Source organism: Malaclemys terrapin, chromosome 4 (assembly GCF_027887155.1).
Source record: "Malaclemys terrapin pileata isolate rMalTer1 chromosome 4, rMalTer1.hap1, whole genome shotgun sequence".
NCBI lineage: Eukaryota > Metazoa > Chordata > Testudines > Emydidae > Malaclemys > Malaclemys terrapin.
This window is the reverse complement of record NC_071508.1, coordinates 29,885,212-30,028,413: the sequence shown is the minus strand read 5'-3', so window position 1 is coordinate 30,028,413 and position 143,202 is coordinate 29,885,212. Positions and strand designations below refer to the sequence as shown.

Genomic DNA, 143,202 nt, shown 5'->3' with positions numbered 1-143,202 from the left:
GGATAGTGTTGTGGTGCACTGTTTCAGAGGTTGCCTCATTCCACCCAGAGGTGGCTGCTGTAGGGTGAACGGGACGTGATTTCTGTCTGTACAGTGCTTTGAGATTCTTGTCTTGAAGGGTGTTGTGTGAACATGAGCGTGGCAGAGGAGACGAGAAACACAAAGGATTGCAAACTCAAACTTACCTGGGCTGTGTCTGTGACCACCTACGACCTCCCAGCTGTCTGCCTATGGAGGCTGTGCTCATTACTGTAGGCCTGTAGGCTCCTCTCCTGCATGCTGTAGCCAGGGAGAGCTGATGTCCATCATCGTGGCACTTAGCTGTGGCTAACAAGTGTCCTGGGTTTGCTTAATCAGCCTGTTCAGTGGGTAAAAGCCTTCACCATGGACCTAGCACCAGGGCAGAGTTTGGTGACCATCAGGAGAAGGAGGGCATGAGAGAGGGCAACATGCTTCCTGGAATTCTGGCCAAGTGCCATGGAGCAGGCAGTCGGGATGGCAGGGTGGCATGAGGAGATGTTCAAGGAGTGGTGGGAGGACAGAGAACTCCAGATGAGCATGGGGCAGTTAGTGGAAACGCAGCTGGTGCTGCCAGAGAACACATGGGAACAGGCAACCTTAGTGCCTTGCTTTGTGGAGCATGGAGAACACTGGTTACTGGCAGATGCATTGCGCCCCCTAGGAGAGCCCCCTGCACATCACCACAGGGAACAACCATGGCCTGAGGTACTGCACTTTGTACAGCTCTGCCGGGATGTGTGTCTGCTGCATGGTTTAGTTCAGGGGCGCTTGGTCTAGGTGGGGAGCCGAGAGCCAAAGCACAGCCATTTCCAGGCTGAGCGCTATCCCCCATGCATATACATGTTCCTGGGCCCAAGGAACCTATCTATATCACAATGGCAAAAGAGCTCCCCTCTACCGAGCAGCCCTGCTATTACTCCACAGCTCAGAATTCGTATACAGCCTCCCTTCCCTGCTTCCCACAATATACAGATAGCATAGGAATCCAGATGTGGCATCAGACATCTCGCCCTGCTCTTCCATTTGCCTGCGGCACAGACCACGTTCACTCTGCAGCCACTTAGCTGGTGGTTACTTTGCTCATTGCTCCTGCATGGCTTCATGAGTCAAGGTTGCTGGGCTGGACAATCCCAGGGACGGGACGCTCAGTGATGTCAGTTGGGCAGCTTGGGGAAAAGTCCCTTGCTGCATTTCCAGTAGTTCATAACGTCTGTATATCCTGCCCGCCCCGGACCTCCTCCAGTCCATCCAGTGTTACTGTCTGTAAATCTGCCCCCGTATGCACTAAGGCCTGCAGAACCAGTGAGCCACAGCCCTTCCTATTGCTGTGTTCAGAGGCTAGGTGAGACAGGCACAGATTTGGCATATTGACCTTATCAACTGCCACAATCAGGGAACCCTGACTGCATGAATTCATCTGTTATATTCTGCACAATGCCCACTGTCTCCCTGTGCAGTAGGACATGCTGAATTCCCTGGCAGACATCCATCAGTGACCCACTGCAGATTTACTCACAGACCAGTAGCAATCTAGTGTGGCAAGTTCCCATATTGCTGTGCCACTCCACACTGGTGGCAGCTCTAGTCAAAGTGCTGCAGGTTTGGGTAAGCTTGGGACACAATTCCAGAAACATGACCTTCTGCACCTGGCAGTTCTGGAGGCACTGCTGGCCATCCAGGGTCTCCAGAATGATCCAGTCCCACCATTCAGTGCTTATTGCTTGGACCCCAGATTGTCAATCCACTGAGTGTGGCTGCTTTGAGCATAGATCAAAGAGGAATGGCTCACCAAGCTCAGCACTCCCGTGCCTCTTGGCTGAGTCCAGTCTAGTGTAGCAGGGTCTGGTTTCCTGTCTTAACAACACACAGGAGCACTGCATTCTCCGTCCCTCAGCCATGATGACAATGAGCACAGGCAGAGGTACCTTCTCGGGCTGATGGATATTTGACCCCTGTGACAGGTTGGATCACAGAACCCCCCTTGGGAGCTGCCACCTGATGTGCCAAGACTACCTCTGCTCCTGCTTTCCCTGCCAGCTCGGGCCTCAGCACCTTGTCTTGCTGAGCCAGACACCCCCGTCTGCTCCAACAAAGACCCAGGGTCTGAATTACTTGCCCCGAAGCTGCAGACTTAACTGAAAGCAGCTTACAGGAGTGTTCCTGTTTTTAACACTCAATGCTCAACTCCCAATGGGGTCTAAACCCAAATAAATCCGTTTTACCCTATATAAAGCTTATACAGGGTAAACTCATGAATTGTTTATAACACTGATAGAGAGGTATGCACAGCTGTTTGCCCTACCCCCCGGTATTAATACATACTCTGGGTTAATTAATAAGTAAAAAGTGATTTTATTAAATACAGAAAGTAGGATTTAAGTGATTCCAAGTAGTAACAGACAGAACAAAGTGAATTACTAAGTAAAATAAAATAAAACACGCAAATCTATTTCTAATACAGTAAGAAACTGAATACAGATAAGAGACTCACCAGTTCCAGAATGCTCCCTTTTACAGACTAATCTCCTTTTAGTCTGGGTCCAGCAATCACTCACTCTCCTTGCAATCACTGTCTTTTGTTCCAGTTTCTTTCAGGTATCTTTGGGGTGGAGAGGCTCTCTCTTTAGCCAGCTGAAGACAAAATGGAGGGGTCTCCCACGGGCTTAAACAGACTTTCTCTTGTGGGTGGAGACCCCCTCCTCTCTCCTATGCAAAGTCCAGCTCCAAGATGGAGTTCCGGAGTCACCTGGGCAAGTCACATGTCTATGCATGACTCACAGTTTTTACAGGCAGAAGCCATTGGCCACCTGATATCTTGAATGTGGATTGCAGCATTCCAAGATGCATTGTTCCTTAAGTGCTTCCTGACTGGGCACTTAACTTTGTGAATTCCTTTCTCCAGGAACAGAACCAAATGCTCTACTAAGGTTATTTAGAAATCAAGCCAGTACATGGCCAATATTCATGACTTTGAGTACAAACATGATACATGCATACAAATAGGATTACTAGATTCAGTAGATCATAACCTTTACACAGATACGTTACATGGCATATGTAGCACAGAACATATTCCAGTTATGTCATATATTCATAAGCATATTTCCATAAAGCCTTATGGGGGGCACCGTCACAACCCCTTCTCCTGCAATTCCCTCAGATGCCAGTAAGTATCCTACATTGTGCTGTGAGAATGTCCCTGAAGCCATTTGCTCTGATGTATGCATGGTGTAATGTGCTGCTCTGTGGACACAAGCGTTGCAACGTGCACCGGTGCAAGAGCAACAGTGCGAACACCCTCCATGAACTAGCTGTGCCGAGATAACTGAGCCATTAGACCTGGCTCAGTGTGACTCCTGGGCAGAGACAAGCCCCAAGACTCCCCACAAGAGACAATGAAGTTGCAGTTTTTATCCTGTCTGTGCTGAACAACCTGATGCTTCTGTGGGGAAGGTGAAAAGGAAAAGCTCAGCAGGTTCTGAAGAGAGATGGAGGGAGAGCCGGAAAGAAGCAATCAGGACAAAAGACAGGACAGGCTCCTTGGCCCTGGAGTCCAAGGCTGGCAACCTTAGCACATAACCCCCTTCAGAAATTGATCAAGCCCCATCTCCAAATGAGTTGCATTTGCCTTTTTCATGGCCACACCGCACTGGTGGCTCATAGTCGTCCTGTGACTGAATAATACACCCAGGTGTTTCTCCTCCTTTGTTGTTTCTAACGGATGAGACACCAGTTTATAGAAGAAATTCTTGTTATTAGACCCTAAGTGCACGGTTTATTAAATTTCTATTGCTTCAGTCTTCTAGGTCATCCCGTTCTTCCTGTACAATTTTCCGATCCTCCACAGTATTGATGCTGTCTCCTAACTTTGTGTCGCCAGCAAATTTCATTAGCTCACATCCTACTTTTGTGTCAAGGTCATTAATGAAAAGATTAAATAAGATGGGGCCCAAGACCCATCCTTCAGAAAGTAGATTAGACTGTCAATGAGAAAAGAAACAGGAGATGGACAGGAGCATGTGAGTAGAAGTGAGAGCTTGTGAGAAGCCAACCTGACCAACCTGATTGTCTTCTATGATGAGATACCTGGCTCTGTGGATATGGGGAAAGCAGTGGACGTGATATATTTTGACTTTAGCAAAGCTTTTGGTACGGTCTCCCACAGTATTCTTGCCAGCAAGTTAAAAAAGTATGGATTGGATGAATGGACTATAAGGGGGATTGAAATCTGGCTAGATTGTCAGGCTCAAAGGGTAGTGATCAATGGCTCGATGTCTAGTTGGCAGCCAGTATCAAGCGGAGTGCCCCAGGGGTCAGATCTTTATCAATGATCTAGATGATGGGATGGATTGCACCCTCAGCAAGTTTGCAAATTACACTAAGCTGGGGGGAGAGGTAGATACGCTGGAGGGTAGGGATAGGATACAGAATGACCTAGACAAATTGAAGGATTGGGCCAAAAGAAATCTAATGTGGTTCAACAAGGACAAGTGCAGAGTCCTGAACTTAGGACGGAAGAATCCCATGCACCGCTTCAGGCTGGAGACCGACTGGCTAAGCAGCAGTTCTGCTGGGGATTACAGTGGATGACAAGCTGGATATGAGTCTGCAGTGTGCCCTTGTTGCCAAGAAGGCTAATGGCATATTGGGCTGTATAAGTAGGAGCATTGCCAGCAGATCGAGGGAAGTGATTATTCCCCTCTATTCGACATTGGTGAGGCCACACCTGGAGTATTGCATCCAGTTTTGGGGCCCCCCACTACAAGAAGGGTGTGGAAAAATTGGAGAGAGTCTGGCGGAGGGCAATGAAAATGATCAGGGGTCTGGGGCACATGACTTACGAGGAGAGGCTGAGGGAATTGGGCTTGTTTAGTCTGCAGAAGAGAAGAGTGAGGGGGGATTTGATAGCAGCCTTCAACTACCTAAAGGGAGGTTCCAAAGAGGATGGAGCTCGGCTGTTCTCAGTGGTGGCAGATGACAGAACAAGGAGCAATGGTCTCAAGTTGCAGTGGGGGAGATCTAGGTTTGATATTAGGAAACACTATTTCACTAGGAGGGTGGTGAAGCACTGGAATCGGTTACCTAGGGAGGTGATGGAAACTCCATCCTTAGAGGTTTTTAAGGTCAGGCTTGACAAAGCCCTGGCTGGGATGATTTAGTTGGGGATTGGTCCTGCTTTGAGCAGGGGGTTGGACTTAATAACCTCCTGAGGTCTCTTCTAACCCTAATCTACTATGATTCTAAACCTGTGTAATGGCCCAGGACAGCTGAACTAACGCTGGATGAAGCTACGACTCCTGGCACAGAAAAGTGTCTGTTGCGCTGTTTAGTGAACACTGTCAAGCTGTCCTGCAGGGACATGGGCAGACTAGTCGGAATCAAACCCAAACTGGCTGTGAGTTCTACACTTAGATTTCACCAGCCAATTATGCAGTGCAAACTCCTCAGGTGCTGTAACAGCCTGACCACGGAGTCACAGACACTCCGATCTGTCCTGCCATCCAGGTGAGCTGCCTTTGTATTAAGTGGCCCCTTACACCAATGATCACAGCACTAATCAGGTTACTCCCAGTTCCAAAGGACCTGTCAGTTACCCCAGGTCAATTGCACCTTAGATCTCACACCAAAGACAATGCTTGTGGCCAATCCTATAATAAACTAGCTAATGATTTATTAAAAAGGAAAAGGAAATGAGAGTTATTTACAAGGGTAAAGCAGGTAAACATAGATACAAAAATGAGTTACAATCTTAAATTTCAAAAGGTAATAAAAGCTTCTATAATAAGCAAGATCTATATGTCCAGGCTAAGCAACTGTGAACCCCTTGCTTATGCCTAGAAACCTTGCCCCCCAGAGTCCAAGAAGCACTGAAATCCAGTCCCTTCCTCCTTGTTAGTGTTTTTGTATTCCCTGCCCATCTTCTGCAAGCTCAGGCAATGGCAGGAATTCACTTGCAAGACTCATCTTCCTGGGAGTGGCAGAGTAAACAAAGTCTTTTGTCCTCTTTTAATGTTCCACTCTAGTCCCTCTGGTGTCGCTGGGCCTCCCTTGTGTGGCAAGACATAACTCCTTCTGCTGAAGACCAGCATGTCCCACTGATTCATGTCTCCCTCCTGGCTGGTGGTTCACACCATCACAAAGGCTCACAATGCAAACACTTCAATGTTATCTTACAGTGTGGGATACAGATGTTACAAGTGGGATTAATGCCCCAGCAACTCACAAGAGCTTCATAAAGTCTAAACACCAAACACATTGTTGCCGGCTCAAAGGGCCCGAGGGGGGCAACAGCGGGGTTCGTTGCCCGGTGTGCGCCGCACCAATAGACACACCAGGGGTGGAGAAGCAAACCAAATTTATTCAAGAGCTCTGAATAGGCACTAGGAGACCAACATGTCTCAAATCAAGCGCAGCAAATACAAGCAAGTGTCCCATTTTATATTCCAAGCTGTTTCTGTGCAAGCCTTTGTTCTGTTACTCCCTCTTACCTCTCCTACCCCTCCCTCCTCGAGCAGTTACAGCAGACACACATTGTGGCTTATTAGAACAGTTCCCATTCACCTGCTTATCTTCGGCTTTCACAGGCTAAGACGTAGAGGCTTCTCCCTCCCCCTTCCCCCCGCCTTATCGCTACAAGTTTTGCTAGAAAAGCTGACCATTACATTTCTGCTACAGCATGTAAGCAGTTAGCATGGAAGTAGGTGAGAGTTCACAAGATGGAGTTATTGTGGCTCACCTACACCCAGAGCGCAGGAGTTTCATCGGCACTTATGGCCTTCCACTCCCACCAGTTACCTGGTAGCTATGCCTAGTGACACCAACAACATTGTTAGAATTCTGATACCTATTTGAACAATACTAACAGCCAGGTGAGCCAAACTGATTCCAGCTCTGTACTTGTCAGTATTCAACTAAGGCACTTTGGCAAGAGCTGGCACTTGGTCTGCCAGCATTGCAAACACTACCTGTCTAAGATACGGCTCTGGCCTCCATCACTGTAGTAGCTGGGAGAGCGAGATATTTGGAGTTTGAGGGGTTGTTTAGCTAGAAGAACCCAAACAAATGTGGGGAAAATGGCAACATTTCAAGCAAGGTCATTTTTAAATGCTTCCCTGTGAAAGTGAGCCAGTATTTACTGAAAAATGGTAGAGGAAATTCACGCATCCTCTGAAGGGCTACTGCCAAATGTGGAGATTAACTTCAGTTACTAAAGGCAGGGATTTGAGACCTGCTTTAAGTGGAAAGCACAGCTCAGCTAACCATGGAATCCCCCTGTCTCTGTAATGTATATACCGCAGCTGGAACATCTCTGGGGCCTGCTGGCCTCTGGCCATCCAGGAGAGAGGGGCAGGTACGATGTGGGCCGCAGTGCAAACTCACTCCAGCCTCTTTGCTGAGCCGGCCAGTGGGGTGTCACGCACTGTTCACTGTGATCAGGCATTTGTGCTGAGGACGCCAGTTCCTTAGGAAGTGGGCTGAGATGTCCCTTTTGTCCTGACTCATCACACACAGGCCAGCAAACAGCAGATAGAGACATCCCGCAATCCCTGCTGGCCTGGATTTGCCCTGCTGGCTCCATTGCCCGTTCCCAAGAACCCTGCACGAGGCAATGATGTCACACATCCCTTTGCTGTTCTGCTGTTGGATGGGTTTTGGGGCTCCCACTCCTGGCTCTTCACTAATGCAAATGCCACTCTTAGAGCTGTGAACAGAGACGACGGGAAGGGAGTGAGGATCTGAATAAAGGGTGTGTGTGTGTGTGTGTGTGCACCTCGCTGGCAGGGACCTGGCTACAGTGTAGCTCTAGGCTGCAGTGCAGAGAGGCACTGAATCATGTTCTATAACCAGACTAGAGCATGAGCCATTGCCCAATCTAGGCAGCAGGCACTGTCCTGGCTGGTGAGTAGTAGGAATTTGTATTGGGGAAGGGAGGCTTCAGCACAGCCTAGCTGCTCTTCCCCCCAGAAGTGTCTCATTCCTCCCCATTGCTATGCCATGAACCATGCACCTGAGTGACAGCCTGCCCCTAAACTACTCCTGGGGGAATTCTGCGCCAAAAAATTAAAAGTTCTGCACACAATATTTTTAAATTCTGCAAAATTCTTCATATTTTATTTGTCAGAATAACACAATATAATCACACCTGTTTCAATTATTTTGGTAATTTATTTCAAAATACCTGTTAGCAAGTATGTCTGTAATAATACAGACAATGAAAAAGATTCAGGATTTTTTTTTTTTTTTTTTTTTTGTCAAATAGAATCCTTACTAGGCATATAAATACAGAAATTTGAGTAATTCATTTAAACTACAATACAGAACCGTATTTTCCAACTCCCCCCTCAGAAGCAGTGCAAAGGCTTGTGGGAGTCAGGAGTAACAGAGGAGCTGAGGAAGAGGGATGGAGCCTGGGAGTGAACTTGGAGGATTGTTTGGTGTGGGTGGGAGAAATATGGAAAGGGTGTTTTTGGGGGGGCAGGGAGGAATTGTTAAGGAGTGTCCCCCATGCAGATCCTGTTTGACTCCTAGCCTCTCCCATTCAGTCAGGCACATTTGCCTTTGTTCCCATGTGTCCTTGCTCCCCCTCCCCCTGTCCCCATCTGTCCCTCCACCCGTACTCAGACACCCCTCATGTGTCCCTGCACTCACCCATGTGTCCCTGTGCCCCTTCAGCAATCCCCGCTTCTCTCATGTGGCCCTGCACCCCCTCCGCACTGTCCCCATGTGGCCCTGCACCTCCATTCCCATTCAGCCCCTGCCTCAGTCTGTCCTCTCCCAATAGCCCTTATGACCCCCAGTCTCTGACCTCCCAGCCCAACGCTGGCTGTCCCCCCTATCTCCTGACATGGCCTGACAAGTGCTGCCAGCTTGCCAGCTGGGCAAAAGGTGGAACGGCAGCAACTTTCTGGCAGAAGTTATTTTAGCAACACAATAATTCCCCCAGGAGTACTAAACACGGAGCCCCCAGCGCCGAGGTAAGGGCTCTCAGACAAGCTAGCAGCAATGGGACCTCAGAACAGCTGGCTGGTCTGAAAACCAGGGTGAGACATGGAGAGTTTCTGCTATAGATGTTAGCTAAGAGCTGTTGGTCAAATTGTCACAGATGAGCCCACCAGTTGTTGCCATCTCTAGGGTATGAGAGATTTCACACACACACACGGCAGCAGTCCGGGTCTTCGGTGGCACTTCGGCGGCGGGGGGGTCCGCTCCACGTCTTCTGCAGCACTGAAGTACCCCCCGCTGAAATGCCGCCAAAGACCCCGGAGTGGACCCCCCCCCGCCGCTGAAATGCCGCCGGAGCGAACCGCCGCTGGATGAGCCTAAAGGTGTGGGGCCCTGTTAGGTGCGAGCACGGGGCCCTCTTACCCGCAGGCCCGATTCTGGGGAATCTGTGGAATTGGCCTAAAGCCGGCCCTGATTGGGGGTAGGGCTCGCCCACAACATTTTGGCACCTGAGGCGGGGAGCTCAAATGACGCCCCCTCGCTTGGGCCAAACTTTGAAAGGTCTCAATTCTGCCTTCTTCCTGTCATGGTCCTGCTCTGCTACCTACCCGAATAAAGAACTAACAACTTAAAATGCCTTGTTCAAAAATTTTAAGTAACACTTAATTTTCAAATGCCTGAACAGCAAATGTCACTTTTCTTGTCTGCATAGTAAACACTGGCATTTTTATCTGTTTGAATAATCAAAGTGGTGCTTTCCGTGCCTTCTTGGTTGCAAAGATTTGAACTGCTTCCTGAAGGTCCACAGTCTGGGCCAGCTCATGTTCTACTGAGATGGTTGCAAGGCCAACTAGCCTCTCCTGTGTCATTGTGGAGTGTAGATGTGTTTTTATTAACTTCAGCTTGGAGAAGCTGCGTTCTCCACTGGCAACTGTTACAGGAAGTGTTACACGTATGCGCAGAGCAACAAAAGCATTTGGAAAGAGGGTGATCATCTTATTTGTGCACATATATTCCAGAGCAGCCTCTCCTCTTCTGGCACCCTCTAGTGTATCTACAGACAGCTGCCGAGGCCTGCACTGGGCCTGCACTGGGCTGCCTTATCCTGCGACTCAGCCCTCCAGCCAGATCACTTTAGTCCAACACCAATAGTCTGGCAGTGCTGCACCAGGGCTTCGGACTGACTTCAGGCTTTGTGGGCCTTCCAGCCCTTGGTTCCAGAGGCTTCACATACCTGGCGCATGGGACCCCAGGCCCACCCTTGACCCAGAGGGGACAGGTGACCCCCAGATTTCGGTGAGCTCCGAGCTGCCTTTGCAGGGCTTGCAGGGCTTGCTCTGTCCATCTCATGCTGCACCCATCTGGCACGGTTCCAGCTCACTCGGCCCCTCTCCCTGGCAGCTGGGCCTGGGCGGGGAGTGGAGGGGGTGGGTGGGACAGATCTGCTTCTCCTGCGGGGTGAGGGTGGCTGCTCTGGGTTGCTGCCTCTGTGCAGGGGAGGAGCAGCGGCACAGGAGGCAGCAAACAGGGCTGCTAACAGGGGAGTTTGAGTGGGAGTTTACAGGGGGAGGCGGAAGGGGAGGCAGGAGGGCACGGTGTCCCGTGTGCTGTGTTTCCCCAGGTGCAGTGGGCAGAGACTATAGCAGCCATGAGCCAAGCAGCAGCAAACAGAATGCAGATGGCTGCATGTGGAAGCTGTGGTATGTATATAGTCCTAGCAGGTGAGCCAGAACAGAGGTACGTGTGCATGAAGTGCCGCCTAATAGCGTTACTGGAAGAAAAGATTAAGGGGTTGGAGATACAGGTAGATACCCTGGTGGAGTTTAGATGGGGCTTTGAGCAGCTGATGGAGGACAGGCAAGGAGGGACTGAAGGGGAATGCTCAGGGGTGCAGGTGGAAGCAGAGGTAGAGGACAGTGAGGGGGGAATGTTAGGGGGAGAACAAGGGCAGTGGAAGCATGTGACCGTGAGAAGCAGGCCAAGGAAAAGGAGGGCTAGTGAGGGGGAAATAGAACTCAGGAACAGGTTTGGGTGTTTGGATAACGAGGAGGGGGGGCAGCAGGTGGTGACTGAAGGTGGGAGGGTGAGGAAGAAGAGAAGAGCAGCTAGTCCAATAGAGAGAGGGGAGGAGTTCATAGAATCATAGAATCATAGAATATCAGAGTTGGAAGGGACCTCAAGAGGTCATCTAGTCCAACCCCCTGCTCAAAGCAGGACCAATTCCCAGCTAAATCATCCCAGCCAGGGCTTTGTCAAGCCGGGCCTTAAAAACCTCCAAGGAAGGAGACTCCACCACCTCCCTAGGTAACGCATTCCAGTGTTTCACCACCCTCCTAGTGAAATAGTTTTTCCTGATATCCAACCTGGACCTCCCCCACTGCAACTTGAGACCATTGCTCCTTGTTCTGTCATCTGCCACCACCGAGAACAGCCGAGCTCCATCCTCTTTGGAACCCCCCTTCAGGTAGTTGAAGGCTGCTATCAAACCCCCCCTCATTCTTCTCTTCTGGAGACTAAACAATCCCAGTTCCCTCAGCCTCTCCTTATAAGTCATGTGCTCCAGACCCCTAATCATTTTTGTTGCCCTCCGCTGGACTCTTTCCAATTTTTCCACATCCTTCTTGTAGTGTGGGGACCAAAACTGGACACAGTATTCCAGATGAGGCCTCACCAATGTCGAATAAAGGGGAACGATCACGTTCCTCGATCTGCTGGCAATGCCCCTACTTATACAGCCCAAAATGCCGTTAGCCTTCTTGGCAACAAGAGCACACTGTTGACTCATATCCAGCTTCTCGTCCACTGTGACCCCTTGGTCCTTTTCTGCAGAACTGCTACCTAGCCATTCGGTCCCTAGTCTGTAGCAGTGCATGGGATTCTTCCGTCCTAAGTGCAGGACTCTGCACTTGTCCTTGTTGAACCTCATCAGGTTTTTTTCGGCCCAATCCTCTAATTTGTCTAGGTCCCTCTGTATCCAATCCCTACCCTCTAGTGTATCTACCACGCCTCCTAGTTTAGTGTCATCTGCAAACTTGCTGAGAGTGCAGTCCACACCATCCTCCAGATCATTAATAAAGATATTAAACAAAACCGGCCCCAGGACCGACCCTTGGGGCACTCCGCTTGAAACCGGCTGCCAACTAGACATGGAGCCATTGATCACTACCCGTTGAGCCCGACGATCTAGCCAGCTTTCTATCCACCTTACAGTCCATTCATCCAGCCCATACTTCTTTAACTTGGCGGCAAGAATACTGTGGGAGACCGTATCAAAAGCTTTGCTAAAGTCAAGGAATAACACATCCACTGCTTTCCCCTCATCCACAGAGCCAGTTATCTCATCATAGAAGGCAATTAGGTTAGTCAGGCACGACTTCCCCTTCGTGAATCCATGCTGACTGTTCCTGATCACTTTCCTCTCCTCTAAATGTTTCATAATTGATTCCTTGAGGACCTGCTCCATGATTTTTCCAGGGACTGAGGTGAGGCTGACTGGCCTGTAGTTCCCCGGATCCTCCTTCTTCCCTTTTTTAAAGATGGGCACTACATTAGCCTTTTTCCAGTCATCTGGGACCTCCCCCGATCGCCATGAGTTTTCAAAAATAATGGCTAATGGCTCTGCAATCTCACCCGCCAACTCCTTTAGCACCCTCGGATGCAGCGCATCCGGCCCCATGGACTTGTGCACGTCCAGTTTTTCTAAATAGTCCCGAACTACTTCTTTCTCCACAGAGGGCTGGTCACCTTCTCCCCATGCTGTACTGCCCAGTGCAGCAATCTGGGAGCTGACCTTGTGCGTGAAGACAGAGGCAAAAAAATCATTGAGTACATTAGCTTTTTCCACATCCTCAGTCACTAGGTTGCCTCCCTCATTCAGTAAGGGGCCCACACTTTCCTTGATTTTCTTCTTCTTGCTAACATACCTGTAGAAACCCTTCTTGTTACTCTTAACATCTTGATGTTAAATTGATGGAGACAGCACCAATTCTGGGCCCCCAGAGGATTCAGGAAGGCACAAGGGGGAGTATAAGGGAAGATAGGAACAGACACAGGTTAGGACTAGAGGGATCAGAGAATAGATTAGTAGATCGCACTCTTGCCAGGCGACGGCAGGTGTATGTGATTGGGGACTCTTTACTGAGGAGATTAGATAGACCTGTGACCAGGGCAGACCCAGAAAACAGAAGGGTGTGCTGTCTACCGGGCGCAAAGATACGCGATGTGGACCTGCGGTTGAAAAGGATACTAAAAGGAGCAGGTAAGAACCCCTTGATAATCCTTCATGTAGGAACAAATGACACAGCTAGGTTCTCGTTAGAGAGAATTAAGGGAGATTATGCCAGGCTGGGTAAGACGCTTAAGGAGATAGAGGCTCAGATTATCTTTAGTGGGATTCTGCCTGTTCCTAGAGAAGGGCAGCAAAGGGCTGATAGGATCGTGAGAATAAATAGTTGGCTAAGGGAGTGGTGCTATAAGGAGGGCTTTGGAATGTATGGCCACTGGGAGGCTTTCGGGGACAGACAGCTGTTCTCACGGGATGGACTTCACCTGAGTAGGGAAGGAAATAGACTTCTGGGAGGGAGGCTGGCTCATCTCATCAAAAGAGCTTTAAACTAAGAAGTTGGGGGAGACGGTTGGGAGATGTACAGTTAATCTCCACGCCAGATTCCAACATTGAAAACGCGAGTGATGAGATAAGAGGAGATATAGCCAGGGGGACGGGATTGGACATAAGAAGGAGAGGGAGGATGAACAGTAAGAAGTCTGCAACAAATTGCATTACTAATGGGAGACAGGCTAAACGGTATACGTTAGGATGTTTATACACCAATGCGAGAAGCCTAGGTAACAAAATGGAGGAATTGGAGCTCCTGGTCCGAGAATTAAAACCGGATATCGTAGGAATAACTGAAACGTGGTGGAACGGCAGTCACGACTGGAATACAGGTATGGAAGGGTATGCGCTGTTTAGGAACGACCGGAACAAAGGTAAAGGTGGGGGGGTGGCATTGTATGTCATTAATGAGATAAACTGTAAAGAAATAATAGTTGATGGAATAGATAAGACGGAGTCTGTCTGGGCAATACTCACACTGGGTAAAAGAACTACTAGAGCCTCTCCAGGGATAGTGCTTGGGGTATGCTATAGACCGCCGGGATCGACCCAGGATATGGATAAAGAACTATTTAATGTGTTTAGGGAAGTAAATACTAATAGGAACTGTGTAATTATGGGGGACTTTAACTTCCCAGATATAGATTGGGGAAGAAATGCTAGTAGCAATAATAGGGCTCAGATGTTCCTAGATGTGCTTGCTGATCAATTGCTTCATCAAGTGGTAGCTGAACCGACGAGGGGGGAGGCCATTTTGGATTTGGTTTTGGTGAGTAGTGAGGACCGCGTTGAGGAAGTGGTTGTAGGGGACAACTTGGGCTCCAGTGATCATGTGTTAATTCGGTTTAAACTAAATGGAAGGAGTAACAGAATTAAATCAAAGACTAGGGTTTATAATTTTAAAAAGACTAATTTTAACAAATTAAGAGGACTGGTAAGGGAAGTGGATTGGGCAAACGTATTAATGGATCTAAAGGCAGAAGAAGCCTGGGATTATTTTAAGTTAAAGCTGCATGAGCTGTCGGAGGCCTGTATCCCAAAAAAGGGAAAAAGGTTAGTAAGCAAGAGATTTAGACTGAGCTGGATGAGCGACTGTCTCAAGGGGCAATTAGGAAAAAACAGAAAGCGTACAAAGAGTGGAAGAGGGGAGGGATCAGTAAGGAAATTTACCTTAGTGAGGTCAGAGCATGTAGAGATAGAGTGAGAAAGGCCAAAAGCCGTGTAGAGTTGGACCTCGTGAGGGGAATTAAAAGCAATAGTAAGAGGTTTTACAGCCATATAAATAGGAAGAAAGCAAAGAAAGAAGAAGTGGGACCGCTGAAGACTATAGCTGGAAAGGAGATTAAGGATAATCTAGGCATGGCACAATATCTAAATGAATATTTTGCATCGGTGTTCAATGAGGCCAATGAAGGGATTAGGAATATTAGCAGCATGACAGAGGGGGATACAGGAGGGGGGATTACCGTATCCGAGGTAGAAACCAAACTTGAACAGCTTAATGGGACTAAATCGGGCGGACCAGATGATCTTCATCCAAGAATATTGAAGGAATTGGCGCGAGAAATAGCAGGCCCCTTAGCAATAATTTTTAATGACTCTGTAAACTCAGGGGTTGTTCCGCTGGACTGGAGAATAGCTAATGTGGTTCCTATTTTCAAGAGAGGGAAAAAAAGTGACCCGGGTAACTACAGGCCTGTCAGTTTAACATCTGTAGTGTGCAAGGTCCTGGAGAAAATTCTGAAGGAGAAAGTAGTTGAGGACCTTGAGGTCAACGGCAATTGCGACAAATTACAACATGGTTTTACCAAAGGCAGATCGTGCCAAACCAATCTGATCTCCTTCTTTGAGAAAGTAACGGACTTATTAGATAAGGGAAATGCGGTGGACCTAATATACCTTGATTTCAGTAAAGCGTTTGATACTGTACCGCACGAGGAATTATTGGTTAAACTGGAAAAGATGGGGATCGATATGAAAATCCAGAGGTGGATAAGGAACTGGTTAATGGGGAGACTGCAGCGGGTCGTATTGAAGGGTGAACTGTCAGGTTGGAGGGAGGTCACCAGTGGAGTTCCTCAAGGTTCGGTTTTGGGACCCATTTTATTTAATCTATTTATTACTGACCTCAGAACCAACTGTAGGAGTGGGCTGATAAAGTTTGCGGATGACACAAAGCTGGGAGGTGTTGCCAATTCGGAGGAGGATCGGGATATTCTGCAGGGAGACTTGAATGACCTTGTGAATTGGAGTATCAGAAATAGGATGAAATTTAATAGTGAAAAGTGTAAGGTGATGCATTTAGGGATGACTAACAACAATTTTAGTTACAAGCTGGGGACGCTTCGGTTAGAAGTAACGGAGGAGGAGAAAGACCTCGGGGTCCTTGTAGACCGCAGGATGACTATGAGTCGACAATGTGATGTGGCGGTGAAAAAAGCCAATGCGGTCTTGGGATGCATTAGGCGAGGTATATCTAGTAGGGATAAGGAGGTGCTGCTTCCGTTGTACAAGGCACTGGTGAGACCTCATTTGGAGTACTGTGTGCAGTTCTGGTCTCCCATGTTTAAAAAAGATGAACTCAAACTGGAACGGGTACAGAGAAGGGCCACTAGGATGATCAGAGGAATGGAAAACCTGTCGTTTGAAAGGAGACTCGAGGAGCTCGGGTTGTTTAGCCTGACCAAACGAAGGCTGAGGGGGGATATGATTGCTCTCTTTAAATATATCAGAGGGATAAATGCCAGGGAGGGAGAGGAATTATTCCAGCTCAGTACTAATGTGGACACGAGAACGAATGGATATAAACTGGCCGTGGGGAAGTTTAGGCTTGAAATTAGACGAAGGTTTCTGACCGTCAGAGGGGTGAAATATTGGAACAGCCTTCCGAGGGAAACGGTGGGGGCGAAGGACCTGTCTGGTTTTAAGATTAAGCTAGATAAGTTTATGGAGGGAATGGTTTAATGGGATAACATGATTTTAGTCAAAGGAACAGCGTGCCATGGCAGGTAAATAGTATAATGGCTAATGAGGGTCAGGCTGGAGAATCTTGCCTACGTGCTCGGGGTTTTACTGATCGCCATATTTGGGGTCGGGAAGGAATTTTCCTCTAGGGTAGATTGGCAGAGGCCCTGGAGGTTTTTCGCCTTCCTCCGCAGCATGGGGCAGGGATCGCTAGCTGGAGGATTCTCTGCTAATTGAAGTCTCTAAACCACAGGATTTGGGGACTTCAACAGCAGAGTCAAGGGAAAGGGTAGGGACGGCTTTGTGGCCTGCATCATGCGGGAGGTCAGACCAGATGATCATATTGGTCCCTTCTGACCTTAAAGTCTATGAGTCTAGTGGCCTGTGTGGCAGGTAACTCAGGCCGGGCACAGGGTGGGGGGTCACTGGGGAAGGTGCTGGGAGACAGTTTTCTCTGCTCAGCCCGAGTTGTGGGTAGTGCCCATGCCCCTCCCCTTGCTGAGGTGTCTGTGAGTCCCCCCACCCGGAACTGGCCCGGAGGCACATGCTCCTGACTCCTGAGGCCCCAGACCTGCAGTGGGATTGGCTGTCCTGGCCCAGGTAAGTGGGGCTGAAAGGTTTCTGCAGCCAGAGGATATGCCTGGGGTGGTCATGTGCCCCTCTGCCCATCTTTAAATTGTGCCCCCCCAGTCCCAACATTTACATGTCGCCTCTGGCATGGCTGCTTCCTTGTGTAGCCTGCAGCTTGGCCTGCCCATGGGCTCTTCCCCAGATGACTCCTCTGCAGAACAAACTAATTCTGTGGAACAAGAGAAACAAAAGGCCCCACACCGGGCAACCTGCCACAAGGCAGTGCTGGGGTTTACGAGTTGCTGGTCAGGCGCTGGCCCCCACCCATCCTTCCTTCGCAAGGCGCGTGCCAGGGCCCTCTCCCACACCACTGCAACTACTGACCAAGGGCGGGGGGATTCACCGTCCCTGACAATGGTCAAATCCAGCTGGGATGTTTGTCCACCAGCTCTATGGTAGGAATACTGTGGGGGCAGGTCTCTGGCCTGTGTTACAGGGGGCCACAATGGTCCCTTCTGACCTGGGAATCGCTGCGTCTCGCAAAGCCCGTGGGACTGAATTGGCCTTTCCCCTTGTAATGCCTCTGGCCAGGCTCGACATCTTGCCTAGTTGTAACCCCTATTTGGTCAGTGTGGGGGCTGTCCATAGGTGCTGACTTTTATTTTTCCCTGGGGGTACGCCATCCTCGCTCCATCCCGAGGCCCCACCCTGCTCTGCCCCCTCCCCTAAGGCCCTGCCCTCGCTGTGCCTCTGCCTGTCCCGGCTCCAGCCCATCCCCCGAGGCTCCTGCCCACTCGCCACTCGCCGCTCACCACTCTCCTCCCTCCTCCAGCCGCTGAACAGCTGTGGCTGCTGGGTACTGAGCACCCACTCTTTTTTTCCTTGGGTGCTTGAGCCCCAGAGCACCCACAGAGTCAGCACCCACGTGTCTGTCTGCCCATCATAGGTGGGTGGTCAGTGTCCCTGGGTGGGGTATTGCTGGTGAGTAGTCAGTGTCCTTGGGTTATAACTTTTTCGTGTGGACTGGTACTTAGCCTGATTCACAAGTGTAGGGCCAGGGCTCATTATGCAATATAGTCTGAGCAGCTCTTATGTGAGAACGGCCACACTGAGTCACACCAATGGTCCATCTAGCTCAGTATCCTGAGTGCCGACAGTGGCCTAGGCCAGGTACTTCAGAGGGAATGAACAGAACAGACACGAATTGAGTGGTCCATCCCATCAGCCACACCCAGGTTCTGGCAATTAGTGGCTAGAGACACTCAGAGCAAGGTGTCGCATCCTTGACCATCCTGTCAAATAGCCATTGATGGACCTATCCCCCAGGTACATCTATAGTTCTTTTTTTAACCCCGTCGTAGTGTTGGCCTTCACAACATCCCCTGGCAAAGAGTTCCACATGTTGACTGTGTGTTGTGTGGAGAAGTACTTCCTTTTGTTTGTTTTAAACCTGCTGCCTATTAATGTCATTGGATTACCCCTGATTTGTGTGTTATGTAAGGAATAAATTACACTTCCCTATTTACTTTCTCCACATCATTCACAATTCTATAGACCTCTGTCTTATCCCCCCTTCGTCGTCTCTTTTCCAAGCTGAAAAGTCCCAGTGTTTTTTATCTCTCCTTCCCATGTCTGAGTCCCTTGTGACGGATTCCCATCCTTCTCCGGGATGCACCTGATGTACTGGGGTTTCACTGAGCCCGTTCCACTAGCCTGGGCTCCCTCACCTTGTCCTGCTGCGCTCGCACACACATGCACACACACACACACACACACACACACACATACACTCGCGCACACACCCCCCTGCAGAATGACACCAATACTGAAATCGGTGCTGTATGGGAAGGCTTTCAGCTAGGGAATTGCCCCGCACTCACGTGCACTCTCCCTCTGTAGTGTAAACCCAAAATTGTCTTGTCTTGCGCTGCACAGGAATCTGTACAGCATAAGCTCAGGAAATCCACCCCATCCCTCAGTGTGGGGGAAGATATGCACAGGTTTTTGTGCCCTCCCCCTCCCCCCCGTTACGAATTACACAAACTGGTTTTGGAATAAACAAAAAACAAGTTTATTAACTATAAAAGGTAGATTTTAAGTGATTATAAGGGCTAGCAAACAGAACAAAGCAGATCACTGAGCAAATAAAACAAACACACAAACTAAGTTCAATACACTAAAGAAACTGGCTACAAATAATAATTTCTCACCCTAAAATGTTGTTTTAAGCAGATTGCAGAATTTCTTTGTGTACAGATGGCTCTTGCTTGCAGTTTAAAACTCCAGGTATATCCTTCACAGGCCAGACACCATTCCCAGCCTGGGTTCAGTACTTCCCCCTCCCTTCCCTTTTGTCTTTGTTTCTTTGATGTCTCAAGTAGTCATCTTGGTTGGGGATTCAGTGTAGAACGAACCAAGATTAATTTACTTCCCAGCCTTAAAAAGGATTTGCATATGGTGGGAATCCTTTGTTTCCCAGTTTGACCCCCCCAACCCCCTCTTCATGGAAAAACACTAGAAGTCCAAGATGGTGTCCAGTACCAGGTGACAGGCTGTTTGCATACTGTCTGGTGGGCGTTCCCCAGGTGAAAACACAGTTGTAATTGTTACATTGTCAATATTCCTAACTTCAGATTCAGAAATGATACATGCATACAAATAGGCTAATCATATTCAGTAAATCAGAACCTTTCCAATGATATCTCACATCACCCATCTTGCATAAAATACATCTTACTTATGCCATATTCATATCATAAGCCTATTTCTATGAAGAATACGGGGAGTAATGTCACAACCCTCATACACCACCCAAGGGCCATGCCTCTTAGCATAGACGGCCCTGGTGTGTGACAAAGGACTGGCCAACAGATGCTTTGAGAAGGTTTGGCTGTTGTATGGCTCTCAAATGTGTACCTAGACAAGCCCTTGACAGGATACCACCTTGTGGAAGAGGGGAAAGAGGTGGTCACTTGGTGATATGTAAGAAAACTATTGAGAAAGATGCTGCTGTCATGGAAATAGACGCCAGTGGAGCAAAATCCATGCCATTAACCAGTTGGAGGTGGAATGCTGGGCATGGGCTCAGCTAAGCTAATCAGCGCCCCTGCGTGCAGTGCAGCTTTTGGGGTGTCAGTGTCTCTGGGTAGGGGCTTTGCTCTTACACTATGCCTGGGAGCCACTGTCTTAGTGGACCAGTAGAAAGGCCCAGACATGTATGTTTGCCTAGGGACAGGGAGAGGTTAATCTGGCCCTGACCATGTGCCACCATTGCCCTTCTAGGCTGTTACACTTATGTGCCACAAGGCTCAGGAGATGGGCGCTACCTCCCCCTGCCACCCTAATAGCCAGGCCCCCGTCAGGAGCCTGTGATGTCCAGGCCCCCCTCCCCTCCAGGAGTCTGTGATGGCCAGACCCCACCTCTCCCCCAGGAGTCTCTGATGGCCAGACCTCCTGCCCCCTCACAGGAGTCTGTGATGGCCAGACACTTCCTCCCCTGCAGGAATCTGTGATGATCAGACCCTCTCCCCCCAGGAGCCTCTGATGACCAGGCCCCCCTCCCTCCCAGGAGTCTGTGAGGGCCAGGCCCCCATTCCCGCCAGGAGTCTGTGATGGCCAGGTGCTCCCACCCCCCCAGGAGTCTGTGATGGCAAGATTCCCCCCCTCCACCCCATGACTCTGTGATGGCGAGACCCTCCCCCGCCCAGGAGTTTCTGATGGCCAGGCCCTCCATCCCTTGGGACTCAGGACCCCCCTGCCCCACCGAAGTCCTGTGATGGCCAGGCCCTCCCCATCCCCTGGGTGTGCTGTGACTGTGTCGGGGGCAGCAGGAGGGAGTTGGGCCTTGTTTTCTTTCCTTGTGGGTGCAGTAAGCAAATCCCAGCGCCCTTCCTGGCCTGGAACTGGCTGCCTGCCCACAGTTAGGAAGAACAGAGGAATGAGACTCTGCTTGGGCAGCTCTGTGTACAATGCCCAAATATAGACATTTCGCTGGGTCCCAAGAAGCCAGCTTTGGAACCAGACTCGGCAGCCGGCAGCCGGCAGCATCTGCAGCTAATGTAGGGTATGAGCCTGACACAGCCATCTGCTACAGGTCTCAGCTGAACGAGCAGCGAGGCCTGGCCAGGGAGGGGCCCCTCTGGCCTGGTGCAGCCCTGAGCCGACCTTGCCCAGTGAGCCAACTGGCTATGTGTTTGCACGCACATGCATGGGAGTGTCTGGGTGTAGGTGGTGATGCACATATGTGTTTCTGTGTGCATGTGTACACCCAGGCATGTGTCTGTGCGTACTGGGATGTCCACATGGCAAACTCTTATGTGGCGGTCCTGCCACTTGGCTAGTGGCTAAAGAACTATGGTTCCCACTGGCATTTTGTTAAATGGGGCCTTTTCCATGGTCCCCTCTGAAAACTCCTCTCTTATACGTGAGCTAAGTCCAGAGCCTGAATGGGTAGCAACAGCCTCACTGTGAGTGCTGGAGAATACAAAAGCCCTATAAGGAAGGGTCCTCCCCTCCCCCGCCAGCCCTTTAGGGGCTCATTGGCTAGGGTGAGCCATCCTGGGACTAACCTGTCAGGTGGGGGCGTTGCTGTGGGATGCAGACTCTAGGCCTGGGAGTCAGCGGCCTCCTCCCAGCACAGGGTGGTGACGTGCCCATGCTGATGTTTTGGGCTCAGCCTTTGGTCCCATTGCCAGTGATCACACATGGGCCGTCCCAGTGGGCAGAGGAGTAGCTCTGTAGTAGCTTTGTCCTTGCTTGGAAAGGACCCAGAGGACAGTGTTGGGTGAGTGCTTGTCTGCCTGTAAGGTTCTCTCAGCTGAGGGGTGTGTGTGTGTGTGTGTGTGTGTGTGTGTGTATTGGGCTTGGGTGTGCTCTAAGTGGGTGTGCTGGGTGTGGATGTGCTGGAACAGGTGTGCTGGGAGTGGGTGTGCGCTCTGTGTGGGTGTGCTGGGTGTCTGTGGGTTGTGCGGAGGGGGAGCTAAGCTGTAGCGATGGCTTTGCGCCAGGTTGACACTACAGCCTTGGCTATTCTCTGGCAGATCTCTGAGCTCCAGAGCCAAAGCCCTGTGCTCCTGATGGTCATCGACCCACCTTCGCCCTCCACCCCAGCTGCAGGAGGTTCAGCACCAAATCTCTGCTCCTCCTGGATACTGAAGAAAGGCTGCTACTGCCATGAGGCTCTGTGGGTTGGTCTTCCATTGGCTGTTCGGCTCTGGAAACCTGGACTCATCTGCTGGACTTAGGTTACCAGGGAAAATCAGTTTGGAGTTTATGAAGCTTTGACCCAGCCTCCATGCCTGGCCCTGCCATTCATCAAGTGTATGGAGGGCCCAGCTAGTCTCATTGCTTTTGGGTTTCACCGGAGACTCTCCACTGGGGTCAGTGGTGCGTGTGGCCCTAGGGTGACCAGGTGTCCGGTTTTCGACAGGAACACCCTGTCAAAAAGGGACTCGAGGTATCGGTCAGCACCGCCGACTGGGCCGTTAAAAGTCCGGTTGGTGCTGCAGCGCTAAGGCAGGCTAGTCCCTACCTATCCTGGCACTGTGCTACACGGTGTCCCAGAAGCTGCCAGTAGGTCCGGGTCCTAGGTGTGTGTGGGGGAGGCTATGGGGCTCCATGTGCCGCTGTCCCCGCCCCAAGCACTGGGAACCAGCCAATGGGAGCTTGGGGGGCGGTGCCTCCTGCTCCCCCACCTAGGACCTGGACCTTCTGGCCGCTTCCAGGGACCATGAAGCACAGTGCCAGGAGAGGCAGGCAGCCTGCCTTAGCCCCACTGACTGGGAGACGCCTGAGATAAGCCCACGCCCCAACCTTGAGCCCCAATCCCCAAACCTGGAGCACCCTCCTGCACCCCAAACCCCTCATCCCCAGCCCCCCACCCCAGAGACCACACCCCCTGCCGGGGCTCTCACCCCCTCCCACAGCCCAAATCCCTGCCCCAGCCCGGAGCTCCATCCCGTACCCTGAGTCATAGGTGCCGACTCTGTGGGTGCTCCGGGGCTGCAGCACCCACCGGCAGCTCCCTGCCCCCCGCTCCAGCTCACCTCCGCCTCCGCTCCGCTCCTCCCGAGCGCACCACCACGTCCTGCTTCTCCCCCCTCCCTCCCAGCGTTTGCGCCGCGAAACAGCTGTTACGCTCGGCAAGCCTGGGAGGGAGGGGGGGAATGTGGCATGCTTGTGGGATGAGGCGGGGCCGGGATTTGGGGAGGGATCCAATAGGGGCAGGGAGGGGGTGGAGTTAGGGCGGGGACTTTGGGGTAGGGGTGGAGTCAGGGCAAGGGTGGGGCCAGGGGCACGAGCACGCACCGGAGAAAAAAAAAAAGTTGGCGCCTGTGCCCTGAATCCCTCATTTCATCCCACCCTGGAGCCTGCACCCCCAGTTAGTGCCCTCACCACCTCCCGTATCTCAACCCCTCGCCTCAGCTCAGTGCAAGTGAGTGAGGGTGGGAGAGAGCAAGCCACCGAGGGAAGGGGAATGTAGTGAGTGGGGGTGGGGGGCAGCCTCAGGGCAGGGGCGGAGCTAGGCTGTTCAGTTTTGTGCGGCTAGAAAGTTGGTAACCCTACCCCCAGTTTGCACTGGACAAGCAAGGAGCGACTCAGGCCAGAGCCTCCAATCACTGTCCTTTACTTTGCACTGGTTAGGTGCTTTGCTCTGGCAGGTTTGCCCAGCAGCTCTGGAGTTTCCCAGCCGTTGAGCATTTATCTTAATGTGCCTGAAGCCCTCAGCATCCCCCATTAGGAGAAGGAGTGTCCTGCCAACAACCAGCAGGAGCAGCAGAATTCCCATTTAAACACCTATTTACACAAGGAACAATGTGTTCCCAAATCAGCTGTGTGCATAGATGCAACAGTTCCCTCTGGTGCAAATTCTCCCTGGTGGTTTAATTCCAACCCAGGCCAATCACGTTACCATTAGTGCCACTGGCACACCCGCAGCCTGGGCCCATCTTCACCTGCAGCCAAGGGCAGGAGTCATGTTGCTGCAGCGCTGCCCTGCTCTGGTAAACTCTGCAGCAAGCCCCAGGTGGGCTGTTTTCCCCCAACCCCAGAGCCATCCATATTGATCACAGGCAGTGTTTGGTGAGCTTTATTAGTGACATGGTGGGTGATGTTGTACATGGTGCAAACAGGTTTCACCGTCACAGAGGACAGAGCTGAGAACAGCTGCGGTGTTTGGTTGTAGCTTCACACTTTTCAGTGTATTCTCCACAATGTCCTTCCCTTCCTGCGAGGCAGGATGAAGCCCCCACTGGGTGGTTCTGGGGGAACGTGACTTGGCTTCTGTTTATAAATCAGCATCTCCAGCATTTAAAAAGCCCTTTGCAGACACTAATGAAACGCTGCCCCCCACCCTCCTGAGATGGGCATTAGTCCCTTGTTATACTGAGAGTCACTGAAGCAGCGAGACTACATTACTTTGCTAGGGCTACAGGGAGTCAGCATCAGTGGTGGGTTAGAACTGAGCTGTTCCTGGCTCTGAGGTCTACGCTATTCATTAGCACACACTGCCTGTGCCTCTGAGACAATGGGGCAGGACACTCAGAGCATGGGGTTGGCAGGTAGCTTGTACTCTGTGCAGTAGCAGATCATGCAACATTGTCCCCCACATCTTCAAGATGCTGCTGGCAGTTCTTTTGAGTGGGTTACTCATGAGTATCAGTGGGTGTTGGGCCAGCTCAGTGACTGGGTCTTGCTCTGTCAGGCCACAGGGAGATCAGGGATTGGCGCCTGTTGAGATCCCCCAGACCTGATGTGGGGTCTCAGATGGATGCAGTATCAACATGCTTAGCCTCGGGGGGGTGGGGGGGGGGGGAGAGAAGATAGTTGCTTGTTGTGCTGCTCCGCAGTGCCTTGTTTGGCCAAGCTAGGGTCAGGCCCATCCAGCTGCCGAGCAAGCTTGGGTGGCAGCTCCCAGTGCCAAAGCCTAGCTCAGGTCCTCAACTCTGGAGATCCCTGGTTGATCGCTGGTGTTAGCCAAGAGGGTAGCTGCCACATGAGGCCCTGAAGGAGGCAGGTGTCATGTGTCTGACACTGACATGAGAACTTGGGGTGTTGGTCAGACCTGAAAGCAGAGTGGTTTCATTTCTCATTGGACAGTCTGGCGGGCCATTCGCTCCTCAGGTCATGCTTGGCAGCAAGCAAGTCATGCCTGGAGCAAGTCATGCTTGGCAGCCCGCCTGTGCAGTGTGTGAGAGCCCGAGCTCGCTGCAGCATATTCCCACCATCCGCTGGTAGAACAACTACACCAGCCTTATGTATTTATCCAGCAGCAGGGAGAAGTCAGAACAGAGCCCCTCCAGTGCTGCTCCATAACAGCCAGTGCCCATGGCTGGCATTTTGCTTCCATGGGCCCTACCTGGCTTGCCGTGCTACCGCACCATGCAGCATCTGGGCCCGCACCACGCCTTGAGCCCACTGCGCTCACACTGGCCGTACCAAGCAGCTGCAAAGGCCCAGTCCCTGGCGACCAAGCACAGCAAGGCAGATGGGGCCCCATCTGAGCACACCTGCATATTGATCAACACATTGGCAGGGCTGTGCCTTGGGCTGGCCACGCCTGCTGCCCCCTTTCAGAAACTGGGACTTACAGGACCTGAGATGGCTTTTGGACTTGGGTGCAGCTACAGGCACCAGCAGGTGAGTCAGGCATAGGCGCTGACTCCATGGGTGCTCCAGGGCTGGAGGCTCCAGGGCAGGAGCACCCATGGAAAAAAATTAGTGGGTGCTTAGCACCCACCAGCAACCAGTTCCTCCCCCCACCCAGCACCTCCCGCCCACCTGCTGCCCTGCTGATCAACTCCTCCCCCTTCCTCCTAGCGCCTTCCGCCCACTGCAATCAGCTGTTCCACGGTGTGCAGAAGGTGCTAAGGGGAGTGGGAGGATTGGGGACAGGGTGTACTTGGGGGTGGGGGCAGAACTGGGCAGGAAGGGGTGGGGTGGGGGAAGGGGTGGAGTGGGGCCAGGGCCTGGGGCAGAGCAGGGGTTGAGCACCCCCCAGGGCAAGGAAGAAGCTGGTGCCTGTGGAGTCAGGTGCTACCTTGTGACATTGAGCAGTGGGAGGTTCCCCTCATGCTGATGTGTTATCGCCCCTCAGTTCATCTCACCCAGGCTCAGGAGGGCCACGGATCAGCAGCACGTCAACAGCCTCCTGCTTTCTCATCGCTGGCCATCTGACGGGGCTCTGAGAACAGCCTGGGCCTGGGACAGCGCTCCACTGGGGCCCTGCCCTGTGCTTTGGCAAGAACAGCTCAGGAGGGAATTGCCCCCTCCCCAGAGAGCAGTTCTCAGAGTCAGGGCCCCCTCTCCCTGACAATGGTGGCTTAGGGTACCTGGTCTACTGTGAAAATGACGCAGCCTGCAGCCAAAGGGGATTTAAAGGCACGCAAAGCGATGAGCCCAGAGAATGGGCGTGGACAGGCAGGCAGGCATGGGGCACACAAGAGCAGACCCCAGGGTGTGATTCCCTAAACCTGCCCCGCTACACCGACGCAGACCTCCCCAGCTCCTTAGGCGCAGCCCCCCTCTGCTCCTCTGACACAGACCCTCCCCCCGCTCCTCAGGTGCAGACCCCTCCACCGCTCCTCTGGCACAGACCCCCCCTGCTCCTCTGGCGCAGACCCTCCCCCCACTTCTCAGGCACAGCCCCCCCCCTCCGCTCCTCTGACACAGACCCTCCCCCCGCTCCTCAGGTGCAGACCCCCCCGCTCCTCTGGCACAGACCCTCCCCCCGCTTCTCAGGCACAGCCCCCCCCCTCCGCTCCTCTGACACAGACCTTCCCCCCGCTCCTCAGGTGCAGACCCCCCCTGCTCCTCTGGCACAGACCCCCCCAGTCCCTGAGCCACTGGGGCAGACCTCCCCGCTCTCTCTACTGGTGCAGACTCCCCTGCTTCTGCTCCACCAGCACAGGACCCACCCTCCTGCTGTCCCACCCAGCACAGACCCCACCCTCCTCTGCTCCACTGACAGACACCCCCCTCCACTGGCACACAGGCCCCTCATCCCCACACACTTTTCACTCCACACTGAGTGGTGCACAAGGAGCAACTCTGATCATTAACCCTGAGCCATTTCTTCCAGGGGATTAGGGGCCATTGGAAAGCAGCACTGCAGCTGCAGCTGTTCCTGTGCTAAGGTCAGCAAATCTCCTGGGAGTTCAGAGCCTCCTTGGAAAGTTACAGTCTGTGAAGCCAATAGCGAGACAAATCCAGTTGCCTGCACTCCCGAGAAAAGCAGAGTGTGCGTCAGCCAGGCTGGGCTGCCCCTGAGGTACATGTGCTAGCGCCACCTCTGAACCTGCCCTCCATTGTGCTCAGCTGAAGGGCAGGTGGGTGGGGAGCACGCACAGCCCCACGGCCATTGACAAAGCTGAGCTAGAGCACACACATGTCACATGCAAAGTGAGGGCTCTGGGTATGCTGGGCTACAGCCTGCAAGCCAAGCACATCCTTCCCAGTGCCTCCCTCATGGGCAGCTGGGTCTGAAAACCAGGAGCAGTGTTCTCTCAGCAAAAACCCTGCTTTCTGCTTGCCAGTCCCCACCATGTGTGTCCAGCACTAAGGGCAGCAGCACAGTGACAGCAGGATCAGTCATGTAAAGCATGGCACTAGACAGTGGCTGCACTGAGCCCTGAAGATACTGGGGGGAGGTGACATCTCTGGGCCAGCCCTCTGCAAATTTCAGTTATTTCTTTACACAAAATATCAGCATCAGGTGTATCTCCCCAGCCCCCCGCAACACATTCAGCCAATACTAACTGTCTGTGGTAGTCAGCGTCTCTCCCCTTGCACTGTACGTTCCCTTTTCCTTTTCAGGGCACTGGAGATCCTGAACCCGCAGAGAGGAATGGCAATTCATTTCTCCCCCAAGCATTTTCCTGAGTTTGGCTCTGCATCACTCTAGACAATGTCCCGCTGCCAGTTCTGCCCGACAGACTCCAAGCTGAGAGCAAAGCAAGGCTCTTTGGGGTGCCGGTTGCTGTTTGTGTGCTGTTCTGTATTGGCAGAGCCACGTGGTTCTGGAGATGTGGACCCAGACATTTAGGGACATCCATCCTGCATCTGCTGCACTTGGTAACTACTCACGCTCCAAACTCTGTCAGCAGCAACAGGAACAAACACCCTCCCCCCATTCCTGTAACCCTGCCCCCATCTTGCACTGGCACGTCGCATGCTGGTGCTGGCTAAAAGAAAGAGCTTTAAGATTTTTAAAATTGTAAAAATGAATACCAGGTCTGCCGCACACACTGCATCCAATGACCCCAGGGCCCTTCTCAGGGCTGCCCCCCTCAGTTGGACCCCACAGAGAACACTGCTCCTCCAGCTCTGGGGCAGGCAGGTGGCCACTGCAGAGTCCCCAAGGACTGGTCATGTAAACAGTCATAAGAAAGGCTAATGTCCTATTTTCTGCCACAGGTCTCATCCATGCGGGAGATCCAGCTTCCATGTCCTATTGCAATAGTTTTGGGACCTCCACCTGCCAAGATAAAAGGGTTGGTTACCCTTTGGCACAGGACTGGAACCAGGGGGTTACTGGAATGGGTTGGGCTTGTTTATTTTTAAATGAATTGAGTGTGAGCCAGGTGTTGGATTAGTAGCCATGGGGAGTGACTCTCTCTCCAGTGGGCAGGCAGCAGCGGCAGCTCAGGGCTCTTTTCCCTGTCCCAGCTTGAGAGGGTCGAGGGGAATTCAGTCTCCATGGGCCGTTCAATCTGTGCCTCTCACTGATGCCAGAAAACCAGTTGCAATATGGGCAACTCAGGTGGGGCCAGCAATTCCCCAAGCCACTGCTGAGAGACAGGGCACCCCATTACTATTCACCTGAGTTACCAGCCTTCACACTTGACTCTAACAGGAGATCTCTGGCCTCAAACTGAGCCAGACAGAGCCTGTGGTGTATCACCTGAGCTCAGACATCGGCACTGGGCTGAGATGGCGAAAAAAACAGATGTTCACCCCACTAACACCTGGCTCAGCTGGGTCCCATGGCACATGCCTCTGGGTACTACACTGAGCACATGCCCAGTTATCTGTGGCTGGATTATTAAGGGAGACATTGTAGAAAATCCTCAACCTCAGAGTGTAGAAACGCCCCAGAGACTAAGTGCCCGTGGGACTGGGGAATCTGGGCTCACCCACTGTCGGCTGGTGACTCACAGGAATTTTCAGGCTATTGAGCTCATCTGAAGCCAAATCTTGGTCCCCCAGCAACTGGCCATTGACTTAAATGGGGTGGGACCAGAATTTGGCTGCTGGAAAGAATATAGCAAAACTGCTCAGGAGCCTTCAGCCAGTCGCTTTGGGATTACCGGGCTTTGCCGAGGCAAACGGCGAGAAGATCTAGGGAACTGACTAACGTGCCAGAATTCCATTCCAGAGGTTGGTTCTGATTGGCTAGCACACAGAGGCTCTCCAAAGCAGGTTAGGCCTCCCTTATTCAGTACTCAGGTGACATGAATGTGATGTCCAAATGTGCTTGGACTCAAACGCTGGGGTGGGTGGGGGTGTGGGAGGGAAAGAACCTAAAGCTAGACCTGAAATCTTGGGTCACCCAATGAACCTGGTAATGTTCTGTGGAGATCCCAGCTCCTTGGCCCCTCACTTGCCTTCTTTAGCTGTTTGACATTGCTGGATCGAATGGCCGCCAATAGCTGGTCCCTTGAGTTCTTCTCCTGAGCAGGAAGTGCCTTCTCCACCATCTTCCTCTGGGTGGCTGGAGAGAGAGAATTCCTTATATTTTCATTGATCAGGGGTGGGGCTAGTGGAGGTGGGGGTGGGGGAGGTGCAGCCGGAGGCCCACCCTTCTTAGGAGAACTTTTAGGGGAAGACCACGGGGAAGATTTTGGGGATGACTGTGGCGAAGGCTTGGGGGACCCCTTTAGCAAGCCGCCTGCCTTTGGCACCTCTAGCAGGTCCTTCTTCTCGCTACGTTCCTGAACCTGCTTCTGTTCCTGCAGCCGTTTCTGCCTCTGCTTGTCCATGTTCCTACTCAGCAGGTTTGTGACTGTCATGCGGGGACCTGCCAGTTCAAAATGATAGCCCAGCTTCAGGAGGGTGGTATTCTCCTTCAGTAGCTTGGCTATCTCCATCTCTGTCTTCCCCCCGCAGATGTGTCTCTGGTTATGGAAACGCAGCTCTGTCAGGGTGTTGTTCTGCAGCAGCGCACGGAAGATGGCCAGGATCCCTTTACCTGTGATGTGGTTAGAGTCCAGATTGATACTGGTTAGTGTCTTGTTTGACTTCAACATAATGGCGATGGCAAATGCGACATGGTCATCAGCACGGGTATTGGCCAGTGAAAACACTTTGACCATGGTGTTAAATTCCAAGGCCTCTGTGAAGCGCACCAGGATTTCACCAGTGATGCAGTCGGAGTTATTGACATTGACTTCTGTCATCTCTGGATCATTATTCTTCACTCTTTCTAAGGGCTCATCAAAGATACTGGAGGCTGCTTCTTCCTCTTCCTTGGTCTGGCTTGGGGGGCTATCCACAGGTTTTAAGGAGCTGTTTTCTGGGATCTGTTTAGGCTCTGTCTCTGGTGCTAGAGGAGCCTTTTCCTCAGTGACACCTTTGGAGTCTGTAAGTGATTTCTCCTTACTATCAACCTTTGAGTATTTCTTTAAAGCTGAACACCTTTCTTCTTCTTTACTCTCCTTTTCTCCTCCTTTTCTATTCCTTCCTAGCTCTTTCTTTGGTGCTGCACTCTTCTCTTCTTCCTTTCTGTCCTTTCCTAGCTCTTTCTTTGGTGCTGCACTCTTCTCTTCTTCCTTTCTGTCCTTTCCTATGAGTTTTTTGTCAATGGTCTTGTCTTTGTCCTTGGGGGCCTTTTCTCCTTTGGGTTTTTCATTGCATTTACTCTCTAATTCTTCCTTTCCTTTGTAACTTGTTTTCTGAGCACATTCTCCTTTGTTACGTTCTTTTCCCAGATCAAAGTCTCGTTTCCTGACAAGGTCTTGGGAACGAGCTTCCTTGTCCTTTCCTTCCAGGTTCCTGGGGTCTCTCTTCCTCTCTGCTGGCGTCCCTTCCTAATGAGAAAGAAAATTAGAGAAAGAAACAACAAACTATTAGATACAACTCTGTGATGTTATCTGATTAAAATATGACCATATAGATCATTGTTGCAACCACTATATTTGCAGCAAATATTGTACAAAGATTGTCAAGTGAGGTGTCTATGAAAAGGTCATGATTTGCTGGTTATGATTATGCAATTTGTATGCATATGTCATTTTTGTATGTGAAGTTATAAGTATTGGCTCTATACTTGGATTTCAAATGTTTGTTCCTGGGGGAACACCCAAAGTAATTAGCCAGCACATCTTGAAGGGACTATTCAAATTGAATAACCCATCGAAAGAACATTTAACTGACAATGGACCATGGGAGATGCCCATCTATACTTAATGGAATGTCCTGCTGTGACTAGGCGAAATGCATGGACATGTGACTTCCTTGTGTAACCCCAAACTCCATCTTGTTGCTGTGATTTTCCACAGTAAAAACAATGGGATGCCCTCCACATGGCAAAAGCTATAAAACACCTCCATTTGGTCTTCAATCCTGCTTCTTACCTCTGGAGGAGCTTTGCTACAAACTGAAGCGCTGAACAATGGACTGAATGACTCATCCAAGCTGTGGATGGTTTCAGAGTAGCAGTCATGTTAGTCTGTATCCGCAAAAAGAACAGGAGTACTTGTGGCACCTTAGAGACTAACAAATTTATTAGAGCATAAGCTTTCGTAGGCTACAGCCCACTTCTTCGGATGCATAGAATGGAACATATATTGAGGAGATATATATACACACATATAGAGAGCATGAACAGGTGGGAGTTGTCTTACCAACTCTGAGAGGCCAATTAAGTAAGTGAAAAAAAACTTTTGAAGTGATAATCAAGATAACCCAGTCCAGACAGTTTGATAAGAAGTGTGAGAATACTTACAAGGGGAGATAGATTCAATGTTTGTAATGGCTCAGCCATTCCCAGTCCTTATTCAATCCTAAGCTGATTGTATCTAGTTTGCATATCAATTCCAGCTCAGCAGTCTCTCGTTGGAGTCTGTTTTTGAAGTTTTTCTGTTGTAAGATAGCCACCCACAGGTCTGTCATTGAATGACCAGACAGGTTAAAGTGTTCTCCCACTGGTTTTTGAGTATTATGATTCTTGATGTCAGATTTGTGTCCATTAATTCTTTAATTAATGGACACAAAATACTAAAGCAAAATACTCACCAGCAAACATCACTGAACAAAAACACTGACCCAGGAACCTATCCTTGTAACAAAGCCCGATGCCAACTCTGTCCACATATCTATTAAAGTGACATCATCATAGGACCTAATCACATCAGCCATACCATCAGGGGCTTGTTCACCTGCACATCTACCAATGTGATATATGCCATAATGTGCCAGCAATGCCCCTCTGCCATGTACATTGGCCAAACTGGACAGTCTCTACGCAAAAGAATTAATGGACACAAATCTGACATCAGCGATCATAATACCTTGCCAAGCAAGGTATTGTGTAAGATCATAGTCCTGTGTATATCAGAGACAGTTGATAGCATTCTCAGAAAAGAGAAAGATGGTTTTTGGAAAGGGTGGATGGATGGACCAGATCTTCACTCTACAAAACATAATAGAACAATGCTCAGAATGACAATGGCAACTCTACATAAACTTCATGGATTTTGAGAAGACTTTTGATAGCATTCAGAGGATCAGCCTTTAGCGTATTCTGCAGGCATATGAAATCCCTCTCTGTATAATCAACATAACCAAAAGCTTCTATTCTAACTTTACATGCAATGTTGATCACAGTGAGCTGTTTTGAAGTCAAAACAGGAGTATGTCGGGGTGTATCATGTCTGCAATCCTCTTCAGCATTGCCATCGACTGAGTAATGCAGTGTACAACAGAAGACATGCCAAGAGGCATCAGATGGACACCCTTCTTATCCTTTGAAGACCTGGACTTCACAGATCATCTCGCTCTCCTATCACATACCCAACACCATATACAAGAAAAAATAACCTGACTCAATACATTCAGCTAGCAAATCAGACTGAAAATCAACCGCAATAAGACAGATATCATGACCCTTAATATTGCCTCGCCATCACCAGTATGGATAGAGGATCACATTCTCACCAATGTAGAAACATTCACATACTTGGGCAGCACCATCAGCCAGGATGGTGGAACAAGTCAGGACATCCGGAACAGAATCAGTAAAGCCAGGAACACCTTCAGGAGCTTAAATACAGTCTGGAAATCATCAAAAACACAACACCAAAACCAAACTCAAGATTGATCAGAGCTGCGTTTATACTTTATAGTGCAGAATGCTGGGGAATGAGAAAGTATGATATGTCCAAACTATCTTCATTCCACACAACCTGCCTCAGAAAAATCCTCCCTATCTTTTGGCCCAGAACAATCTCAGACCAAGACCTATTCACACAGTGCAGCCAAGAAGATATGAGCACTATCATTGCCAGGAGGCGCTGGAGTTCGATTGGCCATGTGCTTCGGATGGAAACTGATTCCATCACCAGAGTAGCAATAAGCTGGACACCTGAAGGCAAGCGAAAATGACGACGCCTGAAAACAACATGGTGAAGAGCTGTGGAAGCTGAGCTGAAAAACCTGGGGCACAGCTGGGGAACCATTGAAAGACTTGCCAGAAACAGACAGGAGTGGAGAAGCTTCGTCGCTGCCCCAAACGCCAGAAGATGCTAACTAACTAACTAATATAATTAATACCAAAACAACATGGCTTTCTAGAAATAGATCCTGCCAAACTATCTTTGTTTGAGGAGATGACAAATTTGGTTGATAATAATAGTGTTGATGTAATTTAGTGTTGATGTAATTTACTTACACTTCTGTAAGGTGTTTGATTTGGAACCGCACCACATTTTGATTATAAAACTAGAATGATATCAAATTAACCTGGCACACATTAAATGGATTAAAATCTGGCTAAATCTCAAAATGTAACGGTAAATGGGGAATCATCTTTGAGCAGGTGTGTTTCCAGTGGGGACGGGCAGGGATTGCTTCTTAACCCTTTTAAACATTTTTATCAATGACCTGGAAGAAAACATAAAATCATCACGGCTAAAGTTTGCAGATGACACAAAAATTGGAGGAGTGGTGAATAATGGACAGGGCGGGTCACTGACTCATAGTGATCTGGATCACATGGTAAACTGCGTGCAAGCAAACACTGCATTTTAATAAGGCTAAATGCAAATATATCCATCTAGGAACAAAGAACTTAGGCCATACTTAGAGGCTGGGGGATTCTATCCCAGGAAGCAGTTATTCTGAAAAAGATTTGGGGGTCCCAGTGGATAATCCAGATGAACATGAGCTCCCAGTGCAATGTTGTGGCCAAAAGGGCTAATGCACAAACAGGGGAATCTCCAGTAGGAGTAGAGAGATTATTTTATCTTTGGGTTTGCTAACTGCTGCTGGAATCTTGTGTCCAGTTCAGGTGTCCATGATTCAAGAAGAATGTTGATAAACTGAAGAGCCACAAGAATTATTAAAAGATTAGAAAAGGCGCTCAGTCTATTTAACTTAACAAAGAGAAGGTTAAGATGTGACTTGATTACAGTCTATAAATAGCTACATGGGCAACAAATATTTAGCAATGGACTCTTCAGTCTAGCAGAGAAAGCTATAATATCATTCAATGGCTGGAATTTGAAGCTAGACATTCAGACAGGAAATAGGGCATACATTTTTAACAGTGAAAGTAATTGACCAATAGAACAATTTACTAAAGGTTGTGGTGGATTCTCTATCACTGGCAATTTTTAAATTGAGTTTGGATGTTTTTCTAAAATATCTGTTCTAGGAATTATTTTGGGGAAGTTCTATGGCCTGTATTATACAAGAAATTAGACTAGATTATCACAATGGTCCCTTCTGGCCTGGAACCTATGAAGCTATAAATTCTTGATCTCTATTAGTTCATGTGGCAGTGAGTTCCACAGTCTAATTACACGTGGTGTGAAAATATATTTCCAATTATCAGTTTTGAATTTCCCACCTTTCATTTTAATTGTATCCCCTTGTTCTTCTGTTATGAGAAGGGACAAAAGAAGCTCCCAATCTCCCTTCTCTAGGCTAATCATTTTTTCCTATCCCCATTGCCTTTCTTATGAAACAATCACAAACTTTTCAATCTTTCTTCATAGGAGAATTTTTCCAGGCCTTTGATCATTCTTGTTGCTCTTCTCTGAATGCCTTCTGGTTCTGCAATATCCTGTTGGAGATGGAGAGATCAGTGCTGCAGACAGTATCCAGATGAGGTAGCACTTTTGATTCCTATAATGACATTGATACTTTATGTATTATTCTCCATCCCATTGCTTATGTCTCCTAACATTGTGTTTGCTTCTTTGATGACAGATGGATGTTGAGCCAAAGTCTCATTGAGCTTCTGCAATGACATCCAGGTCCTATTCCTGACATGATACAATTAGAACCTTTTATAAATGTTTCTAAATCCTGGTACAACACGAGTTACCCTCCAAACTTCCATGCTGGAGTGCATGCCTAGAGCAGGGCCTAACAGTGCCCAGCTCCAGCAAGCTAAAGGAACATGGGATTAAGTGGGTGGCTCCCCCACAGCAGTCTGGGACATATTCAGCTGGGAAGATCAACTAGAGTTGTAACATGAGGCTGCCATACCGCTTTTGAATGTATTTATTTTTTCCCAGCCTGTCTTCTTCTGACACCTCATTCTCTGATAGTACCTCATCTTTATTACCAGGAAAGTGTGTTTGTAGTAGGAATCTCCCCAACTTCCTCCACAGGGAAGACTGATGCAAAGAAATCATGCTGCTTCTCACCAATGTCCTTATCTTCCTTAGTTGCTCCTAGTCCTTTTAACCCCTGGTGATCCAGCAGACACACTGTTTTTTTCGCAGGCTTCCTGCTTCTGACACACTTAAAGAATTTCTTGTAATTTCTGTTTATTTTTTGCTCTTCAAAACCCATCTTAGCCTCCCTATTTCCTTGTACATCCTGATGTTGTTTAGGCTCTTTTTCATTGGCTTAATGAGGGTTAGATTTCCACATCCTGGAGGATCTCCATTTGACTCAAATAACCTCTCCCGGTGTGTTTGTTTTCTTGTGGCCTGGGATTTGTCTTCTATTCTTTATGTGCCTCACGGAGACAGTCCACTCAAAGCAAACACCCAGGGCAGCTGTTCCACAGCTCCATGGAACCCCATGATCAGACTGCTTGGTGCTTGCACAGCACCCTAGCATGTGTCACTTGGAGACCACGTTTGGAAGGTGGCTTGGGTTGTTTGTTTGTTGGGTGAATTAACATCCTCCTGTGAATTCTGGGTCTGAGGCCTGTTAGTTTAACCTGCATTGTACTCTCCTGTGATTCACGAAGTGCAAAGGGATTGCTCCTTGGGATCCACTGCAGTTAGTTTGGTTCTGTCTTTGTGCACTAGGTAGCTTATGAGGGGTGGGATCAAATCTGTGTGTCACTCATTGATCCTGGGAGAGTTTCTGCCTCCTCTAAGAGTTCAGAAGGGAACAGTGGGCTGAGCCAGGTGGGAAAGGTTTTCTGTCTGAAGACAAGCAAAGAGGAACATTGCCTTGCACTATAGCTAACAGGGAGCCACCCCCACCACACAGCTAGGTGCTCAGAGCTTTAACTATATGAATTAACCTGGGTCCTCTTGCTGCTCTGGCCCGCAGTCAACATTGTTTCCCTTCTATATAATGGGCCAGCCCGCAGCTCTGAACACCCCTGCCCACAGAGATCTTCAGCTCTGGCTCAGGCCCATCTCCATCCCAACTGTTTCCCTGCTGTGCAATGTGCAGTTTGCAAACCCGGGGTTAAGTGAATTCCACAAAGACAGACGTTTTTCTGTGGAAAAATCTGGCCTGGCTCTAAGTGCGTGTGGAACTGCCCTTGGAGACTACTCGTACTTGGAGCATAAACAGATGCCATTTGGGATGGGAGTTCTGTTTATTTCATTTAGAGACTTCTTGGCTGCTCATCTCAGATCTAAACAAGCAGCAGAAGGGCATACACCAGACTGAGCAACAGCCCCGCAGCAGCTCCTCCTGCCAATTCCATGTGCTCCAGCCTGGAATGCAAACTAGCCACTGCAGCCACCCACCTGGGAGAGGAGATGCTTAGCTGCTCAGGGAGGCAGCCTTGGGGCTTCACCAGCCCACAGCCCAGCTCCTCCTCCTTCTCATTCTGGATGCAGCTGCTGGGAGCAGGCAGCTTGAGCTCACCTTGGGTGGTGGCATTTCCCCTCTCACCAAGGTGAGAGCCCCTTTCTGAGATCTAGGTGGCAACATCTCCAGCTCTGGAACAAAAATGGCTAATCCATGTTGGTTGCTGCCAGACACTTTCTTTGCTTCAAGCAGAAGCAAATGAGGCTCGTTCTGGTCTCCAAATCAGGGATCTCAGCAGCAGGCCCAGGAGTTCTCCTGCAGCCATCGTACACCAATCCTGTCCCAGCTCCCCAGTGAGGGGCACTTGCATGGTAATATGATCCCTTTGCTCCCCTTGGTACCAGCCCCCTCCTCAGTAAATGCTTCTCTTTTGCCTCAGGAATTCCCTTCTCCTGCTCTATCAGTGCCCCATCTCCAACACCACCCTTTGCCAGAGAAACACCTTCCCTTCTCCACAGCAACCCCACTCAGCCTCTCCAGCCTCCCGGTAATGAGCTACCCTTCTATGAACCACTGCTCCTTCAGCCCCTTCCTCTTGGCAGACACCCTGCCTCCTTGGCTTTAGCTACCACCCCATGTCCCCATTATTGAGAGTATCCCCCAGACACTAGGACATCACCCAGTGCCCCAGCCTGTGCCTCGCTGCACAGCACAGTAGGCGTTCCTGTGTCCTGTTACATAAGGTGGAATAAGCCTCAGGCTCATCACACATGTAGATAGCAGGCATGCAAGTGCTGGGACTTCCTCTCGCTGGGAGCATTAGCGCAAGCTCAGTGCAGTCTCAGAGACACTGTTATCCCAGGGAAGCCATAGCCAGGACAGCACCTCATTCCTATTACAACAGTATTTGAGTGGGTGGAAACTCCCTCACTCATTGCACTTCGGTGTGGCATTCTTGCTGGTGTGGTTAACCCACCCCCCTGGACCCTGACATAGCCATACCACCTGGCCCCGCCCCCACTGAGCCCCTAAACTGGGAGGAGTGGTAGATACGCTGGAGGGTAGGGATAGGATACAGAGGGACCTAGACAAATTAGAGGATTGGGCCAAAAGAAACCTGATGAGGTTCAACAAGGACAAGTGCAGAGTCCTGCACTTAGGACGGAAGAATCCCATGCATTGCTACAGACTAGGGATCGAATGGCTAGGAAGCAGTTCTGCAGAAAAGGACCTAGGGGTTACAGTGGATGAGAAGCTGGATATGAGTCAACAGTGTGCCCTTGTTGCCAAGAAGGCTAACGGCATTTTGGACTGTATAAGTAGGGGCATTGCCAGCAGATCGAGGGACGTGATCATTCCCCTCTATTCGATATTGGTGAGGCCTCATCTGGAGTACTGTGTCCAGTTTTGGGCCCCACACTACAAGAAGGATGTGGAAAAATTGGAAAGAGTCCAGCGGAGGGCAACAAAAATGATTAGGGGGTTGGAGCACATGACTTATGAGGAGAGGCTGAGGGAACTGTGATTGTTTAGTCTGCAGAAGAGAAGAATGAGGAGGGATTTGACAGCTGCTTTCAACTACCTGAAAGGGGGTTGGATCTAGAGGATGGATCTAGACTGTTCTCAGTGGTACCTGATGACAGAACAAGGAGTAATGGTCTCAAGTTGCAGTTGGGGAGGTTTAGGTTGGATATTAGGAAAAACTTTTTCACTAGGCAGGTGGTGAAGCACTGGAATGGTTACCTAGGGAGGAGGTGGAATCTCCTTCCTTAGAGGTTTTTAAGGCCCGGCTTGACAAAGCCCTGGCTGGGATTATTTAGTTGGGAATTGGTCCTGCTTTGAGCAGGGGGTTGGACTAGATGACCTCCTGAGGTCCCTTCCAACCCTGATATTCTAGGATTCTATACAGCCATTCCACCTGGCCCTGCCCCCACTGAGCCCCTACACCGCCATACCACCCAGCCCTGCCCCCTCTCAGCCCCTACACAGCCATACCACCTAGCCACATGGGGTATGATGCTGGGAGATACTTTTATGACCCAGTTTATACTATTACATGACCAAGGATACTCTGATCTCATGGGACAGGTTGGACAGAGTTAGCCATTTGCACGTTGGTTGTCTGTCTCTTTGTGTTCACTTTTTTTGTCTTGTGAGCGTCTTGGGACAGGGAGTGTCCCAGTTTGTCTGTACCCCGCACAATGGGTCCCACTCCTCCTCGGGGCTGTTGGCACTACTGAAATATGAATCAATAATAATAGTATTCATGGACGTGGGCGGGGAAGAACATGTGCCCCCCACACTCTGATGTGATCCAAGCAGATGGGCACTGGTAATAGGTGGCATTCTTGGAGTTCCACTCGTCCTCCTGTCTCAAGTAAAAGGAATCCCGTCTCCCCTGATCTTTTCAGCTCTTTATGCAAGTGCCAGCTGCTCACTCCACATGCCAGCTGCTCTGAAAGCTCTTTCTTTCTCACCTCAGCCAGAGCAGCTTGGCACATTGGAGACTCTTGAGTCCCTCCAAGTCCTTCAGGTTCAAATCAGCAATGGTCTGGGCACACCTGGGACCCAAGGACGCCTGGCGCCATATGGCTGAGCAGCAAATAATGAGGACTCCCTGGAGAAAGGGAGGCTGTGAAGGAAGATGTGGGAGAGAAGGAACATGTCCTGCACTGGGAGTGGCACAAAGAAAGAGCAGAAGATAGTTCTCCCCCAAATCTGAAGAGACTCGAGCAAAATAGGACACGGGGCAAGTCGAGGCTTAGCAAATCTGCAATAGAAGCAACAGTTCCTATCGCTTCCAGCACAGTAACACCTAATTGCCATTGTTCTCCATCACATTCCCATTTCTCCAGATACCAGTGCGCATGTTTAACTCCTAGGCCCACTGCAGAGTCGGGTCTGTGGGTTTGCTACAAGTTTCATCTTCACAAAGACTCCAATAAGCATCATCTTGAGTTTCTTTGCTCTGGCAATGGCAGAGCCTCAGGAATTTGTCCTGGGGAGAGCAACAAAATTTCCAAGAGGCATAAACTGGCTGTGAAGTCTCGGTCCTGGCAAAGCTGAGATAATTGGAGTTATGGCTTTGAAAATGATTTTCACATCACTTCTTTAAATTAAAAAATTAAATTAATAGAGATATCCTATCTTCTAGAACTGGAAGGGACCTTGCAAGGTCATGGAGTCCAGCCCCCTGCCTTTACTAGCAGGACCAAATACTGATTTTGTCCCAGATTCCTAAGTGGCCCCCCCCAAGGATTGAACTCACAACCCTAGGTTTAGTAGGCCAATGCTCAAACCACTGAGCTATCCCTCCCCCAAGAGAACTTCTTCTGGAGCTCTCTGAAAGCACTGTTCTTCCCTAATGTCCAAAGCCAAGCACAGCCACCCACAGGGTAATTAGACTTGCTTGAGGGGAGCTGGGGAACAGGGGAAGAAGGAGGCAACCCTAGAGGTTTCAGAGGCCAACTGAAGCAAGAAGAGTCCAGTGCAAAAAAATTTCTCTGGAAACTGGTAATGGTAGTTTGACTGAGGTCTTTAATGTGGCTAAAATATCAGTCAGTCATTCTGGGAGGGAAACATAGCGGTCTAAATATACAGCTCCCAGGAATGCTAATGTTGTGTTAAGCTAAATAGATCCTTGAATCTCTGGCCTGGCCTACACTACAGACCTATAGCGGTATAACCACATCACTCTGGGGTGTGAAAAATCCATCCCCCTGTGATATAGTTACACCAACCTTGCCCCCCCACACACAGACAATGCTATGTTGGCAGGAGAGCTTCTCTCACAGGGTTGAAAAGGACCAGAGGAGATCATCTAGTCCAACCCCCTGTGCAAAGCAGGACCAATCCCCAACTAAATCCCCAAATGGCCCCCTCAAGGATTGAACTCACAACCCAGGGTTTAACAGGCCAATGCTCAAACTACTGAGCTATGCCTCCTCCCTCCACACAACTGCCTCCTCTCTGGGAGGTGGAGTAACTACTCCGATGGAGAAGTTCTTACATCAGCATAGGAGCTTCTTCACTTAAGCACTACAGCAGCGCAGCTTGCCAATGCAGTGTTTTGAATGTAGACCTGCCCCGGCACTCGAAGGCAGGTTTTCTAATCCTTTAATGATTCTCATGGCCCCTCTCCAATTTATCAACATCCTCCTTGAATTGTGGGCACCAGAACAGGACACAGGATTCCAGCAGCGGTGACACCAGTGCCAAATACAGAGGGAAAATCACCCCTCTAACCCTATGTGAGATTCCCCATTACCCCTATGGCCACACCATCGTACTAGGAGCTCCTGGCCCCAGTGCAGTGAGGTGGCTAAGGAAGCAACTACAATCCAAGCAGAAGTAGGGGTGGTGTTATCACTATTGAATACTGCACTAGCAAGATCCTTACTATATGCCGTGTCTAGTTCTTGTGCCCACACTTTTAAAAAAGCCGTTTAGCTACAAAAATTATTCTAGGTCTGGAAAACAGACCTCACAGTGAGAGAATAAACAAACTCAATCTATTTAATTTAACAAGGTCAAAGGATGATTTGCTCACAGACCATCCGGTACCTGGTGGAGAAAAGTTTTCTGACAGTCTAGGGATCTTCAGTCTAACAAGATAAGCTGAGGTGAGACAAATTCAAATTAGAAATAAGGTGCAAATTTTTAACAGTGAGTGTAATTAACCATTGGAACAACTCCCAAGGGCTATGCTGGATACTGTCTCACTTACAGTTTTATATCAGGGCTAGATGTCTTCTTCTAAAATCTATCCTCTAGCTCAGTAGTTTTCAACCTGTGCTCCGCAGACCCTTGTGGGTCCACAGACTATGTCTGAGATTTCCAAAGGGGTCTGCATCTCCATTTAAAATTTTTTACGGGTCCAAAAATGAAAGAAGGTTGAAAAACACTGGACTAACTCATCCAGAAGTGAGGGGCTTGATACAGTAGAGATCACTGGGGGGGGGGGGGATTTGGGGAGTCTCAGGCCATTGGACTAGTTTATCATAATGGCCCCTCCTGCCTCTAAACTCTGTTCAGCTATGCACATCTAGGAACTGAACCCCCCGCTTGCAGCGTAGGCCACTGCCTTAGCCACAAAGCCATTCTTCCCTTGCCTTGTAGCCCTCTCTGCTGCTATACAAGGTGGTTAGTGCTCATGTCAAGCCAAGGAGTCTGACACACTCTGCTTCATTCAGTCACTGAGTTCTCAACAATCAGCCTTGCGGAACACGAGTGACTGCACAGAATGCCAGAGCCTCTTAAAGGTACAGTTCCCCACACAATGTATGCCCCTCCCCCTCTGTTGCACCCTGCCATCTGCTCCATCTCTGCTGCCCTGTTCACACCACATCTGTTTAGGCTTTTCCATAGCGCTCTGACACATTTACTTCTAATAGGTCTAAAAATTAATGACAGTGCAAATCTCCCATCTGAGTGTGTTTCCCTAGTCATCCTGGAGCGCAATTATTAGGGCTAGGGTGACCAGATAGCAAGTGTAAAAAATTGGGACAGGGGGTGTGGGGTAATAGGTGCCTATATAAGAAAAAGCCCCCAAAATTGGCACTGTCCCTATAAAATCAGGACATCTGGTCACCCTAATTAGGGTAGTGTTTTCATACCCAGTGTCAGACCTTTAAAAAGAAGTCTAACAAAAACAGCCGGGTGCTTGGCTGATTAATCACTGGTGTTTTGATGAACTGAAATGACTGCTAGTTTCCTCTAAATAGACTAAAATGAGTATTGCTGTTGCTTGCTGTTGCTTGCACTCCCAAACCCACTCAGATGTTTCCTTAAAAGGAAAAGGAGACTGAGAACTTGTCTGGAATCTGAGCATTAGAAGCTAGTGGTTCCTCCCCAGTACAAACTGCCAGTCTTCTACTGCAAAGTTTGTTTGTCAGAGACAGATGTTTGCAGGGGTTATTAAACAGACATTGTTTAACTCTGGAGATTCACCTGTCGGTCTGTGGTATTTAGCAGAAGATTGGCATGAAGGTGAAGTGCAGCACACTACGTCAATGTTTTTAAATAAAAGAACTAAGGGCTAAAGACCCACATTGCTTCTTCCTGAATCCTGCGGTGGGTCAGCTAATAGAATACAGTGCTATCTTACTGCTCCCTGTCTCTGTGCAGCAACCGCTCTACACTTAGGCCCAGATTCTCAAAGCTATTTTGGTGCCTAACACTCACTGAAATTAATGGCAGTATATTTTTGAGGATCTGGGTCTTAGGCCTGGTCTGCACTACACAGTTAGATCATAGAATCATAGGGTTGGAAGGGACCTCAGGAGGTCATCTAGTCCAACCCCCCTGCTCAAAGCAGGACCAATCCCCAACTAAATCATCCCAGCCAGGACTTTGTCAAGCCTGACCTTAAAAACCTCTAAGGAAGGAGATTCCACCACATCCCTAGGTAACCCATTCCAGTGCTTCACCACCCTCCCAGTGAAAAAGTTTTTCCTAATATCCAACCTAAACCTCCCCCACTGCAACTTGAGACCATTATTCCTTGTTCTGTCATCTGGTACCATTGAGAACAGTCTAGATCCATTTTCTTTGGAACCCCCATTCAGGTAGTTGAAAGCAGCTATCAAATCCCCCCTCATTCTTCTCTTCTGCAGACTAAATAATCCCAGTTCCCTCAGCCTCTCCTCATAAGTCATGTGCTCCAACCCTCTAATCATTTTTGTTGCCCTCCGCTGGACTCTTTCCAATTTTTCACATCCTTCTTGTAGTGTGGGGACCAAAACTGGACACAGTACTCCAGATGCCAAATAGAGGGGAATGATCATGTCCCTCGATCTGCAGGCAATGCTCCTACTTATACAGCCCAAAATGCCATTAGCCTTCTCGGCAACAAGGGCACACTGCTGACTCATATCCAGCTTCTCGTTCACTGTAACCCCTAGGTCCTTTTCTGCAGAACCGCTGCCTAGCCACTTGGTCCCTAGTCTGTAGCAGTGCATGGGATTCTTCCGTCCTAGGTGCAGGACTCTGCACTTGTCCTTGTTGAACCTCATCAGATTTCTTTTGGCCCAATCCTCTAATTTGTCTAGGTCCCTCTGTATCCTATTCCTACCTTCCAGCTTAACTACCACTCCTCCCAGTTTACTGTCATCTGCAAACTTGCTGAGGGTGCAATTCATCCCATCATCCAGATCATTAATAAAGATATTGAACAAAACCAGCCCCAGGACTGACTCCTGGGGCACTCCGCTTGATACCGGCTGCCAACTAGACATGGAGCCATTGATCACTACCCACTGAGCCTGACAATCTAGCCAGCTTTCTATCCGCCTTATAGCTTATGTTGACTTACTTATGTCAGTGTATACACCACAGTCCTGTCCCGTCAATGTAAATGCCCTACTACAGCGACATAATAACTCCACCTCCACGAGAGGCGTAGGGCTTATGTCGGTGTTGCTTAGAGTGACACAGTGTCTGTGTAGACACTGCGTTACTTACATAGGCTTACGGCCTTCTTGTCAATTTCACGTCTCCATACTGGAACCATGAAATTGACAAGAAAACCTGGCAGCTAGAGTCCGGTTGCCCCCGGCTCCCCACTCCCACCCTGACTGCTGCGTGGAGGCTCCCTGAATAGCCTAAGGGGCTGCCCCTCCGATCTCAGCTGGGAGCTGAGAGCCCCGGGAGGGAGCTGCACTCCCGGCGGGGAGCTGCATGGAGCTGAGAGCCAGCAGTTGGTGGAAATGCTTCTGGTGAGCACGCGCACCGTCGACAGAAGGAGGGTAGCACGAACATCAGTAATTACTGCCGTGGCTGTAAGTTGACCTAACGTAAGTCGACTTAGGACTGTAGTGTAGACATGCACATGTTGCATAGGAAGGTTCATAGAATCATAGAATCATAGAATATCAGAGTTGGAAGGGACCTCAAGAGGTCATCTAGTCCAACCCCCTGCTCAAAGCAGGACCAATTCCCAGCTAAATCATCCCAGCCAGGGCTTTGTCAAGCCGGGCCTTAAAAACCTCCAAGGAAGGAGACTCCACCACCTCCCTAGGTAACGCATTCCAGTGTTTCACCACCCTCCTAGTGAAATAGTTTTTCCTGATATCCAACCTGGACCTCCCCCACTGCAACTTGAGACCATTGCTCCTTGTTCTGTCATCTGCCACCACTGAGAACAGCCGAGCTCCATTCTCTTTGGAACCCCCCTTCAGGTAGTTGAAGGCTGCTATCAAATCCCCCCTCATTCTTCTCTTCTGGAGACTAAACAATCCCAGTTCTCTCAGCCTCTCCTCATAAGTCATGTGCTCCAGACCCCTAATCATTTTTGTTGCCCTCCGCTGGACTCTTTCCAATTTTTCCACATCCTTCTTGTAGTGTGGGGACCAAAACTGGACACAGTATTCCAGATGAGGCCTCACCAATGTCGAATAAAGGGGAACGATCACGTTCCTCGATCTGCTGGCAATGCCCCTACTTATACAGCCCAAAATGCCGTTAGCCTTCTTGGCAACAAGAGCACACTGTTGACTCATATCCAGCTTCTCGTCCACTGTGACCCCTAGGTCCTTTTCAGCAGAACTGCTACCTAGCCATTCGGTCCCTAGTCTGTAGCAGTGCATGGGATTCTTCCGTCCTAAGTGCAGGACTCTGCACTTGTCCTTGTTGAACCTCATCAGGTTTTTTTCTGCCCAATCCTCTAATTTGTCTAGGTCCCTCTGTATCCGATCCCTACCCTCTAGTGTATCTACCACGCCTCCTAGTTTAGTGTCATCTGCAAACTTGCTGAGAGTGCAGTCCACACCATCCTCCAGATCATTAATAAAGATATTAAACAAAACCGGCCCCAGGACCGACCCTTGGGGCACTCCACTTGAAACCGGCTGCCAACTAGACATGGAGCCATTGATCACTACCCGTTGAGCCCGATGATCTAGCCAGCTTTCTATCCACCTTACAGTCCATTCCTCCAGCCCATAGAGGCCCACTGGTGGTTCATTACTGTGTGTCAGCAACTCTTGTCAGACACACTCACCACACCTAACAAACGGTTATCATGATCTAGGTGTCACAAAAGATATCACATACAAACTGGTAACACACTGGTCCCAAAAATCATTGCCTGGTGCACATATCAGGGGGAGGGTAAAGAGTTATAAATATGGGCTAGAATTATGTTCTTAAAATGAGTTTGGCAAGCAATGCCTAAGCCAGGCCTGTTGCAGACATAGGAACATAGTTCCACCTGCCTAAATGTGTACAGGGTGTGATCAAAGACAAAGAAGGCATCTTTACATGCAAGGTGAACAAAGCCATCAGGAGAGTGAGTGGGGAAAGAGGAATACTTAACAATCTCAATGGGGGATGGAGACTGCACCCTCAGGGAGCCTTCCTGCCTCTTGAAGCAGGGTCAATGAGCTTTGGGAAGACAGCATGGCATCCACACCCCAGCAAGAGAGAGAAGTTTGGTCTGGGCTGACTTTTCAAAGAATCCATTTCAAGGTTTACTGGACTCTGAAGGCAAGGGATCTGAACCTCAAGTGATAAGCAAGTGAAACAACTGATTGTACACAATAAGACTGTATGATAAAAGTGTACTGAGTGAGGTCTTTTCGGAAAGCCTCTGACACACTGGGGATTGATATCACTGTGAAATGTCTATTTTAAGACTATAGAAGGAATTATGGATACTCACGGAGATCATGTGTTACAGTCTGTGACCAAACACAAGGAGAAACAGACAGAAGGGAAGACAGCTATCGACCTGTCTCCAGTGTCAATTAAGCATCATGGAACCAACACAACGGAAGCTCTATTTACATATGAATCAGCAGCAGGATGGGAAGCCTACAGGAAGGGAAGAACAGCAGGAGGTCCTCCTGCCTCTTGGAACAGGGTCAATGAGCTTTGGGAAAAGCCATTCACGTATCCATCACTAGAAGGGTACCAGGGGCTGGAGCTACTGAAATCACAGAACATTGGGGAGCCTTCAATCAGGGGGCTCTAGAAACTGAGTTTAGGTGAGAAACCTGCTTAGGCAAAGCCTAAGTTGCTGACATTACATTTTAGTCTTTGAAGCGTATTTTTACTTTTGTTTGATTGTTGCCCTTTCTAACTTTATTCCTTACAATTGGTATCATTTAATCCTTTTGTTAAATAAACTTGTTTTACTTTTACTATAAGCCAGTTCAGGCTATGATTGAAATCAGAGTGTTTGTCAAACCCCAATTCACTTAATGTGCTGCAGTGTATTGTCTCTCTACTTGAGCAACAAACTGAATAACTTCTTGGAGTCCTACAGGCATGGGCTGGACACTGCAGGGAGACGTCTCTGGGGAACTCGGGAGCTGGGGATCGCTGTCTGTTACCTGCCAGGCAAGGCTTGGACTGGCAGAGCCCTGAAGAGTTTGCTGGCCAGGCAGACACACTGGGGTGTCAGAGCTGTCTCACAGCTGAGCAGCAGCAACCCTCTCCTTTGCTGAGGTTGAGAGGGGTAGTGCTGTCACTCACAGTTCTAGGACCCCCAGCAGATTGTCACATCTGCAGCCAACTTTGGGGAAATGCAGGAACTGGAAGGGTGTTGGGGTCACTACAAACAGTAACTGGGTGGTGAAAGCCAGGGTGTGGCCTGCATGCTTGTCTGCCAGCTGGTGGTGTCAGGGCTATGAGCCACAGCAGCCCCTTACTGGTCTAGGCTCAATACCAAAGTGTCACAAAGGTGCTGTGACAGTTTCATAGCTTCCTAGGTTCCAAGGTGAGAAGAAGCCATTGTGACATCTAGTCTGAGCTCATGTGTAACAGACCAGAGACCTGCCCCACAAAAATTCCTAGAGCAGAGCTCTGAGAAAAGAGTCATCTCGATTTACAAATTGCCAGGGATAGAGAATGGCTAGCTAAAGAACACCAGTAATGATGTGGATGATAACCTGGATGCTCACATCACACAGCCTTCAGCAAATGGCACCCTACTTAGCCGTCTCAGCACAGGAATCAAAGAGTGACTGGATCATGGAGACAGAAATTCCCCTCTGTGCCTAGAAGTGGTCTCTTCAGGGCAGAGGCAGATATATTGCTGCAGGTGATGTGAGGAATAGTTACATGCTGCCACCTGTGAAGTGCTGGAGGGGACTCTCTTAAAATCCTGCAATCAAACAGAGGGGAAGGCAGGGGTGATTTCCCTGCCTCTCTGTTACATCATCCTGGCAGAGAGCACGGATCCACAGACTTGGTAAAAGTACATCTGAAGAGAATGTTTTGCCTTTGAAATAGACCAGATTACACCAAAGAGCCAGTCTTTTCAAACCGTGTCCTGGGAACGTGTCTGCAGAGCCCCTCCAATCTGCCCCCAGCTGGCACAAGCTGAACACACTGCTCCACTCTCCCTGCACTCTGCTGAGCTTTCCTTGTTCTCAGGGACAAAATGTAAACATTGCCAGGAATTGGCAGCTAAACATAAACTTGTTTGATAAGGGGAGCTGCTTTCCTCCTTGGTTTGGAGAGGAGTTTGGTTTAAATGGGTAAACAAATGAAAAGATTTCCTAGACTTTCCTTCATTCTCTGTAAAGCACATGCACCATGGGACATGGGGTTTATCAGTTAAGGGGAAATTGTTTGTGGGAATCCCTTGTTCAGATATTGGCTGCACATCACTCTAGACACTGTCTAGGGATGTCAAAGTCTGCACCTTTCACCAGTGCTAAATCCTCCTAAAATCTAGTTAATTCATCTTACAGTGTGTAAGTATCCTATCTTTAAAGATGGTGAAACCCAAAAGATCCTATGCTAAACAATTTGGGGTCTTCCAAAAAACAGTCCAACCTGATTGCTAGATTGATTCAGATATGTGTCAGGTGAGTAATATCTTCTCATCAGGCTGTGGCATGGCTGAGTGGCAGAATGAGAACAAGTTGTGAAATCAGAGCTGATCCAGAGTTTTTGGAGACAACTGTGTGTGACGCTGCACCCCATAATGCTTTATGGAAATATGCTTATGAAAGTAAATATGACATAACTGGAATATGTTTTATGCTAGATATGCCATGTAACATCTCTCTGCAAAGGTTATGATCTACTGGATATATTAATCCTATTTGTATGCATGTATCATTTTTGTATTTGAAGTTATGAATATTGGCTATGTACTTGTTTAATTTTAAGTAGCCTCAGTGAAGCAGTTGGTCAGCTTCCTGAGAAAAGACTATTCTCAGTAAGTGCCCAATCAAGAAACACTTAAGCTAACAATGAACTTGGAGATGCCAATCCACATCTGAGCTTTCCCGGGAATGTGGCCTGGCTGGTAAGGAACTCAGTCATGCATGGACATGTGATTCCAAAACTCCATCTTGGAGCTGGATTCTGGATAGGAGAGAGGAGGGGGTCTCTACACAAAAGGGAAAGTCTATTTAAGCCCCTGGGAGATCCCTCCATTTTGTCTTCAGCGGCTCAAGAGAGCCTCTCCACCCCAAAAGGATACCTGAAAGAAATTGGAACAAAGGACAGTAACCACAGGGGTGTGAGTGATTGCTGGACCCAGACTAGAAGGAGGCTAGTCTGTAAAAGAAGCTTACTGGAACATCTCTGAGAGTCAGATTTCATCTGTAATCACTTTCTTACTGTATTAGGTTTAGACTTGTGTGTTTCATTTTATTTTGCTTGGTAATTCACTTTGTTCTTTCTGTTACTAGTGGGAACCACTTAATCCTATTTTCTGTATTTAATAAAATCACTTAATTTATTAATTAATCCAGCTGTATGGGCAAACAGCTGTGCATATCTCTCTATTAGTGTTATAGAGGGTGAACAATTTGAGTTTTTCCTGCATAAGCTTTAGACAAGGTAAAATGGATTTATTTGGGGTTTGGACCCCATTGGGAACTGGGCATCTGGGTGTTGGAAACAGGAACACTTCTTAAGCTGTTTTCAGTTAAGCCTGCAGCCTTTTGGAGAATGTTGTTCAGACCTGGGTCTGTGTTTGTAGCAGGCTAGGGTGTCTGGCACAGCCAGGCAGGGTTCTGAAGTCCCAAGCTGCCAGGGAAAACAGGCTCAGGGGTAGTCTCAACACATCAGTTAGCAGTTCCAAAGGGGTTTTCTGTGACCAACCCATCACACTGTGTTGTTTGCTTAGGGCTGTGTGTGATGGTACCTCCCAAACAGCATCATTTTTCACCATCAGGGCACTAAGCATTGGAAATTATGGACCATCAACTCCTGAGTGATTCAGGGCTCCAGAAACTCCTTGCTAATGTCTTCCAGTGATGGGAGCTTCACTAAACCCTAAAATAGACAGCTCCAAATCCATGTGTCACTTGGGGAAATCTGCTCTCGAGGAAGGCAGTGGAGGACCACATACCATCGAGTCCTCAGAGAAACTGGGAGGCAATTTTCTGCACGTCCAAGCCTTGTCCAGGCACCGAAATTGGACTGATTTAACAACATTGATTTCTAAGTTGAGTTAATTAAATCAGCACAACCTCTTTGAGTGGATGCTCTTAAATTGGGTTAGGAATGGCTGACACCCATTTAGCTTCTTCTATTTGTTACTGAATTACCCTAAATTGATATTTGCCACTCTTAAGGTAGGTTAAGAGCATCCACATGAGACAGGTGCACAACTTTAACTAAATCAATTTAGAAACTGATTTAGTCAAATAAGTGTAGTTTGTGTGTGTAAACTGGACCTCAGTGAAAGATACTTCCTTTTCCTCAAGCTCTCATCAACCAAGGAGCAGGAGTTAGGCCCAGATCCTAAAACATATTTAGGTGACTAGCTCTCATTGATTTATCAGACAGCCCCTTCCCTAACTCACCCAACTGTTATTAAGGGCACTGTCGTCTGCATGGCCACTGGCAGGCAGGAGTTTTATCTTCTCCTGGGAAGATAATCTCCAGAGAGGAGTTTGTGCCTTGCAAGCAAACCTGAATAGCACAGAGACCGTAGGGCAGCCTGGTAAAACCTGAGACAAACATTTGTCCCTCTTCTCCTCCCCACACTGTATTGTTAAAAGCCTTCTACAGCTGACAGAATGTTCCCTGCTGCTCACTGCCTCTGAGCTCTATGGAGGAAAAGTGGGGAACCCACGGAGTGAATGGAAAAGCTTTGTCAGGTCCTGACCACCATCTTGGATTTGCAAGAGAGCAATGGGCAGTGAATCAGGGGTCTCACCAGGGCCTGGAGAGGGCCTGGGGATTTAAAGAGGCAGCTAGCAAGAAACTGAGTGAGATGGGACTCTCCAGAGCAGACCACTATGTGCGCGAAGCTGGTGTCAGTCACTCTAATGAAGGGATTTAATCATAATTACTGCCCGGCAACCAACCAGCCCAGCTGCTTGCCCAAGATGCTTCTGCATGTTCTACAGATGGTACTCAGAAGGCCTGATGAGCACCAGAAGGTCTCAAGATCTACATAACAGCCTCATTTTAGACAGGACCCAGCATAAAGGAAGACAGAATGGGACAAGAATGCTCAGTGAGAACCAAGAGTGCGGAGCAGCCCCACCAGCCCTGGCTGAGGTGGAGATGGAGAGCAGCTGACAAAGGGGAGGAGTCAGGGGAAGGGGACGAAGACTAAAACAAAGGGGAGGAGCAGGAGCCAGCTGTAGGGAAGTGAGTAGCCATGACCAAGGGAAGACGCAGGCCCAGGAAAGCTGATGGTGAGTGGGAGCATCTCTGCCAGAGCCTTCTCCTTCCCACAGAGAACTGAGGGAGGCTGCAAACAAGTCAAGGCAGGTTCTTTGAATTTTCATACACCTGTTATCACAACATCTGGGCAAATGGGAGAGACTAATTAACTCAAACTGTCCACAACTAAGAGGACACACAGCTCCATTCCTTGTGCTCCCCAGCCAAGCATAAATAACCCAGGCATGGGCCATAGTCAACTAAATTCCTGGCAAAAAGTTGTGTCCTTGGCCATATTCTGAAGGTTACTAAACTCTGACTCCCAATGGCCACCAGAGGGAGCAGGATCTAAAGTGGGGCTCTGCTTGCCCCTGAAAATGCACTTTTAGGGACAGCTACTGCAGCAGGTCCTGGAGACAGAGGGGTCTAAAGGCCAGACGAGGATGCCCTTGCTTATACCAAGCAGAGTAGCACCCTAGTCTGAAAACAGTCACGTTATAATCAGGGTGTCTACTAGCAGAATAAAGCAACAGAGGGTCCTGTGGCAAAACAACTGAGGAGAGTTGGCAGTTTTTCAAAGGGACACTATTAAGGGCCCAAAAGCAAGCTATTCCGCTGGTTAGGAAAGATAGAAAATGTGGCAAAAGACCACCTTGGCTTAACCACGAGATCTTGCACGATCTAAAAAATAAAAAGGAGTCGTATAAAAAATGGAAACTAGGACAGATTACAAAGGATGAATATAGGCAAACAACACAGGAATGCAGGGGCAAGATTAGAAAGGCAAAGGCACAAAATGAGCTCAAACTAGCTACGGGAATAAAAGGAAACAAGAAGACTTTTTATCAATACATTAGAAGCAAGAGGAAGACCAAAGACAGGGTAGGCCCACTGCTTAGTGAAGAGGGAGAAACAGTAACAGGAAACTTGGAAATGGCAGAGATGCTTAATGACTTCTTTGTTTCGGTCTTCACCGAGAAGTCTGAAGGAATGCCTAACATAGTGAATGCTAATGGGAAGGGGGTAGGTTTAGCGGATAAAATAAAAAAAGAACAAGTTAAAAATCACTTAGAAAAGTTAGATGCCTGCAAGTCACCCGGGCCTGATGAAATGCATCCTAGAATACTCAAGGAGCTAATAGAGGAGGTATCTGAGCCTCTAGCTATTATCTTTGGAAAGTCATGGGAGACGGGAGAGATTCCAGAAGACTGGAAAAGGGCAAATATAGTGCCCATCTATAAAAAGGGAACTAAAAACAACCCAGGTAACTACAGACCAGTTAGTTTAACTTCTGTGCCAGGGAAGATAATGGAGCAAGTAATTAAGGAAATCATCTGCCAACACTTGGAAGGTGGTAAGGTGATAGGGAATAGCCAGCATGGATTTGTGAAGAACAAATCATGTCAAACCAATCTGATAGCTTTCTTTGATAGGATAACGAGCCTTGTGGATAAGGGTGAAGCGGTGGATGTGGTATACCTAGACTTTAGTAAGGCATTTGATACGGTCTCGCATGATATTCTTATCGATAAACTAGGCAAATACAAATTAGATGGGGCTACTATAAGGTGGGTGCATAACTGGCTGGATAATCGTACTCAGAGAGTTGTTATTAATGGTTCCCAATCCTGCTGGAAAGGCGTAACGAGTGGGGTACCGCAGGGGTCTGTTTTGGGACCGGCTCTGTTCAATATCTTCATCAACGACTTAGATATTGGCATAGAAAGTACGCTTATTAAGTTTGCAGATGATACCAAACTGGGAGGGATTGCAACTACTTTGGAGGACAGGGTCATAATTCAAAATGATCTGGACAAATTGGAGAAATGGGCTGAGTTAAACAGGATGAAGTTTAACAAAGACAAATGCAAAGTGCTCCACTTAGGAAGGAAAAATCAATTTCACACATACAGAATGGGAAAAGACTGTCTAGGAAGGAGTACGGCAGAAAGGGATCTAGGGGTTATAGTGGACCACAAGCTAAATATGAGTCAGTGTGATGCTGTTGCAAAAAAAGCAAACATGATTCTGGGATGCATTAACAGGTGTGTTGTGAGCAAGACACGAGAAGTCATTCTTCCGCTCTACTCTGCTCTGGTTAGGCCTCAGCTGGAGTATTGTGTCCAGTTCTGGGCGCCGCATTTTAAAAAAGATGTGAAGAAACTGGAAAGGGTCCAAAGAAGAGCAACAAGAATGATTAAAGGTCTTGAGAACATGACCTATGAAGGAAGGCTGAAAGAATTGGGTTTGTTTAGTTTGGAAAAGAGAAGACTGAGAGGGGACATGATAGCAGTTTTCAGGTATATAAAAGGGTGTCATAAGGAGGAGGGAGAGAACTTGTTCACCTTAGCCTCTAAGGATAGAACCAGAAACAATGGGTTTAAACTGCAGCAAGGGAGGTCTAGATTGGACATTAGGAAAAAGTTCCTAACTGTCAGGGTGGTTAAACACTGGAACAAATTGCCTAGGGAGGTTGTGGAATCTCCGTCTCTGGAGATATTTAAGGGTAGGTTAGATAAATGTCTACTAGGGATGGTCTAGGCAGTATTTGGTCCTGCCATGCAGGCAGGGGACTGGACTCGATGACCTCTCGAGGTCCCTTCCAGTCCTAGAATCTATGAATCTATGAATCTATGAATTTGAGACTAACAGAAGTACTGGGAGCATAAGCTTTCGTGGGTAAGAACCTCACTTCTTCTTGCATCTGAAGAAGTGAGGTTCTTACCCACGAAAGCTTATGCTCCCAATACTTCTGTTAGTCTCAAAGGTGCCACAGGACCCTCTGTTGCTTTTTACAGATTCAGACTAACACGGCTACCCCTCTGATACTTAGCAGAATAAAGTATGACTCAGTGTGAGCAAAGGGTCCCAATCTGCTCCTAAGGTAGCCAGGTCCTATGGGATATATTTTCCCCACCCCCGAGGAAGTCTGGCACTTCTCTACCTGAGCTCCTCTGACCACATCCATTCTCCAGTGGGGATCTGCCCTCCCTTTGGTCAGCTAAGCCCATTTTCCACATATGCTGAAGACTCTCCCAATGCCTTGGTGCACTGCCTTGCCAACCAGAGATCCTGTCTCTAGAGTTTCCCTAATAAGGCGATTCCCAGACTGCTGCTGACTTACATTTTGGCATATTTACATTTTTTGGCAAGACACAGTGTGACTCTGGCACTGGCAAATTGACATTGGTTTCCAGTGTCAAGCAAGGATGCCATTGCTGTTACAGACCCTGCCTGGCCTCCCACCAACCCTGCATGTACCTAATGCATGAACAGCTTATTTTCTGTTCCTTAGCCATTCCTTTCATTTATGTTAACAAGAGGCACAAACTTATTCCACTTCCCCTCTGGTCAGGCCAAGAGAGTCCACCACCTTTCTCCGCTCCCCAGGCCAATAGTCCTGAAACATGCTCCTACAGAAGTGGAACACTGTTCTCCAGAGACTGACCTTTTCCTGGCCGTAAGTTTAGGGCTAAATTGGCCTTGCTTGCTGAACTGAATGCAGTGAACAGACCTTAAGATTCAGTTCTTTTGTCAAAAATGACATTTTACGAAAATGCTTCATTTCCTTGTGGGTATTGTGAAGCGAGTGCCCAGAGATCCGATTAGGCTGCTGGATGCGTTGCACATGGACAGTTTTGTTTCTATAATAAACTCCATTTTTAGAAGTCTGCAGTCTCCCTTCCACCTGTTTCCCAAACCTGAGCCATTCTTTTTAGGTGACAGATCTGAGGAACTGTCCCAAATTGAGGTATCATTAGAGGAGGTTTCAGAATAAATTAATAAATTAAACAGCAATAAATCACCAGGACCAGATGGTTTTCACCCAAGAGTTCTGAAGGAACTCAAATGTGAAATTGCAGAACTACTAACTGTAGTCTGTAACCTGTCCTTTAAATCAGCTTCTGTACTAAATGACTGGAGGAAAGCTAATGTGACGCCAATTTTTAAAAAGAGCTCCAGAGGTTATCCCAGCAGTTACAGGCCTGTAAGCCTGACTTCAGTTCCAGGCAAACTGGTTGAAACTGTAATAAAGAATAATATTGTCAGACATGTAGATGAACATAATTTGTTGGTGAAGAGTCAACATGGTTTTAGTAAGGGGAAATCATGCCTCACCAATCTACTAGACTTCTTTGAGGTAGTCAACAAGCATGTGGACCAAGGGGATCCAGTGGATAGTGTTCTTAGATTTTCAGAAAGCCTTTGTCAAGGTCCCTCACCAAAGGCTCTTAAGCAAAGTAAGCTGCCATGGGATAAGAGGGAAGGTGCTCTCATGGATTGGTAACTGGTTAAAAGATAGGAAACAAAGGGTAGGTACAAATGGTCAGTTTTCACATTGGAGAGAGGTAAATAGTGGTGTCCCCCAGGGGTATGTTCTGGGACCAGTCCTATTCAACATATTCATAAATAGGGTGACTAGATGTCCCAACAGTCCTGATATTTAGGGCTTTTTCCTATATAGGCTCCTATTACCCCCCCACCCCCGTCCTGATTTTTCATACTTGCTCTCTGGTCACTCTATTCATAAATGATCTGGAAAAAGGGCTAAACAGTGAGATGGCAAAATTTGCAGATGATACAAAATTACTAAAGATAGTTAAGACCCAGGCAGACTGCAAAGAGCTACAAAAGGATCTCTCAAAACTGGGTGACTGGGCAACAAAATGGCAGATGAAATTTAATGTTGATAAATGCAAAGAAAGCATAATCCCAACCATACATATAAAAATATGGGGTCTAGGTTAGCTGTTACCACTCAAGAAAGATCTTGGAGTCATTGTGGATAGTTCTCTGAAAACATCCACTCAATGTGCAGCGGCAGTCAAAAAAACCGAACAGAATGTTGGGAGTCATTAAGAAAGGGATAGATAATAAGACTGAAAATATCATATTGCCTCTATATAAATCCATGGTATGCCCACATCTTGAATACTGCGTGAAGATGTGGTTGCCCCATCTAAAAAAAAATATATATATATATATATTGGAATTGGAAACGATTCAGAAAAGGGCAACAAAAATGATTAGGGGAATGGAATAGTTTCTGTACAAGGAGAGATTAAAAAGACGGGGACTGTTCAGCTTGGGAAAGAGACAACTAAGGGTGGGATATGATAGAGGTCTATAAAATCATGACTGGTATGGAGAAAGTAAATAAGGAAGTGTTATTTACCCCTTCGCATAACACAAGAACCAGGAGGTGACCTGATGAAATTAATAGGCAACAGATTTAAAACAAACAAAAGGAAGTATTTGTTTACACACTGCACAGTCAACCTGTGGAACTTCTTGCCAGAGGATGTTGTGAAGGCCAAGACCATAACAGGCTTTAAAAAAGAACTAGATAAATTAATGGAGGATATGTCCATCAATGGCTATTAGCCAGGATGGGCAGGAATGGTGTCCCTAGCCTCTGTTTGAATGAGCGACAGGGGATGGATCACTTGATGATTACCTGTTCTGTTCATTCCCTCTGGGGCACCTGGTACTGGCCACGGTTGGAAGACAGGATATTGGGCTAGATGGACCTTTGGTCTGACGCAGTAGGGCCAGTCATATGTCCTATCTAATCTGTTGTGGATGTTCTGATTATCCATATTTAAAATGGATATTTCTTTTTGGAAACCTGCTCAAATCTTGGACACATTAATATCTTGAGGCAATGAGTTCCACAGGTTACATATGCATTCTTTAATTACAACTTTTAAATTCGTTACCTTTCAACTTGTATTAGGAGAGTGTAAACAGAAACACCAGATCAACCTTCTCAAATCATTCATTATTTTTTACACTTTCATTGTGTCCCCTCTTATGTGTCGTAGAATATCAGGGTTGGCCCAGGCAGGAGACCAAACTGTGCCTACTGAGCTCTAAGGAGCAACAGAGACTGTGGGTATTCCACCTTCCCACCTCCCATACTGGCCTGTGATGAAAGTAGCTCAATAAGCTGTAACCTTTGCTACCATACTGGGAAAGGGAGGTCATATTGAGGGCCTTAGCGAGCTTCTAAGGCCACTGAATTCGCCAGGAAGCACGGGACCCACCAATACAGGCTTGGAGCTTTGTCACAGAGGATACAGGCAAGGTTTTTTCCTGCTGTAGATTGCAAGGCAATGTCTTGATAGTTTCCACACTCCAACTTATCTCCTTTCTTAAAGATTATAACAATGCTAGCATTTCTCAAGTCTTCTGGAATCTTCTCATACCAGATATGAAGAAAAAGTTTGTGGAGCTTTGTTACCAGTTCTTCACCTCCAAACTTGTAGACTTCAGCTAGTATGCCATCTGGCCCTGCTGCCTTGTTCTTCTTCGTTTGCATAATGGCTTGTGTTACTTCTTCAAGGGGGGGGGGGGGGGTCAGCAAGAGATTCTCTTTCAGGTCATTGATGTCATTGTGCACTGGGATAGAGATTATAAGAAAAGCCTATTTTTCTCCTCCCCCAGTTATGCACCTAAATACCTTGAGGCCCTGGATTTTGGGGACTTCTGAAACTTTTACCCAGAACAGGATACTTAAATAAAGCAGAGTCATCCAAATGAAGGGGCACATGGTCTGTGGGCCAAGAGGTGAGATTTTTGCATCAAATGGAACAAATTGCAGTTATCTTCATCTGGAGAGATGGCCTATGTAGAGTAAAGCTTCTAAAACTGCTGGACTCTGGCTTGTCCCAAGTGTCTTGGCACTTACCAATTCAGCCTGATCTAGCTGGTCGACAACTGGTCCGTTTACATTTCCTCTTTGGTTGGCCCACTGCTGTGCCACCTAAACTCACCTAATTCCTCACCACTTTACAGCACATTCAGAACAGATGGATACAAGTGAAATATTTGGTCCCAGTTCTGGTCACTGCTCAATCTGGCCTGATAATGAGTCAAATGGAAACATGGCTCTTCCCAAAGTATGAAAGTCTTAATCAGAAGTGACCTGATCTTGGTTCTCTCATCAGGAGGGGATATATTCATGGTCCCCTTCATTACCTTATTTTTGCAATTTAGCTATTTCCTAGGGATTCCATGGGTGTTATTTATCCCTATTTGCCACTAAGCTTTTGGTAAAGGTAGTGAGGGAACTGAGAAGGGATCATGTAGTTTCATCATGTGTTATTTCACCATGATGATGTTTTGCCACCATCAATTCACAGTTGGTTTGGAAACATTTGAAAAGAACCCTCTTCATTTGATGCTTCTATCCCCACACTGCACATGTTACCAGGGCCGGCTCCAGACACCAGCTTAACAAGCAGGGGCTTGGGGCGGCCAAGGGAGAGGGGCAGCACCTGCGGCAATTTGGGGGTGGCAGGTCCCTTGCTCCCTCTAGGAGCGAAGGACCTGCCGCTGAACTGCCGCTGCTGATCGCGGCTTTTTTTTTTGCTTGGGGCAGCAGAAATGCTGGAGCCGGCCCTGCATGTTACCATGGGGGAAAATAGAATTGCCCTGAAAATGTCATCTCCTATGAAATACAGAGAGAGGATGCATGCTCCAAAGTGCCCAGTGAGACATGGGGAGAATTGAGTGACAGCTGGTTCAGTGTGACTGCCCCATTCGGAGTTGAGTCAGAGAGGCCATTTTAATGTATGAATGACGTAATAATGCTGAGGGGAAAAGTGATACATAAAGCTACATAATTCCCTTCCTGCTCTACAAGTCAACTTACCAGTTAACCATAAATAGAAAATAAATACAATTCCCTCATCAGTGGGAGCTCAGTCCATATAAATTAAACAATACTGTTTCTCCATGTATTTCACTGCGGTCCTATATAGCTGTCCTTTAGGTAAATATGGAATTAAGATGCTTTTATAGTTTGGTTAGAAATTCAAAGCCATTTTCTCCCTCCATTTGTGCTCTTAGATGGAACTAACATTTTTCAGCTAGGAAGTTTGGTTTTGGAACATCTTAAGATCCTCTGGCCAAACTTTATACTGCAACTCACCCAGTTCCTTTGGAAAACCCTGCAAATGTCCATTTTCCTAATAGTATTAGAAACAATATTTTTATGCCATTGTCTTACACAGAGTTTACATGAAAATGCAGTTCATATCTGTGTACATATCATCCTAATTGTTCCTGCTTTTCATTAAACTGCAAACTTTTCCTATTTCCATAGTTTGGTCCTTTTCCTTTTTAACCAGACCATTGTGCTGTTCCTTTGCTGTCTAGGAGCTCATACCCCTCATTGCGATGCTTGTTAGGTTTCTAAACACAAAGAGCAAACCTTTACTTTGTCTACAATAATTTTAAACTTAAAAAAAATGGGGGTGGGGAGAAAAGAAAAAGGAAAGAACACAAGTAAAGCTTTAATAAAGCTTTTGATATGGTCTCCCACAGTATTCTTGCCAGCAAGTTAAAAAGTATGCATCAGATGAATGGACTATAAGGTGGATAGAAAGCTGGCTAGATCGTCGGGCTCAACGGGTAGTGATCAATGACTCGATGTCTAGTTGGGAGCCAGTATCAAGCGGAGTGCCCCAGGGGTCAGTCCTGGGACCGGTTTTGTTTAACATCTTCATTAATGATCTGCATGATGGAATGGATTGCACCCTCAGCAAGTTCGCAGATGACACTAAGATGCGGGGAGAGGTAGATATGCTGGAGGGTGGGGATAGAGTCCAGAGTGACCTAGACAAATTGGAGGATTGGGCCAAAAGAAATCTGATGATGTTCAACAAGGAAAAGTGCAGAGTCCTGCACTTAGGACGGAAGAATCCCATGCACCGCTACAGGCTGGGGACCAACTGGCTAAGCAGCAGTTCTGCAGAAAAGGACCTGGGGATTACAGTGGACAAGAAGCTGGATATGAGTCAAAAGTGTGCCCTTGTTGCCAAGAAGGCAAACGGCATTTTGGGCTGCATTAGTAGGAGCATTGCCAGCAGATCAAGGAAAGGGATTATTCCCCTCTATTTGGCACATCTGGAGTACTGCATCCAGTTTTGGGCCCCCCACTACAGAAAGGATGTGGACAAATTGGAGAGCGTGTCCAGTGGAGGGCAACGGAAATTATTAGGGGGCTGGGGCACATGACTTATGACGAGAGGCTGAGGATACTGGGCTTATTTAGTCTGCAGAAGACAACAGTGAGAGGGGATTTGATAGCAGCATCTCCATCCTTAGAGGTTTTTAAGGCCTGGCTTGACAAAGCCCTGGTTGGGATGATTTAGTTGGGGTTGGTTCTGCTTTGAGCAGGGGGTTGGACTAGATGACCTTCTGAGGTCCCTTCTAACCCTAATCTTCTATGATTCATGACAGAGAGTACGGGATGTGTGTCTGTTCTGCAACCATCAATAGAATGGCTGAGAACAGAGTCCATGTGTGCCCTTCTCTGTAGTTACAGGGGGAGTGTAAAACTGATCAGCTGCAAATTTTTGCTGCTGGTAAACTCCATTTATGAGCAATTTAATATAATAAAACGTATTCTTCTCTGTTTGATCATCAAGAAGTTAGGTGAACAAAGATGAAATGAGCCCCTCAAAAAACAAACAACCCTCTTTTCTACTAATATAGCCATATAGTGCAAAGTATCTGAAGACACAAACAGCTACTGCAGACAGCTATATATCATGCCTGCAAAGTCTCAAGTGTCTTTCCCCTGTTTTTAAAGAACTGATTGTAGGTTATGATACCCTGCCTATTCCAGAAACTGGAGTGGATTTAATTCCCTATAATTAAAGTTAATAGAGAAAGAACAGGGATTAGTTGTTCTATTCCAGATTGTTAGAGAATGTTTCTCCAAAGGCTTCATTTTGGTGTTTTGTAAAAATTGTTGTAAGAAAGACATATAGGCCCCTGGGATTGAGTGTGGTCACTGCCTGTTCCATCTCCAGCTGCTGTCTGCTGAAATAGCCCCTATCCAGAACAGACACACTTGTCAGTCTGCATTCACTTTTCAGTGCACGTGTGTGTGTGTGTGTGTGTGTGTGTGTGTGTTAGTGGGGGGGATGCATGTCCCACAGCCTCTTCCCCATTCCTGGACTCACAGCAGCATCTGTCCTTCCCCAATTTCACAGAAAGGGGGTGATCCACGTGCAGCCGGGGAGGGTAACCTCGCACACCCCCATGGTCATTGCTACATCCTATTATTGCTTTGAAGACCAGGCTAAATGGTCTAAATGAAGACCCCCCCAGACAGTGAGGTTACAGGAGACTATGACAATGCCCAGAGCAAGGTCTACAGGAGGAGAAGTGTGTGTTGGGGAGTGGGGAGGAAGAGAGATGGTCTCCAGAATCGATGAAGGAATATACCTGGCAAGTCTACAGAAATGGCTGGTAAATGAAGTAGCAGAGTTTACATGCATCAGTGTTAGTCACAAAATCATTAACATGTTTAGAAAATGATACAACCATTTGTTTTCTTCTTTTATGATTTCACTCAAGCCTGCCCCAGCTACTCAAGTCTGGAGCATGTTTTTTCTAAACACTCTCAGGAAAAAATAGCAAGCTCAGGAGTATGCCCATGAAATTTAAGAAACTCTCTCGGATCTCCACAGCTTCCACACAGAGTTAAAGTTTCATAGATTTAGCTTTTGGTGGCATCGTCTTCCAAAGATGACACAAGCATTAATCTGGTATTCAGGACTGCACAGCATGAAGTACTGTACCAGCCCAAGTAACAATTCAGAGAGAGTAGTAGGAACCTTTGGGAGACCTTTATTGGGAACTCAAGTATACGTTTTTGGTGCTATTGACTGCTGCTCTCCAACTGAATATTGTTTTCGTATATCGGTGCCTCTTAGAATTGGTTCCTTGGGGCAATCCAGTCAAAATGAAAGATTTTCAGCCAATATTACACCAGTTAGGGATAACACCCAATGTTTCCATTGCTCTACATTCTCCAACTGTCCTCTGAAAACTAGATGCATCAAATGCAGTACATTTGGAGTACGTAAACTACTTCTGAGATCTCTTTTCAGCAGTTGTTAATACCAAAACACGGCTCGGAAGAGCAAAGTTCTGCCCAGCAGCATTGTTATTTAACAAAAGATAAACTGTATTGCTCCAAAACATAAGGAAATCCTCAAGCATATTGGTTCAGACAAAACCTCCTGTAGGACATGGGACATGTGAGCAATAGGAGGCGCTTGAAGGTTTAATTGCTCTGAAATGGGAGTCTGTCCTCTCTGAACATTAGTGTATGTGAGGACCATTCCCGAAGATTGGGAATAACAGAGGTGTTGGAAAACTCAGCAGAGGCAGCTCAAATTCTCTTTTGGGGAGGGTTCATTTTTTAAGTTTTGTGAGGCTATCTAGTGCTCAGAAATACAGAGACCCATTGCCTTAGGGACAGTCAGCAGCTGCTCTGCACATTTGCCAATTTACCAATACCCTGACTTGCAATACCCACTGCTATTCCACTCCTGGTCCCCCAATGAGCTTCACTCTTGGCTTTCAGAAGCCGCTGCTATTCCAGTGCCAAATCCCAAAGTGCTTACTCAGGGAAAACTCCACTCCTTCTGGCTTATGTTTGGGGCACCTTTTACAGGCTCCATGACTGGAAAGTGGGTTGCTGATCAGAAGTCTCTAATGGTGCAGTTTGGGAGACCCTAGAAGACTACCCCCATAAAACAGTATTTATTTTTGGTACTAGGATAGTGCCCCAATGTGCTAGCACTTTTCACACATAGAAGAAGATGCAGACTCTGCTCAGGCTGGTGTGAAAAGCATGGAGGAGTTGTTGTTGTGAGTGAGGCTGTGGATGGATGGGGACCCTAAAGGAGAAACTAAAATTCCCACTAAGTGTAAAAGGGGCAGAGAGGCAAAGCAAAGAGTCAATCTATTGATGTGGAGGGTGAAGGAAGCACCAAGGCCCATGGGTTTCTGCTGTAAAGGCAAATAGCAAGAGAAGGGGTAGATATACTCCTAGAGAGAGATCCACAATGAGGCTTACGAGCCTACCTGACAGTTTAGGCCTAAGTCCAAAATCAGTACTTGGTCCTGCTAGTAAAGGCAGGGGGCTGGACTCGATGACTTTCCAGTCTGTCCCTTCCAGTTCTATGAGATAGGTATATCTCCATATATTATTTAGACACCATCGAGAGTCACAAAATCCCTGCTCAGCTGCTACCTAGCCTTGAAGGTTCCGATTATGGTTGCCAACTTTCTGATTGAAGAAAACCAAACATCCCCTTCTCTGAGTCCCCACCCACTCCATCCCCCTTCCCTCTGTTGCTCACTCTCCCCCACCCTCGCACACTCATTTTCACCGGGCTGGGCAGGGGTTTGGGGTGCAGGAGTGGGTGAGGGCTCTGGGCTGGGGATGTGGGCTCCAGGGTGGGGCCAGAAATGAGGGGTTCAGGGTGCGGAAGGGGGCTCCAGGCTGGGGCAGGGGGCTGGGGTACAGGAGGGCTCTGGCTGAGGGTGTGGCCTCTGGGGTGAGTCCAGGGATGAGGAGTTTGGGATGCAGGAGTGGACTCTGGGCTGGGGCTGAAGCATTTAGAGTGTGGGAGTGGGTGCGGGCTTCAGGAGGGAGTTTGGGTGCGGGAGGTGGCTCAGGTGCTGGTGCAGGGGATTGAGGTGAGAGAAGGGTAGGGGTGAGGGCTCTGGGGTGGGGTTTGGGATGAGGGGTTTGGGGTGCAGGAGGGGGTTCTGAGCTGGGGCCAAGGGTTTCAGAGTGTGGGAGGGGGCTCAGAGCTGGGGCAGGGGGTTGGGGCACAGGAGGGGATGAGAGGTGCGGGCTCCAGGCACTCCTCACTTCATGCAGCTCCTGGGAAGCAGCTGGCATATCCCTCTGGCTCCTAGGCCTAGGGACAGGCAGGGGGCGTTGCGCACTGCCCCTCATCTCAGGTGCTGCCCCTGCAGCTCCCATCGGCTGCCATTCCTGGCCAATGGGAGCTGCAGAGCTGGTGCTCGGGGCAGGGGGCAGCACGTGGAGCTGTGCTTAGGAGCTGGAGGGACATGCCAGCTGCTTCTGGGAGCTGTGTGGAGCTGGCCGCTGTGGCCAACTGGACTTTTAATGGCTTGGTCAGCTGTGCTGACTGGAGCAGCCAGGGTCCCTTTTCGACTGGGCGTTCCGGTCAAAAATCGGATGCCTGGAAACCCTAGTGCCAATGTTTCTGCCAGTAAGGTTGTGCACAGCCACCTCAGTCAGGATGCCTGGGCGCCTACCTCCTGCCCAAGCTCCAGTGGGATCTTCAAATTAGTTATCCCTCCTCCTCTTGCCTGGGGGCCCAATTCAGAAGGCATGCTCAGAGCCCCAGACAGACTGGGGAAGAGAGAGAAGTAGCAACAGCCTTTGGCCTACTGGTTCATACACTCACCAGGACAAGGGAGACACATGCTCAATTCCCCACTCTGTGGAGCAGGGATTTGAACTTTAGAGCTCTGGCTAATGGACTATGGGATGCTCTCTCTCTCCTGTTGAAGCTGTTCTACTGTATATAAATAATTAAATACACAGGGAGCCAGACAAAGAGTCTATAGCTCAGGGGTTAGACTGCTCAGCTGAGGCACCCAAGTTCAAATCCCTGCTCCCCAGCAGGCAGTGGGCGGAACTGGATCTGCAAGCGTACTCTGCCCACTGAGCTAATGGTTGTATGGGAAGCTTCCTGTCCTGTTTCTTGCAAAAAGCAGCTTGAGGATCGAACCCCAGGAGACGTTTCATAGGAGAAAGCCCCAAGCACAAATAGGTGCATAGCTTCCTTTGAAGGGTGGGGCTTAGCTCACGCCCCTCTGCTTGGCATTTTCATTGGTTAGTTTAGGTGGCTCCCCACTCGGTAGGCAGGCTTTTGAGGATCCCATTCTTACGCTTGTATCTCTCCCCATGCAACTGACCTGGGGGTGTGGATTCCATTGGGAGCAGGGGCCCTAAAGGTTAAACACTGAAGTGCTCAGCATTACGGTACCAAAGTCCCTTTGTTCTAAGCCCTAGAGTCTGAGCCTACAGGCACCCACCCTTTTCTGGAGCAATTCCATTTCTTGCCACCTATCCTCTGCCCCCAGGCCAGCAGCAAGAGTCCAAGGAGTGCCATAGTATCAGCATATAACCCTTCCTAAGCTGCTCATGACAATTGCCAGGAAGGTGGAACAAGCCCTTGGGGCACACCACGGAGCACAGAGAGGTAGGGGTCATTGGTTCCATGCTCCAGCAATGGGAATTCCAGGGTCTCAGGAGAGAAGCCACATGAATCCAATGGCGAGGGCAGCATATACCAAACCAGGTGCTATCCCCTGGGGGTAACCTTATTAACCCAAATATGTCGGCACATGAGTGTCATGTGAGCACACTACTGAGTGGATTAAAAACAACTTTAATAAACCGCACACAGCAGGAGGGCTAAGGGTACAGATCTGGATTTGAAAGAAGTGTGTGTGTACCACCCCGTCACATACACCCCCTTTCCTGTCTATAAAGGACCCAGAGATAGTGTGTGTGCAGAACATAAACAAAGGGGAGAGGGTCTGGCAAATAGTTAGTAGAAATAACTCTAGACAGAACCAGCACGACAACTCTTTACCCAGTTCCTCATGCCCCAAAACGAGAGAGAAGGAGAGACAAGGAAACCCAAAGCACAATTCCTGGTGCTCAATAATACTCTCCCCACAAGAACAAACCCCCCCATATATATGCAGTGATTCCTGCATCGAGCCCATAGCTTGTGATTGGATTAGAGCTTATGTTTTAGAAAGAGACATCTAATCCTGGTTAAAGACTTCCAGCAATGGAGAATCCATCACGTCTCCTTAGATACACTGTGCCAATGGTTAATTACCCTCACCATTAAAAATGTGCGCCACATCTCTAGCCTGCTTCAGCTTCTAGCCATTGGATCTTGTGCTGCCTTTGTCTGCTAGATTATAGAGCCCTCTGCTATTGGAAATCTTCTTGTAGATCCCGGACCTAAATTTCATCTCAATGCCTAGTTTCATGTAAGCCCCCTGATACATGGATCTCTGTGCAGATCTGAGGTTCTGGTAAGTGCTTCTAAAGAGAGACATGTTCCTAAGGCTAATGACTGAACTGGGAGATATTTTCACTCACTAGCAACAGGAAACAAAGGTTCATTAATGCATAACCAAGATGTGGACTTGGCTCTCCAGTGCAGAGAAGCTCACTTCTATTTTGGGTTGTTTATAAACAGCTTCATGGTTACCCAAGTTTGCCCTTTTCACCTCACTCTTCCAAGATTCAGTAGGCATTTGGGGTGTCTGGAGCTAGTCCTCAGAAAAAAATCAGTTCAAGAGATACTTCAAAGGTTAGCAGGGCTGAGTCCCTTTCTGTATGATACTATAGTTTGCTCCTGTATATTTTGCCAGATCCAGGAAAACTGATCAGTTCTTCCCAAACAAGAGCTACAGCAGAGCTAGAATGGTCTCCAAGTGCTTCAAAGAGTTCTCATAAATATTAATACTCTGCTACTAAGAAGAAGGGGGGGGGAGGGGCAGCAGGAAAAGTGCAATGTGTCTACAATCCACACCCACATTGGTAAGTATCATTTTAGCCTAGCAGTCTGGTAAAAATCTCTTTAAAAGATGCATATTTGAGGTATCAGCAAAAATTCTCACCACTGCCTGGGTTAGCATGAACAGCCCTCCTCCTGTAATCCTCGAAAAAGGCACTGCAATGTTAAACAAAACCAGGCAACCTCTGGGGAGGCTGCGAGGCTCTGTATTGTCTGTCATTGGACCCATGAACACCCATGCTGCCTTGCAAAGTTAGCTGCTTAGCAATAATGTCATGCAGCATGAGGTTCTAACATGGAGCTAAAAAGAAAATCCCCTGGATATTTAATATTAGTGTCCCTTTTCTACAATGTTTCGGATTCAGGCACTTTCTATAGTTTAAGGAAGAAAAAAAAACCTGGTCTCATTTCCAGTTACTGGAAACTCAGACCCAATAGATTAGAAACATTTTAAAGATTTTACACGTTTCTAAAGTCATTACAGTCAAAAGAAACTTTACGCCCTTCCCTTGTTGGTCCTCGCCCTGTCCCTTCCTCACCCGTGCTTCCAATTCTGTTTTCTGCTTGTAACATTTTTGCTTGATTTATTTAATCAGGAGCATGAGACCAAATACATGCGGGCTTGTAAAGCACAAAGCTGAAAGCTAAGTGACTTCACCCCCTCCACAAAATGCAATAGTAGCTCCAAATGTACAGCCAAAGATGATGATATAAAATCTATACACAGGGAAAGTGATCTGTGTAGTCACTGGGCATTATTGCCATGGTATTAACTGATGACATGGAGAGCAAATCAGAAAGCTCCAACTGTGTCCTGTATGCTAAAGCTGTCTAACAAAATAATCGTAATTCTGTACATGCCTCCTACATTCTAGAGAGTAATGAAAGTGGCCTGCTTTCAGGGATAGCCACTGTGGTTGCATGAGCTCTCTCCCGATCTGTGTGGCCCACGACAGAGCAGAAGGCACTGAACTGCTAGTGCTGGGACTTGGTCTTTCACAAGTGCTAATCTCCAGTTTCTAACAATGCCAAGACGGGGAGAAAGGGTGGAGGGATATTTTTTGTTTTCCCTCCAGGGGTGGAGGGATATTTTTTGTTTTCCCTCCAGGGGTGGAAATAGAAGTAGTAAGTTAGCTCCACAATATCCAATTACTGCAATGCAATCTATAACTGGGCCAATTTTACCAAAGAGTTTGACGAATAGCCAATATGCTTTGTTTTCCACAGGCTGAGGGTCAACTAAGAGAGAAAGCAGCACCCTCAAGACGCCAGGATCACAGCCCCATCCTTTCAGCCACAGAGCAACTGACCTCACTGTTCTCCTTTAAATCTCTTCTTACTATGCACTTCTACTCTGAAAAGTGAGTCATTCTCACAGTCCTTCCCCTCACCCACTCCACCATAAAGTCCTTCTCCTACAACACACATACCCACACCCCTGGGGTGAATTTCCATAATTTCCAACTTATTTAAAGTTTAATTTTAATGACAACATTCCTAGCTTTCTAGTTTTCGAAAAAAATCACATTTTCCTTCCTCTTCCTTTATATTACAGATACTTTCTCATCTAACTCCAGTTCAGGGTTGGTGTTGCCTGTGAATAAAAACTATGTGCCATCACCATAGATGCCAAATGCAAGAAGTAGCAGAAGCCTTCTTACAATCTATTGAGAACCAGTGCATCTTATGCAGCCTGTTTATTTAGGCTTTCCAAATGACAGCTCTTGAATGCTCACCGTGAACTTGGGTTATCTGCATGCCATTGCAGAATGCTGACTGTCACAAGCCCTTCCTAACATCATTTGGTAGATTCATAGACCATAAAGCCAGAAAACACCATTGTGATCATCTAGTCTGACCTTCTGCATAACACAGGCCAATGGACTGAATTAATTCCTATTTAAACTAGAGCAGATCTTTTAGAAAAAGATCCAGTCTTGATTTTTAAATTGCGAGTGACGGAGAACCCACCACAGCCCTGGGTAAGTTGTTTCAATGGTTAATTACTCTCACTGTTAAAAATTTGCACCTTATTTCTAGACTAATGTCTAGCTTCACCTTCCAGTCAGTGGATTTAGTTAGACCTTTGTCTGCTAGACTGAAGAGCCTGCGGTCGTGAAATTGCTGTTCCCATGTAGGTACCTAGGGCTCCAAAAAGGGACTTAGGCACTGTAATGTGTAACTCCAAGGTGCCTGGCCACCTCACAGAATTCTCAGCCCTGTGTTAGGTGTCCATGCTCCCTATACCATGCGCGGAGAGAGTTAGACATCCAAGAAAGGGATCTCAGAAGCCAACAAGCTGCCTAAGCTGACCAGGAGTGAAATGTATCCAAAAAACAACACACCAAAAAGCCATCCTATTAGAGACCTGGGTTCAAGTCCCTTCTCCAAATCAGGCAGAACAGGGATGTGACCATAGGTCTCCCTGAGCCCAGCTGAGTGCCCTGACTACTAGCATGAGGTGCACACACAATGTCAGCAATGCTTAAGTTGGACTTAGGCACCCGAGGACCTTTGTTGACCTAGACCTTATAGACTGTGATCAAGTCACTCTTTTCTTTTGTTATTGAGATTGAACTCCTACAGTAAGGCAGGGTTTCTAATCCTTTAATCATTCTCATGACTCTTCTCCAGTTTATCAACATCCTTCTTGAATTGTGGGCACCAGAACTGGATACAGGATTCCAGTGGTAGTTTCTCCAAATATATGACCCAAACACAGGGGTAATATAACCTCCCTACTCCTACTCAAGATTCCATTCTTTACACAACTATTTGTTTTATGGTAACAGGAATTCTTCATTTGGCCTGGTTTACATTGCAAAGAGCACATCTCCCATTGCATGCCAGTCAGCAAGTGAGAGAATAAATTTGGACCTGTGGTACTAAGGTGAACTGTACTTAACAACTCACTATCTAGATACTATGGCTGTAAAGTACAGGCTCTGGGAGTGGGCAGAAGTCCATCAACCTACACAGAATGTCCCATATAGATCATTGTGGAAGTCAGTGAGTGCCCTGCTAGAGAAAAACGGCCAGGCCACATCAGAGTGAGACCAAATCTCCCAGCAGTATTCAAACCATAGGGAGTGGGGAGAGAGAAATATTTAACTCTTTGTTTAGATATCAAATATCTCATTTGTTCCTTCTAAATTTGCAATTTTCTTCCCCTTAATATTCTGGCAGCACCCAGAAGCCCCAACCAGAATTGAGGCTCTATTACAACAAATGCCATACAAATACATAAGAAGACAATCCCTGGCTCAAAGGGTTTACAGTCTAGTCTAGGGCTTGCTTACTCAGCTGTGAGCTGGCAGATTCAAGGTGTTCCTGGATAAAGTGGAACAAATAAGAAATTAGAGTCAATACAGACTGTTAAAATGGGTATTTCACATAAGCCTTTACTATGCTAACTCTGTTTATATTCCTCAGTCCTGTCCTCTTACAGCACATATAGTCAGGCCTGGGACATGGAAGCTTGAAGACAAGTAGAGGGACCTATCATTCAGCCTTTTGGGTGCAGCTCCAGTTTGCCATAGCAAAAAAAAAAAAAAAAACCTTGCAAAAAATGGCATATACGAGCCAACATTTCCCCACCCTCCCAAGGTGGAAGCAAATGTTGTGTATTCCTACTCCAGAGGGTAATAAATGTTGCAGAGAAATGGAATTGGCTTCCATCAAAGCTACATACAAGAAGCCACAAGCCAAACTCCTCATCAAGACTGAGAGCAAGCCATTGAAAGATAGAAATTCATAGTAGCTGAGAAACTGATGAGACTTTCCAGGTAGAGAGAAAGAGAAATGAATAGAAAAGAAGCATAAATAAACCCAACTCTAACAAAAAAGTGAACTTCAGTTGAATTATGTTTACAGTAAAAATCACAAACCAAATAGCTTAGTGCAGGGGGTTCTCAAACTGGGGGTTGGGAGGTGTCAGCCACCCCAAACTCCGCTTTGCCTCCAGCATTTATAATGGTGTTAAATATATAAAAAAGTGGTTTTAATTTATAAGGGGGGTCACACTCAGAGGCTTGCTATGTGAAAGGGGTCACCAGTACAAAAGTTTGAGAACCACTGGCTTAGTGCACTGCAACACCTACTTCTGACACTGATTTTCAGAGGGACAGCAAACCCATCTCCCATCTTTTCTGCTATTCCAAGAAATCTTTCAAATATTGGTATATGATGAACTGAAAAGACCGGGGTAGTGGAACTCTCCAAAACCCAAGAGAACAAATGTGGAGAAACACAACTGTGGATTGTTTTAATGCACTGAAATCTTGAGGTATGTTCTGTTGGGAAAAGCTGCCTCCCATAAAAGTCTTGCCAAAGGATGTTAACCTTACATTAATGAGTAGAATACCAGAGTCAAACAGAAATAAATTTCCAGGCAGTAGCAAGGGCTTCTGAATAATGTTGGGATTTCAAGAATTTCCCTGACCCCTTCCCAATGCATCTGCCCATCCCCTGAATAGAAAGGGATGCCATTTAGATTTCTCAGAACCCAGCCATGGAGCATGCCTGCTCACTTCCCTACATGCCAATTGTTCCTAAATGTTAGTTTCCATTCTGTCCCCTAAGCTAGCCTGATGGAGTTCTCGCCAAATGTCCCTGTTTACAACTCAAATACTGGTAGATGTGACTTACGTCCACTGACAGTTCCCGCTGAATAAGTTTCTTCGTCTCCTTTTCACAGTAGTTGAGCATTGCTTCTCGGTTGTATAAGCCAGTTGAGTGCTTGTCAGTTTGGTTTCTCTGCCTGAGTCCCACAGGGATACTTCCATCCGGATCAGCCACATCCAACTCCTTTTCTAGCTCTTCCATCTCCTCTGGAGACAAAGTAGACAATAAGCTATCAATATCTGGATCTTCACTGACTTGCCTTCTGTATTTTGCTACCCTGGACATCTTAGCAGTTTGTAGGTGAAGCACAGCTGTGATGATATGCAAAGCCACAGAGTGGAGGAAAATTAGTTAAATAATAGAAGACCAGAAGTTGCTTCCCCCTCTCCCCACCATTCAGGTGCTGAAGTGTTAAATCTAAGCAGTTCTAACTTACTGCAACCCAGGATAAATTGGTTATAAAGGGAGGACCTGGGTTGGTACAATAGCTGGCCAATTACATTTAACAGCTGTACAGCCTGGTTCAGAAAAACCAATCAGGAAAAGCAGGAGGCGGGCTTTCTGTCTATCAGAGGAGTTTGAAACCTGAGGACATTCCAGGGAATCTGGAAGAGCTGCATGACCAAATTTAGTACTGAACATTTAGCCTTTTAAAGGCAATGGGACAACACATTGAGAAAATATGCAAAAACGCACAAGCTGCTAGGCTGGGGCTTTGAAATTAGGGAGGAAAGAACCAGAGCTGCAGATCTTTAGGATGTGTCCATATGCAACTTCAAGATCTGACCATTAAAGCTACTTCTAACACACAGTTTGCTTCCCCATCACAGGGGTGAAATGTGTAGCTGGAACTCACATTCTGTCAATTCCCAGCTTTCTGCTGAATTTGACAATAGTATGCGGGGAGACCATTATATGCCTGCACAGCATTTAAGAAAGTTTTCATTTTCACAAAATGTTCCCTGTATATATTTACAGTTCCCTGAAATCACTTACAATCTCCCGTCCTTTTAAAGCAAATCTACATTCTTTCATTTGGAAGCGCATACAATTCCTGCATTCCAAAAAAATCCATGAGTACATTGGATATTTCTGGCCATATTTTTTTTTAAATTGCAGATAACTATTGCCTGATTGGTAAGTGTATTGGGTGAGTGTAGCGGGGTGGTCACCCTGCTCTGGCCCTGAAGGGGTTAAAGCAGCCCTGGAGAGGGCTGCAGCTGGGAAAAGGTAGGCTGATGGGAGAAAGCAGCCACAGCTGTGGCCAGCATAATCAGGGCCCGCCCAGCTGGCCCTGATAAGAGGGCTGTGGGCCAGAAGCTAACACACACTCTCTCTTTAGCTTCTTGAGAGAGAGACAGACAGACCGACCTGGCTGCCTGGGAGCTGAGAAGGGTACCTGAGGTGGAGCAGTGCTGGGGAAGGGCAGAGGGAGCTGGGGAGCTCCAGCCAGGAAAAAGCCCAGGCTGCAGGCCTTGCTAAAGGGTCCAAATAGGTACTGAGCCTCCAGAGATAGGCAAAGGCAGTAGGTCCTAATCCCCTTGCCAATGATGAGTGGCTTACAGACTGTAGTCTGCCCCAGGGAGAGGGGGCTAGATGATGACTGGCAGTAGCCACTGAGGCAAGGTGGGTTTAGAGGGTAGGGGTTCCCCTGGGAGGGGAAACCCAGAGCAAGGGGGTACTGTGATGGGCAGAACCCCTGGGCAAAGGGCACCGGGGTCTGGAAGGGACACAGGGGCAGCAGCAGGTGAGACACTGGCCTACGGAGGGCACTCTGGGCTGGAAAGAGCTAATTCCTGTGTTGCCCAGCAGGAGGCACTGTGCTGTGAGTCTCACCCTGCCACAGTGAGCAAGAGCAGGTGTCAAAAAAAGCAAGAGAAACCCACACTGTTTTGAAAGAAGTGAGAAGCTGAGGAGGACGAAGTGGGAAAATGAGTATCTTCCTCTGGAAATGGTACCTGACCAGATCTGCAGCAAGCATACCTGGATGGCTATAAGTTCAGGGAGCTGGCAAAGGTTTGTAATTGACAGTTTTATCTTCACATCATCTTGGCTCTTAATCATATTTTTCTTTTATGGAGGTATTAGCATAGCTCTAAATGGCTTAACTTCCCTATAGTATGTCACTGTGAGTACTTAGTGTATTAAAATATTTGTTCTCAAGTTAACTGCAATTCTGACCCCTTTGTGGCCCCCTTGATGACGCCCCCCCCCACTTAGGTCTCAGGTCTCTAGCTGTCCCCTTTCTCAGAGCAGAGACCCACAACTCTCTTCCTCTAGACCTGCAATCCATCATGATGCTCTCAGCAGTTCAGCAGGACCTGTAGCCCAGTTCTCTCCGGGGCAGTGACAGGGTTAATCAGTGACCAGCCAGACATCAGAAAGCAAAGTACTATTTATTCAGAACAAAACCATTATAGAGAACATCTCTTAAAACAATAAACAGCTTATACACAGCCCAGAGTACCTGGTGCCAGCAAAATATTTCATGTTTGCTCAAGGGCAGGAGTTCTCAACAGTTTGTACTGGTGACCCCTTTCACATAGCAAGCCTCTGAGTGCAACCCCCCTTTAAAACACTTTTTAATGTATTTAACACCATTATAAATGCTGGAGGCAGAGCGGGGTTTGGGGTGGAGGCTGACAGCTTGTGAAACCCCATGTAATAACCTTGTGACCCCCTGAGGGGTCCTGACCCTGTTTGAGAGCCCCTGCTCAAAGGCCTCTCTCCCAGTCTGATGTTCATTTTTTGATCAAGGGGGAGTGGTGACCATTCTCCCAGATCAAGGCTGCCTCTTTATACAGTTTGCTGTTCTTTATTTGCCAGACCTCTTGAACCAGAGCAAACCAGTCTACACAATTTCTCTGGGGTGAAACTTCCAGACTTGTTACCATTTGAGGAGGCATTGGAGTGTGTTGAGCACTTAAAATACCTAGGTAGGATAACTATAATGAACACCAAACATCACTTAGAGATCTGACACAGAATGGGACTTGTGACTGCTGTTCTAGCATTCAATCACATTGGAGAAGCAAAGGTATTACCAGGAAGCGTAAAATTAAATTGCTGCTGTCTCTTGTCTTCAGCATTTTGCTATATGCATGTGAGACATTACGGAAACAGGACATTAAGAGGTTCTCTGCCCTCAAATGGAAATTCCACAGGCGACTGCTGCATGTTAGTAGTAGTTAGCACACGACTAACAAGGAGGTAATTGCCCAAATTCACAGCATAACTGGAGTGATACCTGATCTCATCAAGATGATCCTAGATACGTAGAACCATGGGACTAGAAAGGACCGCAAGGGTCAACTAGTATCAGCCCCTGCCAAGATGCAGGATTTGTTGGGTACGATGAAGAAAACTTGAGCTTGTGGGGCACTTGGATCAGATGAGCGGAGGGAGATGTTGCAGGGACTGGTGCCAATTTTCAGGGGAATGGCAACTGGGATTCAACAATGTGGCTGATTGGCCAGGATGTGGTACCGCGCGCTTCTCAAAGCTGTGTGCAAAATATGGAGGAAGGTTGCTGGCCTCTGACTCCTGTGTATTTTGTTTACTGTACATTGGGATGTGGTGCGTGGCACTAGTAGAGAATGTATGTATTTAACACTCCCCTCTGTGATTTTAGTTCCTCCAGGAGATCGTTTAGCTCCCATTGTATTCCTGGTTCAATCACTAGCCAGTCCACAAAGATACATGTAACATTTATAAATTTAATAAAATAGTCTGAATATTCTGTGCTTCGTAAAAAGCACTGCATCTGTCGCATAAAGGACTTTGTAAACTACATAACCCTAAATATCATACACAAATCAATGTATGTGCATGAAAACATAGGCTAGATACTTAGGAGATACACCAAACACATTCAGAGTATTTTACATACAGGCCTGTTTTCTAGCTGCCCTTTCTTGGGACAGTATCAGATAGGGGTTGGGAAAGTATGACATTCCCCAGGGTGCAACCTGAACTGCTGAGCTGGTAGGTCCCCTTAACTCTCCAGCCCAGGGTGCCTTTTGCAATGCTTTGCTAGTGAACAGCAAACCTCTCCAGGCTCTGATCACTCGCAGCATGCAAAGTCACTCCCAGCTCAGTACATGAATACTATGCCCAGTCATCCATGAATAGCGACAGGGTGATGCTCACGTTCCCCTCAGTCCAAGCCTTGCCTCCCAGAAATATGAGTTTTGTACCATTCAGTAGCTCACTGGACTGTACAAACTCATAAATCAGTCCATCATTCCAACAAAGAGTAATGAATGTGCACCAGCCTTTTTGTCTCACGGGGAGGCTTCCCAAACCCTTCAAACAAACACACTGGTTTAGATAAAACAGTAAAGCAAGTTTATTAACTAGAGAAAGATAGATTTTAAGTGATTTACAGGTGATAATGTGTACAGGTCAGAAGTGGTTACAAAAGAAACAAAAAGATAAAACCACAATCTAATTTCTAAACTTTACTCAGGCTAATAGTTCTAAAAGCAAAATAGGTCGTCTCACCATTAGCTGCAATGTATTTCACAGGATGCTTCTTTTTTCCAGCCTAGGACCACTCCCCTTAGTTCAGTGTTCTTCGGGTATTCCTTGATGTCCTGGGAGGCGGAGTGGGGAGGTAGCCAGAGGCCTTTTCCCCCCTTCTTATATTCTGACCCTTTGTATTGAAAAAGTCTTTGCTGGATAATGGGGTCAGCAGTTCCACTGCATACAAGCTGTCCTTCAGGTGAATTGCAAATACTTTGTTTATACCTTCCACCCCTGCTGGTGGATGTCCAAGTAGGTAATGGCTCTTTAGCACCTTGCTGGTGTACAAGTCTGTCTTTGTCTTTGAGAAAATAGTCTGAGGGTGTTAGCCAGAATTACATCCTATTTCAGTAACCAGGGCCGGCTCCAGGCACCAGACCTCCAAGCATGTGCTTGGGGCGGCACCTGGAGGGGGGGCGGCGCTCACCCGGGGAGAGCGGGGCCGCGGCTGGGCTCGCCGCCCTCCTCCTGGCGCTCCGGCCGGTTGGGGAGAGTGGGGCCGCAGCCGGGCTTGGCACCCTCCCCTGCCGCACTCCCCGCCACGGGGCCGGGGGCGGCGGGAGGCTTTTTTGCCTGGGGCGGCAAAAAAGCCAGAGCTGGCCCTGTCAGTAACAATCATATAGCAAGGTCTCATAGCTCCCTATACAATGTTGATGCACACTGTGACGGTGCCCCCCATAAGGCTTTATGGAATGTGCTTATGAATGTATATATGACATAACTAGAATATGTTTTATGCTACATATGCCATGTAACATATCTCTGTAAAGGCTATGATCTACTGAATCTGTTAATCCTATTTGTATGCATGTATCATTTTTGTACTTGAAGTTAGGAATATTGGCTGTATACTTGCTTGATTTTTAACTAGTCTAGTAGAGCATTTGGTCAGCTTCTTGAGAAAAGTGCAAATTAAGTGCCCAATCAAAAAACACATAAGCTAACAATGAATTTGACTATGCCAATCCACATCTGAGCTTTAACAGGAATGTGGCTTGGCTGATAAAAACTGAGTCATGCATGGACATGTGGCTTGCCCATGTGACTCCAAAACTCCATCTTGGTGCTGGACTTTGCATAGGAGAGAGGAGGGGGATCTCCACCCACAAGAGAGAGAGTCTATTTAAACCCCTGGGAGACCCTTCCATTTTGTCTTCAGCTGGCTAAAGAGAGAGCCTCTCCACCTCCAAGGATACCTGAAAGAAACTGGAACAAAGGACAGTAACTACAGGGGCTGTGAGTGATTGCTGGACCCAGACTAGAAGGAGACTAGTCTGTAAAAGGAAGCTTACTGGAATTGGTGAGGTTTATCTGTATTCAGTTTTCTTAGACATAAACTTGCATGTTTTATTTTATTTTACTTGGTAATTCACTTTGTTCTGTCTGTTATTACTTGGAACCACTTGCATCCTATTTTCTGTATTTAATAAAACCCAGAGTATGTATTAATACGGCGGGGGGAAGCAAACAGCTGTGCATATCTCTCTATCAGTGTTAGAGAGGGCAAACAATTTATGAGTTTACCCTGTATAAGCTTTATACAGGGTAAAATGGATTTATTTGGGGTTTGGACCCCATTGGGAACTGGGTGTCTGAGTGTTAAAGACAGGAATACTTCTGTTAGTAGCTTTCAGTTAAGTCTGCAGCTTTGGGACACGTGGTTCGGACCCTGGGTCTGTGTTGGAGCAGACGGGCATGTCTGGCTCAACAAGACAAGGTGCTGGAGTCCTAAGCTGCCAGGGCAGGAAAGCAGGGGCAGAAGTAGTCTTGGCACATCAGTTGGCAGTTCCCAAGGGGGTTTCTGTGATCCAACCCGTCACCCACACATTTAAACAGGATAATGATGTTCAGTAGATTGAGTTTTCAAATGACACCTCACAAGGCATACTTTGTACAAAACATATCATAACCATATAAAAGTGATGAAAATGAGGTACAGGGAGTCATATGGGGTACAGGGTGTCACAGAAAGTGTGTGCAGGGATCTCTTTCCCACCTTGCATTCCTAAACAGGGGGCAACTCCAATCATACACTTCATGTGAAATCCTGGCCCTTTAAAGTCAATGGGAGTTTTGCCACTGACTTCAATAGAGCCAGTTTTCAGAGTAGCAGCCGTGTTAGTCTGTATCCGCAAAAAGAACAGGAGTACTTGTGGCACCTTAGAGACTAACAAATTTATTAGAGCATAAGCTTTCGTGGACTACAGCCCACTTCTTCGGATGCAATAGCGCCAGGATTTTGCCCCTGGAGCACAATATGCAGGGCAGCCAGAGTGCCACTAGCAATGTAAAACACCACAAAGGATGCATGTCCTGGGATAGCAGAAGCGGGACTCTGGCCTCAACCTCTTCCACATCATCTGGCAGTCTGATGCTAGCACTTGGGGAAGGCATGCTGCATCCTTTTAAATTGTGCAGCAGTTGTCACTCTGTGTGCACCTCTTAGGGCCCCTGGAGACATTCACTCGGACGCTCTTCACCACATGCAGAATGGCTCTAGAAACTGGTATTGGTGTGGTGCTCCTCTGCATTCCTAAAATTCGTCAGAGGTTGAGAGTCACAATCTGTCCCACCTTTTATTACAGATCAGTAGGCCAGAAAGAAAGCAAAGGCCAAGTTGAAGGGCAGTATCTTCTGGGTATCATAATGATTAGTATTATGTTTGGTGTTATTTAACATTTTAACTAATGATTTAGAAGAAGAAAAATAGCACATTAATGAAATTCTCGGTTCGTACTAGAATGGCAGGCACTGTGAACATCAGGAAAGGACTAATGTAGAGGAGCCTAGGCATACATGTACAGGGGAAGTTTAGGAGAAGTGTAAGGATTTGCCCATTTATGGATACTATGAATTTCACCAAGAGAATTCAGTTCAGAGACAGCATCGAGTTGTCAGAGATGAAGACTCAGGATGGGTATGATACCATATGGAAAATAAATTTCCTTCAAGGAAGCTCACATGCCGCAACATATGTTAAGTGAGGTTCTATCAGTCTGTGTATTTATACTGCCTCAAGCAGCTCCAGTGCCCGTGGAGGACGGGATCCCAGACTCCTGACTCCCTCATTCGCCTGCCTGCCTGTCAATCAGGCTGACCTGAAGCATTGGCCCCTCTCCATTGTTCCTGGGGACTGTCAATCTCAGGGTCCTGATTTCCAATCGACCCTTCCCCTTCCTTTTAGAAACTGGGAGCTAGCAACCAAAAAACCCCCACTGAGTTTTACTAAGGGGACAACAGCCCCCTTACACTTTCATGGCCATTCCTTTGACTTTAGCAAAGCTTTTGATACAGTCTCCCATAGTATTCTTGCCAACAAGTTAAAGAAGTATGGGCTGGATGAATGGACTATAAGGTGGATAGAAAGCTGGCTAGATCGTTGTGCTCAATGGGTAGTGATCAATGGCTCCATGTCTAGTTGGCAGCGGAGTGCCCCAAGGGTTGGTCCTGGGGCTGGTTTTGTTCAATATCTTCATTAATGATCTGGAAGATGGCGTGGACTGCACCCTCAGCAAGTTTGCAGATGACACTAAACTGGGAGGAGTGGTAGATACGCTGGAGGATAGGGATAGCATACAGAGGGACCTAGACAAATTAGAGGATTGGGCCAAAAGAAATCTGATGAGGTTCAACAAGGACAAGTGCAGAGTCCTGCACTCAGGACAGAAGAATCCCATGCACTGCTACAAACTAGGGACCGAGTGGCGAGGCAGCAGTTCTGCAGAAAAGGACCTAGGGGTTACAGTGGTCGAGAAACTGTATATGAGTCCACAGGGTGCCCTTGTTGCCAAGAAGGCTAGCGGCATTTGGGGCTGTATAAGTAGGGGCATTGCCAGCAGATCGAGGGACGTGATCATTCCCCTCTATTCGACATTGGTGAGGCCTCATCTGGATTACTGTGTCCAGTTTTGGGCCCCACACTACAAGAAGGATGTGGAAAAATTGGAAAGAGTCCAGCGGAGGGCAACAAAAATTATTAGGAGGCTGGAGCACATGACTTATGAGGAGAGGCTGAGGGAACTGGGATTGTTTAGTCTGCAAAAGAGAAGAATGAGGGGGGATTTGATAGCTGCTTTCAACTACCTGAAAGGGGGTTCCAAAGAGGATGGATCTAGACTGTTCTCAGTGGTACCAGATGACAGAACAAGGAATAATGGTCTCAAGTTGCATTGGAGGAAAAACTTTTTCACTAGGAGGGTGGTGAAGCACTGGAATGGGTTAACTAGGGAGATGGTGGAATCTCCTTCCTTAGAGATTTTTAAGGTCAGGCTTGACGAAGCCCTGGTTGGGATGATTTAGTTGGGGATTGGTCCTGCTTTGAGCAGGGGGTTGGACTAGATGACCTCCTGAGGTCCCTTCCAACCTTGATATTCTATGATTCTATGGCTGTAGTCACTGCAGCTATGGCACTTGGGCAGTGACAGCCAAAAACCTGTGATGTTGGAAGCCATCCTGAGAACTCTCCCTGGAGGCTGAGGTTTATGGATTTGCTTGTTCCCTTAGCATTTAATTTGCCCCAGTCAGTCCACCATTAATTAGAGAAAAGGGTAACAGCTGTCTGAGAACGCGAATCCCATTGTTACCTTGAAAAAAGAAGAACAGGAGTACTCCTGTTCTTCTTTTTGCGGATACAGACTAACACGGCTGCTACTCTGAAACCTGTCATTGTTACCATGGCATTCCCATAGCTCCCAAGTGACTGGCATTGGGTGGATCAGCTCATTATATACCCACAAGTATTAATACAAGAAATGAACTCTATGTTGGAAAGATGTTTCACATTTTAACAGGAGTAGAGACTACACAGCCAGGCTGCAGCTTTGAACTGAACATGGTTCTGCCTTTCCCCTCTTTTTTCCCCCAGGGTCCTGCCTAAATGTAATCCACAGCACCACCTTCTGGAAGCCTTCATTATTGCAGCACAACAATACATTTGAAATAAAGCTACACTTCTACCCCGATATAACGCGAACCAATGTAACACGAATTTGGATATAACGCGGTGTAGCAGTGCTCCGGGGGGGTGGAGAGGGAGCTGTGCACTCTGGCAGATCAAAGCAAGTTCGATATAACACGGTTTCACCTATAACGCGGTAAGATTTTTTGGCTCCCGAGGACAGCGTTATATCGAGGTAGAGATGTACTATCCTCTTCTCAATGAAGACAAATATGAACTTGCTGCATTCAGTGATAAGAATAAATCGTTACGTTTACAAGACTGTCTTTTAACACCTCTGTAAACAGCAAAATAAAGAAGAAAAAGAGGGTTTTTCCCCCATTGTCTCAGTCAATGATTTCCTTGAGCAGTTGATTGCTTTGCTTGCACTGAAAACTCAGTCCTCAGGGGCATCTATTACCTCAGTGGTTTTCAACTTGTGTTCTGCAGATCCCTGGAGGTCTACAGACTATGTCTAAGGGGTCCGCAAAAGATTGTCATTACCACAGAAGGTTTTCACCCTTTAGTCTGCGACTCCCTGGGGATCCACAAACTAGGTCTAAGATTTCCAAAGGGGTCTGTACCTCCATGTGAAATTTTTTAGGGGTGCACAAATGAAAAAAGGTTGAAAACCACTGAGTTATCTGATCCCCAGGCACTCAAAGCACATTGATTAGTGCTGCTTCAGTGCTAGGCCAGAATCACTCTCTGTTGCCCCAAATACAATAGGAGGAATGACTGAGTAGTCCTTGGCTGCTTAGTTAGGGGAAGCTGCTGGGATAAGGGGTGGGAACCACAAAAGTACTTAGGTGCCTAAGGCCTTGGCTACACTGGCAATTCACAGCGCTGCACTTGCTGCGCTCAGGGGTGTGAAAAAACACCCCCCGAGCGCAGCGAGTGCAGTGCTGTAAAGCGCCAGTGTAATCAGTGCCTGCAGTGCTGCACGCTCGCTCGCAGCGCTGCAAGCTATTCCCCTCGGAGAGGTGGAGTACTTGCAGCGCTGCGAGGGAGGTCTCACAGCGCTGGCGGTGCGACTACACTCCCAGTTTTGGCTCCTCTGTGATCCACGTAACTCTTGCCAAACTCAGTCATCTTCTATGTTTTTCACAAAAGTCCATTAGCTCCCTATGTTTCTGCCTCTAGGGGAGGAATCACAGCCACCTCCTGCTCTGTGAATCAGTTGGCAGGGAACCGCAGGTAATCCACCACTCTGGGCTCACAGTGTGTGTGGGGGAGGGGCACCATGGGTAATCCACCACTCTGGGCTCACAGTGTGTGGGGGGGAGGGGCACCACGGGTAATCCACCACTCTGGGCTCACAGTGTGTGGGGGGGAGGGGCACCACGGGTAATCCACCACTCTGGGCTCACAGTGTGTGGGGGGGAGGGGCACCACGGGTAATCCACCACTCTGGGCTCACAGTGTGTGGGGGGGAGGGGCACCACGGGTAATCCACCACTCTGGGCTCACAGTGTGTGGGGGGGAGGGGCACCACGGGTAATCCACCACTCTGGGCTCACAGTGTGTGTGGGGGAGGGGCACCACGGGTAATCCACCACTCTGGGCTCACAGTGTGTGGGGGGGAGGGGCACCACGGGTAATCCACCACTCTGGGCTCACAGTGTGTGTGGGGGAGGGGCACCATGGGTAATCCACCACTCTGGGCTCACAGTGTGTGTGGGGGAGGGGCACCATGGGTAATCCACCACTCTGGGCTCACAGTGTGTGGGGGGGAGGGGCACCATGGGTAATCCACCACTCTGGGCTCACAGTGTGTGGGGGGGAGGGGCACCATGGGTAATCCACCACTCTGGGCTCACAGTGTGTGGGGGGGAGGGGCACCATGGGTAATCCACCACTCTGGGCTCACAGTGTGTGGGGGGGAGGGGCACCATGGGTAATCCACCACTCTGGGCTCACAGTGTGTGGGGGGGAGGGGCACCATGGGTAATCCACCACTCTGGGCTCACAGTGTGTGGGGGGGAGGGGCACCATGGGTAATCCACCACTCTGGGCTCACAGTGTGTGGGGGGGAGGGGCACCATGGGTAATCCACCACTCTGGGCTCACAGTGTGTGGGGGGGAGGGGCACCATGGGTAATCCACCACTCTGGGCTCACAGTGTGTGGGGGGGAGGGGCACCATGGGTAATCCACCACTCTGGGCTCACAGTGTGTGGGGGGGAGGGGCACTACAGACAACACACACACTACCCTGGGGTTACACGGAGTATGTGGGGGCAGCACGGGCAACACCCCACCTGGGCCGATCACCGCGGCTGCCCCCTACAGGCTCCGGCAGCCGCAGCAGGGATCAGATGGTTTGGGGTCAAAGGACGAATACCGCCCACTCCGAATGACAGCGCGCCCGGCCCGCCTTCATGAACCCCATTGGCCAGCATGTCACGGCCGGAGCCAACCGCATTGCCTCAGGGTCACGAGCGAACGTGGAACGTGGCATAGGTCAGTCACGTGACTCATTCGGTTGCCGGCTCGGACTTTGCAGCTGACCCAAGATGGAGGAGTACGCGCGCGAGCCTTGGTGAGCGGTTCTTGGCGGGCTCCTTGCCTGCCGCACGGGCGGCCGCTGTCCCGCCCCTCTGATCTGGGGGTTGTGCCGGTTCGTGGGGCGCTGGGCAGCGCGATGCCGGGCCCGTGGGGCGCTCCCCCAACCGGGGGCTACGTTCGCCGGCCCGTGCCCGGGGCCCGCGCCGTCCGGGAGTGGGCCTGCCGAGCAGCCACCGCGCCGAGTGAGGAGGAGGCACAGGGAAGGCGTGTGGCAGTGCTCGGAGAGCAGAGCGGGTGGTAGCCAGCTGTGCCCGCGCGGGACGGGCTGGGGCTCCTCGTGCCCACAGGCCGGGAGGGCAGCCTGGAGAATAACTGGGGAAATGTTACAACTATGATGCCCTTATAAAAATTAATGGGGCTAATTACACAGCATGATTCCCGTGAGTCAGGTCCGGAGACAGCTGTGGGGTGCTTCGGGGTGATCCACATGACGTTCTGAGAAGCAAGCTGGAGAAATGGTGGTTCACTGAAACCACCGTTAAGCGGATACATAGTTGGTTAAGCAATTGCCAACAAAGTGTCACTATTAATAGAATGATGTCGGATTGGAAGGGGGGGTGTCTCAAGTGAGGTTCAATGGGGATCTGTTTTGGGTTTGGTGCTGGTACCATTTTTATAATGACTTGGCAGTAGGAATCCAGAGCATACTGATCAGGTTTGCAGATGACACAAAGGTTGCTAATACTTTGGAGGACAGAGCTAAAATTCAGAGGGATTGATAAATTGGAGAACTGGGCTATAGACCAGTGGTTCTCAGCCTTTCCAGACTACTGTACTCCTTTCAGGAGTCTGATTTGTCTTGCATACTGCCAAATTTCACTTCACTTAAAAAATATTTGCTTACAAAATCAAACATAAAAATACAGAAGTGTCACAGTGATTTGTTAGTGAATTTGTTAGTCTCTAAGGTGCCACAAGTACTCCTGTTCTTTTTGCGGATACAGACTAACACGGCTGCTACTTTGAAACAGTGATGCTGGGCACTATTACTGAAAAATTGTTTACTTTCTCATTTTTACCATATCATTAGAAAATAAATCGATTGGAATATAAATATTGTGCTTACATTTCGGTGTGATGCTTGAGCTTGTTTTTTTCACTTGTAAGCCTTGTTTGAAGTCCGAGTCCCACCACATGGGGCCCACTGTAGCATGGGTCCCTGAGCAATTGTCCTGCTTGCTGCCCCTGCACTTGCAACCTGTCCTGTGATTCCCCTGGGGACTGCAGCCCCTATATTGAGAAACAGTGATGTAGATGAGTTGAGAACCCTCTGAGTACCCCCAGGGGTACACATACCCCTGGTTGAGAACCACTGCTATAGCCAACCAAATGAAATTTTACAAAAACAAATGTAAGGTGCTACACTTAAGGAAAAAAAAACAAATGCATGAATACTGGAAAACTGTCTTGGCAGCAGCACTGATCACTACCTCAATGTGAGTCAGCAATGGGATGCTGTTGCAAAAAAAGCAAATGCAAATTTAGATTGCTTTAACAGAGGCATAGCATGCAAATCACAGGAGATGATAGTACTGCTCTACTTGGTGCTGGTTAGGCTTCAGCTGGAGGACTGTATCCAATTTTGCTCACAAATGAATAGAAAGGATGTAGGAAAAACTGGATATGTGCATTCGGTGCAAGGAGTTCTTGGCCCTCAGAGACCGTGTACTGGCTTTGGAGACCAAAGTGGCTGAGCTGGAGGAGCTAAGGGAGACAGAGAGGTACATAGATAAGACTTTCCAGAACACTGTGGAACGGTCCCACCCCTGGTCTGACAGCCTCTGTGCTGTTGAGGAGGATGACAGTCTCAGGGAAGGAGAACATCCAAGTGGAGGAGAGGGAAATGATCCTGTAGTTGGGGCCCTCCTTCCAGATGATGTCATGGTATCCTCTTGCACTGAGGATACCTCTCTGGGGGAGGGAACTCCAGTTATTAGAAAGAGATGGGTAATAGGGGGATTTGATCATTAGAAACATAGGTGGGTTTGTGATGACTGGGAGAACCGCATGGTGACTTGCCTGTCTGGTGTGAAGATTGCGGACCTCTTGAGACATCTAGATAGACTTATGTGTGGTGCTGGGGAGGAGCCGGTGGTCATACATGTAGGTACTAATGACATAGGGAAGGAGAGGAGAGAAGTCCTGGAGATTGAAGTTCAGGACCTCCATGGTAGTATTCTCTGAAATGCTTCCAGTTCCAGGCGCAAGGCCAGGTAGACAGCAGAACTACAGGGTCTCAATGCGTGTATGAGATGATGGTGTAGGGAGGAGGAGTTTAGATTTATTAGGAACTGGGGCATCTTTTTGGAAAGGGGGAGCCTATACAGGAAGGATGGGCTCCACCTAAACCAAAATGGAACCAGATTGCTTGCTCTTAAAATTAAAAAGATCATAGAGCAGTTTTTAAATTAGGGGCTGGGGGAAAGCCCAGAGGAGCACGTGGTTCAGACAAAGAAAATCTCCATTAATAGCTTTGCCCCAAAGGGATGTCTATGTCCTAGTAATGAGAGGATGGAGTGTGATAAAATGCAGGTAGGATCTGATGAGAAACAGTTAAATGAAAGAGTCCCATTCAATTACATTATGTAATGGCAGACAGCTGAAAAGTGACAATTTTTTTAAGTGCTTGTAGACAAATGCTAGAAGTCTAAATAATACGAGGCACTCTAGTTCACCCATCTTATTAAGTGAGGATATTGATATAATAGGCATTGCAGAAACTTGCTGGAATGAGGATAATCAATGGGACACAGTAATACCGGGGTACAAAATATTTTGGAAGGGCAGAACAGGTTGTGCTGGTGGGGGAGTAACACTATTTGTGAAAGAAAGCGTGGAATCAAATGAAGTAAAAATCTTAAATGAACCAAACTGTACCATAGAATCTCTATGGATAGCAATTCCATGCTCGAATAATAAGAATATAGCAGTAGGGATATACTACTGACCGCCTGATCAGGATGATGATAGTGACTGTGAAATGCTCAGGGAGATTAGAGAGGCTAGAACAATAAAAAAAAAAACCTCAATAATAACTAATAATAATAATGGAGGATTTCAACTATCCCCAAATTGACTGGATACATGTCACCTCAGGATGGGATGCAGAGAAAGTTTCTTGACATCTTAAAGGACTGCTTCTTGGAGCAGCTAGTCTTGGAACCCACAAGAGGAGAGGTAATTCTTGATTTAGTCCTGAGTGGAGTACAGGATCTGGTGCAAAATGTGAATACAGCTGGACCGCTTGGTAATAGTGACTATAATATAATTAAATTTAACATCCCTGTGGTGGGAAAACACCACAGCAGTCCAACACTAGCATTTAAATTCAGAAAGGGGGACTATACAAAAATGAGGAAGTTAGTTAAACAGAAATTAAAAGGTACCGCACCAAAAGTGAAATTTCTGCAAGCTGCATGGAAACGTTTTAAAGACATCATAATAGACGCTCCACTTAAACGCATATCCCAAATTTAAAAACATAGTAAGAGAATCAAAAAAGTGCCACCGGGGCTAACGAACAAATTAAAAGAAGCAGTGAGAGGCAAAAAGGCCTCCTTTTAAAAAGTGGAAGCTAAATCCTAGTGAGGAAAATAGAAAGGAGCATAGCCTGTCAAGTGAAGTGTAAAAATATAATTAGGAAGGCCAAAAAAGAATTTGAAGAACAGCTAGCCAAAGACTCAAAAAGTAATAGCAAAAAAAAAATTTAAGTACAGGACGCCTGCTAAACAACTGGTGGGGCCACTGGAGGATCAAGATGCTAAAGGAGCACTCAAGGACAATAAGGCTATTGCAGAGAAACTAATTTAATTCTTTGTATCGGTCTTCATGGCTGAGGATGTAAGGGAGATTCCTAAACCTGAGCACTTCTTGTTAGGTGACACATCTGAAGAACTGTCCCAAATTGAGGTGTCATTAGAGGAGGTATTGGAACAAACTGATTAACAATAAGAAGTCACCAGGACCAGATGGTATTCATCCAAGAGTTCTGAAGGAACTCAAATGTTAAATTGCAGAACTAGTAACTGTGTTGGAACCTATCATTTAACTCCGCTTCAGTACCAGATGACTGGAGGATAGCTAATGTGATGTCAATTTTTAAAAAGGGCTCCAGAGGTGATCTTGGCAATTAAAGCCAGTAAGCCTGACCTCAGTACCGGGCAAACTGGTTGAAACTATAGTAAAGAACAGAATTGTCAGACACACAGATGAACATAATTTTTTGGGGAAGAGTCAACATGGTTTCTGTAAAGGGAAATCATGCCTCACCAATCTACTAGAATTCTTTGAGGGGGGTCAACAAGCATGTGGACAAGGGGGATCCAGTGGATATAGTTAGGGCCCTACCAAATTAATGGCCATGAAAAACACGTCATGGACCGTGAAATCTGGTCTTTTGTGTGCTTTTACCCTATACTATACAGATTTCACGGGAAACCAGTGTTTCTCAAATTGAGAGTCCTGACCCAAAAGGGAGTTGCACGTGGATCATAGTATTTCCACGCTTACTTCTGCGCTGCCTTCAGAGCTGGGTGGGCAGAAAGTGGCGGCTGTTGGCCAGGCGTCCAGCTCGGAAGGTGGTGCTCCGCCATCAGTAGTGCAGATGTAAGGGTGGCAATACCATACCATGCCATCCTTACTACTGTGCTGCTGCCTTCAGAGCTTGGCGGCCGAAGAGTGGCGGCTGCTGACTGAGGGCCAAGCTCTGCAGACAGCAGCACAGAAGTAAGGGTGGCAATACCATACCATGCCATCCTTACTCCTGCGCTGCTCCTGGCAGCAGCTCTGGCTTCAAAGCTGGGCTCCCAGCCAGCAGCCGCCACTCTCCAACTACCCAGCTCTCAAGGCAGTGCCGCCGCCAGCAACAATGCAGAAGTAAGGGTAGCAGTACCTACAAGAACCTTGTGACCACCCCACAACTCCTCTTTGAGTTAGGACCCCTACAATTGCAACACCATGAAATTTCAGATTTAAAGAGCTGAAATAATTAAATTCACTATTTTTAAAGTCCCATGACTGTGAAATTGGTAGGGGCCTAGATATAGTGTACTTAGATTTTCAGAAAGCCTTTGACAAAGGTCCCAAACCAAAGGCTCTTAAGCAAAGTAAGCTGTTATGGGATAAGAGGGAAGGTCCTATCATGGATTGGTAACTGGTTAAAAGATAGGAAACAAAGGGTAGGAATCATATGCATCCGAAGAAGTGGGCTGTAGTCCACGAAAGCTTATGCTCTAATAAATTTGTTAGTCTCTAAGGTGCCACAAGTACTCCTGTTCTTCTTAAAGGGTAGGAAGAAATGGTCAGTTTTCAATGTGGAAAGAGGTAAATAGTGGTGTCCCACAGTGGGCTGTATTGGGACCAGTACTATTCAGCATACTCATAAATGACCTGGAAAAAGGGGTAAACAGTGAGGTGACAAAATTTGCAGATGATACAAAATTACTCAAGATAGTTAAGTCCAAAGCAGACTGCGAAGAGCTGCAAAGGGATCTCACAGAATTGGATGGCTGGACAACAAAATGGCAGATGAAATTCAGTGTTGATAAATGCAAAGAAATGCACATTGGAAAACATAACCCCAATTATACATGCAAAATGATGGGGTCTAAATTAGCTGTTGCCACTCAAGAAAGAGATCTTGGAATCATTGTGGATAGTTCTCTGAAAACATCCACTCAGTGTGCAGCGGCAGTCAAAAAAGTGAACAGAATGTTGGGGATCATTAAGAAAGGGATAGATAATAAGACTGAAAATATGATATTGCCTCTATATAAATCCATGGTACGCCCACATCTTGAATACTGTGTGAAGATGTGGTCGCCCCATCTAAAAAAAGATATATTGGAATTAGAAAAGATTCAGAAAAGGGCAACAAAAATGATTAGGGGTATGGAACAGCATCTGTATGAGGAGAGATTAAAAAGACTGGGACTGTTCAGCTTGGAAAAGAGACAACTATGGGGGGGAATATGATAGAAGTCTATAAAATCATGACTGGTGTGGAGAAAGTAAATAAGGAAGTGTTATTTACCCCTTCGCATAACACAAGAACCAGGAGGTGACCTGATGAAATTAATAGGCAACAGATTTAAAACAAACAAAAGGAAGTATTTATTTACACAGTGCACATTCAACCTGTGGAACTCCTAGCCAGAGAATGTTGTGAAGGCCAAGACGATAACAGGGTTTAAAAAAGAACTAGATAAATTCATGGAGGATATGTCCATCAATGGCTATTAGCCAGGATGTGCAGGGATGGTGTCCCTAGCCTCTGTTTGCCAGAAGCTGAGAATGGACGGCAGGGGATGGATCACGTGGTGGTTGCCTGTTCTGTTCATTCCCTCTGGGGCGCCTGGCGTTAGCACCGTCAGAAGATGGGATGCTGGGCTGGATGGACCTTTGTATGGCCATTCTTATCGTTATGAAAGGATCCAGAGGCGAGCAACAAAGATTATCAAAGGGATGGAATGCAAGGGGCCCTCCTTAATTAAATTGGCTCGTTAGCACTGCCCCCCCCCCACACACACTTGGTAAGGCAACTCCCATCTTTTCCATGTGCTGTGTATTTATACCTGCCTACTGTATTTTCCACTCCATGCATCTGAAGAAGTGGGTTTTAGCCCACGAAAGCTTATGCCCAAATAAATTTGTTAACCTCTAAAGTGCCACAAGGACTCCTTGTTGTTTTTGCTGATACCGACTAACATGGCTACCACTCTGAAACCTGTGTGGTATTGTGGAGGTGTAGAGGAGGTTCAGAGAAGGACAGCGAGAATGACTAGGAGCCTTGAAAAACTCATAAGTGAGATTGAAAAGATTGTTCTTGCTCTTTTTACTTTTAGAAAGGATATGATGGAAATATATAAAATGGTCTACAGACAGTAGATTTGGGAGCTTCTGTTTTCTCTGGCTCATAACAGAAGAACAAAGTGACATTCAATGAAACTGAAAGGTGGCAAATTTACACTGGATGTCACTGCTATAGGAAGTCCTTGAATCTAAAAAATCAGAAGTATTCAAAGAGAGGGATTGGATGTGTATATGGATTATGAGACTATATAGAATTGTTATAATTAATAGCTTTGAAGGGTTAGTAAATCTCATCTTGTAGGTCTTAAGCCATTCTCTAACTGTTAGAGATCAGGATGAGACATAATATGGGAGCAGATTCTCACATTTTCCTGATGCAGGGTTCTTACACCTTCCTCTAAAGTTTCTGGTGCTGGCTACTGCTAGAGACAGGATACTGGACTAGATAGATCTTGAGCCTGACCCAGTCTGGTAATTCCTAAATGTCTATTGTAGTGTTCTTCAAGGAAGCATGGTGCATAAGAGAAGAATTTAAATCCGTTTCACCGGGGAGGGTGGGAGAGTTCCATTATAAGGGAGCAAAGGGGAGGGGAAATTTGGCTAGGTGCATGATTGGAGAAAGAGGTTAAATCTTTCTTTGAATTAGAAGATGTTCACCACCATAGGGAGGCAGGTTGTCAAGCTATAGATAAATCGTTGGTTTGTTTTGGTACGATTTCTTGGCCACTAAGTACAGTAGAATCTCATTTATCCAAGCCTCCATTTTCCAGCTCTCCGTATTAACGGAACCAGGCGGCGGGGGCTCAGACTGTCAGCCCTGGGCAGGGTGGGTGGCCCAACTCTCTTGCTGCACAAGAACTAGGGGGTTGTATTTTCAGTTAAGTAGATAAGAAAGGGAAGTAAGTTTTTAATGCTTTTCCAAGAGGGGTCAGCTAGTTTAAAAGTAACTCTGCATCTTTAAATAACAGATAGAAAGCTCTTTGACCATTCTCCTGATTATCTGAGTTTTTCATTATCCAATCTTGCCCCGGTCCCAATTAGATTGGGTAAACGGGGGTCTGCTGTATGTAAATGTGTTGTTGGTCTTGCTGGGAGGTCAGTAAACTAGATGGGACAGATATTGCAGTTGGCAGTATTGTTTCACTCTCATTTTCAAATAACATGGCATTAACTTTGTATGTGAATTGCCAGAAAATCTTAGAGCTTTGTAAGTATTTTGGGAGAGCATGGGTACACAAAGTTAATGTATAATTGAGAAATTATGGTAGTTTTCATGTTCTTTAGCATGGATTTCAGTACTTTAATTTTTTTCTTCCTCCCCCCCCTCCCCCTTAGCCCCTGGCGGATAGTGGATGACTGTGGTGGTGCCTTCACAATGGGAGCCATAGGTGGTGGAATCTTCCAGGCTATCAAAGGGTTCAGAAATTCCCCAATGGTGAGTAAAATAATTTCTTGTAGATAAACTAACAATAGCTTTGCTTCCCTTTCCTTCCAACAGTAAACGTGTGGGAGTGACCTAAGGGGAGGAAATAGCTCAGTGGTTTGAGCATTGGCCTGCTAAACCCAGGATTTGAGAGTTCAATGCTTGAGGGGCCCATTTAGGGATTTGGGGATTTAGTTGGGGGATTGGTCCTGCTTTGAGCAGGGGGTGGGACTGGATGACCTCCTGAGGTCCCTTCCAACCCTGATATTCTATGATTCTATGAAGTACTTGTCCCCAGTCATCGTATTGAGAGGCAGGGCAGAACAGGTTGCAGGCCAGGAGAATAAACCTGGTCAATCGCCCACAATCCACATGGATTCCAGGTCCATCTGTTTAGAAGTCTTGTGCCTCTACACCAGGTCACTGCCTTCTGTATGTTCCCTGTAGCTTATTCAGCTGGTGGCAGCCCCAGGGAAACCTCTTTAAGAGACCTCTTCCTACAGGGGTGCCTAGAAAATCACTGGGATTCACAAAGCCTGGGTTAGTTGCATATGCTTTCTATACAATGAGTGGAGAGAGATAAGCACCTAAGAACGGGATTCACAAAAGCCCGTCCGCTAGGCCAGTGTTTCCCAAACAGTGCATCGTGGGAAGGTTCTAGATGGGTTGCCATGTCCAGGGCCGGATTAAGTTGTCACTGGGCCTTGGCCTAGGCAGACATACACTTCTCCTGGCCTGGGTTTGTGTGTGAGAAGAACAAGCCCACCCTGCACTCACCTTGCAGCAGTGGCTCCTGTCCCTTCCCAGGCATTGTGACCTGGGGTCACAGTGCCACTTAGATTTGATCCAGCTGCCCTTCCTTCATCAGCCAAACTAAGTGGCGCTCTGTCACCCAGCACCAGGTCGCAATGCCGAGAGCAGGGAGCTGGACTGAACCCAGTGGAACAGGAGCTGTCGCTGTGGGGTGAGTGCAGGGCAGGCTTGCTCTCCTGGCCGAAAGCCGTCACCTCCACACTTGGCCAGGATTAGGATCAGTGGCGTAGCCAGGTTCTAAGAGCAGGGGGAGCGAACACATTAAAAAAAGGTGCCACCCCCTGCAAAGCAGCAAAGAAAAAAAAATGGGGGGGGAGGAAGAAAACCCCAAGTCTTGCCACCGAAGACTGAAGAACCCTCCATGCCAAATTACCCACTGCCGAATTGCCGCTGAAGACCCGGAGTGACTGAAGCACCTGCTGCAAATTGCCGCCGAAGACCCAGAGTTGGATTAGTCCTCAGCCAAGCGCAGCCGGAGCCGCAAGGTAGCAGGTGCCCCCCAGTGCCAGGGTGGAGGATGCGTATATGTAATGGTGGTTTGCAAAAAAAAAAAAAAAAAAAAAAGACACACAAGGTTTGGGACCACTGGGTTAGGGGACACACTTAAGAGGTGGCAGATCTCTGTTTAAACCCCTTCTCCTCATCTAGTGTTGGGGGGACTGCTGGTGCACATTGAGTGGATGTTTTCTGAGAATCATCATTTTATATGTATAGTTGGGATTATGTTTTCCAATGTGCATTACTTTGCATTTATCAACACTGAATTTCATCTGCCATTTTGTTGCCCAGTCACTCAGTAGCTCTTCTCAGTCTGCTTTGGACTTAACTATCTTGAGTAATTTTGTATCATCTGCAAATTTTGCCACCTCACTGATTGCCTCGTTTTCCAGATCATTTATGAATATGTTGAACAGCAATGGTGCCAGTACAGATCCCTCGAGGACACCACTATTTACCTCTCTCCATTCTGGAAAGGTTATTGATCTTAAAAGTTAAATTCCTCTCTGTTCCGTGTGGATGCGAAAGTGACACCATCTTTTTCTTTTAAAAAAAAAAACAAAAAAACTCTAGATTTTTATTTATTTATTTATTTATTTTTAAGAGTTTAACATAGTTAATTTTTTTAATTTGCTACACTTTTTGAGTTCTATTAAATTTGGGGATAAAACTGTATTTTCATGTTTTAAAAATATTTTTCTTTTCACTGTTGCTGTGTGAAAGACAAATGAGGAAGACTGATTATACGGGAGAAACAAAAATTCTGTAGGAGAAACAGTAAAACTGACTATAGAAAAATTGCTGTAAAAGTGTACAAAGTAAAACTGAAAAATGAAATATTTTCGCTAATCTCTTTCGTATAGCAATCTTGGGAGTTACTTGTAACAGTAGTAGATGATATATTTTTAGACAGAAGTGTAATAAGTGTCCCTTTAACATTTGCATGGCAGTCTCCCCTAAAAGTAGGTTTCCCTAGCATATGTGGATGAAATTTCCTCTGTTCACTTGTGTGCATTCTGTTGTGCAGCAATTATCTGTTGACATGCTTCCACTCTAAATTTCATTGGTTTTCTGCGTATATACTTTGTGAAGCAATTTAGGATCATTCAGAAGAAAAGGAACTACAGTAGAACGTCAGAGTTATGAACATCTTGGGAATGGAGGTTGTTCGTAACTCTGAAGTGGTTGCAACTCTGAACAAAACATTATGGTTGCTCTTTCAAAAGTTTACTACTGAACATTGACTTAATACAGCTTTGAAACTTTACTATTCAGAAGAAAAATACTGCTTTATTTTTTTTAGTAGTTTACATTTAATGCTGTATTTGCCTTTTTTGTCTTGTCTCTGCTGCTGCCTGATTGTGTACTTCCAGTTCCAAATGAGGGGTGTGGTTAAATGATCAGTTCATAACTCTGGTGTTTGGAACTCTGAGGTTCTACTGTATATAAATGTAAAATACTATCATGTAATGTTTACTTTTTATGTGGTAAAAACATTACTTAGTGTCTTGGTTTAAAAAAAAAAAAAAAAAAAAAAAGTAAAGGAAAAAGTAAATGGTCCAGCAATTAGACTTTACATCATCACAGAAAATTATATATAACTATTTGTGTAGTTTACAGGTGTTATAGTTGCATACTAAATATTAACTGAAAATAAAAATGTCAGAAAGCATTGATAAACTGATGAAGTGGAATTGTTTCTAATTCATATAGTTATGTATAATACAGTATGAAATGGCTGTGTTTTTTATAAATCCCGACAAAAACAGCTTTATAATGAAAGAACTTCCAGATGCTTAGTAATAACTATAACTGGGTCTGAAAGGGTGCAGTTTAATTAGCTGTAAAAATTAAATATGTTTAGTTTTGTTTTATTCTGATTGTCAGCTTTGGTTTATTTTAGGGTGTAAACCACCGGCTGCGGGGAAGTTTGACAGCTATTAAAACCAGAGCACCACAATTGGGAGGTAATTGCAGTCTGTACACTTAAGCCTGTATTCTTAAGCCTTTTTCCAGTTTTAAAAGCGAACTTCAAGGGAACTGAATAGCTCAGGGGATTTGGATGAGATTCAGAACCTCTAAGGACTAGATCCACAAAAGCACCTAACTGCCACTTGAGGCACTTAAGTCAAAATTTAGACCCTCAATACTTCCACTCAATTGCCATCTAACCCTTCAGGTGCCTACATTTCTGCTGGTAGTGTGCACATCTACCTGACACCTAGTTCACACCTAAGCCCCAGTGAGATTTCCAAATTAGGTGTTTGCCCACCTAGCTTGCCTGTGGGGCCCGATCCAGTAGGAGTGCTCAAAGGTCACCTTAGAGCATGCCTAGTGGATTGGGCCAGGGAGAAAGAGAGAGTGACTTTAGAGCCCAGTGATTAGGGAACTCCTCTGGGATATCAAGAGTGAGGTTGAAGTCCCTATTCCAATGAATATTTATTTTATACAAAGTTGACCAGCTTTAACAGGAACCAGAGAGAGAAACCTATCCCAGGATACCCCACAGCCCAGTGATTAGGGCACTCACTTGGGAAGTGAGAGACTGAACTTCAAGACCCGGCTCCTCTCTGGGAATTGTATGCACTGACCACAGAACTATAGGGAATGAGGCGATAGCTGCTGCCACCTCTTCTTCCTCCTTCTGCTTTTTGCTAAAAAGGACTGACCTAGCTTTGATGCCTAACTCTAGGAGCGGGTTCATGGCTGTGAATCTCTCCCTCTGGCCTGGAGTTAGGTGCCTAAGTCCCTTTAAAGGGTGGGGCTTATGCCACACCCTTCCTTGCCATTCATTAATGACTTGGAAATGGAGTGGAGAGGATGCTTATAAAATTTGTGTATGACACCAAGCTAGGAGAAGTTGCTAGCACTTTGGAGAACATGATCTGGTTTTAAGATTAAGTTAGATAAGTTTATGGAGGGAATGGTTTAATGGTAAAACATAGTAGCCAAGGAATACCAAGCAATGGTAGGTAAATAGTATAATGGCTAGCAGGGGTCAGGCTAGAGACTCTTGCCTACATGCTCGGGGTCTTACTGATCGCCATATTTGGGGTCGGGAAGGAATTTTCCTCCAGGGTAGATTGGCTGAGCCTCTGGAGGTTTTTTGCCTTCCTCCGCAGCATGGGGCAGGGATCACTAGCAGGAGGGTCTCTGCCAATTGAAGTCACTAAAACACAGGATTGGGGACTTCAACAGCAGAGTCCAGGGAAGGTGTAGGGACGGTTTTGTGGCCTGCAGCATGCAGGGGGTCAGACCAGATGATCATAATGGTCCCTTCTGACCTTAAAGTCTATGAATCTATGAATCTATTAGAGTTCAAAATTACCTTGACAAACTGGAGAACTCATCTGAAATCAACAAGGTGAAATTCAGTAAAAACAGGTACAAAGTACCACACTACAAAATGGGAAATAACTGATTAGGTGGTCATACTGCTGAAAAGCATCTGGGGGTTATAGTCTGTCATAAATTGAATATGAGTCAACAGTGAGATGCAGTTGTGAAGTTATCATTCTGGTATGTTGTTAACAGGAGTGTTGTATGTAAGACACAGCAGGTAATTGTCCTGCTCTATTTAGCACTGGTGAGGCGTCAGCTGGAATACTGTGTGCCAGTTCTGGCCGCCACATTTTACAAAAGATATGGATAAGTTGGAGAGAGTCCAGAAGAAAGCAACAAACATGATAAAAGATTTAGAAAACTGGACCTGTGAGGAAAGGTTTAAAAAAATTGGGTATGTTTAGACTTGAGAAAAGAAGACCAAGGAGGAACCTGGTAAGTCTTCACATATGTTAAGGGCTGTTATAAAGAAGACAGTGATCACTTCTCCATGGCCTCTGGAGGTAGGAAGAAGTAATGACCTTAATCTGCCGCAAGGGAGAATTAGGTTAAATATTAGGAAAAACTTTCTAACTACAAGGCTAGCTAAGCACTGGACCAGGCTTCCAAGTGAAGTTTTGAAGAACAGATTAGGCAAACCCCTGTCAGGGATGATCTAAGTGTACTTGGTCCTGCCTCAGTTTGGGAGGCTGGACTTAGATGACCTCTCAAGGTCCCTTCTAGCTTTACATTTCTCTGATTTCCTATGGGCTAGTTTAGGCAGTTCCCCACTCAGTTTGTTGGCTTTTGTAAATCCACTTTTTAGGTGCCTAACTCTCCACATGCATTGTATAGGGAGTCTGAGCACCTAAATTGGGGCTATGGATTCCACTAAGTGTCAGGCACCTAAAGTTAGGCACTGCAATGCTGAACCTGAGTCCCCTTTTTGGATCTACCCCTAACTGGTTATCTGACCTACAGTATGTTATTTTTGTAAAAGGAGTCAGAGGTCTCAGTGGACAGCTATCCAAAATCACAACATTATTATCCATAATTGGTCTCTTGGTGGCTGTTTCAAGGATTTAGTCAAAATGAAGTTTTAACAACCCTGTCACCCTTAAAGGTGATTTGGTAATAAGGTATACATGAAGTTATATTCCTTGTCTCGCTGTTGCTATTCTAACAGCAAGTTGTATGTTCTGGGTAATTTTACTTCAAGAAGGAATATTGACTAGATCTTGCAAGAGGAAAAAATTGAAGGAAGAAAATGCATTGATGGCAGCAGACTCCTTGAAGAGCACAGAAATTGGTATTGCATTCTGGAGAAGCTATTGTTGCTGTTCATCGTGCCCTTCTTAAAATAGAGGACTTAAGTCTCCTGTTTTTATTTTCTTGCGTTAAGCTTTTAAGCATGAAAGCACTTTGAAATAAAGATCAGAGGGGTAGCCGTGTTAGTCTGAATCTGTAAAAAGCAACAGAGGGTCCTGTGGCACCTTTGAGACTAACAGAAGTATTGGGAGCATAAGCTTTCATGGGTAAGAACCTCCCTTCTTGCATCTGAAGAAGTGAGGTTCTTACCCATGAAAGCTTATGCTCCCAATACTTCTGTTAGTCTCAAAGGTGCCACAGGACCCTCTGTTGCTTTTGAAATAAAGAGGCTTGCAAGAAAGTATACTCGGTGAGAAGTGCATCTTAACTTCTCTGAACTGAATTTTTAAGGTTTTTTGTTTTTTTGTTTTTTTTTTAAATTTGCCTTTCTAGAAATCTTGCCAGTTGCATTCTGCTGGCAGCTGCCATACAGACTAATATTAATCATGTTTTGGAGATGACAAAAGCAGAAATAAGATACTAAACTGTCATACAGCATTCGTTTATGATTTATGATTTTTATGTATTAGCAGGACTGTTATAAGCAAGACATGAGAAATAGTTCTTCTGCTGTACTCTGCACTGATTAGGCCTCAACTGGAGTATTGTGTCCAGTTCTGAGTGTCACATTTCAGGAATGATGTGGGCCAATTGGAGAAAGTCCAGTGAACAGCAACAAAAATGATTAAAGGTCTAGAAAATATGACCTATGAGGGAAGATTGGAAAAAATTGGATTTGTTTAGTCTGGAGAAGAGAAGACTGGGGGGGGGGGGGGAGATGATAACCGTTTTCAGGTACATAAAAGGTTGTTACAAGGAGGAGGGTGAAAAATTGTTCTCTTTAACCTCTGAGGATAGGATAAGAAGCAGCAAGGGTGGTTTAAGTTGGACATTAGGAAAAACTTCCTAATGGTCAGCACTGGAATAAATTGTCTAGGAAGGTTGTGGAATCTCTGTCATTGGAGATTTTTAAGAGCAGGTTAGACTAATACCTGTCAGGGATGGTCTAGATCAGTGGTCTCCAACCTTTTTACCCTCAAGATCACTTTTTGAATCTAAAGACAACCCAGGATCTACCCTGCCCCTTCTTCGAGGCCCAGCCCCTTCCCCAAAGACCTGCCCCCTCCATCCTCCGCCCACCGTTACTCGCTCTCCCTCACCCTCACTCACTTTCAGGGGGATGGGGTTCGGGAAAGGGTGCGGGCTCTGGGCTGGGGCTGAGGGGTTTGCAGTGCAGGAGGGAGCTCTGGGCTGAGCCTGGGGTAGGGGGTTGGGGTACAGGAGGGAGTAAGGGGTGCAAGCTCTAGGAGGGAGTTTGAGTGCAGGAGTGTTGGGGTACAGGAGGGGGTGCAAGGTGTGGGACCTGGAAGGGAGTTTGGGGGCAGGAAGGGGCAGAATGTTGGAGTGTAGGAGGGGGTATGGAGTACTGTCTCTGGGAAGGGGCTCAGGGATGGGATTTTGGGTCCGGCCTCCCACCGGGCAGCACTTACCTCGGGTGGCTCCCAGTTGGCAGCGGGCACAGCCAGGCTAAGGCAGGCTCCGGGCCTACCCTGGCCCCACACTGCTCCCGGAAGGGGCCAATGTGCCCCTGCGGCCCCTGGGGTGGGAGGGGCACATGCCTCTGTGTGCTGCTCCTCTCTGCAAGCACCGCCCCCCGCAGCTCTCCCAGCCAATGGGAGCTGTGGGGGCGGTGCTTGCAGGCAGGCGCAGCGTGTGGCGGAAGACATCTGTCCCCGCCGGGGCTGCACTGGTCTCTTTTGGGAGCGGCGTGTGGCTAGGGTAGGCAAGGAGTCTGCCTTAATGGCAACCACACTGTGCCACCGGAGATCGCGATTGACTGGGAGATCCTCTAGGATCGACCGGTTGGTGACCACTGGTCTAGATAATACTTACCCTTGCCTTGAGTGCAGGGGATTGGACTAGAAGACCTCTTGAGATCCCTTCCAGTCCTACACTTTTATGATTCTATGATGGTTCCATTGGCAGAAGGAAAAAAAACCTTTAAACTGTTAAATTTATAGTTAAATACTAAAGATCCTCTGATCACACTGCTCTACAGCCAAAATGCTTCTGAAATAAATGTAGTCAAACTTTACTAATTCTGGGTCACTGAGAACGAAAATAATGCTTAAAATTGTTGATTGGCTCTAGTTTTCAAGATATGTTATTGGGTCAGTATATATGACCCTTGACTTGGGAATGGCGGAGGATAAGTGAGTTATAAAAGGAAGGGATCTCAATTTAAACCAGAAATGACTAAAATACATCTTTGACTGGATCTATGAATAAATCTATGACTGGGTTTGGACAGTACTTGCTTTTTAGGCAAAACAATGAATGATGCAATCTGAAGCTGGTATTGCGTCATACGTGATATGAATTGCATCATGTTATTCCTCGAAGTCATGGATGATGCAATCATAACGAAGCTTACATCACTCTGCTGAACAAATTGCCCTATATCAGCTCTAGAAATCATACAGTGTCGTGCTCTCTTATTTGTCAGTGTTTGATTTTGCAAAGGGACACATTTCTGTTTAGCCAAAGTGACCAGAGATGCCTCGTACTTGTGTGAACAGTGCAGATAACTTCTGCTATGTTTGTGATGAAGTGACTTTTGCATCACAAAAGCGCAGTATAACCACTATGGTTAAGAAAGCCTATCACCTTTATTTTGGCTGCAAAATTGGAGATCAGGACGAGGTGGGCCCCACACATATGCTGCAACACTTGCGCAACAAATCTTCGCCAGTGGTTGCACAGGAAAAGGAAATCTATGCCTTTTGCAGTGCCAATGATTTGGAGAAAGCCAACAGATCATACCAGCAATTGTTACTTCTGCATGGTGCCTCCAATTGGGAAAGGTATGTCAAAGAAGAAAAAGTGTACTATGTATTATCCAAACATTCCATCAGCTATACGCCCAGTACCCCACGGAGAAGGCCTGCCGGTTCCTGATGCACCAGAATCATTCTCACTTGAGTCAGACGAGGAAGAGGATGAAACTTCTGGTCCTGAACCATCAATGTCACAGGACCCACATTTTCTCCCATCCTCTTCCTCTGAACCACACCTCATAACACAAGGTGAACTGAATGACTTTGTCAGGGATTTGGAACTATCCAAGAGTAAGGCAGAGCTGTTGGGCTCCAGACTACAGCAGTGGAATCTCCTGACATCTCAAAAATTGTAGACCAGTGTCATTAAGCCAGAATTAGTAGGATGGAAACTCCTTTACAATCACTGATATCACCGGTCTACAATTTTTGAGACATCGTCTGCTTCAGAGATAAAATGTGCTATTTATTATGTATTTTGATGTGCTGAATTCAAATATGACAATTAAAACAACTGATTGGCTACTGTTTCTAAGATATTTAAGTTTTTACATTTTATGTCTATGTATTTTATGTAGATAGTAGAGTGTTAATCATAAATTATAAACCTAGGTCTTTCATGTGTTTATGGTTGCTTTACATATTTCACCTGTCCTGTTTTTGTAACACTTTAAAAATCAGCAAAAGGGTTAAATAAAATTTATTATGAAACAAAAAGCAAAAAACTATTATGTACATAGTTTAGTCCTATTCGGTGTCTACTCGGCACTTCTTGGCTTGTCTCTTGTATTCATTAAATGGAGCATCTCTTGTCACTGTCCAGCAATAGTCTGCAAGCATTGATGGGCTCCATTTGCCCTGATAGCGTTTCTCCATTGTTGCAATGTCCTGGTGAAATCGCTCGCTGTGCTCGTCGCTCACTGCTCCGCAGTTCGGTGGAAAAAAATCTAGATGAGAGTGCAAAAAATGCATCTTTAGTGACATGTTGCAACCAAGGCTTTTGTATGCCTTGAGGAGGTTTTTCACCAACCACCTGTAGTTGTCTGCCTTATTGTATCGGAGAAAATTTATTGCCACTAACTGGAAGGCTTTCCATGCCGTTTTTTCCTTGCCACGCAGTGCATGGTCAAATGCATCATCTCCAAGAAGTTCACGAATCTGAGGACCAACAAAGACACCTTCCTTTATCTTAGCTTCACTTAACCTTGGAAATTTTCCACGGAGGTACTTGAAAGCTGCTTGTGTTTTGTCAATGGCCTTGACAAAGTTCTTCATCAGACCCAGTTTGATGTGTAAGGGTGGTAACAAAATCTTCCTTGATTCAACAAGTGGTGGATGCTGAACACTTTTCCTCCCAGGTTCCAATGACTGTCGGAGTGGCCAATCTTTCTTGATGTAGTGGGACTCTCTTGCACGACTATCCCATTCGCAGAGAAAACAGCAGTACTTTGTGTATCCAGTCTGCAGACCAAGCAAGAGAGCAACAACCTTCAAATCGCCACAAAGCTGCCACTGATGTTGGTCATAGTTTATGCACCTCAAAAGTTGTTTCATGTTGTCATAGGTTTCCTTCATATGGACTGCATGACCAACTGGAATTGATGGCAAAACATTGCCATTATGCAGTAAAACAGCTTTAAGACTCGTCTTCGATGAATCAATGAACAGTCTCCACTCATCTGGATCGTGAACGATGTTGAGGGCTGCCATCACACCATCGATGTTGTTGCAGGCTACAAGATCACCTTCCATGAAGAAGAATGGGACAAGATCCTTTTGACGGTCACGGAACATGGAAACCCTAACATCACCTGCCAGGAGATTCCACTGCTGTAGTCTGGAGTCCAACAGCTCTGCCTTACTCTTGGGTAATTCCAAATCCCTGACAAGGTCATTCAGTTCACCTTGTGTTATGAGGTGTGGTTCAGAGGAGGAGGATGGGAGAAAATGTGGGTCCTGTGACATTGATGGTTCAGGACCAGAAGTTCCATCCTCTTCCTCTTCCTCATCTGACTCAAGTGAGAATGATTCTGGTGCATCAGGAACGGGCAGGCCTTCTCCGTGGGGTATTGGGCATATAGCTGATGGAATGTTTGGATAATGCACAGTACACTTTTTCTTCTTTGACACACCTTTCCCAACTGGAGGCACCATGCAGAAGTAACAATTGCTGGTATGATCTGTTGGCTTTCTCCAAATCATTGGCACTGCAAAAGGCATAGATTTCCTTTTCCTGTGCAACCACTGGTGAAGATTTGTTGCGCAGGTGTTGCAGCATATGTGTGGGGCCCACCTCTTGTCCTGATCTCCAATTTTGCAGCCAAAATAAAGGTGATAGGCTTTCTTAACCATAGTGGTTAACTATGCGCTTAACTGCGCTTTTGTGATGCAAAAGTCACTTCACCACAAACATAGCAGAAGTTATCTGCACTGTTCACACAAGTACGAGGCATCTCTGGTCACTTTGGCTAAACAGAAATGTGTCCCTTTGCAAAATCAAACACTGACAAATAAGAGAGCACGACACTGTATGATTTCTAGAGCTGATATAGGGCAATTTGTTCAGCAGAGTGATGTAAGCTTCGTTATGATTGCATCATCCATGATTTCGAGGAATAACATGATGCAATTCATATAATGTATGACGCAATACCAGCTTCAGATTGCATCATTCATTGTTTTGCCTAAAAAGCAAGTATTGTCCAAACCCAGTCATAGATCTATTCATTGATCCAGTCAAAGATGTATTTTAGTCATTTCTGGTTTAAATTGAGATCCCTTCCTTTTATAACTCACTTATCCTCTGCCATTCCCAAGTCAAGGGTAGTATATACTGACCCAATAACGTATCTTGAAAACTAGAGCCAATCAACAATTTTAAGCATCATTTTCATTCTCAGTGACCCAGAATTAGTAAAGTTTGACTACATTTATTTCAGAAGCATTTTGGCTGTAGAGCAGTGTATTTGGGAGGCATTTTGTTGTCTAACACAAAACAGTAAATATTATTACCCACTTTATTGGGTGAGTAAGGATATTTCCTGAATTTGTTTATGTAATGTTTTAATCTAGTTTTTGTGAGTTTGGGTATATTTTAAGGCTCAAAAGTAAATTTCCTAAAATATTCCAACACAAAACTTTATAATGTGGCTGGAGTATAGCTTTGGTTACTGTGCTTTTAAAATTTTTTTCCCCCCCAAACAGGTAGCTTTGCAGTCTGGGGTGGTCTCTTTTCCATGATTGACTGTAGTATGGTGAAAATGAGGGGTAAAGAAGATCCATGGAACTCAATCACAAGTGGTGCCTTAACTGGAGCCATATTAGCCTCAAGAAGTAAGGAACTGCAATCTGGGGACAATGGGTATTGAAAAGCCTTTATATTTGAAACTATAAATACCACATTTTTGTGTCCGTCAGACATTTTAGTGATAATCAGATAATTAGAAAGAACTTCATTTATCTTTTATGGAACTTTGGAATCCCGTATACCTAAAAAGCAATATTAACCCTTTTTGTTTTCTATTTTTAAGAATCTAGTATGTTATAATTGTCTTGACTGTTTTATCAATAGTGGCATAATACATTCAAAATGGTTATTTAAAGATCTTTTAACATGGTGGATTAGAGTTTACTTTTAAAGTTGCAATACACCATTTAGGCCCAATTCAGGAAGTATTCTCAATAGTCCATGGGACCTAAACATGTTCTTAATGCTCTCCTGAATTGTTCCATTTGTGAAAATTGGAAGTAGAGCAGTTAGACCTTCTCAACAATGTTTTGTTGAGTGTATTAATGTTGACAACACTGTGTAGTTTGAAAGGGTTTTTTGTGGGTCTTAATGGACATTGAAGATCTAATTTTGTGGATGACAAATTAAGCATGGATAGTATTATTTTACATTTGTTTTTATCAATACAATATTCTAAATAGTCTAAAATTTCTTAATGGTAAAAATGGTCTTTAATCTAGATAATAGTTGAGTTAAATACGTCCACGAATGACAACTTGGACTCCATCTAGTAACTGCAGCACAGAATCTGGAGACTAGACACTTTTGTGAAAAGGGATGGACTTAAGCATGTGCTTGAGTTTTTTGATAGGCCACTGCCAATACTATGAGGAAGCATTGTGTAGTGATTAAAGCACAGAACTAGGAGTCAAGATTTGCCACTGATCATCTGTGAAACCTTGGGCAAAATACTTTCTCTTTGCCTTCATATCTCCCTTTGTAGAATGAGGATAACAACACTACAGCACCTTGCACAATGAAGTCCAGGTCCATGACTAGGGCCCTTAGGCACTACTGCAATGCAAATAATAAATAGCACCTAACTCACTAGGGCATTGTGAAGTATTTTGAAGTCTGTGGATGGAAGGTGCTAGAGAAAAGCCAACTAAAATGACTGTACTCTTAAACGGTACTAGTACTATCTTGTTTCATCAGGGACAGGTATGTGTGGTAATGATATCTTTATTTGTAATGTTAATGGTGACAAATCTACTTCATAGTCTGATCACTGGAGTGGTAGTAATTGTATTAAAAGTGATGTATAAATTGCCAATCCTGTACAAAACCGGGTTTTGAAAAGCAATCTGTTTTGTATTTTGACATTTTTAGATGGACCAGTTGCCATGGTTGGGTCAGCTGCTATGGGAGGAATACTTCTAGCTTTAATTGAAGGAGCTGGTATCCTATTAACAAGATTTGCCTCCACACAGTTTCCAAATGGTATGTGTTCTACACTTCAGATTATAGAACCTCAAAATGTTTATAATGCTTTCTCAGAATACAAACACTCAAGTACAACAGTTTATGGGAAATGAAATGGCTAGATTCCTTTTTCAAGTATTGAAATACCAGATTCATTTTCTAGGATGTCTTTAGGATTCTGATTTTCTTCATTCTTTATTTGTCTTTCCAATGTATAGTTGTTATGCAGATTTAAAAATAAATAGGTACTATAGGAGTGAATTTGTCTGTTTACACCCCTTCCTCCAACCTTATCACATTTTGTACCCTTCTCATCTTCCACATTAATTCACACATAGGCAGGTCAGCAGAGCAGATCTCAGTACATAAGTAAACTTTGTCACAAATGTTCATGAGAATGGCTTTTGCCCTCCAGATAATAGTCTCTCTTCTGTGATGCAGTTGGTCAGGTATATTCAGGGACCTGATGAAAAAGAAATGCAGATTAATGTTGTAGGCAGTAATATGATGTGGTGATGCCTCAGAACAATCATCATATTTGGTTATATGGCATACCTAAATCACTGCCACATGTTCATGGGTGAGAATAACAGTTCAATAGTTGTGCAGGCTTTGTAGTAAAACTTTGGCAAATCTGCATTCATTCTTGAGGGCATAAATTGGGACAGTGGTTTTAGTCCTTACTGTTGTGCTGCCCTTGCAGCCTTTAGTCTGCTTCTATTGCAGGGAGTCCCCTCTCTGCCAGTTTCTGGGAGGAATTGCTATGTGGCAGAAAGCCAACTTGTCACACTGCAGCAGATCAGTGGAACTAGTAACACAAGCAGGAACAGCACAGTAGCAGGAATTAAAAACTGTTTTTCCAAATGCTATATGTGGGGTGGGGAGTAGAGAAGTATCCATCCAAGCTCAGGAGGGACCTAACCTTATGTTGGAACACGGTCGGCATTGAGGGTTTTAAGGCACAGTTGTAGTGTTGGACTCTAGGAAGGATGTAGATCAGTTCTGGGACTCCAAAGGGAGGGAGGAGAAGGAATCAGGTATTAATTCAACGAGTAAATTCCAGCGGCATGTGGCAGGTGTCCCCATCCATTTTTGCTGCGTCAGGTCCAAATAGCACATCTATGCTGGTACAAAGTGTAAATGTTGTTTAGTTAACAAGATGTGTGCTTTTCCAAGAACATGAAGGATCATTGTCCCTGATAATTAACATGCAGCATCAAAACATAAATAAGATTAATTTGGGAAACTTTTCCTGTTTGGTTGCAGACTAACATAGACAACAGTTCATGTTCTAAAGGCTCTTTTCTTCTGGAAGGGAGCTAGAAACAAATCATTTTAAGTTAAAGTTTGGGAATGTAATGTGAGGACCCCAAATCTCTTGTTTCAGTGACTGTGGAGAACCGCTTTCCCTGATTATATTCTGATATTGCATGATATTCCAGGCTATCTAATTTACACTTGGTCTCTGCCACCTCATCATTAGGAATATAGCATTCCTAGATATATTTGGCCTGTGTTCTTGTATTTGAATAATTTTCAGAGGAAGGACAGTGTAGTGTTTATAGCAGCAGGACTAGAAGTCTGTTCTCATTTCCGACTTACTGGGTCAAATCAGTTAACCTGTCTGCCTCAGTTGTCTCATCTGTAGAATGGGGATAATACTCAGACAGTTACGGTGCTTAAAGTATTGGGGAAAGGATTATTAACCTTGAAATCTTTTCTCTGTGAAGTTTTCTTTGCAACTATAATAGTGAGAGACTATCTCTTTAAAACAAAATGAAATCTGGTTAATTGAGTTTGTAACCAGTTATTTACATAACTGGCTGTAAACATGGCCTGGATTGATATAAAACATGTTTAATACCTGGCTGGTATCCCTGGGAGTTACATGTGCTGGTCTTGCTAGCACCTGATGATGATGCATGGTTATGTTTCTACAACAAGGTTATAAAGTTTTGCAGTGTAGACAGAACCGTTCATCTGTGCCTGTGTAGTATTTAGTTAAGTTTGCCAGTCTTCCTCCTTCCCAGTTCTCTGTGCAGTAGGACATCCTAGAGTGCACTGATCTCCGTATTGCTGGTTCCACTCTGTGCATGTCCTCTGAGCAGTCTGTCTTCTAATGAGGCAGTCTAGGATAGCTGCCTAGATTTCCTCTCCTTCCGCCCCGCCTCTTCTCTTCCCCCTCTCCCCCCCGAATGCACTGAGATAATGAGATAAACAGGCAAAAATGTTGTTGTGAAAAAAGCTGATGTGTGGACATACCTGTTTGTTGTAACAAAGTCATGGGTACCTTTCACAGCCTGGGTATAAAAACACTGTTGCACATGCAGTGTAGGCTGGATCTATGTAACAGGCCAACCTAAAAATAAAACACAATTTCCCCAGCTTGTTGTTATGGGGGAAGCACAGACTGTTGTATAGATAAATCCCTGAGAAAATCACAATTATTTTTTTTTAAAACCATGGCAGCATCATGGAGCAATGTTTGTAATTTATGGGGTATGCATGGCAGCAAAACGACTTTTCCAGTAGCAGGGAGGCAGAAGTGAGCATCCCTGCTTCCACCTCCCTGCTGAGGCTGCAGCTGCTCATGGGAGTTAGCAGACTGTTCCCATCCTGGTCCTATCCTGGGGAGTGGGGAAAGGGGACAGGGTGAGAGTGTCTCACCATATGCTGCTGTCCAGCCCAGCCTGAGGTAGGAGTTGGCATCTAGCTTGCCCTTCGTTCAACTCTGGACCAGGCCAATTCTGCTGCTTTCTGTTGGAGGGAAGCATCACTGGAAATGTGGCGATTAGGAGCCTCAGCCTGCCCCACAGCAATCGGGCCCAGGGGGGAGACTGTAGCACCAGCTGGCAAGGAATGAGACTGGGAACCATCCCTGCACCCCAATTCTCCTGACTGCGGTCGGCCCTCTCACACACCTGCTTGTGTTCCAAGAGGCGCTGGCACTGGCTTCAGTTGGTGGATGGCTCCTGCACACAGTCTCCCCTGGGCCTGTTGGGGACCACTGTGGGGTGGGCCAGGCTGGAGCTCCTAATCACTGCATTATCAGTGCCACTCCCTCTGTCAGCTGCGGTGTCCTGGGCTTAATCTGAGCACAAAGCAAGCTGAGCTATGATCCCTGCCCTGGGCCAGACTGAACCAGCTGCACTATGCGGTGAGGCTGCTCCTCTTGTTCCTTGGGATAGGACTGGCCCACCACCTCCCTGTCCTCCTCCAGTGTGGGGCAAGGCCTGCTAACCTGCAGTGAACAGCTGCAGTCTCAGTGGGGAGGTGCTAATTTCACTATTTCCATGCAGTCTGTGAAGTTGTGACTTACACAGGCCTTTAGGTATAGTACATTAAGTAAGACACTAATTCCTGGTGACCCGGTATTTCAGCTTCTGTTCAGTGGCATTCTTATTAGTGTCTCCAAATTATCATAAATTTTCCTCTTTGATCCAGAATTGTTTTGTAAATCATGTTTCATAGTGGTAACCGTGTTAATCTGTATCAGCAAAAAGGAGTCCTTGTGGCACCTTAGAAACTAACAAATTTATTTGGGCATAAGCTTTCGTGGGCTAAAACCCATTTCATTGGATGCATGCAGTGGAAAATACAGTAGAAAGATATTATATATATATATATATATACACACACACACAGAGAACATGGAAAAAATGGGTGTTGCCATACCAACTATAACAAGACTAATCAATTAAGGTGGGCTATCATCAGCAGGAGAAAAAAAAAAAAAAACTTTTGTAGTGATAATCAGGATGGCCCATTTCCAACAGTTGACAAGAAGGTGAGAGTAACAGTAGGGGAAAAATTAGCATGGGGAAATAGTTTTTACTTTGTGTAATGACCCATCCATTCCCAGTCTTTATTCAAGTCTAATTTAATGGTGTCCAGTTTGCAAATTAATTCCAATTCTGCAGTTTCTTGTAAATCATGTGAGAGTTATTAGTGAAGGAGCATTATCTGTTTACCTGTCTTACACTGCATGTGTCTAAATAATAAAAACATGTGCATGTAGTGGTCAGAGCCAAGCCCTAGAAGTCAGGGGTCCATAGTAGTATTCATTCAGCTACACTGGCTAACTGATATTGGGCAAAGTGCCTAAATCCCATTGGAAGTCATTGGGATTTAGGCTTCTAAATTTATGCAGGTAATTCTGAAAATCTTTCCTTTCATCTCTCTGTACCGCATGTCTCCCTTCTGTAAATGGGGATGAAAACACATAACCGGCCTTGCACGAGTGAGGCTTTATTTTAGTGGGTAAAGCTCTTTGATTTCATTGAATGAAAGAGACTGTGTACGTGGAAAGCCTTCTTTATTCTTGGTCCTGCTAATCCAGAAAGGATTTATGCAAACAGACAATACTTTGAAAGTGTATCATAATATTTTGTCATAAATCACTGTCCTATTAATCTTCCTTTTGCTTTAATTAATTATTTTCTTCCCTTTAACAGGCCCTCAATTTTCAGATGATCCCTCCCAGTTGCAGCCCTCCCCATTTGGAGATTATAGGCAATATCAATGATTACATTGTTCTACTGTTTCATATTGTACATGTGAACTGTCATTTATAAAATGCTGGAAAACCAAGATACAGAAAACTGGAAGTGTACGGTAGACCTCTTTGTGCAAACTATGGCAAGAGGACACTTAGCACTTTTTCATTGTAAAGATGCACAAGAGAACTTTTAGAATATCATAAATATATTTATTCATCATAGGATTCCATTGTTGTAAAGTTGATATGTCTGACATAACACATTAATGCTTAAGATGAGGACCAAACAGAATGCTGTACTACTTTGGATAAGGAATGAAATGAATTTCTCTGAAGTGTGGTATTAACAAGAGTGCAATTTAGTCACGGAATCCGTGACTTCAGCCAGCACTGGCCGGGAGCTGCAGGGTCTCCTGCCGCCTGTGAAGGCAGGGAGATGCAGGAGCCCCCTGCTGCTCCTGGCCACCACAGGCGGCGCGGGGGATCCCCGCAGCTCCCGTCCATGGCGGGTGGCGTCGGGGATCCCCACAGCTCCCCGCCGCTGCAGTAGCAGGGGGAACCCCTGGAGCTTCTGGCCGCTGTGGGCAACTGGGGGAAACCCCGGCGGCTTGGAGCCACCAGTGGAAGGGGACCCTGGAGCTCCCAGCCCACCTGCAGATGCCTAGGCTCCCAATGTTGTCATGGATATTTTTAGTAAAAGTCAGGGACAGGTCGTGGGCTTCCGTGTTTTTTTTTTTTTTTTTTTTAATTATTGCCCATGACCTGTCCCTGACTTTTACTAAAAATATCCATGACAAAATCTTAGCCTTAGGTATTAACTATTATTTAACCATTAACAATAGAACTTATCCTCTCTCTTCACAATCAGTATCACATTTAGGTCATAATACTGAGCATTTCAGTTTATTTTAAGAAAATTCATTCATCTACATGAGTTCCAATCAACACTCCTGAGGTGAATTTTGGGGAGGATATTGTGTGTTGAGCCAATGAAGAGTAATACATTTTTTGTAACTCTTTGTGCCGCATAAAGTATTTCTTTCCACACAAATTAAATCCCAATTATAAGTAAAATATCTTGCTTATGAAAGGTGCCTGTTCCAGAATTCTCTTTCCTACAGGGCTACTGTGTCTTGATTACTGACCTTACTCTTAGTGTTACTGGTGTGTAATGCTCAAAATACTTCAGAAGGAAAGTTCTGTATTGATGAAAGTGTGCCATTTGCATTAATAAAAAGTTACTGATTTCCTCAGGTGCAGTTGGAAAGAAAATATTTTTCTTGTTTTTGAACATGGGCCGGACTTCAGTGATTTGCATGCTTTTATAATGCATAAAAGTGTTTGCCTTACTCCACTGCTCAAAGATGTGATGGTAGTGTGTTACAGTATGAGACCGCAAGGACTTCATTATTTTTACAAAACTGTTTTACCATACTAGTATATGAAATAGCATAATAAATAATTAAAATGACACTACATCTCTGTGTTGGGTGGGGATGAGAGACTCGATTTTGTGATGCAGTATCCTTGGGTTTTGGAACTTTAGTTACGAATGTTTGAAATGTAGTAGCTTGCACACTGGATCTCTTTCTGTCATTAATGGGAATTAGTGAGGTTTGGCTGTAGCTTATAGCTCATTTGAGCAAGAAAATGTAAATGCATAGTGTCTATAATGCATATTTTTTAAATCTTTCTTGTCTGTGAGCCTGAGCCTTGAAATGGGTCATTTAAAAGGACTGGAACAAATGCAGTACTAAAATAAGCACAGTGTGTTTAGTCAGCCATATCTTCTTTGTGGATTGGTACTAGTAAGTGATCATGCTTGCTTAAATAAAAAAAAGAATGTCAGATAATTACAATGTATCTAAAGATGCTCATGTACAAAATGGGAAAAAATAGTTTATAATAAATATTAGTGCAAATACCAAGTATGTGGAGTGTAAGATATATTCTGAATTTTAAAATCTCCTTCCTCTTTTTAACTGAGTTTTGTGATGATCAGTTGTGCAAAACACATTTATTTTTGATAAAGCAAGACAGAAACTAAAGGTGGACTGAGAACTCATTCCCAAAGTACTGAAGTTTTTTGCTGACTGAGGCCATAGAAAAGATGGTTAACACCTCATGTACCTGCTCCTTAGTGCCTCCTGACAGTAGGTGGTGGAGTATACCACCATCCTTTCTGAAGCAGCATGGCTTCATTCCCATTGGGAACAATGATAGATAATGGCCATCTTTGCAAAGGGTAGCTTGTGACCTTAGTCCCATTGTTAGAGGGCAGTTCTTTGGGAGTTCTCTGAAGATTTTATGTACCCACCTCTGCTGAAGGAGAAACTCCCAGCTATGAAGAATAGGATGGAAGGTTATTTTTGGTCAAACGCTTCATAAATAAACCCAACCAAACTGAAAATCCATGAGACTAGAGCTACTCAACAGGAAGAGGAGGAAAGTGGAGTGAGCTATGCTGTGTGAGTGAGACAAAACTGCCAGCTGACTCTAAAAGCTAACATTTTATAAAATTGACTTCAGGTTGATGTTTCTAATCTGAAATTATATCACATGGTTGAATTCTCTTTGGGTCTCTTGGTTACTGTTCCATATATGAACAATTTAATAATTAAAAAAAGAAACTCAGTCCTAAACTGATGAGTGGAGTTAAGGCAGAGTATATATCAATGTTTCAAAAAAGTCTTACAGGAATTCATGATTTTAAGGCTAGAAGGGACCATGGTGATCTTTTAGTCTGGCCTGCTGCATACAAAGGCCACAGAATTTCACCCCATTATCTCTGTATCGGGCCCATAATTTCTAGTTGAGTTAGTGTATCATTTAGAAAGACATTCAATCTTGATTTAAAATCGAGAAGGGTAACTTTAAGACAGTAGTTGACCACTACAACCCATTTGAGAAGCCATGGTGTGTGATGTGGGAGAAATGGGTTCTCCTCCTGGAGGAGTGTGATGCGGGGATTGGAGAATGAGCACCTGTTCTATATCATGTGAGGCTGTGGCATCCCCCCACCATGCCTGCTCCAAACTGGGCTGTGGTGGGCCAAATAAAATGAGCTGCTGGTAGTTGCCCATTCCTGATGAAAGACTTCAAGTGATGGAAAATCCAGTATATCTTTTGATAATTTGTTGCAATGTTTAACTAGCCTCACTGTTAAAAATTTGCTCCTTATTTCCAGCATGAATTTATTGACCTTCAGCTCAGGTCCCAGAGCAATGAGGGTGCAGCAAGTCATGCTTCACTGCAAACCAGCCTCCCAAGTAATTACCCAGGGCTGCAGGCAGGCTCTGCGCTAGCTAGTTTGGGTCTGTCTGGTCACCATGTGATTGCAGTGTAGACATAGCCTTAGCTACATCAAAGGAACTCATGGTCAGTTTATTGTTCACGGTGACCTGTAAGTCCTTTTAAGAATCACTTAAAGCCCCCCGCCTATCCAGTATGTGTGCCCTATATTCCTTGTTCCTAAATGTATGATCTTGCATGTGGTGGTATTAAAACATCTTTTCTAGAAAAATCCAGCATAAGTGAGTCAGATTGCTCTGTAGAACTGACCTGTATCATTATTTACCCCTCCACCAATTTTTGTGACACCAGCAAACATATACCAGCAATAATTTTATATTTTGTTCCAGACCATTGATAAAGATATGGAATAATGTTGGACCAATGATTGATCACTGTGGGACCCTATTAAAAGCCTCACCCAATGATTGATTCTCTATCAACATTTACTTTTTGCAATGTATCAGATTTTAATCTGTTTAATGTGCACTAAATTGATATGAATAGTCTGATTTTTAACTGGAATGTCATGCAGTCAGATGCCTTACAGAAGACTGCATACATTGTGTCACAGTTACATTTATCTACCAAATTTGTAATCTCATGAAAAACATCAGGGTTGTTTGACAAGTCCCATTTTTGCATAAAACTATGGTGCTTGGCATCAATTATGCTGCCATCCTTTACCTCTTTCCTGAAGGCATCTTCTATGATACTTTCCATGATTTCATTCAGGATGGATGTCAGGCTCACCAGCCTGTAGGTATCTAGATTGTCCCATTTACCATTTTAAAATATTGGCATGAGATTGGGGAATTTCCAGAGGACTGAAAAAATAACCAGTGTTCCAAGATCTATTAAAAATCAACATTGGTGGTTCAGAGAATTTATTGGCCAGTCTTTTCAAACTCTTGGGTGTAGGTTATCCAATCTTGCCTATTTAAATATGTTTGGGATGTGTAATTATCCCAGAAACAAAAATTATAAAGGGAGATTTTAAATTTAAGGTTAAATTTAGGAATCTAAATATGTTAAGGTAGGAAACTGCCTAGCTGAGATATCCATACAATCTCAATTCTACCCTGTGGTTGGTTGGGGGTGTGTGTGTGTGGTGTATACACGCACCCTGGCTCTAATTTATGTCTATGAGTAACCACAATGGATCAAGGCCAAAACAGCAAGGAGGAAGTACTGTCAAATAGTTCTTCAGTAGCAGCCCCCTGTCTATGAACAGTTACAAGCCCTCCAGCAGCAGCTCCTGGAGTGTGTCACACAGCTGAAAGTCTTTGGGGGGCCAGTCTGAGACACTTGGTGCTGGCTTTCAAGAGGATGACCCCACAGGGGAGAAGGGAAGCTCCTTATTGCCATAACTAAAGACTGGGGGGTCTTGCATTGATACCCAAAAAACTGCAGCCAAATCTGAAGGTTTGTGAAGCAGGGATGGTGGGTGTTCCATGGTAATTTGGGGGTGGCTTCCACTTTTGATGGTAAAACAAACTTTTTGAAGGGGACTGCATCTCCCAGCACTATGAATGACTGCTTCTGGGCTCAACACAGCCTAAGAGCTGGGGTCATGAGAGAAGAAATGGTATTGTTGAGACATGCACAGACCAGTAGTGCTTCACCCCCAAGGAATCTTCTGGACTCTGCACAGGCTGAGGCAATGCTAGGAGAAGGGTGTGGCAGTGGCCTTCTCTCCCCCCTAATGAGTTGCTCTTGGAGCACCTGGTGGGCAGAGCATGTCGGGGATTTGCTGATGAAGGGACAAAGGTCAGGAACACAGTAACCTGCTGAGCTGTCTCCATCACACCATGCATTCTTAGATATTTGCTTATCCCACTTGAGTACATCAATTGCTCTGGATGCCCCCTCTCCATGGCCAACCCATCTCACCCTGCTGAAGTAAACACCGAGAGTGATCCCATTTCTGCCAGCAGGACTCAACTGCCCCACTGCCCACACTAACATGAAGACCCTGTGGATGGACAGACAGGGGCAGCCCTGATGCTGAGCAGAGGTGAGGCCATGCTCTGGGGACATATACATGGGACAGCCTTTGCTGCAGAAAATGGAGGTGCCAATACACCCCTGCCACATGCCCAGTGGGAAGCCAGCAGGTCACACCCACTTGGGCATCACTCTACCAGGACTGGAGATTAGCAGTAGATGCACAGGTAAGAAAGAGCACTAGCTTTAAGTGGGGAGATGCAGGAGGTGGATGAGACAAATGCACTGACACTTCTCAAGCAAGCTCCTGCTCCTGGTAGCTATAGCATAGACCAGGCTGAGGTGCTCCTCTAGCTCAGTTACAAGTAGGGCCAGACAAGTGCCCACTCTAGGCCACAGCATGCAATGGTGGTAGAGTGCCAAAAGCTACCAGAATAGAGATGGCCATAGGGCTGAGAGCAGTGTGGGAGGGGATCAGAGTTCACTGAAAGCTAGGGCCCAAGTGGCAAAGCGCCTTCCTTGCCTCCAGCAAAGAAGCTATCTGGCCCATTGGCTAGGGCAGGGTTAGACCATGCCAAGGTGCAGAAGGGCAGGCCAGTTGTGCCCATAGCCTGAGCCCTGCCTCTGGCAGAGGATGTTAGTTAAAAATACCAGTGTATATTGGGGTGGGTGCCAGGTGACCCTGTAGCTTGGGCCGACAGAGGATAGGCCTGTGCCTGAGCAAGCCTGGCCTACAGCTTTGGGGAGCAAAGCAGCTTGTGGGGCCTTATAGATCAGGGCAGGAGGCCCTAGAAAAGTGTCTCCGGAGAAGGGACAGAGTACAGCAGCATGGGAGAACCAGGGCTCCATCACCTGTGGGGGACTGTGGCCTGGCAGCAACCAGCACCCTCTGCACAGCGGCGAGGGCAGCCCAGGGGCTGGGGGACAGTAGTTCAGGGACAAGGGAAAGGATGGGGGGGCAGGGAGACACCCCCCACCCTGGGAGTCACTTATGTACACTACCAGTGCTTCAGGGTAGGAGCCTTGTCTCATGATATCACCCAGTCTGTGCTGTCCTCACTGGTGTGGCTATACAAAGGCATTGCTCACACCTGCAACACGCAGGCTGCATCCTCTCTGTGGAACTCAATGGGGTGACACGGGGTGGAGCAGCCTGATGGACCATGGTCCTGCTCGCAACACTGGCAGAGTCGGGGGTGGAAGGGACATGCTGTACCAGCCTCAAGGTTAGTGCCCCATGTGCAGAGCAGCACTGGGAGAGGCTGTGACTCAGGCAGGCCCAGACTGCCCCATGGTGTAGCTGGGGCTGCATTGGGGCTGTAATGCCCCCAGCCCACCTGTTGGGGCTAAGGTAAACAACACTTGCTCTCATGCAATTAGGTATACAGGAATGGCCAGATGGATCATCCCCAAGGCCCACCTAGCCCAGTGGTCTGTTGCTGCCCAAGGCCAGAACCAGCTACTTCAGAGGAAGGTGTAGGAACCCTGCTGTAGCAAACAGCGTATATTCTGCCACATCTCACCCTCCCGCCCATGAAAGTCTCTGTGTAATCAGATCCATTCAAGACCTGAAGCAGAACATTTTAGCTCAGCCAAAACTTTATTTTTAAAGCAAACTTGTCATTAGCCACATACGTGCCCAAGCTCCCTTTGAGTATTGCTAAATAGTAACTTCCTCTAGCAGTGAGTTCTGCAGTTTAATTACATGCTGTGTAAAAAAAGTATTTCCTTTTATCAGTTTTGAATTTGCATCCTTTTAATTGCATTGACTGTCCCTTTTCCTTATGGTATGAGACAGAGAGAACAGAAGCTCCCATTCTCCCTTCTTTTGACCAGGCATTAGTTTGTATATTTTTAGCATGTCTGCTTCTATTTGTCACCTTTCTACTGTAATAATCCCAGGCTTTTCAACCTCTCTTTGGAGGAGAGTTTTTCTAAGTCCCTCTTCATTCTCCTTGCCTTCCTCTGAACCCCCTCTGCTGCTTCAATATCCTTTCTGAGCTGGGGGACTAGTACCACACACAGTATTTATTTATATAATGGCATAATATTGAGTTGACAAATGGAGAGTGAAGAACTCATGAGTACCACTCAGTACCACCATAACTGGGATCCGGATTGTCTAAATTCGGCCTGCTGTTTGCTGCTTTCGTTTCTCCCCAGGGCTCTCTCAGCGTGCAGGACAACAACAAAGCAGCATTGTTCCCCAGTTCAGAGGCAAATGACCACACCTGGGGTCTCAAGAACAGCCCTCTGCTCACTGCATTGCAGCTACAATGCTGCATACCTACTGAATGGCTGCTCATCTTGTGCTGGCCTGCCTTTCCAGACTCCACACAGCTGACTCCAAAGCTACCGAATGGCTAAAATATGTGTGATGTCTCCCTAAACCCTTTGCAGACTTTTCTTTTACTTATACATTTCTGTTTTAGCGCCTTACTTTATATTGCTGAACCTTTTCCCCTCATTACTGCACCACTTGTGCAGTTGCTACTAATAATGATATTCTCTTTATTACTCTCCATCCTGTTCCTTTTACCGCCTAATATTTTGTGTGCTTCGTTTGGCCACAGCTGCACAGTGAGATGGTGTGTGCAGTGAGGTGTGCACTGGGATGAACCAGTCTTTTTCCTCAAGTGACAGTTAATTTTGGATCTGCTGAAGTGTGTTCATAGCTTCCAAGGCCAGAGGACCTAGCTGGGCATATCTGGGCTGGCCTCCTGTATAACACAGGCCATGGGACTGTCGTGACTTCATTCCTGTTTGAACTTGAACAGAGCTTTTAGAAAAACAGACAATCTTGATTTAAAATTGCCAGTGATGGACAATCCACCATGATCCTTGGTGAGTTGTTCCCATGGTTAATTCCCTCACTGTTAAACATTTGCACCTTCATTCCAGTCTCAATTTGTTTAGCTTCAGTTCCAGCTAGTGGATCGCACTCTTCCTTTGTCTGCTCAAACAGAAGCTCATTATCACATTTTGGGTCCCTGAGAAGGTACCTACAGACTGTGATCCAGTTACCCTTTAGCCTTCATTTGGTTAAACTAAATAGATGGAGCTCCTTGAGTTTCTCACTGTGAGGCAGGTGTTCTAATCCTTTAATCACTCTTGTAGCTCTTCGCTGAACCCTCTGCAATTTATCAACATCCATTCTGATGACACATTTCCCCTTCAGCAGGCATCACCTGAATTTAATCTGCCATCATGTTGCTCATTCACCTAGCTTGGTTCGATCACCCTGGTGTTGCTCATGGCCCTCTAGTCCTGACCGATCTACAGAACTAAATGCTAAATTCATGTAGGTATTGCAGCACGTAACTCCCAGTGCCCTGCTACAGAGTGGAATCCTCACCCCGGAGAGAATTGGGCACCTAAGGAAGGGTCCTCAGAGGCCAGCCAGCCAAGCAGGGTGCATCGGAGCCAGCCAGGGGTGAAATGCAGAGGTATTTGGGTGCCTAACTCCCATTGACAGACAGGCAGGAGGCAGCTCCCTGCACTTGGGATTCTCACCCGTGAACCCTCACCTGGAGTTGAATACCAGGCCAGCCCTTGCCCTACCAGACAACACCCAAAGCATAGGTCTGACTTCTATGTTTGGAGGGGCCAACAGAGCCGCATGAGGGGAGGCAAATCCCACACCTGCCTGAGGCTTGCAGTGCGCCCCCCCCTCCCAAACTACACCTGTGACCCAGACCTTTCTGACACAAAACCACCATGTTATAACCAAGAGCCTGGCGGAGAGGGGACTCACTCAGGCTGGGGGAGAGCTGGCTTCAAGCAGGTGCTCCAAATCTGGCAGAGCAGGAATCTAACTTGGGTCTCCCACAGCCCATGTGAGTGTCCTGACCACTAAACTGGGGCACAGACACCCTCCGGCCATCCCTTGTGACAGACAGCCACCAGGTCTTAGGCATGTTCCCAGAACACCTGCAGGATCAGGCTCTGCTGCTGAGATGGGCAGGTCAACGCGAGTTGAGAATCCTGCTTCGAGGCTGGCAGGGCTGCATTTTCAGCATGAGGGGTCACGTGTTCAGCCATGGGTTGGGTCAGGCCCACCAGTGGAACTTAAGCACCTCAGGGGTTAGGTGGTAGCTCAGTGGTGGTTTTGAGAACCAACTGTCAGAGGGGCTTGAACAAACAATTCAGCACTGAAGTCTCTTTGTGGATCTAGGTGTAAATTCTGTCACCTCACATTTCCACATCATCATTAAGGGTCACATGCTCCCTAACTTCTGCAGGCTGGGTTCTCCACCCATGCCAGGGGCTCCTGACACGCCTCCATTTCTCTCCCTCCCATCCCCCTTTATTTTAGGGACTCCCCGCAACTCCTCCCATCATGCTTTGGGCCCTGTGTGTGGCCACCTCCTTCCTCCCTCCCTCTCATACCAGGGGTCCATACACTCTCTCCCCAGACCAGCGGCTCTGCCCTTCTATTCCCAGGGTTCCCCATTTTCTCCCCCTACGCCAGGGTCTGTATGCACATCCACATTCCTGCCCGGGCATGCTCAGAGAACACCTGTGGGACTGGGGTGGGAAGCCCTAGTCTGAGAATGCTAACAGGGTGGCTTCACAGAGGGCTCTGTGCAGCTCACTAGCTGTAGGGTTGCATTAAGGCCCCAGCAGCAGCTCAGTCATGGGTTTGAGTGGACAGTGTAGACCTGCCCTGAGATGCTAAGCTGCCTAAGTCGATATACCTTATGTTGCTCAGGGGAGTGTAAAAGCCACCCCCCTTCCCCAAGCGAGACAAGTGTCACGCTGTCCACAGGAGCTGCTCCCCCACCAACATAGCTTCTGCTTCTCACCAAGGTGGCATAATAATGCCGTTGGGGGTGCGCTCTCCCCTGGGCACAGGGGGTCTGCACCACATGTCCTGCAGCTGTGCTGATGTAGCGCTGTAGTGTCGACTTGCCCCAAGTAGCTTTGTGGATCTAGCTCTTCCTGCTTCTCATCCACAATGAAGGTGTGTTTTGTGTTAGCTTTTTGAATTCTAGCTTAGCCCTGCTCATTCCACTTACCTTGCCAGGTGTAGTTTATGCTCCTTTTTCATAGAATCATAGATTTTAAGGTCAGAAGGGACCATTATGATCATCTAGTCTGACCTCCTGCACAATGCAGGCCACAGATATTGGCTTCACTGGGGCTAGATTTCCACATTGCAAAGGAGCTCTTGGCTCAGATAACCTCAAGCCCCCTGACCTTTAGCCAGATAGTTTACTTCTTGCCCTGCTGCTTCAGAGACTATCCTATTGTTTCCTTACGTAGCATCTATGCCACATGAAGAATTTTACTTCCTTCATTTTTGAGTTTAGGGCCTTTGCAATGAGCTGTCTCACTGTAGTAGAATTTTCCTTTCTAAAGGTTCTGGCACCGAACCTACAATGCTGAACTGGATAATAGGCCAGGCCACCATTATTTAGTGGCTAAGCTGCTATTACCTCCTGACCCAACCCCTGCGTGTTACTGACAAGTCAGTCTCTCCTGCTGCAAGAAGCAATCGTTGAATGGGTTGAGGAATTTGGAGCTGCTATGCTATTTGAGCAGGTTAGTTGAAGTCCCCCCTTATCACCATTTTGCCAAACTTGCAGTCTCTGCTCTCAGCAGTGTGCTCATGGCCTGGTCCGGACTCACAGCCCAGCAGCAGACCCCCATTGACTTAGCTGCAGGCTCCACACCAGCCTCAGCAGGAGCCACCTTTCCATTCTCACCGTTGGCAGTGCCCGGTGCGGACACCTGACAAACCAGGACACAGAGGCTCCCAGCATGACAATAACTATTGACCTTTTTATTTCAGTCAGCTACAGCAGCTCTACATTCCCCTAAAATACTGTCCTGACCCTCCTGTGTTACCACAAACAGCTCAAAGGCAGACACATTGAAGTGGCACCAAGTCTCTCTTTAAAGCTTAGTATTAAATATTAAATAGTCTCTTATTCCATTTACATTACTGTGTCAAGAAAAAGATAGTTAAAAGGTAAGTTACATGAACCTGTGAACAGCCCCTGTTCATTAGCACTGCAGGCTCTGGGGCCAGTCCTCAGGAAAGCGGCAGGTTACTCCTTCAGATATGGAGGAGACCCAGACCATGGACTAATACATGGGTTTCCTGTCTCTCCAGAACTGGGCTAAAAATGGGGCCACACTTCTGTGCTGGGGAGCAGGCAATCTGCACCCCTGGCTTTCAGAAACAGAATTTCTGCACTAGACAGAAAATCCTAATGTGATTAGAACACTGTGTGGTGGAGGAGGGTTTTTATTCCCCAGGAAGGGCTAATAGTTGAACGTGCTTCTTCCTATTGGACACCATTGGCAATGTCCAGCAAATCACTCGGAGACGGGGCAAGGATTTGGTCATTATGGACTTTGCTGGAGAACATCCTCTTAAAAAAACAAAACAAAAAACCCAAAGAGTTGAGAGTCTTCCTTTGATTTTAGCAAAGAAGTAGTTTAAAAAAGCACTTAGGAAGCTGGTTCTAAAGTCATTAGATGTTCTCAGAGCAGAGAGTCGTCCGTACATCCCCCTTCGAGTCCATAGCGAAATTCTTGCAAGTTTGAGACTCCATAGAAGTGGACAAAGGCTGCAGCCACCACCAGCACGTGGAAGATCTGATGCGACTGGAACTGTGGGAAGGTGAGATAAAGCCCTTAAAAGTTAGACCAGCAAGAAGCCAACAACCACAAAAGGTGAGTCCTGTCCTGAATGGTCAGAGCTCCATGTATATTACAGCATCACAAACCAGGCAGACTGGTCAGGGGTCCTTTCAGTGCCTCTAGTCATGACCTACTGGTTCAACCCATTGCTTATCTGGTAGTTTACATCTCAATGCCAGGAGAAAAAACTCAATACTCAGGATAAAGGGAGATTCTATTTGAAACAGGCCATTTATCTCACCCTATTGGAACTAAAATTGCCTGGGACACAGAGGTACATTCCTCTGCGTATATATGTGTGGAACCACAAGCCAAGCTAAATTGAGGGGAGCGGAGCCAGCTGCCTTCCCTGGAGCTGGAGTGGATGGCAAAGTCAAGTCCCTCTGAAATTAGCCCCCGACAGCAGCTAAGAGCTGCAGGAAGGAACCCACTGGCCTTCGAACTTTCAGTTTGAAATACATACTGGGGCCAAGATATCAGTAGACATGACCTACAATTCTGAAAGAGGGACCTAGATGGTTTGGGCTGCAAAGCCCGCAGACGACCTAGGCAGGGCAACTCCCTGAGCACAGCTGGCTCCACTGCTGAAGCTGTCTGGCTCGCCGAGCTCAGTTTGGGTTCCCCTGGAAAGGCTGGGGCAATGGGAAATCACTTCCCCTGGAAAAGAAACACTACTTCAGCCTCAAAAGGCAATAAGCAAGGGATGTAAGAGGTCCATTTTGAAGAAGCCAATGGGAGGCCACAGACCCAAGGACTGGAGAGCTTTAGGGTCAGTAACAGCACTTGTTACTGGTCCATGGAGACTACAAATCCCCACATGCACTGCTCCAGCCTGATCTAAACAGCAAGGCTGCACTGCATGCTGAGTCCTGGAACCACAGGCTACCCCTGCCTTCTCTTTTGCCCCTCTTGCTCTCTTCACAATCTGCCCTTCATTACCCAGCAGAGCACCACATCCCAGAGCTGTCCCAGATGAGTCTAACCCAGAAGCTCTGGGTCCAGCCCCAGGCTGCGCTCTGGAGTGCATCTAGCACCACTTCTCCTGGCTTTCTCAGCAGGATACCCCTCAAGGAGAAGGCAGGCTCTTTCCATGTCCCCAGCAAAGGCTGTACTCACCCAGATGTCAAACTTGCCAGGAAAGAAGCGCTCTGGGATGCGGGCAGCATACAGCCCTGCTCCTGTTATGTACATCACAGCCATGAGGAAGAACCAGCCCATCTGGCCCACGGTGGTGGCTTTCACAAACCCTTCAGCGATGGTGAAGTGCATGGTGGGCACAACGCCACTCAGCCCCAGCCCCAAAAATACCCCTGGGGGAAAGAGAGAGAGAGAGCCCTCTGTCACGGAGTGTGGAGGGGACACAAGGCCCTGCACCCCCGGCTTCCTGCGATTCACCATGACTCTCAGCCAGCCAGTAAAGCAGAAGGTTTATTTAGACAACAGGGACACAGTCCAAGACAGGTCTTGCAGGCACAGACAACAGGACCCCCTCAGTTAGGTCCATCTTGGGGTCCCAGGGCACCAGAGCCCCCTTGGGAGGTCAGAGCCCCGTCTGCCCCCCAGCCATTCCACCAGCCAGCTCTGAAACTCTCCCCCCACCCTTTGTTCAGTTTCCCGGGCAAAGGTGTCACCTGGCCTCTAACCCCTTCCTGGGTTCTCATGTTACATGCTCAGGTATCTTTCCTCGGCCAGTCTCCCATCCCCCCATGCAGACCATCCTAGCCACACTCCCCTGCCTTCCCAGCCAACACTCCCCACTCAGCATTCAAAGACCACATTAAGAACAGTCCCAGTTCGTCACACCCTCAGCCTTCATTCAAAATACAGCCAAGGCACCTGAGCCGGAGGCTGCCCCGCAGCTCCCACGAGAGCAGAATGCAGGTCTCCTCTAGGCCAGGAGGGAGTTGAGTGCTGGAGAGAGTGGCTGGACTGACCGCTCTGGGATAGATAGCTCCCACATCCCTCCAAGTTGCCACAAAGGCTACCTATGGAGGGAGAAGGGCAGGCCCCTAGGAACTGGGATCAATGACTGACAGACATATCTGCTCTTGATTTGTGCGGAACCTCCCCTTCCCCTCACACACCCCCTATGGGACCTGCACGGAACTCCTCTATGCCCTACGGGCCCCGTGCAAAGCCTCCCTTCCTTCTGCCCCTAGACTCTGATGCGGCTTCTGCTGTCTGAACAGGAGCACTGGCGAAGTGACACTCCTTGGTTGCTCAGGTTGCAGGGCCTGGGGTGACACCCCACCAGTGTCTGGTCCCAGCCAGGCATAGAGCTGTGACCTGTGGGAGCTAGGGGTGCCCCAGCAGTGCTGCCATCAGGGCATCTGAGCAAAGTAGCTTTGTGTGGGTCCCTGTACCATGGAGCCCCAGGCAGCTGCCCTGTTTGCTACCCCCTAACACTGGTCCTGGCTTTTATATGCAGAAAACCAGTTGTTGCACAGGTGGGCCACAGAGTTTTTATAGCATGTCGGGGAAGCCTCATTAAGAGAAAGGTCTAGACTCCCTGCACTAGACGACTTCCATCCACCTCCAGGCCTCAGTGCTAAGCAGGCTGACTAGCCTCCCACTGTGGCCCGATCCTGAACAAGGATCACAAGAACCCTGTGCTGCCTGCAGTCTGTTTCAAGTGAGCCCGAGCCTCCCAGTTCAGGGTGACTCTGACAATGGACGATTCGCGGCACAGCCAGGAGTGGGACAGTCCTGGGGAAAGCAGCCAGGACTCTGGCTGGGGCAGGAAGCACGGGAACATTCATTTAAGGTATATCTAAGTGAAAACTACCTGTGCCTTCTGGACTAGTAAACGTCCAACACTAGCCATCGCTGCCAGGTGGCAGAGCCCTGCATCTGCCCTGTGGCTGTCGGAGGGAAATGTATGTTGCCCTTAACTCTGTAACAGCAGCTCAGGACCGAGGCTGGCCAGATACAGCTGTCACACTGGAATGCTTCAGGCCCTTCTCCTGCTCTTCTCACTAGAGCTGGGTTGTGGAGGCTTGGCTCAGCATACCCAAATCAAGAGCAGATGTGTCTGTCAGTCATTGATCCCAGTTCCTAGGGGGCTGCCACTGCTCCACACCGGCCGACACCAGAATCACACCACAAAAGTGACAGCTCACCCAGGCACTCAGTGGCCTATAAATAAAGGGTGTGATCCTGTTTCCATTGAGGACACTAAATGCTGTGGCCTTAACATCAATGGCACCAGGCTCATGCCACTTGCATTTCCAGGCCAGGACAGTCTACTCAGATCGGCACTCGAAGCCCAACACAGGCTCTCTCCTGGCACATTGCTGTATTGCAAAGCAAAGAAGGTACAGCAGGAAGCTAAAGACAAGGACACCGATGGGAGTTTCCATTGCCAGAGAAATGGTGAAGTGAATCCTTCTGGGAAACTGGTTTGTGCCCACACTGATTGTTAGTTTTTCTATGGGTCCCCAAATGGCTCATGCACTGAAGTTAGCCACTACAGTCCTTTGGGAGGCAGCAGTCTCTTTATCTCCAGTTTACAGATTGAGGAATGAAGTGACCTACCCAGAGGTGGGAAATGAGCTCAGATCTCCTGAGTCCCTGTTAAGTGCCTTAGCCGCAAACCCTTCCTTCAGGCTGTGGGGCTTTCTATGTCACACCCAGTGGGAGTGGCCCCGCCTACACTCAGCATGCTACCGAGTCAACATCCTCTAACGCCAGCTGAGCAGCTTGTGGCTGAATGAAAAGCGTTCCTACCTGCTCTGGTCTGTCTGTGCTTGGGGGTTGCAAACCGGTCCCACTGAGCGACAATGATTGCGGAGATGCCCAGGACACAGACAATGGAGAGGTAGATGAGCCGAGGCTGCGGTGAGCAGTAGAACGAGTAATAGAGCCAGGGGACAAAGCTCCCCATAATCAGCAGTGCTATTCCTGAGTAATCCAATCTAGAACACAGACGCAGAGAGAGAAACCCAGGGGTCAGTTTGGAAGTGCACTCCCCTCACTCTGGCACGTTTACACCCTCAGCTCCCGTTCTCGCAGCCCAACTGCTGGCTCTCCAGCTGTAGCCCTCCAGACTTTGTGACCCTACCTACGTCTGTAGGCCTAGCTAGGGGGAGTGTGACTGGGAAGAACTGTAGCAATGTATTGTGGGCGCTTCTGTTTGCGTCCCAAGTGAGTTTGTGGAGCAGAAGCGTAGGAGGGTGGGTCTGTCTGGGCGGTAAAGGCGTGAGCAGAATTAGGTGTGTCTGTGCAGTTTTCTGACTGTTTAGTGACAGCATGGACAGGACAAGCACTGGCACAACCTCAGTGGGAAGCAGTAGCTCTTAGCCCTTGTTTTCACAGGAATGTTAACAGCTTCTTTCGTCCCCAAGTGCTTGCAAATGATACACATGGGAATCACTTCCCCACTGAAATGCAGCCAGTGCTCGGGTGAAGAGCAGCAGCTGTGTAACATCCCATGGCACATCAAGGCATTTTGGCTAAGGGCACCACAGCAAAGCCTGTTCTAAAGAACAATCTTCTCCCCCACTCCATCCCCCTTCCCCCCCCCCCCACCCCGATCTTAGTGCTGTGCAAAGCAGCACCTGGTAGGTAAATCCCTTTGGCAGACTAGCCTGAGCAAGGTCCGCTCCAAAAGCCTCGCACACTATGTTATTCAATGCCTGGAAGGCTAAGGCTGGGCTAGGTCTCCTCTAGGTCAGCCTGATGCTAGGACACGACCAGGAGTTAGCAGCTGCTGCTGCTGCTGAACACAGTTTTGTGGTTGTTTTGCTGCAGCCGACTCACTTTGAAAACGTCCGGGAGACCTTCTCCGAGTGACAGTAGACGGTGTGGAAAAGCCAGGAAAAGCTGAGGCATAGCACTGCTCCAAGGAAGAACATCCCGAACACCACCTTCTCCTGAAGAGGGGCCATGAAGTACATGTTGGGTCTGAGCATGGTCAGAATCCCCAAGAAGAGGAACAACACAAAACCTGCAGCCAACACACCAAAGAGTCAGTCAGCCAGCAGGAGCCACTTCCAACAACTGCCCAAGGGAGCGCCTGTGCAATGGCAGTGAGCCAGCGTTTCACAGCAGACCTGGGGAAAATCAACACCAAGGGTCTTTGTAATCCCTGCCTGCGCCAGGAGAGAGCAGCACAGAAGGGTCACACTGTTAACAGGGGAACTCGGTAGCTGCCCTGGGAACAAGAAAAGCTGCATAGGGGCTAGTCTGGATCTCCCTGGCAGGGCCTGCAGCAATGTGTTGCTATGCCCAGTGCAACACGCATTCCACTCTGCTGCCTTGGAGGGGCCAAACCCGTTTGGGGGGATAGCAGTGGGGAAGGTCCAGGCTGCCTTACTTATTCTCCAAAGATCCAGTAGCCTCTAGAGAGAGATGTGTGGCACTCCCTGCCACGCTCATCAGTTCTGCTCCTGGGGGAGGGGAGATGAGAGGAGTCGTTTGAGGTGCTCCTTCCCCCAGAGGCCTTAGCAACACTATGTCTTGGGGTCTGGGAGCTTGGGCCTGGGCCCTGCATGCCCCATTTGTGCTGACATTCAACTGCCAGACTGGCCACTGATACAGACACCACTCAGTTCCAGACCATGCTGAGAACACATTGTCCCAGCTGCTCCGGACAGGACGGGCTCACGCATGCAGCCTTTCCCTGCCTGGACCTTCTGGAAGGCCTTGAAGAGCATTCTGTAGCACTGCCAAATGGCTCCAGGACCTGTATTGGAGGATGGGGCCCACTTGGAGATAAAAGCACAAATGATCCAGTCCCCATGGGCAGCAGGGCTCGGCACACCCTCTGGGGACTTGATGGAAGAGCTCATTTTTGCCTCAAACATCTGGAGCCAAGAGGGACCACTGCCTGCAGAGCTAGAAGGCAGATGGCATGTGATGTGGTTAGCATGGCCAGGTGAGTGGTCTGACTTGGAATTGTTTTAACATGGCTTCAGTCTGCACCTGGCCCTCAGTGCTGGTTGACTAGCAGGAATGTTGCTGTTGTGAGCTAATTCATTGCATCTGTGACATACTTTCCTCCCTACAGGAGGAACTGCGAATCTGACCATCATTAGTAGCCCTGGGTACACTGAGCTGCACCTCCAGTCAAAGGCCACGAGCAAAATCTGCCTCTGCCCAGGTTCCCCTGGAAAGGCCCTGACCCTCGTGCTGTCCACCCAGGAGAGCAGACTGTGATGTTGAACTCCATATGATTTTATGAAAATATGCTAATGAGCGTGAATATAATGTAACTGGAATATGCTTCATGCAAAAGGTCTCTTGTAAGGTATCATTACAAAGCTTATAATCTACTGAGTGTGTTCATCCTATTTGTATGTATATATCATTCTTGTATATGAAACTAGAAATATGAAATACAACTCTGAGGTCCTATTGTAATTATGCAAAGTGTGGGCCATTAATGGTGGTTTGAAATCTTGATGGCTCCCATCAACTAGGACAATTGGTTGTAAATGGCTCTGTTTACTTGCAAGCCTTCCTGAGAGTCAGGCCAGGAAGAATGAAGGCTTGGGGTCTCACAGGACATGTGACCATGTCACCTGGTACTGGAATCCATCTTAAACCTGGGGCTTTTCCATTTAGGAGGAGGGGTGGGGACCCAGAGAGACAAAAGATTCCCGCCTTGTGCCAAAGCTATATAAGGGGGTGGAACAGAACAAAGGAGGCTGCAGTCATGAGAAATCCCCTAGCTACCACCTGAGGTGGAACAAGGACTGTACCAGAGAAAGGATTGGGCCCAGACTAGAAAGGAGTCTAATCTGTGAAATAAGCTTATGGGAACATCTCTGAGGATGAGATTTATCTGTAATCAGTTTCTTAATGTAGTAGGCTTAGACTTGCATGGTTTTGTTTTATTTTGCTTGGTAACTTATTTTGTTCTGTCTGTTATTACTTGGAACCACTTAACTCCTACTTTTTTATACTTAATAAAATCACTTTTTGCTTATTACTGAACGCAGAGTTAGTGACTAATACTTGGAGGGAGCAAACAGCTGTGCATATCTCTCTATCAGTGTTATAGAGGGCGGACAATTTATGAGTTTACCCTGTATAAGCTTTATACAGAGTAAAACAGATTTATTTGGGGTTTGGATCCCATTGGGAGCTGGGTGTATGGGTGCTAGAGACAGGAGCACTTCTTAAGCTATTTTCAGTTAAGTCTGCAACTTTTGGGGGATGTGGTTCAGACCTGGGTCTGTGTTTGGCTCAACAAGACAGGGTACTGAAGTCCCAAGCTGGCAGGGAAAACTGGCTCTGAGGTAGTCTCAGCACATCAGGCGGCAGTCCCATGTGGGTTTCTGTGACCCAACCCGTCACACAGATATCACTCGCTGTGCGCTCCCCTCACTTTGCTGAAATGGAGGCTGAGCTGTGCTGCCCAGCAGCACTGATAGGGACACTGTGAGGAGGTCAATGGCAGTTGTGAGCTAGAGGACAGATGTGCTGGCCAGGACCTTTCTGGGAGCTATCGACTGCCTGGCAGTTACATTTACTTGACTGCACCCCTTCCTCGAGCCGGTCCAGCTCTGAGGACACTGGATGAGCACAGCTGAGAACTGACAGATCACCATTGTGCCAGCTGCCAGACAATAAGCTGGTGCCCACCATAACAGGTTCTAGGAGAGCATGAACAGTCTCAGTTGGCCTAAGGGGTCAGATCCCTCTTTGCCTTGTGATGCTAGGGAAAGGGAGTGGCCTGTTCTCCCCACACATGGCCCTCACCCAAAGGTCAAGTGCACCCTGGCAGCAATGACAGCAACATAATCCCTAAAGTGAATCCAACTACTTGTCTGGTGCTCAGCACAGATGCCAAGCCTGGATCCCTGGCCAGACGAAGAGGCTATACACCCTGATGGGACAAGCCCACTCTGACCCTGACAAGGTGTGTTCTGTGCCAGGTGAGGCGAGAGCTTCTGGTTCCTCATTTCTGGCTTCCTAGTGACAGAGCAGTACATCTGAATGGGGGCACCCAACCCGCCACGCAGCACAAAGTGAGGCTCTAGGGAGCACAGAGGGCTCAGCACCAAACAGCTCCCATTCTCCCACTGTGGGGGGGACAGACATTCTTCACTGTTCTCTATGGGAACAGCGCCCACCTTCCCCTTCCGTGAGCCCTGCAGGTCTGTCAGACTGAACACAGATGTGTCTGTTCACAGTGGTTAATCCTCACCAGCGCCCCACAGTAATCCCTATGTCCATCCCCTGAGAGTCCAATGGGTTATCGCTCTGCCAGCTCCACACTCACTCAGTGCATGTAGTGAGAACATGGCTACTTGAGTCCTGTGCAGGACTCCCACCTGCTCCTGCTATTATGGCAGTGGGTCCTTCAGGGATCTACACTAGCCCCACACAGGGCTCAAATGGCTACCACCCCAGCCCAGCGGAGGATCTGGCACAACAGGCCAGGGGAACCCAAGAGTGACCCGGGCCCTGAAATAGTCTACCAACACTGGCCAGTGGAATGATTTGGAGGCAGCATGGGGGCCCGAGCTCCTAGACAGACAGGTTTGCTGCCCTGGCAGTGTATCCAGCCCTTTGGGGAAGACAAAATAACTCCCAGGGGATCTCTCTGCCCCTCTGATTGAGGGCGCAGACATGACAGGCCCATACCAAGCTCCCTTCATCCCCTCGCCGGGGAGGAATTCTCCTCTTCTTCCTGCCCACTAAAGAGAAAGCAGAGGGAGGATGCGGGGAGAACAGGACACCCCGTCCCGCCCTTGACTGTTTATGTGACAGATGACACTGAGTGAAACTTTTCCCCTGGTAAAAGGCATCCACTAGAGTCAGCCTGAGTCCTCTGAGGCCAGGACCTTGGCTTGTGAGGTCTCTGTCCTGAGCAGGGCATGCTTGTGGGGCCACAGCCGTACTCATCAGCCCCAAGGATAGAGCTCCCCCTCAGTCACCTAGTAAGTGAGTCCAGATGTTGCCCGTCTCGGTGTGTATTCGAAAGATGCTCTTGAAGCAGGCTCTGAAGGACGGCATAGGGGGTCTGTGTCCATGCAAGAGGTAATCGTTATCCTTCAGCCAGTCTGGGAGCACATCATAGGGAATCACCCTCCAGCGCCCTTCCCACACCTGCAACACATCAACCCACGCAGGCGGTTACCCTGACTGGCGGCCCCCGGCCAGGCATGGCACCTGCTCCAGAGCCACTCCTATCCCCGTGACTGCTAGCTGTTGTTTCCATGGTGCCCATCGCTGTGAAAGTCAAGCTGAAAACCACACAGAACCAGTCAGTCTCTTCTGTGAGTTAAGTACTGAACTGGCCCAGCCTTCTCTCTTCAGAGGACATTCAAGAGCAAGTTCCGTTGTTGCAAAATTAAATGCTTTGCAAATACCCACAGGATGCCCATAAAGGGCCAAATCCTGCAGAGTGCGGGGCCTTCCCTACACTCAATACCCTGGGACTGACTGAGACCAGCACCCTCAGAATTTGGCCCTTCATCACCTTAACAAGCAAAACGGTCAGCTGAGCCACGACAGGCGACGGGACAGCTCTTACGGGACATTGTGACAAAAACCCCAACGGAATTCATACAGGAGCGCCCTGGGACCACGTTTTCATCCTGGCCCCAGCAATCGCTGCACTAGCCCTTCTCTCCCATGGCTCCACAGGTGTGTGAGTGAGTACAGGAGCTTCTGCTTAGTCCCCAAGGCACACCACAGCAATACTGGACAGGTAGCAGCCAGTGCTCCAGACCCCAGGACAGATCAGAGGGGCCCCGCCGAGCTAGATTAGGGCAGGGGTTTGCACCACACTTGCCCCTGCCAGATATGGATAGCCCTCACTGTCACATGCACTAGATACACCTAGATTGTTCCACCTGTCAGGTCCTTGGCATTCTCCATACAGCACCCGGGGTCACTGCTGGCTGTAGAGGGCTTCTCACGTGCACAGACAGCAAGGACGGGAAGGAGAAACAGCATTTCAGAGGTGCTGCTGTTCACTTTCCATTCCTCTTGGCCTTGCAGTTGAAAATTTGTTAAGCTCTTGGCTCAGGCCCCCTGCCCATGCTAGGGGGAACCCCAGTGCACTGGATGTAGTCACCCACATTCACGGTGTCCTCCTAACAAGGAAGATTAACCCCAATGCAGACCCAGCACAATGCCTCAGACTCTGTCACAGCAGAGGACAGCGGCCCAGAGCCCTGGCAGCTGTCCTCCATCGGCTGCCATGAGCTGACAGTACCTTATACACAAATTCCTCCATCTTTTCCATAGCGTGATGAGCCTGCAGAGGTAGAGTCAGCACGCGAACCACCTCCTCCTCCTCCTCCTCCTCCTCCTGCGGCGCTGTGCATGGCTGCTCCTTGGCCTAAAGGGAGAGATGCCATTATTTGTCACAGGCCACAACCCACCAGAGAGACGGACCATCAAGATGTGGGGAACTTAGAAAACAGCAATATATTCCAACCAAGAGGGGTGTGAACCCTTAGAATATATAGGTGCTGCAGCCCTTCTGAGAGGGGAGAGATGGAAGACTCCCCAGTCACCACTGCTTTTGCATCATGGTACTGTCTTAAACCGCACACAGAAAGGCTAATCCCAGATTCAGTTTTGTTTAGAACAAGGATTAGAATGGAGGAGTTTCCTTCTTTACAGTCCAGGGTGCAGCCTGAAATGGCCACTCTGCTCTAGCCAGGGAAGTGAGCCCAGGAAATAGGCCAGGTACCAGCCGAAGCAGAACCATTAAAGAACACAGGCGGCCCCTTTTCACTGCACACCTAAAGCAGAGGCTGCTGTGAACATGCTGCCCCTATCTATTACTAACAAGTATTAGAAGATACTTGTTAGCTTAGAAGCCACAAAAGCAGGTGAACCAATAAGAATGCTCCTTAGAACTCCTGCAGTGCACCCTGTTCACCTGCAGGCAGTGCTGTCAGCAGGCGTGCAGAGGGTGTTCCTTGGCTGATGCTATGGGGCGAGATTTGTTGAAGGCTGGCTGAGCCCAGTTCACCCTCCTCCCTCCGCAGGGCCGGCTCCAGGGTTTTTGCTGCCCCAAGCAGCCAAAAAAAAAAAAAAGCTGTGATCGCGATCTGCGGCACTTCCACTGCCACTCTACTGCCGCCGCTTCATTCTTCAGCGGCAGTTCGGCGGCAGGTCCTTCCCGCTGAGAGGGACCCGCTGCTGAATTGCCACCGAAGAGCCGGACGTGCAGCCCCCTTCCATGTGCCGCCCCAAGCACCAGCTTGCTACATTGGTGCCTGGAGCCGGCCCTCTCCCTCCACCCCAGAAAACAGGAGCACACTGGGGTGCGAGGGGTTGTTTGCTTATGACAGATTACCTTCTATGCAATGGAATAAGATTTCCAGGACAGATTTTCTGACATGTCATCACTCTGAACAACATAGAGTGGGTGCAAATCCTCACCATTCAGATTCAGTCCATTTTCACCCCCACTGTGCACTGGTGTAAAGGGATGACAAGGGTCAGGGTCTATTGTAGGGAGCCCAAAGCCCCACACTTCCATGCACCATGCTGCTAATGGGATTACAGGCAGATTTCTGGGTTAATCTGCAAGGACAGTGTTGAGAGCCTAAATAACTACGAGTATATCTGTCTGTAACTCTAGGGCGTACAGGGCACATTCAACAGGACTGATTGGAAGCAATTTATAGGAAGAAAAAGCACCGAATGGGTTTGGTTTGCAGATCCCAGCAGCTGCCCCGCTTGGGGACACTCCATTGGATTGTGGCTTACGCTGGCTGCTCCCTGGTCTCCCTTCTCCTCTAGCAGCGGCCCCAGTTCTGCCAGCTCCAAATCGTCTCCTTCTCGGCTGCTGTTGGAAAGTCCATTTCCTTGGCTGGTTGCTGACCCTTTGCGGGACGACATCTGGTCAACACACAAAGGGTCTTGAGTTTCTGTGTTCTTGAACATTCACACTAGGAATAAAAACAAGACAAGTGACATTGCAGGCCTGCCCTCTTCCATTCAAACCCAAATCTGCCACACCAAGTGACCCAACGCTTTACAACTTACTGCCTTGGCCAACACTGATGAGAGCATCTACAAGAGCCAACTCCTCAACTCAGTGCCCATGGTGGCAGCTCTGATGCTTGCAAGGTGCAGCTGTACTCTGGGCATGGACCCATTCAGAGTTCATGAGAACTGGAAAATCCCAACCCCCCTGTGACACCCTGACACCCCAATATTCACCACTGTCATGTAATTAGGATATGTTTTATACAAAGTATGACTTGTGAGGTATCATTCTAAAAGTCTTGATCTGCTAGACATTTAACATCTCATTGTCATATGTGAAGATATGAAGTTTGGCTAGGTATGTGTTACTGAAACACGTTGTGAGGTTGAAAACACCCACAAGCTGCCTTTCAGGTACAACAGTAAAAAGGCCAAACAATGCTAATGGCTTATTGAGGAAATACACACAAGCACAAGGATTACCCCAGGAACTGTGTACAACAGAAAACTCTCAGAGAGAACACTACACAATTGGAACTGTTTGACCCAGGTCACAGCAAAAGAGCTTTCCAGCAAGTGGGAAGAAGATATAAAAGCAGGGCAGTGACATCATGAGGGTACCCCACACTCCCTGCAACAACACACCTGGAAACACCTGAGGGGCAAGGACTGAACTGTGGGAAGTGATGGTCCCAGGCTAGAAGGATCTTTAGCCTGTGAATGAAAGCCTGGGAAAGCCAAGGCAACTTGTGCCTTAAGAATCTGCCAGCCTGTTTATCGCTCAGGGTGAGAATTTGCTAATTTATATCCTACCTATCTAGTGTGTTAAGATCAGTTCGCGTTTTTATTTACTAAGGTAATCTGCTTTGATCTGTTTGCTATCCCTTATAATCACTTAAAATCTATCTTGTGTAGTTAATAAACTTGTTTTTGTTTATTCTGAAACCAGTCTGTGGAATTCATAACTGGGGGGAGCTGTGCATATCTTCCTCCACACTGAGGGAGGGGGCAGATTTCCTGAGTTTACACTGTACAGTTCTCTGTGCAGTGCAAGACAATACAATTTTGGGTTTACACTACAGAGGGGGTGTGCACATGAGTGCTGGGCAATTCCCAAGCTGAGTCCTCCCACACAGAGCTGATCTCAGTGTCTGTGTCTTTCTGCAGCTGGATGTGTACTGGAGGAAGCTTGAGGGCCTGGCTCAGCAGGGCAGTGTATGGGAATCCAGACTGGTAGAACCAGTGGGCCCAGTGATACCCCAGCACATGAGGTAACACCCCAGGGGGAAGCAACCCATAACCCCCAATTTGGAATCTCCTTCTCCCTGGCTTCAGGCCCCTTTATCCCCATTCCAGTCTGCCTTGGTAACAGAAAGCCAAGCTTTAAAAGGAGCCCAGGGAATCTCAACTCCCAGAGGAAGCAAACCCAAGATGGCAGCCACAACCTTCTGTGCTGCATCAACAGTGTCATGGGAGGGTGGGTCTACAAGGGCAGCACCTTTGGAAGTGCACTTGGTTTTCTGGATACCACCACGCTGGACTGGAATTTCTAAACACAACCCGGATGCTGTGACAGGATATGGGCAAAAGCAGAGTTTTCACTGGGAATCTGCCATAAACTAGGATCATCCAAGTGGAACCCCGTAGTCTGAAGAGAGGAGAGGACTTGGGAGTACTCTTTAAATGGGCAATGGAAAATCAGAAGGCAGAGATATTAGATGAGAAGAGAAATGTTCACCAAACCAAAGGAAATACGTTTATCATTATAAGCCACGCGGAGAGACTCAACTACTTCTCCAGAGAGGTGAAGCAAAGCCCATGGTCTAGCAGTTAAAGCAGGAGACCAGAGCCACCAGGATCCCAGCTCTGCCACGGGTTCCCTTGCTGGCTTCCACCAAGTCTCAGTCTCTTGGAACCTTATTTTCCCCCTCTGTAGGACACGGGTGATACTAATATGCCCAATTCATGAGGCATTTAGGGAACAGCGTTTGTACAGCGCTGTGCCTGTGAACATGACTAGAAAAGTGCTAAGTAGCATTGTGGGGACGGAAGGGATGAGGATTTCAGCCTCATTCTATTCACTAGCCAAGATCACTTCACACCACAAAACCAGCATGGTTTGGCACGACTGGCCATTTCTGCTCAGGAGAGGACCAAGAAGCTGGATGCTCAGGGGCTCAAGCTCAGGATGTAGACACAGGGGATGATGGCCTAGCAGCTGTCTATGTCGTTCAGCCCTCACTCATGAGAGCCACCTTAATCACACCGTTGGTATCTGACCCCCCAGGCTACTTTCTTACCTCAGGGTGACAAGCATTCGCCCTCTCTTTCAAACCCCAGGGAAACATATCATGCCACCACCTGCAGCTTATGCAAAGCATCCCACTGTTAGGAATCCATCTTAGGCTACGTCTACACTACTGCGTATGTCGGCAAAACTTACATCGCTCAGGGCTGTGAATATTCCACCCACCCGAGCAACATAAGTTACACTGACATAAATGCCAGTTTGGCCAATTTGGCCCTACATTTTCTTTTGTATAGTGCTGTACATATTGAGAATGCTCAGGAAATAACCCAGTATCGAGTCCCACAAACCCCAGTATCCTAACCCAGCTGCATGATAGTCCCATGTTTCACAAAAGGTTCCATATCTTATTCAGCACAAAACAGTCAATGGATCAGAGCCCAAAACAAAAGGAGACACCAGTCCAGGGACCTGAGTCCATAGGCTGTAATGTGCACAGCTGGCTTATGCATTAATTCTACTCAGCCAGGACAAGTTCTCTCTTTATGGGTGAACAAGATGTTAAGTTTTCCATCATGACAGGAATTGAGCAAGTATGTTTTGTGCTTGGGTCTATATGCCTCCCTGACAGTTTTGCAGCTCATCAGTTGGACAGAGTGAATACACAAACACGGTTTTGTTCTTCTCTCCAGAAACCTTTTCTTTGCTTTGGGGCACAATCCCCTCCTGGACCCTGGAATACCCTGGTTTCTATGAATATACTTGGCTTTTCTAATGTTGAAGCAAAGAGTCAAACCATTAGGAACTGCTGCAAGCACAAGGAGCCAGCCAGCTCTGCTCTATCTCCAACCAATACACAGATCTGAGATTTGGGCAAAGCAACTCTCTGAAGGGCCTTGGTGCCTCAGGTTAGAATTATGAGTCCAAAGGAGACCACCAGACTACACTTAAATACAGCAATGAGTGTTGCAGAAACGCTCTCTCAGCAAAGTCTGGGAGGCCATTCGAACTCTTAAGCATCTTGTCTCCTTATACACAAACAGCTGACACTGCCCAATAATGTAAGTGGAGAAAATAGTAAATTAAGAAAAAATAACCAACTCTGCTATTCCTACACCCTGGAGTACCTGAATGAGCTCTTCTTTCCCTATGCAACACAGTTAGCTGCTGGGCTGGGTCCATTCTCACTCCTTAAGAGTCAGGGGCCAAGACCACACAGAGGCAGACTTAATGGGACTTGCCAGAACTCCATTGAGCAACCTTGTTTGCAGGATTCCCTCTTGCAGGGTCAGGGTCCCCTATCAGGTACATTCAGGCCTTGAAAGATGCTCTTGTCTCCTCCCCAATGAGCAGTGGGAACCCTTCCGTGTGAGTGTAAGGGCTTAACCTATCAATCCTATAGCATTTGAAAATAAAGTTTTTAGTCTTTATGGTTGTGAGGGAAAAAAAAAATCTTTCCAAATACAAAGGATGTAAGGATGTGGCATTGCGCTCTTGAGCCTGCACACAGACGGCTCCAGTGCCTCTCTGGTACTCTTCACTTGACAAGCAGCAGCAGAGTGAAAGTGACAAGACTAATCAATGCTACTAGTCAGAGCCCTGTGCACAGCAATGAAATGTCAAGAGTTGGGTGAATTTCAGTATACTGCTGCCACTAAGGAAAGCAGCAGCAGGCAGCACTGGAGTTAATGGTCAGGGAGAAGGATCCCCAGAAGAGGTGGTGATGGGGCGGGGGAATAGAGTAGTGAAGCTAACTTCACAACCATAGCTGAAGGGGCCAAAGCTTCCAACCTATCAGATTCATATCAGCTTCTGGCTAGTATATAAGACACATGGAGATGTCATTGGAGCTAGGATTCTCACATGGGTATATCCCCAAGATGTCTCTGGTGCCAACCCCTTCCCCTCCTCCCCCCACTCCCATTTCCTGTAGCACTCTCTGGCAGGTAGGTTCAATCCTCTGTTCAGCAGGTGTTCAATAAGATGTTCAGCCCTGGCTGCCTTTGCACCCGGCTGCAATCCCCATGCATTCAGCTGGCCTTTCCGTGACTGCTTTCCCAGAGTGAGGTGTCATTAGAAAAGGTTTTGGAACAAATTAATAAATTAAACAGTAATACGTCACCAGGAGCAGATGATATTCACACTAGAGTTCTGAAGAAACTCAAATAGGAAACTGTAGACCTACTAACTGTGGTGTGTAACCTATCACTTAAATCAGCTTCTTTACCAGATGACTGGAGGATAGCTAAAGTGACGCCAATTTTTGAAAAAGGCTCCAGAGGCGATCCTGGCAATTACAGGCTGGTAAGTCTTATTTCAATACCAGGCAAATTGGTAGAAATTATAGGAAAGAATAGATTTACCAGGCACATAGAGGAACACAGTTTGTTGAGGAAGAATCAACATGGCTTTTGTAAAGGGAAATCATGCCTCACCAATCTCTTAGAATTCTTTGAGGGATTCAACCAGGGCTTTGGAGCGGAGCACAGCTTCAAAGCCCTGGATTCAACAATCATATGGACAAAGGTGAGACAGTTAACGTAAGAACGGCCACACTGGGTCAGACCAAAGGTCCATCTAGCCCAGTATCCTGTCTTCTGACAGTGGCCAATACCAGGTGCCCCAGAGGGAACGAACAGAACAGGTAATCATCAAGTGATCCATCTTCTGCCGCTCATTCCCAGCTTCTGGAAAACAGAAGCTAGGGACACCATCCCAGCCCATCCTGGCAAATGGGCATTGATGGACCTATCCTCCATGAACTTATCTTGTTCTTTTTTGAACCCTGTTATAGTCTTGGCCTTCACAACATCCTCTGGCAAGGAGTTCCACAGGTTGACTGTGCGTTGTGTGAAAAAATACTTCTTTCTGTTTTAAACCTGCTCCCGATTAATTTCATTGGGTGACCTCTAGTTCTTTTGTTATGAGGAGTAAATAACACTTGCTTATTTATTTTCTCCACACAAGTCATGATTTTATAGACCTCTATCATATCCACCCTTAGTCATTTCTTTTCCAAGCTGAAAAGTCCCAGTCTTATTAATCTCTTCTCATATGGAAGCCGTTCCATACCCCATTCTGAACCTTTTCCAATATATCTTTTTTGAGATGGGGCAACCACATCTGCAGGCAGTATTCAAGATATGGGCATACGATAGATTTATATAGAGGCGATATGATATTTTCTATTTTATCTATCCTTTTCTTAATGATTTCCAACATTCTGTTCGCTTTTTTGACTGCTGCTGCATATTGAGTGGATGTTTTCAGAGAACTATCCACAAGGACTCCAAGATCTCTTTCTTTTGAGTGGTAACAGCTAATTTAGACCCCATCATTTTATATGTATAGTTGGGATTATGTTTTCCAATGTGCATTTCTTTGCATTTATTAACACTGAATTTCATCTGCTATTTTGTTGCCCAGTCACCCAGTTTTGAGAGACCCTTTTGTAGCTCTTTGCAGTCTGCTTAGGACTTAACTATCTTGAGTAGTTTTGTATCATTGGCAAATTTTGCCACCTCACTCACTGTTTACCCCTTTTTCCAGATCATTTATGAGTATGTTGAATAGGACTGGTCCCAGAACAGACCCCTGGGGGACACCACTATTTACGTCTCTCCATTCTGAAAACTGAAAATTCTTCCCCTTTGTTTCCTATCTTTTAACCAGTTACCCATCCATGAGGGGACCCTTCCCTCTTATCCCATGACAGCTTACTTTGCTTAAGAGTCTTTGGTGAGGGAACTTGTCAATAGGCTTTCTGAAAATCTAAGTACACTACATCCACTGGTGTCAAGTATCAGCGGGGTAGCCGTGTTAGTCTGGCTCTGTAAAAAGCGACAAAAAGTCTTGTGGCACCTTATAGACCAGTGTTTCCCAAACTTGGGACACCGCTTGTGTAGGGAAAACCCCTGGCGGGCCGGGCTGGTTTGTTTACCTGCTGCGTCCGCAGATTTGGCCAGTCACGGCTCCCACTGGCCACGGTTTGCTGCTCCAGGCCAATGGGAGTTGCTGGAAAACCTTTGACAAGGTTCCTCACCACAGATTCTTAAGCAAAGTAAGCTGTCATGTGATAAGAGGGAAGGTCCTTCCATGGATCAGTCACTGGTTTGAATCATTGGTTTGAGCCAGTATGGCCACTCTTATGTTCTTATGCTTTTTCAAGACATTCCCTTTATTTTTGGTGTCTGACATTGGGCCATCCCCATTCTTTGTGTTGCTGGAAACTGGCTCCATTTGGATGAGGGATGCCTCACATCTTTAGGGGCACTGACTTTGCATTTCTCAGTGTGTTCTCTTTGTAATTTCATTGCATGACACAGATGCCTTTCATGCAATGTAATTGTACCTGTGTCAGTCCCAAGGCAGTTGAGAAATAAGGTGACTGAGGTAATATCTTCTATTGGACCAACTTCTGTCAGTGAGAGAGAAGTTTTATAGCTCTGTTGTGGCTTGAAAGCTTGTCTCTCAACCAACAGAAGTTGGCCCAATAAAAGATATTACTTCCCCCAGCTTGTCTCTGTCATAGATGCCTTTCAGTAAGTGAAATAAAATATGCTGCTCGCGCGCATATAAGACGTTTTTAGATCCTGTTGTTGCTCCACAGATTTTAAAGCGAACTGTTCCCAAGAAAGAACCTATCCCTAAATGGCCTGATGCAACCTATGCGGATCTCCGAAGCAGAGCAGCCGGAGAACTGCTGACGTCCGCAGAGTGCTACCGGGCCTGACGGGGTCCCTGTGCGGCTCGAAAGCGGGTCTCCCTCGCCAGCGGGGAGGGGACCGCGCCGGATTCTCCTGCTTCCACACTCAGACCCGTTTCCACGGCCCAGGGCGGCCAGCGCACTCCGCGGCCGCAGCAATAAGCACGTCCCAGGCCAGAGGTGCCGCTATCTCGGGCACCCAGCCCGCCCGCTGTTAACGGGGGTCCTGCTCAGGGAAGCGGGACGAGGGGTCATTCCAGCTGGGGCAGCCTCGCCCCGGGCAAGTCACGCGCGGCCCGAGGAGAGATCTGGACCGTGGCCTTCAGCACCGAGGAGAGGCAGCCCCCGGGCCAACACCCGCCACAGGCCCGTAGGACGCGTCGGCCCGCGCCCCTCCCCCCACCGCCCGCACTCACCGGCCCCTACATCCCGGGCGGCGGCGGCGGCTCCAGCTGCAGTGGCAATACCGGAAATGGCCCTGGGCTTTACGCCACTTCCGCCGCAGGAATCACCCCTCACCCTATACGCCACGTGACTCAAGGCACCAGCACTTCCGCTGGAAGGGGGGGACGTAAGGCTGCAGTGGTCAAGGCATGAGCTTCCTCCTGAGTGGCCGCAGGTATCCTCTGGGTTGGTGTGATTGGCTGCGTGAGTCACGTGGGCTGTTTCTGCGCCCTGACTGCCGGAGCAGCTTTTGGACGGGTGCGTGCGCTGTGCTGGGAGCTGCTTCCTGGCTCCACCCCGTCCCGCCTCTCGTGGAGCTGCGGGCAGAGTCCCTCAGCCTGGCTCCTCGCGCTGGCTGCCGCGTTTGACTCTCCTGGGGGCGGGGCCGTTGGCGCTTATCCCCCTTCTCCTCCAAGGCCGGACGCAGCGTTCGCGGGCGAGGCCGGGCCTGTACCTGGCAGGGCGGGGCTTGTGGGAGCGCTGGGCCCCAGGCCCGGAGTGAGGCCGGCTCAGAGACTCCCACCTAGACCAGGGCGTGAGACGGGCCCGCGCGGTCAGCTCGTCTGGTTGTGTCTCACCCACACCAGGCAGATGCTCCAGCTGCCTTGTGAAACCCTCTAGCGAAGGAGCTTCCACAGCCTCCCTCTGGTTTGTCCCGTCGCCCTGCTGCTTTGACAGGTGCGTTCCCTGAGGTTTAATCTAATCTGCTGTGCTGTAGTTTGACCCCATCGCTGCTTGTCTTGCCCTCTGTGGCAAGAGAGAACAACTTTTCTCCCTCTTTGTATCTGAAGACCATTATCAGCCCCCCCCCCCCTAATTTCCTCTTTTCCAAACTACACATAGCCAGTGCCTTCAGCCATTGCGCCTATGGCTTCTGTTCATCCCTCTGATCATCTTTGTCACTCACCTCTGGATCCTTTCCAGTTTCTCTACAGCCTTTCTAGACATTGGTGACCAAAACTGGACTCCGTACTCCAGCTGAGGCCTAACCAGCACCGAGTAGAGCGGTACTATCGCCTCCCATGACTTGCACGCTATGCCTCTGTTAATGCAACCTAAAATTGCATTTGCTTTTTTTGCAACAACATCACATTGCTGACTCATGTTGAGGTTGTGATCCACCACAGCTCCCACATCCTTCTCAGCAGTGCTGCTGCCAAGCTGGTTATCCCCCATTTTGTAAGGGTGCATTTTGTTTTTCTTCCCTAAGTGTAGCACCTCACATCTGTCTTTGTTAAATTTAATTTTGTTGTCTATAATCTTGTTCTCCAATTTCTCACATTCCCTCTGAATTTTAGCTCTATCCTCCAAAGTGTTGGCAATCCCCTCCCCAGCCTTATGTCATCTGCAAATTTGACACAGCCAAGTCATTAATAAAAAGATGTTAACACCGGACCCAGAAAGATCCCTGTGGACCCCACATGAGACCTCCCTCCAATATGACATCATTATTTGCAGTTGTTTAACCACTTATGTATCCACTTAATGGTAATTCTGTCCAGTCCACATCTCTCCAGCTTACCTCTCAGAAAGTCACGTGGGACTACGTCAGAAGCCTCGCTGAAGTCCAGGTTTATTATGTCCACTGCATTTCCCCTATCCACCAAACCAGTTACTGTGTCAAAAAAGGAAATTAAGCTGGTTTGGCATGATTTGTTCTTGGTAGACCCAGGCTGGCTGCTAGTGATCACCCCTTCATCCTCCAGGTATTTGCAAATTGAATATTTTATACATTATTCTAGTAAATTCCCAGGTATCGAGGTCAGCCTGACGGGTCTGTAGTTCCCCAGCTCCTCCTTTTTTAAAGATTAGCCCTTCTCCAGTGTTCT

The 143,202-nt window shown here is 47.3% G+C and overlaps 3 protein-coding genes across 6 annotated transcripts; 1 reads left to right on the top strand and 2 right to left on the bottom strand.

The window, feature by feature from the left end:
* Nucleotides 1–26,938: 26,938 nt before the first annotated feature.
* LMOD1 (leiomodin 1) lies at nt 26,939–72,288 on the bottom strand. 2 transcript variants are annotated; one of them, XM_054028662.1, is made up of 4 exons: nt 71,902–72,288; nt 29,910–31,137; nt 29,716–29,822; nt 26,939–28,586 (listed from the first exon to the last, which is right to left on the bottom strand). In XM_054028662.1, the coding sequence occupies exons 1-4, from the start codon at nt 72,160–72,162 to the stop codon at nt 28,560–28,562; spliced, it is 1,623 nt and encodes a 540-aa protein (XP_053884637.1). In that variant the 5' UTR covers nt 72,163–72,288; the 3' UTR covers nt 26,939–28,559. The 2 variants fall into 2 exon arrangements, with proteins under 2 accessions (XP_053884637.1, XP_053884636.1); XM_054028661.1 differs by having other exon boundaries at nt 26,940–28,586; nt 29,716–31,137.
* An 11,458-nt stretch (nt 72,289–83,746) lies between these two features.
* On the top strand, nt 83,747–112,111 carry TIMM17A (translocase of inner mitochondrial membrane 17A). Of its 2 annotated transcripts, XM_054027154.1 has the most exons (6): nt 83,778–83,878; nt 92,050–92,149; nt 95,352–95,415; nt 104,179–104,307; nt 105,593–105,703; nt 110,140–112,111. In XM_054027154.1, exons 1-6 carry the CDS (start codon nt 83,853–83,855, stop codon nt 110,208–110,210), a joined length of 501 nt encoding a protein of 166 aa, XP_053883129.1. In that variant the 5' UTR covers nt 83,778–83,852; the 3' UTR covers nt 110,211–112,111. The 2 variants fall into 2 exon arrangements, with proteins under 2 accessions (XP_053883130.1, XP_053883129.1); XM_054027155.1 differs by lacking the exon at nt 110,140–112,111 and having other exon boundaries at nt 83,747–83,878; nt 104,179–104,335; nt 105,593–105,673.
* A 9,074-nt stretch (nt 112,112–121,185) lies between these two features.
* Nucleotides 121,186–141,452, bottom strand: ADIPOR1 (adiponectin receptor 1). 2 transcript variants are annotated; one of them, XM_054027246.1, is made up of 8 exons: nt 141,346–141,452; nt 133,686–133,936; nt 132,244–132,369; nt 130,958–131,129; nt 126,831–127,017; nt 125,799–125,986; nt 123,189–123,382; nt 121,186–122,042 (listed from the first exon to the last, which is right to left on the bottom strand). In XM_054027246.1, exons 2-8 carry the CDS (start codon nt 133,929–133,931, stop codon nt 121,914–121,916), a joined length of 1,242 nt encoding a protein of 413 aa, XP_053883221.1. In that variant the 5' UTR covers nt 133,932–133,936; nt 141,346–141,452; the 3' UTR covers nt 121,186–121,913. The 2 variants fall into 2 exon arrangements, with proteins under 2 accessions (XP_053883221.1, XP_053883223.1); XM_054027248.1 differs by having other exon boundaries at nt 133,755–133,936.
* Between the last annotated feature and the right edge of the window lie 1,750 nt (nt 141,453–143,202).

Bases quoted from the DNA above. Each gene is read 5' to 3' on its own strand.
- LMOD1 (XM_054028661.1), bottom strand. From the start codon at position 72,162: ATGTCCAGGGTAGCAAAATACAGAAGGCAAGTCAGTGAAGATCCAGAT. The intron at 31,138-71,901 runs GTAAGTCACATC...CTTTCTCATTAG, and splicing joins AGCGGGAACTGTCAGTGGAC to GAAGGGACGCCAGCAGAGAG. The intron at 28,587-29,715 runs GCAAGTGAGGGG...TTATCTTGGCAG, and splicing joins ATGTCAAACAGCTAAAGAAG to GTGGAGGTCCCAAAACTATT.
- TIMM17A (XM_054027154.1), top strand. From the start codon at position 83,853: ATGGAGGAGTACGCGCGCGAGCCTTG. The intron at 83,879-92,049 runs GTGAGCGGTTCT...CCTCCCCCTTAG, and splicing joins GAGTACGCGCGCGAGCCTTG to CCCCTGGCGGATAGTGGATG. The intron at 92,150-95,351 runs GTGAGTAAAATA...GGTTTATTTTAG, and splicing joins GGTTCAGAAATTCCCCAATG to GGTGTAAACCACCGGCTGCG.
- ADIPOR1 (XM_054027246.1), bottom strand. From the start codon at position 133,931: ATGTTCAAGAACACAGAAACTCAAGACCCTTTGTGTGTTGACCAGATG. The intron at 125,987-126,830 runs GTGAGTCGGCTG...TCTGTGTTCTAG, and splicing joins GTCTCCCGGACGTTTTCAAA to ATTGGATTACTCAGGAATAG. The intron at 123,383-125,798 runs GTAGGAACGCTT...TCTTTCCCCCAG, and splicing joins GCACAGACAGACCAGAGCAG to GGGTATTTTTGGGGCTGGGG.